General features: G+C 40.6%; 1 protein-coding gene across 2 annotated transcripts; it reads right to left on the minus strand.

Moving 5' to 3' along the window:
• Nucleotides 1–27,527: 27,527 nt before the first annotated feature.
• On the minus strand, nucleotides 27,528–81,802 carry HAO1 (hydroxyacid oxidase 1). 2 transcript variants are annotated; one of them, XM_026503036.4, is made up of 8 exons: nucleotides 81,589–81,802; nucleotides 75,212–75,363; nucleotides 58,550–58,805; nucleotides 50,237–50,412; nucleotides 36,499–36,590; nucleotides 30,213–30,371; nucleotides 30,032–30,101; nucleotides 27,528–28,278 (listed from the first exon to the last, which is right to left on the minus strand). In XM_026503036.4, the coding sequence occupies exons 1-8, from the start codon at nucleotides 81,723–81,725 to the stop codon at nucleotides 28,208–28,210; spliced, it is 1,113 nt and encodes a 370-aa protein (XP_026358821.1). In that variant the 5' UTR covers nucleotides 81,726–81,802; the 3' UTR covers nucleotides 27,528–28,207. The 2 variants fall into 2 exon arrangements, with proteins under 2 accessions (XP_026358821.1, XP_057168642.1); XM_057312659.1 differs by having other exon boundaries at nucleotides 27,528–30,101; nucleotides 81,589–81,771.
• Between the last annotated feature and the right edge of the window lie 22,569 nt (nucleotides 81,803–104,371).

A 104,371-nucleotide genomic window follows, 5' to 3' on the forward strand; every position in this document is an offset into this window, starting at 1 on the left:
ATGAGTGAGAGAGAGGATGAGGGCACAAAACAGGGTCCCTAAGTTACAAGGGGCCGCATCACACAGGGCCTTTGAAAGGCTTTGCGCCCCTTCAGCGTGCAGTGGGGAGCCCTGGGAGGGTCCTGGGCAAGAGAGTGACAAGATCTGACTTACCCTTCATAGCCTCACTACTGTACTGAGATGAGATTGAAGGGGGGGACTCAGGTTGAAACAGGGAAATCTGTTAGAAAATTCTTCTTTTTTTTTCTTATTTAGTTGACAGAGAGACAGTCAGCGAGAGAGGGAACACAAGCAGGAGGGTTTGGGAGAGGGAGAAGCAGGCTTCCCTTTGAGCAGGGAGCCTGAGGAGGGCTGGATCCCAGAACGCTGTGATCGTGACCTGAGCTGAAGGCAGACGCTTAATGACTGAGCCACCCAGGTGCTCCTGTTAGAAAATTCTTGTCCTAATTCGTGCAAAAGGCGATGATGGGTCAGACCATGGTGTACCGAGGTGGTGAGAAGTGGTCAGATTCTGAATGTGTTTTAAAGGTAGAGCCAACAAGTTTTGCTTGTAGATCAGGTATAGAGTAAAAAGGAGGGGAATCAAAGATAACTACAGAGTTTGGGAGCTAAGAACTGAAAGGAAGACATTGCCGTTTACTGAGACAGAGAAGACAGGAAATGGAGAAGCTCAGGTTTGGATTTTCAGAACTGCAGCACCCAAGCAGAGATCTAAGTAAGGAGAGAGGTCCTCAGCAATCCATCTATACACATCTTCCTCACTGACTGGCTTGGACCTCCAATGCCCTAATTTGAACCTCCATTTTCTAAGGAAAGGGATAATTACACATGTTTGTAAAATTGCTTTGTGAAACCATAAAGCACTATAAAGTGAACGTTATGACTGTTTATACACGGAAAACCTAGGATGATGCCATCAACTCCAAGAAGGGCCTTTTATTTCACCTTTGGAAAACCAGGCTATAGGAAACATACAAGAGTCCGTAGCCCCTCAGGGTTTTAGGGCCAAAGGAGTAAAAGCTGAATTATTTGCAAGCAAATATAGTGCCCTTTCTGGAAACTTTCACAGTTTGCTAAACTTTTGGAAAATTAAACACCCACCATTAAATCATAACCTAAGGGGATATGAAGGAACAACTGACCACGCCCGCCCACCTCCTCTTGTCCCGGAAGTAAAAGCATTCTGCGCAATAAAGGGAATATGAGTTCAGTGGAGAATATCTGAAACCCATCGGTTTCCTTTTTAAAGAAACCATAGTCCATTCTTTCAATCCATCTCCCACTTCTATCCCATCTTGCAACCACCAGCTCTGCCCTCCCTCCCACCCATCAAATCTTGGTAGAAACAGCTGTCACCACAGAAGTCATAGCGGGGCCAGGACAGCCAGCTGGCTCAATGATTCACAAACAAATTAACCTTGGGATTTTTATTTTGAGCAAAGGGGCTTCCTAGCCTATGTTCTTAGCAGCCATCCATATTTTTGCTCTTGGATAAACAAGAGTAAATACCAACTCAATGTCACACAAGCCCGAGCCCTGCTGTGGGTTGTCAGGGCCACTACCCAACAGTGCCTTTAAAAAAAAAAAAAAAAGCCCTTCTGAATGAGAAGATTTTCTCTTTTGACAACTTTTCCAATGAAGAAGTAAACCGGTTCAGGGGACCTGATCTGCCCCTGAGGTTTTGCTTGTTTAAGGGGCAGAGGTGTGAACATCATTGTTCCATTAACAATTTAACAATCATTTCTCAAAGCATAGGCACAAGGCGTAGAATTAACAGATGACATAATATGATCTTTAAAAATTTTTAAATGCCAGCAAACATATGTGTTACAGCACAGCACCATCTACTGTCCACACGGAGAAAGGATGTGGGGGGAAGGCGAAGACACAGGAAGACAGTGGGAGAGAAAGAGGGTGAGAAGGAATGAGGTTGGAGGGGAAGGAAAAAAAGAAAGGAAAGGAGAAAAAAAGAGAAAGGCTTTAGCTTTCCACTAATCTAATTCCTCATTCCATCAATGAAGAATCTGAACTCAGGAAGTTTAGGTGAATTCACCAAGAGTGCACAAGAGACTCAGGGCATCTATTTCCTAAAAAAAAAAAAAAAAAAAGTCACTTTCACATTTTCAAGGTTTTTTTTTTTTTTTTAAGATTTTATTTATTTATTTGACAGAGAGAGAGAGAACAAGCACAAGCAGGGGAAGGGGCGGGCAGAGGGAGAAATAGGCTCCCTGCTCAGCAGGGATGTGGGACTCGATCCCAGGACTTGGGATCATGACCTGAGCCGAAGGCAGATGCTTAACTGACTGAGCCACCCAGGTGCCCCCACATTTTCAAGTTTTAAAAAATAATCAGCCTGCTGTAGTATTGGAGAATGAAGACAAATATTGATCAAAGGAACGGAATAAAGAATCCAGAAATAGACTTACTCATTGAGTCTATTATTTTCTATAGGGTGCAAAAGCAATTCAATAGAGAAATGATAGTCTTTTCAATAAGTTGTGCTGTAACAATTTTACAAAACATATGCAATCTCAACCCACACCTCATACTTTATATAAAAATTAACTCAATAAATGGACCATAAATCTAAATAAGAACCTTACAACTGTAAAATTTCCAGAAGAAAACATAACAGAAAATCTTTGTGACCGTGGATCGGGCAAAGAAATCTTAGCTATAACACCACCAACACAATCATTAAGAAAAAATGTAAAAAGGGCACTATCATAAATTAAGAATGTCTGCTCTTCAACAGACACTGTTTAGAGGATGAAAAGACAAATCATAGACTGAGAAAAAAATATTTGCAAATCACACGTGTGATAAAGAACCAGACTACAATTTGAACTTTCAAAACACAGTAGTAAGAAAGCAAACAACTGAATTTAAAACTGGTCAAAACACTTGTGCAGACAAAATGCTTAACATCAGTATTCAAAAGAAAAATTGAAACAACAATCAGATGTCACTACACACCTATGAGAATGTCTAAAATTTAAAAATAAGTGAAAATACCAAAAGGATGTAAAGTAATAAGAGATCTTTTATGCTGGTGGGAATAAAATATTGCACAGCCATTTGGACCACAGTGTGACAATTTCTTTATAAAGCTAAATATGCACTTGCCATATGGCACGGCGATTCTCTGCCTAGGTATTTATCCAAGTATAATAAAAATTTCTGTTTAAAATAAAAACTTGTACAAATGTTTATAGTGCTTTATTTATAATCAGCAAAACTTGGAACATACGTAAATATTACTCAGTAGGTAAATGAATAAACAGAATGCTACTTAGCAATAACAGTGAGGGAAATCAGAAATGAATCAGGGGACATATATATGGATCTTATAGATATTAAAAGGATAATAAAGGAATATTATTAGCAACTCGATGCCCACAAATTTGATAACCAAATGAAATGGACCAATTTCTTGAAAGACACAATTTTATCAAAACCTACACAAGGAGAAATAGACAATTCCAATAGACCCATACCTAGTAAAGAAATTAAATCAATAATAAAACTTTCTAAAACAGAAAGTATCAGGCCCATATGGTTTCACTGGTGAATTCTACAATTAAGGAAGAAATGATACCAACTCTTTACAATCTCTCTCAGTGGGTAAAAGCATAAGGAATACTTCCTAACTCATTTTATGAGGCCCAAATACCAAAACTAGACAAGAACATTACAAGAAGACTACAGACCCATATCTTTCATAAATATAGATGGAAAAATCCTTAACAAAATATTACCAAATAAAATACAACAATGTACAAAAATAATTATACAACAAGTTGACCAAGACCAAGTGGAATTTATCCCAGGTTTGCAAGACTGGTCCAACATTTGAAAATCAACAAATGTAATCCAGCCATCACATCAAAGGACTATACATACATACGTTTGTATATACATAAATAAAATCATGCCATCATATCAATAGATACAGAAAAAACAGTTGACAGAACCCAACATTCTTTCATAATAAAAACTCTTAGTAAACTAAGCATGGAGGAAAACTTCCTCAACATTACAAAAGCCTGCAGCTAACATCATACTTAATGGTGAGAAACTAGAAGATTTCTCACAAAGATCAGTAACAAGTCAAGGATGTCCCATCTCACTACATGTTTTCAACATTATGCTGGAAGTCTTAGCTAACGCAACAAGACAAGAAAAGGAAATAAGAGGTATACTGATTTGAAAGGAATAAGCAATGCCATCATTGTTCACAGATGACATCATTGCCTATGTAGAAAATCTAAAAGAATAAAAACAAATTTTCTAATTAGCAATTAACTAATAAGCAATTACAGCAAGATTGTAGGATATAAGGTTAATATACAAAAGTCAATTGCTTTCCTATACATCAACAATGAAGAAGTGGAATTTGAAAGTAAAAATGCAATATCAGAACTGAAATGCTTAGGTATAAATTTAATAAAATATTATGTTTATATGAGGAAAATTATAAAATTCTGGTGAACAAAATCAAAGAACTGAATAAATAGGGAGATAGTCCATGCTCACAGATGGGAAAACTCAACGTTGTCAAGATGTCAGTTCTTTCACACTTAATCTTACAGATTCAATGAAATCCCAATCAAAATCCAAGCAAGTTGGTGTGCCTGGGTGGCTCAGTCAGTTAAGTGTCTTCCTTTGGCTCAGGTCATGATCCTGAGGTCCTGCGATTGAGCCTGGAGTTAGGCCCCCTGCTCAGTGGGGAGTCTGCTTCTCCTTCTCTCTCTGTCCTTTCCCCTTCTCATGCTCTCTCTCTCTCTCTTGCTCTCTCTCTCAATAAATCAATAAAATCTTTTTTAAAAATCCAAGCAAGTAGGGGCGCCTGGGTAGCACAGTCATTAAGCGTCTGCCTTCAGCTCAGGGCATGATCCCAGCATTCTGGGATTGAGCCCCACATCAGGCTCCTCCACTAGGAGCCTGCTTCTTCCTCTCCCACTCCCCCTGTTTGTGTTTCCTCTCTCGCTGGCTGTCTCTGTCAAATAAATAAAAAATAAAAATCTTAAAAAAAAAAAATCCAAGCAAGTTAATTTTGTGGATATTGACAAACTAATTCTAAAGTTTATACGGGGAGGCAAAAGACCCAACATATCCAACACAATATTGAAGGAGAACAAAGTTGGAGGACTAACACTGCCAGACTTCAAGGGTTACTGTTAAGCAACAATAATCAAGATGGCTTGGTGTTGGTGAAAGAACAGACAAATAGATCAGTGCAACAGAACGGAGAGCCCAGAAACAGACTCACATAAATTTAGGCAGCTGTTTTTTCTTGACAAGCAGTGAAGGAACAAAGATAGTCTCTTCAACAAATTGTGCTGGAACATCTGGACTTTCACATATTTAAAAAAAAATGAATCTAGGTACAGATCTTACACTTTTCACAATAAGTAACTCATAATGAATCACAGACTTAGGTATAAAAAGCAAAACTATAAAACTCCTAAAGGGTAATATAGCAGAAAATCTATATGACTTTGGGAATGGTGATGATTTCTTAGAAAAATACCAAAGACACAATCCATGTAAGAAGTAATCAATAAGCTGAACTTCATTAAAATTAAAAACATCTGCTCTGCAAAAGACAATATCCAGAGAATGAGAAGACAAGTCACAGAATGGGAAAAATAATTTCAGAAGATACATATGATTAAGGACTATTATACAATATATCTGAAGAACTCTTAGAATTCAACAGTAAAAAAATGAACAATCAGAGGAAGAAAAAAAGGAGGAGGAGGAAAAGGAGGAGGAGGAAGAAGGGGTGGAGCAGGAGGAGGGGGAGGGGAAGGAGGAGGAGGAGAAGAAGAAGAAGCAGAAGCAGAAGCAGAAGCAGAAGCAGAAGAAGAAGAAGAAGAAAAAGAAGAAGAAGAAGAAGTAAGAGGAGGAGAAAGAGGAGGAAGAAAATGAATATGAACAACCAGATTAAAAAGTGTGCCAAAGACCTTAACAGACACCTTACCAAAGGAGACATATACATATATGGCAAAAGGCATATAAAAAGATGATCCAAGAAAAAAAAAAGGAAAAGAAAAGATGGTTTACATGGTATGTTATCAGGGAAATGCAAATTAAAACAACGAGATGCCACCGTGCACCCATTAGGAGGCCAAATTCTGGAACACTGACAACACCAATGGTAGCCTGGAAGTAGAGCCACAGGAACTCTCATTCACCGATGGTAGGAAAGAAAAATGGTACAGCCATTCCAGACGGTAATTTGATGGTTTCTTACAAAACCAAACATATCTTCTTGCCACGTGACCCAGCCATCATGTTCCTTAGTATTTATCCAAAGGAGTTGAAACTTATGTCCACTCAAAAACTTCCACATGGATGTTTATGGCAGCTGTATTCATAATTTCCAAAACTTTAAAGCCACTAAAATGTCCTTCAGTAGGTGAATGGATAAACTGTGCTATCTTCAGACAATGGAATATTATTCAGTGCTAAAAAGAAGCAAACAAGCCATGAAAAGACAGGGAAGAACTTTTATTGCACATTGGTAAGTATGAAAAGCCAATCTAGAAAGTCTATATATTGTATAATTCCAACTATCTGACATTCTGGAAAAGGAAAAACTTTTGGGACAGAAAATATATCAGGGGCTGCCAGGGTGGGAGGAGGGGGTTACTGTAAGGGGGTATAGGGAAGTTTTGGGGGAGAGTAAACTGTTCTATATCTTAATTAAGATTGTGATGACAAGATTGTATGCATTTGTCAAAACTCTTGGAATGTACTATTGAAAAAATAGATTTTATGTAAATTACACCTTGATAAAAAATGTAAAGAATAATGAAGCTATAGTTCAATATATAATGTATGTTGAAAAAAAGATGGGACTAAAAGTATTTTCTACCCTCACACATTATTTGTTTAAACAAACCAATGTATTTCTTAAAAGAAAGCACTTGTTAAATAAAAACTCATCCTGCCTCCTAAGGTACCCTACGTTTAAAAATAATAAAATCTGAATTAGTCAGTTTTGGATCCAATATGAACAATTACATCATCCACATTTTAATGATCAAAACTTTTTACAAGTAGTGGATTGTACTGTCATTTAATGAAATCCTTGAGTACAATTTGAGCCTGAATGCTTATCTGTGTGAAATGCCCTCAGAAATTCTTTCTGGCAATAAAAAGAAAGAAAAGAAAGAAGAAAGAAGAAAGAAAGAAAGAAAGAAAGAAAGAAAGAAAGAAAGAAAGAAAGAAAGACAAGGAAGGATGGAAGAAGGGAAGGAAGGAAGGGAGAAAGGGAGGAAGGGAGGAAGAGAGAAAGAAAAAGAGAGAGGAAGGAAGGAAGGGAGGGAGGGAGGGAGGGAGGGAGGGAGGGAGGGAGGGAGAGGGAGGGAAGGAGGGAAGAAGGAAGGAAATCATTTTTTCTGGTAGCTTACATTATACAAATAAACAAACGCACAGTTCTGTATGCTCTGCCTTTCTTTTCAAGCCCCAAATTACACTCTTATCTGTCTTCCTGGAGTCATACATTTGTTCATACAACCCAGGTGACTTCTTAGTCACAGACAGAAGAATTCAAAGGTTGCCACCTATGGAAGAACACTTACTGTATTGGATTTGTGATGCCAGGTGTAAGGGTCAACCAAAGGGGGAGGGGAGGGAAAAAACTCTTAAAACTCACAGTTTCAAAGGCCATTTTGCCACAGTAACATTGTCTTCATCAGTGGTTTGATCACTGCTTCTCATTAGATCTTTCCTCTACTATTATGATTCTTGGGCTATACCCAATTTATTTAGCAATTATTTCTTGCATGCCTGTTACGTACGTGATGGTGATGAAAACAGATTTAGGCAATAGTGGCAAAGAGAAAGACCAAGGACAGCACACTATTTTAGGGAGGACACAGATAATAACTTTGGAAATGATGGCTCAGTAGGATCTGAGTTGTGATGGGTGTCTCCAAGAGTGTGAAGGAGGAAAGACAGATTTCTCAATGGAGGCTTCAAACCAGGGGGACTTGGTTTGTAAGGAAAAAAAAATTTCTTGAGGGCATGGGCCATGACCCATTTGTTGCCTACTGACCAGGTTAACTGGGGGATGTGGGCAGTAAGAGAGGAAAATATAAATAAACACGCTTAAAAAACTTAGAAGTCTGTAATTAAAAATCATGTAAGTAAAGCTTTTCCATGTGAAGAAAAAAAGTTTATAAGATACAAAGTCTCAGTAAAACTTGAAAAAATTCAAATCTTGGGGCCCTGGGTGGCACAGTGGGTTAAGCGCCTGACTCTTGGTTTCAGCTCAGGTCGTGATCTCAGGAGCGGGAGACTGAGCCCCACATCGGGCTCTGTGCTGATTGTGGATTCTGCTTAAGACTCTCTCTCCCTCTCCCCCTCCCCCTCCCCCTCCACTCCCCACCACGCACGTGCTTGCTCTCTCTCTCTCTCTCAAATAAAGAAATAAACCTTTAAAAAAGTAAAAAATTCAAATCTATGTTTAACCGATTTGTAGGTATCTAACTGAAATAATCCAATCGACACTAAGTGAGAACAAAGAGAGCTAATATAATCTGGAGAAAATTTTACCCCCAAATAATAGAATTAATTTGTCTTTAGTTGGGTAACATATTTTGGCATGAGACTGACTTAATGCTAGATAACTAGTCTCCCATAGAAAGCTGTCTAGTTCTGAAATGATATGCACTTGGAATTATAGTCTGACCAGACTGATTCCTGATAGGTGTCATTTTCAAAATTAACAGTAACTTCTTACTTTTTATGAATTTCCTGCCAACAGAAATGTTGTGGGCTTTAATCTTGCTATTTCTTTGTATAAAAAGTTCATCATTCATAGAAAAACCATTCATTCATTCAACAAACCTTCACCTAGTTCCCGCGTTGTGCTATGACACAGAATCCTCATTTGCGTTATGCAGTTGGGTAACTGCTCTCATCAGTCATACAAAGGTCCGAAGCCACACATAGAATTACTTAACCAGTGGCTTAAATGCTTAGGTAAGCTCCCCCTCAAACCTCAAAACCTATAATGAAATGAAGGCTGAAATGTCACAAACCCAGCCATATTTTTGATCTGTACCATGTTTAAAGATAGAGTTTCAATAAATATTATTCCTTTAACATGCCATAAATTCACTTCTCTATTGCTTCAAAAGCTTGCTCATACTTTTACGGTTCTCAATTTTAGTGAATTTGTCCATCCTCAGCCATCAGTCTTTGCCCTTTCAAGATATTCATAATAAATAATTCGGAAATAGCACCCCCTTATTTTTTTTTCACGTGTAGCATTTTGTTGTTGTTGTAATGTCCCCTCGTCCTTGTCTCAGGTCTCATTCTCCCCTCATTATGAAGGGCATTCTGATGGTTAGCTGCGGTGGGAAGCAGGCAGTAGGCTAAGGTGAGATTTTTGCAGGGGACCCCCTGATAGTTTTAAACTCATGACCAAACAGCAACCTGGCTGACATTTAGAAAGACTTCGAGAATTAACAAGAAGCCAGCACCTCCATTGTCTTCTCAATGAACGAAGCAGTGGAGGATGCCCCCCCCCTTTTTTTTTTGCATGCCTTATAATATTCTGCCAGATAGTTTCATAGCTATTTAGCTGGGAACCATTTCTTGGAGTCCCTGTTTCTCTTAAACAGTGATACAAAGTGGGTTGTCTGCGACGTCCTTTCATGTGGATAATGGATTGCTTCAGGCAGAAGGAAGCACTTCTATAATAAATCCTCTGGGTGGGCCTGCTCCGCAAGGGCTTCAAAAAGCTGAGAAAAATAACACGAGAACCAAGTGTGAAACGTGAGGCAGTTGTCACTGCCAACACACAGAGTTAAAAACACTCACACCATTTACCCACTCTACCTGCCCCAGTTAGTAAATTGACCAATTTCTCACTTACTCTTTTATTTTTTATTAGCCAGGAGGAATGCAAGAAAAACAAATCTCCCTTTTATGTTTATAACCTAAGAAAAGAATGCAAGAGGAACGGTCAGTTTTGCAGATTTTTCACTACTTACTTTGAGCAGTTGTTGTTAACTCCCAGAAGTTAAGTCAAAGAGGTCTTGGGCAGGGCTAGAGCGGTCTTGGGCTTCCAGCGGTCTTGGGCAGGGCTAGAGCGGTCTTGGGCTTCCAGCGGTCTTGGGCAGGGCTAGAGCAGACGCGCCTTCTGTCTGCGGGCTCTTCTGACATCTGTGCGGTACCTTCGGAGCTCGACACCACAGCATCCTGGGAAGAAGCGCATTGAAAGGGAGTCATGGATGGAGGGCAGTTGCATATTATGCCTTCCCCATATGATAGCCATATATATTTTGTTCAAGTCCACTCTGCAAATTTCTAACTCGCGGATTGGTACCTAATTTCGTGCACGCAGTATGACTTTTTTCATAAATCTGCGTGTAAGTCTTCACTAGTGCTGGACCTACGTGCCATAGCTCATAGTCTCCCGCAACAAAGAACTTTATGCAGACGATGAAATAAATACCTTCCTTGAAGTTTCTGCCTTCAATCCCACATCTGAGATAATCTCTACCATTCCATAGTTGTTGCTTTGAGAACTGGTTAAGGGAAGGGACTGCCGTGGGAGACACAGCCGAGCTCCACCCCAAGGCCCTTGGGTTCCCTTTGCCCTGTCTGTGGGCTCGGCCACAAGCGGCAGAGGGCCTGGCTTCCCAGGGCATGAACTGTGACTTCCTTCAGAAGGTTGACCTTGGACTTCCAGAGCTACTTTGCTGCCCAGAGAGCCAGAAGTGCCTGCGAATTTACATCCTTCAAGGGCGACCAACCAGCCCAGTTTGCTTGAGACTGAAGTGTTTCCCAAGATGCGGGCATTTTATTGCCCAAAGCAAGAAAGTCCCAGGCAAACTGAGCTCGTTGGTCACCCAGTGCAGCCCCAACACCACTAGTGGGCAGTCCTTAGCCAATATCCGACTAGTGCAGGAGCATGAAAGCCCAGTTCCCTTGCCTCAAGTTGGGACAAACATTCAGACATACTCAGGCTCTAGAGTTCTTTGCAAGATCCAGGAATCTCCCTTATCTGGCATCTTTCCTCTTATGTCTTATTTTCCCCCTCACTTCCCCGTGTCTCCTGGAGACACTTTCTTTATAAACCACTTGCATCCCATTCTCATCTCTGTGAAACACTTCTGGATACGCCCCCTGAAGAAACCTGCCTTTCTGTGAGTGTCAGAAAATCACAGGATGTGTCTGTCTTTGAAATCCACAAGGCAGCCACAAATTTCCCTTTAGCCAAATTTTTGATCTTCCTCATCTGAACAGAAACTGATAATAGAGATAGCAGCAGGTGAAGCAATTCTCTCTTCTTGGTGACTTTCCTCTTTTTATTTCATTTTCTTGTGTCCTTGGGTCAGTGTTTAGGTGGTAAAGATGGTAGAAATGGCAGCAAAGGACAAAGGTGGTTTTGATGGGCAAAGAGTTGAAAGGAGAGATACAGAATTTAAATAATAAACCCCCAGCGATTAAGATTGGATTACTTCTTATACAGTGGAATTCAAGTAGTACTATTTCCTGAAATAAAAATAAAATCTCTGGTACATTTAAGAAAACAATTTTCTTGACGATGATACTAGTAGAGTTAGATAATTATATTATATATACATACACATATTTTTCTGAAACTGTAACAAATAAAATTTTAAGCTGGCCTGCAACTGTCCTTTTTTAAATACACATACTTAAAGACTCTCCTTCACGGATTTGCTCTCTTTTTGAACCACTGAAGTTACCAGACGATGAAGAGCAATTTGCAACAATTTACGAAAAAATTAAAAAACATCTAATAATAAGGTAGCTGTATATCCTGTGTGTTTGATTTAAGGAAAAGGGTTTCCCTTTCAGGACCCTATGAATGTACAAGGTTCAAACAAAGTGCGGGGCACTAATGAACAGCCTCTGTTTTCCTGTGCAGGGCCCCTGGACAGAATGACTTCATTCAGGGCTACTGCTCGCGCATGGAAAGTGTTGGTAAAAAATCCCACAGAGTTCAGACGACCTTTTCCTAACTTTCGTTTTTTTTTCCCCTGTTTGTCTTTCGGGTCTCAGCCAGGGATAACATAAATATTCATCAGCTGATATTTGCAGTAGCTGTGAAGTTATGAATGAGGCCATGAGGCCTCCCTCCTATCCCATCTACAGAATGGCAGCTTCTCCACTCAGCTCCCAGCCAAACGACACTTTCCAAAATCCCCAAAGTGTACTAGTAGGCTTTTCAAATTCAGTCTTTTTTTTTCTTTAATGCTCAAAGCAGAAATGCTGTCTGCTTAATGTTTACCCTGGGATTATAGAAGAAGAAAAAGAAAAACATTCCTTTGCCAAGCTTTAAACTTTCAGATGCCTTGACATAACAGGCAAATGTGTTAGTAGCTCAACATATTGGTAGCATATATCAATGGTTATGATGGTTGCAGGTTTCCTTTTTATATTAAATGCCAGACAGATACCTGAGGCATTTATTGTGTGAAGAACAGGGAAAATAACCACAGCTTTGATCTGTTTCTGGTGCTTTATTAGTCACCTGGGCAGGTGTTGGAGAGAAATGTTGGAAAACGCTTGTGAATTAAACAATTTAAATAGGTCCTTGACGTTGAGACATAAAAACGTGAAAATTGTGTCTGTCACACAGCCTGGAAGGGAGCTGGTCTTCCTATAATCCAGATTTCCCACAAATCAGCTTCAGAATCTGGATTTTTTTTTTTTAATTTCCAGTTCTTTCACTCAAATAAAACCTACGTAGAAGGTCAGTTGTAAACAGATACAAGAGACTATGGTAGCAAATAGTCAATCAATGAACCAGCCCCCAATAGCTAATAAATATAAATAAAACATATTTTTGTAGATACAAGTTCAAATGTTGTCCATGTACAACATTCTTTTTTTTTTTTTTTTTTTGACTGCTCCGTGTGTTGTACTCAGCACCCAACATTTGGTGTGTCCTTGTCTCTACAGAAATGTTACCTACATGTATGCATTATCTGGGTAATTCTAGAACAGGAGGATCATTTTTTTTTCATGAGGATCATTTTTAACAAGTTTACTCCAGCTGCCGTATGTGGAAGAATCTTCTTGGGAATGTTCCGTATTTCTGAATTTCAAATAACAATTGTAGACCAAAATCTTCTAGAATCACTATTCTGTATTTTTCTGGGTTCAGCCATCTTACCCACGCCTGACAGTGGAAATAATTGTCTAAACCACTACACCACAGAGCGGAAGAGCAGGAGCTCAGTGTTCAAATAGGGACCAAATCCGAGCCTGGCGAGAATGTGACTGGAGCAGATACTCATGGCTGGAGTCCTGTTTCTGCCTTTATCCTGGAGTCTAGCCTTGCCAGGGCCAGAATGGGAGCCAGAGGCAAGTGCTCAACTGTATTCTCCCTGGCTCCAGCCCTTACCAGAGTAAGACCTGATGAAGAGTTGTTGGAGGGAATCAAAGGCAATGACCTTCTGCAGGAAAAACTAGACGGTAGACAGGAATGATAGATGGTCACATGTGCCCAGAGACATGTGGGAGGCCAGATGAGTTAGAGCAGGCAGGAAAGCCTCTCCCTCTCATCCATTCCCTGTACTGAGCATTCTGACCTTTAAGTAGCAGAGAAGAGAATTAGATGTCTATCTTTCTCTATGAAAATCTTTTTTTTTCAAAGCACATCAGATCACAATGTCAAAAAGAATTCCAACTAGATACGCATTACTGTTACGTTATCAGACAAGAAAGTAACCTGATTTAACGGTGGCCCATGAAAACTGTGTACAAGTGATTCTAGGTTTTGATCTTGGCCACAAGCAAGCAAAGGTTTTTGTTTGTTTATTTTTCTTTGTTTTTAAAGGACCGTTTACTTATTAAAGACCACTTCCTAGGTTTTAGCCTTTCTTTTGTTCCTCTGGCTTCTCCAAAAACACTGCATTTTTACCACCAATACTTCATCTGTTCAGGCACACAGTCAAAATTTTCACCAGTACAAGAGAACTTCAGATCAATTGAGGTATATCATAGTACAGTTTCTATTGTTCCATCAAAGTGGCCCATGTAATTTATAGTCCAAACTAGGAGGCTCTGGGAGTGAATGGGGTATTTACACTGGGCGAGTGAGTATAAAATGGGACTGTTGTAGACAAACTGGAGCATGTGATCACCCTACCTCTGCATGGAGTCTTCTAGCTGATTCTCTCTACTTATCTTAAGTCTCCACTTTTGTTCTCTGGATAGTGAATTGCTTTCCTATTGGGAGATTTAATGCTATACCTTACTCATCCTGCATCCTCCTGAGGTTGCTTTGGGAGATGTCATCTTCCCTCTGTCTTTCCCTCGATGACTTAAACGATTTCTAAGGCATTGTCACATAAAAACTATGTGCTCTGCCTGCGCGTAGGGCCAGTACTATCTCAAGAAAAGCAGAAAAATTAGATTATTTCTCTTTCTTCTGGGAGACTACTTGGTGTTACTAGCTATCCAACTGTTGGTTCTCTATCCTGCAGTATGCTTAGCTCCTGAGAGCAGGATCAAGATTATTAACAACATACAAAGGGGCCTTGGACTACTTTCATGGGGTCAGTATCCACAGATGTTAGAAAAGGACAACTTAATAGAGTGACAACTTCAACACATTGGTTTTGGCTCCATGATGTCAGCTGACTTTTATGTCCTCTGTGGTAAATTCCTTTTACTCTTTGGTGATCTTGAAGAACCACTGTATCTCTCTTGCTTCATGTAGTTTCTTCAGCATTGTGATGTGGAAAATAAAACTGTACCACTTCAAAGTTTATTTATATTTTGAAGTAACAATTACCTTAAGTCTACAGATGCTATTTAAACTGAAGAGGAGTATTCTGACAGAGATTTGCATTAGACAAGTTTTTTAAATTTCTTATCATTACACTTTGATTTATTTTGTTATTAAAACTTTATCAATTATCTCTAGCTCTGGACTACTATTAATTGACTGACCTTGGATGAGTCATAATCTTGAGTCATAATCCTTCTGGGTCAGTTTTCTACACTAAAGATGAAAGGGCTGGATTTTTAGCTTTTCTTATACTGCGTTCCACAGAATTATAGTTTTTTATTATATTAATTGTAGACATACACAAAGTATTTATGGAAAAATACCTGGTTTAGCAAAAGTAACTACATTTCTTTAACATAAGACTTGAGATACATTAATAAGCTGACGTGTCTTATTAAACGACAGACTCAACTTTAAATTTATATGATGAATTTATGCACTTCAATGGTAAAGCAATCAAGAAGTTAAATGAGCAAGAATGAACAAAGTAGCTTTGGAATAACATGTTACACTTCCATCAAACGTTCTGTGGTCTTAAACTGGCAGTATGGTTCTGGATCACTGACGCATGGTCAAGCAAAGTAACACACTGCTCACAGTGGGATTCGAGGCAATCCCTGACCAGCATTGAATTTCCCAGTTGCCAAGTGATGGTGTACCCTTCAGATGTCATAAGACTAAGGTCAAAGAACTCGGATGTTTCCAGTTTATTTTTTTTTTTATGAAAGTATGACCAGAAAATCTTTCTAATTTGTAAAGAGGCCCATGAATTGAGGACACACACACAGACAAGAAAAAACCAAAATGCCAAGTTGAAATTGAGTATGAGGTTAAAAAAAAAAATCTTTGAGATAAGTATGTCTCAAATGTTGCATGGGATATACTTATACTAAAAAAGCATTTGTCATTTCTACAAGGAACACTTGTTTTGTTCCCAATTAAACTTCCTTACTCTGGAAATATCAGCACCCCTCTTCTCCCCTCTTCTCTATACTATAAGAGTTGGGATTCACTGTGGCACTCTGCTCCTACTGTACCTTTTCTCTGACCATGTTTGGGCAAGGAATGCACAAGTGATCCAACTAGCATTCTGCTCTCAGATAATCTTGAATTGGAACTGGAACAAGTGCATGAATTCTTCTTCATAGCAGAGCCAGGAGATGTGAATCTAGTGAGCTACCAGTAGCCATGTGACCCATTAAGTACAAGTTGACCATCTGCAGTGAGAAAGCAATAATGCCAACATTCTGAGAGAACCAAAATGAGAAAAAGCAAAACAAGTTCTTGTTGCTTTTAAATTTTTGAACCCAAAGTCTCCCAAGGCCCAACTGCACTCATGTTTTTCCTGTGGCTTGGTGCTTTAACACTTCCTATGATTTAGTGAGATTTAAAAAAAACCCTCCTTTTGCTTGACCTCATTCAAGTTGTGTTTTGTTTTTTCCAATAAAGTGTCATGAGTTATAAAATCTCAATGGGATATTTTTTAGGATGCTTAAACAAAAATTAACTTTCTCAGAAGGGCTAAGTAAATATTAATTACTCACCACTTTTTAGGGTCTAACTATTGCATGATTGAGATGTGGTACACCCACATCACCTAACTTATGTGGCTAGAGAGACATTATTCAGAGAGTGGGTCATCGGACTTGCCCACTGAATACATGTAATGCTTGGCCACATGATCTCACGTATTCCAAGCAGCTCTAGAATTCCATGACTTTGTGACATTTCAACAATTTATCAAACTCAGTTTGGTAGTTATTTATTATAAAATATAATAAAATTTTGAAATTATGAAATCTATCCTTGAGAAAATTATGCTTCTTATTAGTATAATATCCCCTTTTCAGTTTCTGTCTTGAAAATCAAAACAATTTCACAATAGCTATTCGTGATCATAAAACACATATAAAATCAGTGTTCTTAGAATTTTCCATTACATATTATAATTTTAAATTTCTAAATGGAATGCACTAAGTACTTACTATCTCTGATGCCAAACACAAAATGTCAGAGTTGGTTCTAAAAATAATCTCTGTAATACCCCAACAAATGTTCATTGATTAATTTAACACACATGTATTGAATAACTACAGTTTTTCAGATAATGTGCTGGTAATACTACAAAAAACAAGACAGAGAGATTCTCTGCCTTCATGGGCATGAAAACCTAGCTTCTAGCACTATTTCCTCATTATTTTTCCTTATTGGTGTTTGCTTTGTTCTTAGGACAACATGGTATACATTACCCATATATTTACATAACAGCATGTGAGAAAGTAAAGATTATCACATGTCAGCCCCAAGACTGTGGTACCTTCTGCAAGCAGGACTTGATATCCAGACATCTTTACCATGTTGCTTGCTCTCTCCGGAATGCACTCAGTGTGGCAGGAACTGGAAGCAACGCTACATGAATAGAGAGAACGCATTTGAGGGAGACTCTTTCTATTGCTCTTGACACTACATTTCTGCTATACTAAAGGGTTATTAAGTATGACAGTTGGCGATAATAGAACTCCACCCTATCAGGGATAAATTTCAAAGCACCAAAGAGCAGTGCAGAGAGCAGTGTGCCTAATGGAAAGAGATCTCTGTCAGAAACCCAGAAATCTGAATGGCATCCCTTATGCCAGTATGAATTGTGGCATGACCTCAATACTCAGAGAAAAATCTGATGGCATCTAGGGGCCTCTAGGAAATTAAAGGTTATATCCGCAAAATTCCACTCTCCTACTCCTTTGTACCTTGCACATAATGCTGGTTAAAATTTTTTTTTAAATAACATACTGTTTTAGTAACTGATACGTTATCACATGATAGCCAGTGACAAACATAATTATTCATTTTATTGAACTGCTTCAATAGTGCAAAGTTCTGATGGTGAGCATTTTCTAACAAGGTCCCATATTTCTCAGTTGCATTCTCTCTCTTTTTTTTAAAGATTTATGTATTTATGTATTTATGTATTTATTTATGTATTTATGTATTTATTTATTTATTTATTTATTTATTTATTTATTTATTTATTTTAGAGAGGGCAGGGCAGAGAGAGTGGGAAAGAATCTCAAGCAGACTCCTTGCTGACTGTGGAGCCCATCCTGGGGCTCAATCTCACCACCCTGAGATCATGACCTAAGCCAAAACCAAGAGTTGGATGCTTAACCAGCTGAGCCACCCAGGTACCCCTCAGTTTCATTCTTAATACTTAGTTTGCTGGAAGCAAAAATAGAAATGAATCTAGACTGGAAATCATGTTGGCTCTTACATTGGATTGGACCACTGAGAAAACCTGATGTATGCTTTATTTTAGAATGAGAAAACTCAGAAGGGTCAGCAGTACATAAAATAAGCTGAAATTGATATGGAGAGTTGGATTCTTGTATGATGTGAGTCTTATCTTGTTATTGTTGCGGCTCTATCATTTCTCATTCCCCGTGACTGGGCAAGATAAAAAATATTGGAGGACCATGTGAACCTTCGTCATCGGGGAGGTTTGGATAAGCAACAAGAATGTGAACATTTATGAAAATTACTAGAGAATAAATAATCTTAATTAATTCATCATATATAATTTTTAATTAATTTTTAAAAATATATGTTGCTACTTTTTTACTTACCCGAAGCCTTTGAAGCCTTTTGAAAGTAGGAGTGCTAATGGAGAGGATATTTGGAGGAGGAGAGATTCTCATTCCTGAGCTCCTGGGATAGGCATCTCAAATGTGGAGGCAGTTTGGGCATGAACCTTCCGTGCCCTTTTAATCACGCCCTTCCTGTGAAAGAGCCAACAATTGTGAGGAGTGTCCTGCTTTCCAAAGACCTTTCTTTCTACGTTTTATGTGCTTCCACTTGCATCATTTTCTCCATCATTTGCCTGCCCAATAAAGGATGGACAAGAGGTGGCAAAAGAATTGAAAGCCAATCAAATCATTCTAGGTAAATTGTTCACAGACCTGGACTAAGATTAGCCAAGAAACATTTAGCTAAAATAAGGTTTGGGGGGAAATCTGTGGATTTCATTTAGATCGTGTTTACATGACAACAAAGCATCTGGTCAATTTAGTGGAAAGTAGGCAAATTGTTTATGCAGTTGTGCAGACAAAACCACTGGTTGATCCAATGATTGCATTTTCAAATTTACGGATTCCGGCTTTCTTATACACTGCCCTGCCATAATCATGGATATTTAATAGTTGCATAAATTAAACCTCTTCTTCTTCTTCTTTTTCTTCTTCTTCTTCTTCTTCTTTTTGGTAGATTATTACTTTCCTAATGCCTGAATCTTCAGATATTTTTGTTGGTTTGTCAGGTTGTTGTATTTTGTGTGTGTGTGTGTGTGTGTGTGTGTGTGGTTGAGAGTATTGGAAATACTGAATGTTAACCTTATTCAGTCAGATTATTGAAGAATATCTTAAAAGAGTTTCTTCCTGGCTGCTTTAGTGCATTTAAAAATATCACTACTTAAAACAACGATGTTCACATTATAATACATATTTAATTATTATTATTCACAAATTCTCAAAAATTTAAGTAATATTGCTCACTAATATTAAAAATAGACAGCAGGGTTAAATATTAGCTGATATTGAAACCAAAAAATGTGTTCTTGAATAGGGCAAACCCATTATCTACTATTACTCAGAAATTTTCAAAAAAAATCTGAGAGGTTTGTTCAATATTAAAACCAGATAACATGGTATCAACAACAGTAAAGGAAATTCAGAGCCAAAAGTGTGTTCTTGACTTGGGCAACGTTTCTTGTTCATATGGCAAAGAAATTTGTGCTCCTGGATCAAGAAGTTGCCAAATTTGCTTGGAGAAAGACTCCTTACTGGTGCCAGCCGGCTCTTTAGGATACAGGATGTTGTCTACTCTACAGGACGTATTTCACTATGTCTAACAAACTTTGCTCATTCTTTTCAGATTTCCAAGATGTCAGTTATTTACACTACAAGGCACATATTCTTGTTACTATTATTTTTATAGTAGCTTGCATATATATCGTTTCTTACAGTTTAAAAGGGCATCACTATTCATTATTTCATCTTATTGATTAGTGATACTACTTTTCCACCTGAAGGATGAAAATTAACATTCGGGGTTATTTTCTCAAGAAGTGTTCACTCAGGGGCTGGGTCGGGCCATACACTCCAGACTTTAAGTAAAAGTCTTGGGATCATCCCATAAACCACAACTGAAAAGATTAATAAGAAAAACAAAACACAACACCGTTTTAGATCAAAATAGTATTTTCCTTCAAAATTATTTTAAACAATATTACATTTACTATCACAATTGATGCACTTACCATACAGGTAAGAGCTACTTTAACAGTTTATGTTTTAAATTGGAAAGCTACATTGAAAAGTCCTATGTCACAGGGTTTAACTATATAGCAAGTTTGGTTCTGAGTCTATTAGATGTTTCTTTGATGCATAAGGTTTTTCTGAACATCTGGATTTATTCAATCTTGGAAGGTACCAATAGGCCACCTGCGACCACTTACATTTAAATTAATTAAAATTAAATAAAGTGAAGCATTTAATATTAGTCATATTTCAAGTGCCCAATAGCCAGCCACATGTAAGTTAATAGCTATTGTATTGGACAGCAAAGATATAAAACTTTTTCATCATCATCGAGCATTCATGGGATGGAGGTGGACTGGATAATAAGAATCTTTTTTTTTTTATTAAAAGTTTTTTTATTATATTATGTTAGTCACCATACAGTACATCCCTGGTTTTTGATGTAAAGTTCGATGATTCATTAGTTGTGTATAACACCCAGTGCACCATGCAATACGTGCCCTCCTTACTACCCATCACCAGCCTGTCCCATTTCCCCATCCCCCTCCCCTCTGAAGCCCTCAGTTTGTTTCTCAGAGTCCATAGTCTCTCATGCTTCATTCCCCCTTCTGATTACTCCCCCTTTCTTTATCCCTTTCTTCCCCTACCGATCTTCCTAGTTCTTATGTTCCATAGATGAGAGAAATCATATGATAGTTGTCTTTCTCTGCTTGACTTATTTCACTTAGCATTATCTCCTCCAGTCCCATCCATGTTGCAGCAAATGTTGAGAACTCGTTCTTTCTGATAGCTGAGTAATATTCCATTGTATATATGGACCACAACTTCTTAATCCAGTCATCTGTTGAAGGGCATCTCAGTTCCTTCCACGATTTGGCTATTGTGGACAATGCTGCTATGAACATTGGGGTGCATATGGCCCTTCTCTTCACTACGTCTGTCTCTTTGGGGTAAGTACCCAGTAGTGCAATGGCTGGGTCATAGGGTAGCTCAATTTTTAACTTTTTAAGGGACCTCCACACTGTCTTCCAGAGTGGCTGTACCAACTTGCATTCCCACGAACAATGTAGGAGAGATCCCCTTTCTCCACATCCTCTCCAGCAATTGTTGTTTCTTGCCTTGTCAATTTTTGCCATTCTAACTGGCGTAAGGTGGTATCTTAGTGTGGTTTTGATTTGAATTAAGAATCTTTAAATAACTTTGTTTTAAAGGAACAAATGTCCAAACATTTATAAGAACCACTGATAATTGTCATTGTTAGAATATTATTGGTCAAGCTAACAGAAGAGTAGAGGACAATGTTGTAAAAATGTATATTAATAATTGATATTGTTGGGGGGCGCCTGGGTGGCACAGCGGTTAAGCGTCTGCCTTCGGCTCAGGGCGTGATCCCGGCGTTCTGGGATCGAGCCCCACATCAGGCTCTTCCGCTATGAGCCTGCTTCTTCCTCTCCCACTCCCCCTGCTTGTGTTCCCTCTCTCGCTGGCTGTCTCTATCTCTGTCGAATAAATAAATAAAATCTTTAAAAAAAATAATAATAATTGATATTGTTGGAGTTGGTGTTTTCATATTTAAGTTAAAAATAAAAACACAGCATGGTAGGCATAGTTCAGTTTCTAAATTGTGAATCATGTGATATCTAGCATCACCTCACCTGAAGTTATTAAAATTCAGAGATAAAGAAATAGTGTTTCAGACATCAGGTTCTGTTTTGTTTTATTTGGGGGGGGAGGGGCCAGTTAACAACAAGGGGAGGAAAGCAGGCCAGTGTCTTCTCCATATCGAATTCAGTGCTAGATGGCAATCCAGAATGTTTGCAAAAAGGAAGTGTGGCCTCAAAATATTATACTCCTCCATCATTCAAATGTGAAAGCATCCAGCAGAACTTTGAACATGCATAAACTCAAGCTAGTCTTGAAAATACAATTTACAAAAAAAATCCAGGAAACCAAGAAGTCAAGTCAAGAACGAGGGAATGAAGAAGCTATGAAGATTGTAGTAAGTAAGCATTGAACTCATTTCAGTGAAAACTAATATTAAACAATCTTGGAAATTATTGTTACATAAGAGGATGTTTTCTATTTTGATGGTATAAAAGTAATAATATATTAAGAAAATTGGGAGAGAAGGGGAGAAAGAAAAGAAGGAGAGTAGGTATAAGAGGCTAATTTCTTCGTTTTTTTATAGCAGTGAGTCAACTGATACGGTCTACAATTGAAACAGGTTTATGATAGAAACAAAAAAATCACTCCAACCTGTTAAACTTTTCATAATTTTAAAAATATATGAGTGGGAAATTTTATGCTATATTTTTTAAAGCATTTACCTTAATTTTAAGAATCGCTTCAGTTTCGCTTTCTCTTCTACTGAATTCAAGCACAACTAGGTCGAATATTTTACTTAAAAGTAACATTTATTGTGTAGTCCTATTCTAGTAAAGCCATTTCTATCCATCCAATTGCTATTTATTATATGTGTACAGCAATATCTGAAATAATATTCATCTATGTGGTAAAATATATTATTTTGTTTTTACTCTGTTGAGTTGCTTGAAATCCTTAAAGATTTTTACAAAAATGCTGATTTTTCAGAATAATAATATGAAAACAAAATACATGTCAGAACTTGTTATTATATTATCTCTCCTAATAATAATTATTATTAATAAGACTTTGAATGTCGGTTTCTAATCCATGATCTGTTCTCACGTAGTTCACCATGCTATGTCCTCATTTCACAGCTGAGAATCTGAGGGTTAAATAATGTTAAGGTTAAATAATGTTAAGGTTGAATAATGTTTGTTTCACCTCGCTTGTCACTCTGATCTTCAGGACCCTAATCCAGTGCTTTTGGTCAGGTTGGCCTTGACCCTCTCTTAGTGAGGTTAGTAATGAAGCTTTAACACAATGGGAAGCGTATTACCATAAATGACCCTATCAACAAGAAGATCCCTGTTAGAAACAGACTGAGGAGTTTGACTATAATAGGAAACAAATCAGCTTTCAAGACGGATGATCTAAGCAGGGATACAGCTCGGAAACCAAGCCCGGTCTCTTCCCCAGTGATACTGCATCCAATGAACAAACAAAATCAATTTACTGTTTGCTTGAATTCAACCCTTGTTTGGGCATTATTCAGGGTAGCACAATTCTTGGTTTTCAGAACATTCCGGAAAATTTTCAGTTGAACCCATGCTCATTATCTAAAAATGGTATTCAGAAAAATATCAGTGGAGAAACAAACAGATAACTGGATAAAAATAAGCAGTTCTTACTTCCCCCAACCAACTAGGGGCAACCACATGAGGGAGAAAAGAAGATAGCTATTGCTCAAGGTAGATTTGTATAAAGACAGGAAATTGCATCTTTTAAAGTGGATAAGATTTCCCATCACATAAACATGTAATAATAGCCTTCCATCATTTGGGTTAACATTTATATTACCTAAAATAAACTCTCATCGTGATGTCGTTCTATTATTGGCATGTGACAGAGTGCGTGTTGAAGCAAATATAAGTTCAGAAAGCATCCTCTATCTTCATGTGATAAGAAACCTTCAGACTTTCCTAAACAGACAAACTTTGTTTTGTTGCTATGCAACCAACATGCGATGTAGTCCATCAGACAGTAAATAGATTATGAATTTTACAATGAAAAGTCTTTTCTCCCTGTTTGAGAACAAGCCACAACTTCCTTTCATGCTGTCCTAATCCACCACAACCCTCTAAAGCTGTTGCACAAATGTGAATGTTTTGGCAAGATAAATAAATGAATGAATAACACAGCAATGACACAGAGGCCGTTTGCAAACTGCACGCTAAGAAGTTTCGATACCATTTGATTCATTCCTATAAGACTGTGATCCTGAGGTCCCCGAGCCTGATGGAGAGAAGGAAGTTTACTTCACACCCCCGGTCTTCCAGGTAGCAGAATGTATGCAAGCTTAAACAACAGAGGTTCTGAGGAATTCTGCGGGCAGGCTCCCATCGGTGCTACATGTCTCAGACACGACTCTGGGTAGGGGCGTTAGAGGGATTTTAGCCATGAGGGAAACATCTGTGAGGACAAGACGTGACAGGCATCGAGAACCCGTGACTCACGGGCCAGACGTGGGCCACAACCATGTTTAACATGAACTGCACAAGGTTCGAGATGTTAAATAGTCACCAAAGTTTAAAATCTCTGTAAAAATGTAGATGTCTCGCTCTTTTCTTGAAAAATCGAAAAATAAAACTGAGCTTTTATTTTCACAAAAATCAGTGGGGATCGGCTTTCAGTAGAAGCACTGCAAACATCCCAAGCATAGTAGGAGGATGGACCGATAAATTGTGGTATTTTTGACACTGGATTTACTACAGAGCAATAAAGAGAACTAACTGCAGATACACTCAACAACGTGAATAGATTTCACATACATTGTGCAAAAGAAACCAAAAACAAAAGCACATACTGTATGGTTTCATGTGTACAAAGTTTACGAACAGCCAAAAGTAATACAGTGGTTAACAGAAGTTAGTGTACGTTTTCTTCTGGTAGAACGGGCAGTTTTGGAGATGATGGAAATGTTCTGAACCTTGATCTGGGCCATGGTGGTGGCAGTCATGTGGGTGTGTATGTAAAATGTACCCACCTATGCACTTAGGTTTCAACACTTGACACACCTCACTGTAAGTCCTTTATACCTCACTAAGAAAGGAAAATTCAGCAAAAAGAAATTGATTGGCTAAGGAGAAGCTGCCCTTTCTGGTGGGACATGGTCCACGCCCAACAGCTTGGCTCATGACATGATGGGCCTGGCAAATCTGATTCGATGCTTCTTGCCCTAGTCTAGATGGGTGGGTCTCACAGTACGATGCGAGATGAGCAGTGTCAGCCTCACCTGGAAGCGGGGGAGAAATGCAGATTGCCAGCCCCCTCCCCAGACCTGCTGCATCAGAATCTGTGGGCATGAGGCTTAGCACTCTGTTTGAACCGGTCCTCCAGGTTTGAGGAACACCACTCTAGAGCACTATACTCATTCAATAACATCCCAGAAAAGCAGAGTTGGCCTATATTAAACTATCCATTCTCTTCTATAACTTCCCCAACATATTTCAGAAAACTCAGCATAGTCCATACATGCAATGGAATATTCCTCAGCCATCAGAAAGGATGAATCCCACCATTTGCATCGACATGGATGGAACTGGAGGGGATTATGCTAAGTGAAGTAAGTCAAGCAGAGAAAGACAATTATCGTGTGGTTTCACTCATATGTGGAATATAAGCAATAGCATGGAGGACCATAGGGGAAGGGGGGGAAATCTGAAGGGGGAGATATTAGAGAGGGAGACGAACCATGAGAGACTGTGGACCCTGGGAAATAAACTGAAGGTTTCAGAGGGGAAGAGGGTGGGGGGAGGGGAGAACAGGGTGATGGGTAATAAGGAGGGCACGTGTTGGGATGAGCACTGGGTGTTATATGTAACTAATGAATCATTGAACACTACATCAATACTAATGATGTACTACTATACAGTGGCTAACTGAGCATAATTTTAAAAAAAGAAAAAGAAAATTCAGCAACAGAAAAGCTAGTTGGTTCCCTTAGAAAACTACTATCAAGTTCAAGCAACAAATCTTCAGAAAAAGATGTGCAACCAGTGGGCCCCATTCCTGCCTTAGCCATCAGATAGCTTTAGTTTTAAGATGATTACAACTGGGCTGGAGACACTCTCAAAGAAGAATGACAACAACTTTATATCTTTCTGTTGATAGAGGCTTCGGTGGTATTAGAATTCTGAAGAAAAAATGAAAATCTACATCCAAGGAGTACCATGGCTCTGGGGGTTCATAAAAGTGTTCAGAAATTCACAAATTAAGAGCACTAATCCCCATCTCATATAACTTGCTTAAAACTTAACTTAAAACACCATGTGTAGGGACGCCTGGGTGGCACAGCGGTTAAGCGTCTGCCTTTGGCTCAGGGCGTGATCCCGGCATTCTGGGATCGAGCCCCACATCAGGCTCCTCCGCTGGGAACCTGCTTCTTCCTCTCCCACTCCCCCTGCTTGTGTTCCCTCTCTTGCTGGCTGTCTCTATCTCTGTCAAATAAATAAATAAAATCTTAAAAACAAAAAACAAAACATGTGTGGATGTCCACTTGCTGGGAAAGTTATTGACTTTTTGTTTTCACCACCCAACCACATTCTATGATGTAGTCAGATAGACATCCTGTGCCAACAGCAAGGCATTTCTGAATCAGTTGGGGGAATCAAAGGGGTGCTTATTATATACCTAGTAATTGATTAATATTAATTGCAAGTGCATTAAACAGTTACATGATATGACAGTAATATTCCTTCTTCACACTTGGAAAAAACTTTGAAGGATAACTGCTCCTTTTTATCAGACTAAATGATTCTTTTTTATCAGGGTAAATTAATATTTTTAGAAAGAAAGCACTATGTTTGTGTCCATCATAACATTTAGGAAAGGCCCAGCATTTAAGGGAAGGGAAAGAGGGAGGGAGGGAGGGAGAGAGAGAGAGGTCTGAGAATAATAAAACATCGTAAAAAAACAATAAAACATAACAATCGTATTTTTAGGTTAGCGATTCTCTCAATTGTTTCATTTAATATTTCACAGTGGTTGAACAACCAGGGAGATGGTGATACATACATTTCAAAATTACGTTGGCTACCAAGTTCACCTCTAATCTGCCAAATGCCCAGTTTGGGGAATAAATTTAAAAGTCATGTGACAAGGACTTCACACTCACACTACCAATAGGGCTGCACAGGATTCCACGCTCAGAAAAGGGGCCTCACACTTGCGTTTCATGTTCTATGGTGGTTGGATTGAAATTCTTAATAATTTCATCTTTGAGTTTGCATTTTATAAGTCAAAGTCAAGGGACAATGAAACATGTGCTAGGGGCTTGGAGCCTAGAATCACACAATGTCCCATCTCCTGCCGTCTGCGTCCACCTCCCCTGAATGAGTCCTTGGCGGACTCACCCACCTGCAGGTGGCGCTGTCCACTCCTGGCAGGGTCCTGGGCGCAGGCGCAGAAGAGTCAGGGCTTATCACAGGGCCGTGGTCAAACCCTTCTGAGGGTCTACGCTTGCTGCGTGAGTATCCTCATGCTCCAGGAAACGTGACATTAAATAGCAAACAAAAGATACCCTGACAGGTTAAGAGAAAAACTGTGGAGGGAAGGAAAGGCCTTTTTCCTACTTTTTGAACAAGGGGCCCACATTTTCATTTGGCACGATCCTCACAAATCACAGATCATAGCTGGCCATATGACCGTAAGTGGAAAAAAACGCAAAAGAATAAAGAAGAGCTAGAAAGCATAGGAAAATTAATGAGCGACGGGGCAGTGACTAGGGTTCAGAGATTAAAATGGTTGAATTTCATATTGTTACAAATGGACCAGATATATTCTTTTCAAAGATGCTTTATTTGTTTCTGATTAAGAAGTAATACAAGTATCGTAAAATATTCAGATAGACGCAGACACTGAAGATGGGAACAAAAAGCTACATTCAAAGAAGTAGCATAAATCAGGGTGTTAAAAAGTATCTAGAAAGTCACCAGTTACCACCAACTCATCCTAATTCTATCAAGAGCTGACTCCTCAGCGTTGGGAATTTAGATCTAGGCAAGAATCTAGGCAAGTCCAACCTTTTGAACCTGAGCTTACGATTTAGGAACGCTGCTTTAAGGATACCTAAACACAATGCAGGTTAATAAACAGTGAGATCATTATCTTTTTACCTCACGGGTAGTTACCTCCCATTTTACCAAAGGCTATCTTTTGTTTTTCAGCACCTTAGCCTGCCAGGGGATGACGTTGTCTAAACACATTTTCAATGTTTTCTTTTTAACAGTTAATATATTTCCAGGATGCAAGTCCATTTCTTTCTAAAAGGTTCCTAGGACACCCATTGAAAAGTCAAAAGCAATGAGCTCAAAGGAATTGCTATTTTGTTGGAGAAGAACGACACCCTTTGTGTTGAAGTGGGGGATTGCAGACTGTGGTCACTCTCAGCACAGTGTCTCTTTGTCAAGTAATACATGCCGAAAAAAAAATAATACAGATGGGAAAATATTGTGCACTGTCAGATCTTGGAAACGGCCGAAGGATTTTTCCTCACCAATGTCTTGTCGATGACTTTCACATTCTGGCATCCTGAAAAAATAATGCATACATTTAATATGAAATGAATGCAATAATAATCAGGCAGGTAATCGTTTTCCCAAGGAATGTAAAACTTGACAAATGTAAGGTTTATGATTCCAGGCAGGCTTGCCAAATCTTATGTGGCATGAGACCACTTTTATTACCTAAACAGTCCTTAACACAAAATGACTGGCACATATTTTTATTAACACAAAGAGTATATTCTTTCTGCCACATTTAATAGAGAGTCAGCGGCTGAAAGCTCTCTTTTAGGATATGTCTGTAGCAAATTAAAATGCATAGTGAGGATTCACAGAATGGCATTCTTCTCTCCCTGAGGCTGTGTCTGCACAGACTCAGTGCGGTAGCAGATATGGATCACAGAAAAGGAAACCCTCATTACCTTCAGAAGTAGATAATTGACTCAAAGGCATTCTTTGCATCGAGAGGTCCATTCTAAGTCAAAGTCAAAGCAGTCGCTAGTAATAATGGCGCTTATATTTTACTCATTTCTCCAGCAAATACTGTTTGTGTGCTGGGTGCTACTCTAAACACTGAAAATACTGCATTGAGGACAACAGACAAAGATCCCGGCCTCATGCTTTTTATATTCTCCAGAGGAAAAGAGAATATTTAGGAAGAAGATCATCTGATAGATGACGTATCGGTGATGGGTGCTATGGGAGAATAATGAAATAGTCTCAGGGAGAGAAAACTGGCAGCTGAATGGGTGGGCGGGGGATGGATTGCCATTTTAAATAGGGTGGTCAGGATGGCACCCTTTGAGAAAATACATTTTCAGTGAAGACTTGGAGGACAGTGGCCATGCAGACATGTGGGGGGAGAGCATCCAGGCAGATAAGATAGCCAGTGCAAAAGCCTTCGGGCTGAAACATGTCTGATGTAGACAGGGAGCAGCAGGGGGTAAATGTGGCCTGGGCAGAATAAGCAGTGGTGACAGTAGTGGGAGTTGAGGTCAGAGAAGTGACAAAGGTCAAGCCACATAAAGGGCTTATAGACCATTGTAAGGACTTGGGCATTTACACTGAGTAAACAAACCAAGAGCCATTGGAGGGTTCTTATCAGAACAGTGGCGTGATGTGAATTCATGTTTGAACAGCTCATTCTGACTGCTGTGATCAGAACAGGCTGGGAGGAGAGGGAGGCAAGGTGGACAGACAAATTGGCCATGCCCAAGGGGAGAGAGCCTCTGATTAGGAGGAAGCACAGAGAAACCATTGCAGTAGGAAGTGAGGTCAGGTTCTGATCGCGTTTTGCAGATAGAGCTCCTGTCAAGGTGAGGGTGTGAGGGAAATGAGGAGTCAAAAGTGACTCAGGATTTTTGAAACAACAGTACTAACATGAACTGAGGCTAGAGGATCTGCTGGTGCAGCAGTTTCAATAGGAAAATTTAGCAGTTTCACCTGGACCCCCCAGTGGAGGTGTTGACTAGCCAGTTAGATTTTCTTGTTCGTGTGTTATGAGATGAGAAGCAGTAGAGGATAGCGTTCGCTCTTCAGGTACTCACACTCACCCAAACAGCCCTGATGAGATTGTCAAGGATAGAGGCAAAGTGCCTGTTCCTGGCTGTGGCCTCCCTCGGGTCAGAGAGTGCTCTGTCTTAGAGGTGTAAACACGAAGCCAACTTCAAATGTCATTACAACCCAAATGACTCCATCTTCTTCCCCCTCAAATCTACTGCTCTCCACCAAAGAGCCCACAAGAAGAGAAGAAAGGTGGGAAGGAGAATGGCAAGTCTTACCACTCAGAGCCATGGCCAGTCGGAATTCTTCCTTTAATATCTCGAGGACATCTTGAACACCTTTCTCTCCCTAAGCAAGTAAAAGATAACAAATCTTTGGGGTAAGTCGGTCTGACTCGATTCATGCATTTATCTCACTGTTGTTCTGTTTTATATGTTTATTTCATTGTCCTCCAATTACCTGGGAAGCCAAGCCCCAGATGATCGGTCTCCCCACAAACACAGCCTTGGCTCCCAGGGCTAGAGCTTTCAGAACATCAGTGCCTTTCCGAACACCGCCGTCCAGGAAGACTTCCACCTTCCCTTCCACGGCCTCCACGATTTCCGGCAGAGCATCAATCTGCAGGGAGGAGAGGTCAATCATGTGATGTCACGCATGTTGAAGTGTACCCAGCTCAACCCCCATGGCCATTGACCATCTGACGAGGGTTTAGCCTGAAAGAAGTTAAGCAGGTTTGGAATCAACTGTACAATTATTCCCTCCTGGAAGAAAAAGGGTGCAAATGTCAGTACGTAAAACACCAACTAAATTTGGAGCTGAGTGGCTTATTTTTATTTCGAAGTTCAAGACTTTTTTTTTCCGTTCCTGATGTTCAAATTCAAAGATCATGATTTTTAAAAACATAAACAAAATTTTAGTACACGTAATAACCTTTTAGAGCTATGCTTTATAAAATGCATAGAAGTATCTTGCTCATATAAATAATTTTGTGCATTATTTACCCTTGAAAAATCAATTGATTAATTACAATTAGTTAAAATTAGTTAAAATTAATACTTAATGGATAGTGGAAGTGGTGTATAAAAATGCAAGCAGGGCTAGCAATGAAAAAAACCTACTCTCTGATTTCCCCAACCAAGATCTTTTGTATCCAGCCATATATTAGAGAACTCTCTATGAAAATATTTTTCTTGCTTTAAAAGTACTATGACCACAGGCACCTTAAAGGTCCTCGTCTTGATTGACAATTGATGATGGGCTTGTATCAGCAGCAGAGAATACAAAAGACTCATAGAGATTGATCTGGTGGATTGCAATATGGTTCCTGATCCTTCACACCACTCTGAAACCCCTCCTTTTTCCAAGGTAACTTTGCAGTATTTCCTGCTAAAGGGCACTGGCCTGCTCCTTGACATTGGCCTTGGCCTTGCAACTTACTTTGGTCAATAGCATGTGAGCAGAGATGGCAGAGTGCCATTTCTGGGCATAGACCTTAAAGGACCTCATGCATGTCAACTTTCTCTGGCACCTGTGCCACTTACCATGAGAGGACCACCCCCTGGGCACTACTTTCCCTTTAGCTGGGCCCCCAGAGTAAATACTCAGGAATTCAGGAAGCAGAGTTAGCCCAGCTAAGCCCAGCTGGACACGAAACTTGGAGCACAGCCACCTAACCAGTACCAAGTCCAGATCAGCAGACTGCCCCCCCCCTCGCCCCGGCCAGTTGACACAAAGTTTCACGGGAATAAACGACTGTTGATTTAAATCACTGACTTTGGAATCTGTTGTTTCGTAACATCATGTGGCAATCGCTAGTAGAGTTGGCTAATAGCCAACAGAGTTAATAGCTAATAGCTGACACAGTTGTCTATTTTACGTAAATCTTTGCACTTGTGAATGGAAGCAATTCTCAAGGTGGCCTGTAAGTCAAAATCTGTAGAAATTACCCACATTCATTCCCAAATATTTGAGTATAAAATTAAGTCTGATTCCCATGTAAAATGCCTGCTGAAGAAGCGACCATGCATCCGAGTGTGGTTTTTCTAGACATTAATTCTGTTGAAATCACTCAAAGGCTTTCCCACTTCTCCCCCCAAATTGTAGAGGCTCAACTTAAAGAGAGTTTTATGTAAAAGGCTGAAGACCAAACCCGGCTACAGATTTGGAGGAAGTGAAGGCAAGTTTTGGCACGCAGCCTGTAAGTGTTTGGCAGGTAATGTGATTTTCCCCTTTTCCTTTTGGCTTTTCTGCCTTTTGCCAAACATGCTTTGGATCCATTTACATATGTCCCTTTACCTAAACATAGTCCTCCTTTTACAGTCAGGCAAGTTACATCAACATATAAATGCTACAATTTCCAAGAGATGATGCAAGCTATAATTAAGCGTATTTCCCCATTTGAAACCAAAACCAAAAAAAAATATTAGCTAGCCTGGGTTCAATACACATTTTCAAAGTCACGCAAATCAAGTCTGTTTACGTTATTTCCAACGCCCAACCTGGCCTAAAAGGAAACTAACAGGGATACTTAAAACGTGAATTCTGGGCTATATAACGGAACCCAGATTGGTGTTTTGTGTGTTTGTGGACAAGGATGTTCTATCCATTGCCGAGCGTTTCTATCTTCCCCCTTTTTCTTTCGGTAGCTGCAGTTTTAATGGGTGTATATTTCAGAGAATAATTCTGATCAGAGGAGATTAAATAAATAAATACACTAGACAAATCCACTATTTTACGACTGTTATGTTTCCTCTTTCCAGCTTGCTACACGTCGGAGAGACCATTCATTTTGGCTTTTCTTTCCTTCGTGATTCTTCAGACAACGAATGGTGGGCTCACCTCCGGTGGGGTTAATCTGCAGGAAAATACACTAAGATTCCGATGTACTGGCTAACTCATCCATCTATTCACTGACTTAGCAAACACTTTATTGAGGACCCTGTATATTCAAGCCACAATGCCAGACGGTCTAAGGGAGCCAGCAAGAATCCCACAGGGTTGTGACTCACAAAGAGATTATTCCCATTCCTGCTCAAGTCACACTCTTCCAGGATGTTCCCTGTCCCACAAAACTACTCACAGGGAGGGCCCACCTTTCTATCTTCCCATAACATCCATTGGTATACTCTCGATTGCTCATGTTTTGGGCATGGAACACTTTAAAGTCTCAAACCAAAGCGAGGTGCCTGGATGGCTCAGTCAGTTAAGTGTCTGACTTTTGGTTTCGACTCAGGCCCTGATGTCAGGGTTGTGAGATTGTGGATTGTGCCCTGTGTCTGCCTAAGATTCTCTCTCTCCGTCTTCCTCTGCCCCCTCCCAACCAACTCTCTCTCTCTCTCTTTCTCAAAAAAAAAAAAAAAAAAAAAAAAAAAGTTTTCAAACCAAAGCAACTGAACTAGACAAAAGCAGATAAAGCCAGAGCTGCTTTAGTTAAAAGCAAGAAGAGTCAGAGTTCAGGTTACTGTCCAGAAATCTGCCCCTGACTCTCTACCCCACCCCACCAATCATACTTTACCAGGCAGCCCTGGATGGGGTTCCTACTAAGCACCCTTAGAAAATCACTGGTTTCTGTAGGCTTGACTGATTGTTTGCAATTGCAAGAATGGCTACAATTATTTCCCTCCTTATCTTCATTTCCCTGCAACATGATATTTCTGCTCCTCCCAGAGAGGAGAGAAATGAGGCTAGAAGAGTCTATTTCCCCATCCTTTGCATCTAAACTACCCTTGGGACCTGCTTTCACCACTAGAATGTAGAGAAAACAGAGGAGAGAGAAGCTACAATCTCAAAAGGCCTTGTACATTTGCACGTACCTTCTAGGAAACCTACCATCTCATGAGAACCAGCCTACCTAACATGCTAGATGTGAGACAACACAGAACTGTCCCTGCTGAAGTCACCCCACACTAGCCTATCCTATTCACCCCAGCAGCTGACCACATGCATATGAGTGAGCCCAGCCAAGACCAGAAAAACTTTCTAGTGGATCTCAGCCCAAATTGCAACTCACAAAATTATGACATGACTAATAGCTATTGAATTTTGGCCAGTAACTTTCAGAGTGGTTTGTTACCCAGCAAAAGCTAACTGATACATCAAGTTTTTGTCAAAGATAGAATTGCATGGATCCCTTTTAAAGGAAAAATAGGGGCACCTGGGTAACTCAGTGGGTTGGGTGTGTGATTCTAGATTTTGGCTCAGGTCATGATCTTGGGGTCATGAGATCGAGCCCCACACTGGGTTCCACACTGGGCATGGAGCCTGCTTAAGATTGTCTCTCTCCCTTGCCCTCTGCTTCCCACACCACCCCCAGTCACTCTCTCTCTCTCTAAAAAAAAAAAAAAAAATAACAATAATAATAATAATAAATAAAAATAATAAAAATAAAAGGAAACATAAAATCTCTTAAGATCTCATAGAACATGCCCAGGGACTCAATTTTGGAAACCACTGACTGAACAACCCAAATATTACTTTATGAAAATTTTTATAGTTGAACGTTTTCACTAGAAAAAATGCCATATTTTTAAGTTCAAAGTATATGGGTCCAGTTAGCATCAAAACAAAATGAAAACCATTAAAACAAAAATACTTCTAGGGTTCAAAGACTCCAGAGAGTCTGTTTTTAGACCCCAGTTTGAGACATTTCAGAACTGTGGATTTTGAAAATGAATTTGACACCGTCATTTTGTTCCCTAATTACTTCAAGAGCAATCTTTTTTCCCCCCCAAGTAAGCTCTACACCCAACGTGGGCTTGAATTCACAATCCCAACTCAAGAATCGCACGGTCTACCCACTGAGCCAGCCAGGCAACCCTCTTTAAGAGCAATCTTGGCCACATTATGACCTTGAGTGTAAGGACATTGACATGAGCTTAATTTGTAACTGTTTGCTCATCTCAAAACCTACACACTGAGGGAAAAATATCTTCACCGTAAACCGAATCTAATCTCCCATTTCTCTCACCATCGGGGGCCTCAAACGTGCTCTAGAGTATGAGGCAAAACCCAAGCAAGCGTCTCCTCTCTTCCCACAGCATGCAAAGGGGAGTGTCATTGTTTTTTTTAAAACAGTCTCCGAGACCACAGCTCAAAAAGCCCTTTTAGATAAGTTTCCATATCCCCTCAGCCAGAGGGAAATAAATCACACCATTTAGATATTTTCCCCTTAAAATCTAGTTAGATTTGATTTCAGTAGATTTAGATTTTATTTTTAGAAAACAAACTTAATTTGGCCGACACACTAAGTCTATGTCTTCAGACACAAGAGATGCATAAATCTGCAAAAGAGCCTCGAGCTGTGACCAACTTCTCCTCTCTGCCCAGAGGAGGTCTTCATTCTCCACCTCTCTTTTTTTTTTTTTTAAGATTTTATTTATTTATTCGACAGAGAGAGAGACAGCCAGCGAGAGAGGGAACACAAGCAGGGGGAGTGGGAGAGGAAGAAGCAGGCTCATAGCGGAGGAGCCTGATGTGGGGCTCGATCCCATAACGCTGGGATCACGCCCTGAGCTGAAGGCAGACACTTAACTGCTGTGCCACCCAGGCGCCCCCATTCTCCACCTCTCTTTACCTGCCGGCGACATTTAACATCACCGAAGAAGACGGGTCTCTAATAAGTAAACCTGAATTGGAAAGGACTGAAAACGCCCAGTTTTGTGATTTGATTCTGGACTGTGATCCTACATGAGGTTCATTCCTACCTTTAGTGCTTTAGGAAAAACTGTGAGTACAGATACAGACCATCTGATATTCCCCGGCAGTCATTTAGTCTGTCCTAAGGCCCACACAACTGGTCTTTGGATTTATCTAAATCAACCTGCTAGTTCAATGAAAGAGTAATCCACTACTACTTGACAAAACTATTTGTCCTACCATACACTGTACAAATAGTTGTTTGAGTAAATTCATTGGTCATCCCAATTAAAGCCATCCATATAATAACTATGACTGAATGACTCTGATAACATCTGATAACCCTCTTGGGGCTAATTGCTCTCCTTCACAGTTTTAATCCAGTCCCACAGCTTTCAAGCCAGTTTGGCTTACCTTTGTATCTAGACTCTGGATTCTGATTTGCCTGGTACAGTGTGTACAGTGTCTGAAAAACCATAGATGCACATTGGAATCTCATGGGTAGCTTTAAAAAATACTGGTGCCTCTGCCCCCCCTCCGCCCCCAGATATTCTGATGAATTGATCTATTGTGCAGCTTGTGAATCAGGATTCTTTAAAGTTCCCCAGACGATACTATTCCTTTCTCCCACCCACCGACCCTCTCTCTGCTGCTTCTCAATCCCCACATCCACAAGAAATTTCAGTCTTCCCATCCTCCTGACTTCTTGTACCAATGATCTCAAACTTCACCCAAGCCCTTTGTAATTACAGCTGTCTGTTAGCTCCTCTTCTTGGACTCTCATGACGTAATCATTTCTTTCATACTCTAATTTACATTATACCTTTCCGTGTACCTATGAAAACAAGAATAACCCCTGCCCACAAAGGACTTATTATTTCACAGTGAATTTTATAAAGTTTACAAATAAAGGTATTGGATGAATGAATGATCTAATGCAAGCAGATAAATGCCACGAAATTTAAAAGCTAAGATCTCATCTATTTGCACACATTTTACCATGAATGTTCTCATCCGCAAAAGACACAGAAAAGAGCCAGACACAGAGATAGTCAAACTGTGATGGAAATGAGAACTCCAAAGGGAAATCGCAGCATTTGCTGAAACTCACAGTGGCTGGCACCCCATCAAGTTGTCGTGCCCCGTGATTCGACACCAAGATCCCATTCAAGCCATGTTTAACTGCTTCCCGGGCATCATCACCTGGAAAGAGCAAAACAGCCATTGTATGAAAAAGGCAACTTAACAGAAGGCTTGGGTTTAGAAGGTGAAAGGTCCCAGTAAAAGGGAGCCTGACCTCGCACATCTACACCTTGCTCAGAACCTTTAGCATAGAAATACACCAACGGTTAAGGTCTAGAATAGTAGCGACAGTTTCCTTGGCCAAAATGTTAGCACTTTTAACAATTGAATCATGACATAAAATTTTCAGTAGACAGCAAATTGATATGCAGTTAAAATGTATTTGTTCTCACAAGGGAGTACTCCTGTTAAGTGTTTTTATAATTATTAATAAGATCATACCATTTAGCCTTTAGCAGAATTATTCCTCTGCAATTTGGATAGCATAAAAGAATACATAAGTGGCAAACACCTGGAGCGTAACATGGAGGGAACAAGTCTATTCCAAAACCATTCTTTAATACAAAGTTATGTCTTCAATAATTATCTTAAGTTATATTGTTCTATAATTAAATGTACTTTGCCCATTGAAGTATATACAAATATACAAAAATTAAACTTATAGGCTATGTCTCTAATCATGCTTCAAAATATATCGACTTCTGAAAATATGGTTTTAAAATAGATTAGGGACGCCTGGGTGGCTCACTTGGTTGTGTCTGCCTTCGGCTTGGGTCAGGATCTCAGGGTCCTGAGATCGAGCCCCATGTCAGGGCTCCCTGCTCAGTGGGGACTCTTCTTCCCCCACTTCCTCTGTGTTCTCTCTCTTTCTTTCTCTCAAATAAGTAAAATCTTTAAAAAATAAATAAAAAATGAAATAGATTAACATTCTCTCAAATAAATTTCCAACTCATTTTTTATATTTTATATTTTAAACTCTTATTTTCTGCATGCTCCCAATAACAAACCATTAGCTAACAGAATCAGGAAAGTAACACTGGTTCTCAAATTTAACACTCAAAAATACTTGGTCTAAGGTTGTGGTGAAAATCAGATTTAGGAGATGTAACCAGAAGGATACAGAACATTGTATACATTCATAAATTCAGCAATGGAAATCAAGGGCAGATCTAACAAAGAATAATTTTAAAAGGACTCATAAAGGAATCTGTAATTCTAACTATTTTAAAGTTTTATGTTAAAACATCATTTTTCCAAGCTATGTTTTATTGAATGCTGGTTTTAAATATTCACATTTTTAAAAAGGATGCTAGTTATTCTTTTTCTTCTAACATTATAGGTAGATGAAAATGTTAAACTCATGTTTTATGGACTGAATGTTTGTGAACCCCCCTCCCAAAGTTCATATGTTGAAACCCTAACCTCCAATGTGATAGTATCCTGAGATGGTGCCTTTGGAAAGTCAGTAGGATTTGATGAGGTCATGATAGTGGGGCTTTTTTGAGGGTATTGGTGCCCTTATAAGAAAACACCAGGGAGCTTGCTGGCCCCCTCCACCAAGCCTTGCTCACACAAAGAACAGGTCATGTAAGGACAAAGGGAAAAGGTGGCCTCCACAACCTAAGGGAAGAGCTCACACCAGAAACTGACCAGGCTGGAACCCTAATCTCAGACTTCCAGCCTCCAGTGCTATGAGAAAACAAATGTTTGCTGTGAAAGGCCCACAGTCTATGGCATTTTGTGAGGCAGCCAGTGCTGACCTAGACATCATGTCCATTGTGATATTGGTCTTGTTAGGATTCACCTTTAAGGAATGCTTGAGGAATCATAAAATCCAATGAAAGAGTATGAAAGGTGTTTTGCTACATGAATTGCCAGTGTTTCCCACCTAATTGCCTTGCATGTTATCTGTCTACCTCTAAGCCTGTACCATGTTATTCATTTTGCTATATACTCAATATCTGATCGATATTCTGCATTTATTTCATATTAAATATAAAATCTAGCTCCATACTCCTCACACAGAAAGCCTAAGGAGGCTCTGGGCCCAGGAGTGAGGGTGCAGAGGTCCTTTGGGTGTTGTTGTGGGTGCCACCTCAAGGATCTTCTCTTTCCTGCCCCCTGAGCTGCTTCCCCTCCCCTCAAGGGACTTGCCTGCTGGAAAAAAAAAAAAAATCTTAGTCTGTTCTCAGAGTCCTATTCCCTTTCAAAAAGCCCATGTTCGGATCTCGGGAGGAGTTAAGATGGCGGAGGAGTAGGAGACACCATTTTCAGCCGGTCCTCCGAGTCGAGCTGGATAGGTACCAGACCAGCCTGAACATCCACGGAACCAGCCTGAGACGCAGGAAGATGCATCTGGATCTCTACAAATGAACATCTCCAGCGCTGAGTATTGAGGTACGAAGCGGGGAGCCGTGAAACCGCGCACAGATATCGGAAGATAAACGGAAGGGGGAGGGAGCCGCCGCGTTCGGGCGCCGGGAAGCGGCAGCCACTTGCACGGGAGAGCGGGCGGACTCGCGGACGGCACCCGCAAAACAGCAGACTGAGACCGTGAGCTGGGAGCGCGCCACCAGACTTCTCACGGAGCCCCGTGCGCTCACTGGATCCAGACTGAGACCGTGAGCCCAGTGCGCGCGCCACCAGGCATCTCGCGGAACACCGGAATCCTGGATCCAGACTGAGAGCGGGAGCTCCCGGAGCGTGTGCGGGGCGGCTGGCGGCTGGAGGAGTTAGAAACACAAAGGACAGAGACGCGCCGGCCCTGGAAGTGAGGGCTGGGACACCGGGTATGGGGCGCACATCCCGGGACGCTGCAGGGTTGAGCAGCACCAACAGTAATGGAGTTAAAGTGGCCAGAACATTAGTAGAGAACGGGCCGCGATCCCTCTGTTCTGTGACAGAGGCTGAAATTCGGCCGCTGCTGGTCTGACTCTCAGAAGAGGCACAGCAAACCGCCAGGGAAAGCAGCCAGAGAACAAAAGCCTGGAAATACCCGCTCAGAGAGTGCCCATCCCCATCCCCCCTCACAGGGGATGCGGAGATTCTACCCAAACAGGGTTGCCTGAGCATCGGCGCGGCAGGCCCCTCCCCCAGAACACAGAGGCAGGCTGAAAAATCAAGAAGCCCACATCCCTAAGATCCCTATAAAACAAGGGCGCACGGACCTCAAAAGAAAGCTGGGGTAGCAATTCTCATATCAGACAGATTGGATTTTAAACTAAAGACTATAGTTAGGGACACAGAAAGGCACTATATTATTCTTAAAGGATGTATCCAACAAGTGGATATGACAATTATAAATATATATGCCCCCACCAAGGGAGCAGCAAGATACACAAGCCAACTCTTAACCAGAATAAAGAGACATATAGATAAAAATACATTAATAGTAGGGGACCTCAACACTCCACTATCAGCAATAGACAGAGCACCGGAGCAGAAAACCAACATAGAAACAAGAGCTTTGAATGCCATACTCGAGGAGTTGGACCTCATAGATATATATAGAACACTACACCCCAGAACCAAAGAATGCTCATTCTATTCTAATGCCCATGGAACATTCTCAAGAATAGACCATGTTCTGGGACACAAAATAGGTCTCAACTGATACCAAAAGACTGAAATTATTCCCTGCATATTCTCAGACCACAACGCTCTGAAATTGGAACTCAACCACAAGGAAAAATTTGGAAGAAACTCAAACACTTGGAGACTAAGAACCATCCTGCTCAGGAATGACTCGATAAAACAGGAAATCAAAAATCAATTTAAACCATTTATGGAGACCAACGAGAATGAAAACACAACGGTCCAAAACCTATGGGATATTGCAAAGGCAGTCCTAAGGGGAAAATACATAGCCATCCAAGCCTCACTCAAAAGAATAGAAAAATCTAAAATGCAGTTTTTATATTCTCACCTCAAGAAGCTGGAACAGCAACAGAGGGACAGGCCTAATCCACTCACGAGGAAGCAGCTGACCAAGATGAGAGCAGAAATCAATGAATTAGAAACCAGAAGTACAGTAGAGCAGATCAACAGGACTAGAAGCTGGTTCTTTGAGAGAATCAATAAAATTGACAAACCGCTGGCAAGACTTATCCAAAAGAATAAAGAAAGGACCCAAATTAATAAAATTATGAATGAAAAAAAATAAATAAATAAAAAATAAAAATAAAATTATGAATGAAAAAGGAGAGGTCACGACCAACACCAATGAAATTGGAAGGATTATTAGAAACTTTTATCAACAGCTTTATGCCAATAAATTAAGCAATTTGGAAGAGATGGAATCCTTCCTGGAAACCTATAAACTACCAAGACTGAAACAGGAAGAAATTGATTTTTTAAACAGGCCAATTAATTACGAAGAGATTGAGTCAGTGATAAACAACCTTCCAAATAACAAAACTCCAGGCCCAGACAGTTTTCCTGGGGAATTCTACCAAACATTCAAAGAAGAAATAATACCTATTCTCCTAAAGCTATTTCAAAAAATAGAAACAGAAGGAAAGCTACCAAACTCATTCTATGAGGCCAATATTACCTTGATCCCCAAACCAGGCAAAGACCCCATCAAAAAAGGAGAATTACAGACCGATTTCCCTAATGAATATGGATGCCAAAATCCTCAACAAGATCCTGGCTAATAGAATCCAACAGTACATTAAAAGGATTATCCATCATGACCAAGTGGGATTCATACCTGGGATGCAAACGTGGTTCAACATTCGCAAATCGATCAGCGTGATACATCATATCAATAAGAAAAGACTCAGGAACCATATGATCCTCTTAATTGATGCAGAAATAGCATTTGACAAAATACAGTATCCTTTCCTGATTAAAACCCTTCAGGGGCGCCTGGGTGGCACAGCGGTTGAGCGTCTGCCTTCGGCTCAGGGCGTGATCCCGGCGTTATGGGATCGAGCCCCACGTCAGGCTCTTCTGCTGTGAGCCTGCTTCTTCCTCTCCCATTCCCCCTGCTTGTGTTCCCTCTCTCGCTGGCTGTCTCTATCTCTGTCGAATAAATAAATAAAATCTTAAAAAAAAAAAAAAGAAAAAAAGAAAAACCCTTCAGAGTGTAGGAATAGAGGGTATATTTCTCAATCTCATAAAAGCCATCTATGAAAAGCCTACAGCAAATATTATTCTCAATGGGGAAAAGCTGGAAGCCTTTCCCTTAAGATCAGGAACATGACAAGGATGCCCACTCTCGCCATTATTATTCAACATAGTACTAGAAGTCCTTGCAACAGCAATCAGACAACAAAAAGGGATAAAAGGTATCCAAATTGGCAAAGAAGAAGTCAAAATGTCTCTCTTCACAGATGACATGATACTCTATATGGAAAACCCAAAAGAAGCCACTCCCAAACTATTAGAAGTTATAGAGCAATTCAGTAACGTGGCGGGATACAAAATCAATGCTCAGAAATCAGTTGCATTTCTATACAAGAATAATGAGACTGAAGAAAGAGAAATTAGGGAATCCATCCCATTTATAATAGCACCAAAAACCATACGTTACCTTGGAATTAACTCAACCAGAGACGTAAAGGATCTATATTCTAGAAACTATAAATCACTCTTGAAAGACATTGAGAAAGACACAAAAAGATGGAAAAATATTCCATGCTCATGGATCGGAAGAATTAACATAGTTAAAATGTCCATGCTACCCAGAGCAATCTACACTTTCAATGCTATCCCGATCAAAATACCGATGACATTTTTCAAAGAACTGGAACAAATAGTCCTTAAATTTGTATGGAAACAGAAAAGGCCCCGAATTGCCAAGGAACTGTTGAAAAGGAAAAACAAAGCTGGGGGCATCACGCTGCCTGATATCAAGCTGTACTACAGAGCTGTGATCACCAAGACAGCATGGTACTGGCACAAAAACAGACACATAGACCAATGGAACAGAATAGAGAACCCAGAAATGGTCCCTCGTCTCTTTGGGCAACTAATCTTTGATAAAGCAGGAAAAAATATCCAGTGGAAAAAAGACAGTCTCTTCAATAAATGGTGCTGGGAAAATTGGACAGCTACATGCAAAAGAATGAAACTTGACCACTCTCTCACACCATACACAAAAATAAACTCCAAATGGATGAAAGACCTCGATGTGAGACAGGAATCCATCAAAATCCTAGAGGAGAACATAGGCAGCAACCTCTATGACATCGGCCAAAGCAACCTTTTTCATGACACATCTCCAAAGGCAAGAGAAACAAAAGATAAATTGAACTTGTGGGACTTCATCAAGATAAAAAGCTTCTGCACAGCCAAGGAAACAGTCAAAAAAACTAAGAGGCAGCCCACAGAATGGGAGAATATATTTGCAAATGATGCTACAGACAAAAGACTGGTATCCAAGATCTACAAAGAGCTTCTCAAACTCAATACGTGAGAAACAAATAAACAAATAAAAAAATGGGCAGAAGATATGAACAGATACTTTTCCAATGATGACATACAAATGGCTAACAGACACATGAAAACATGTTCAAAATCACTAGCCATCAGGGAAATTCAAATCAAAACCACATTAAAATACCACCTTACGCCAGTTAGAATGGCAAAAATTGACAAGGCAAGAAACAACAATTGCTGGAGAGGATGTGGAGAAAGAGGATCCCTCCTACATTGTTCGTGGGAATGCAAGTTGGTACAGCCACTCTGGAAGACAGTGTGGAGGTCCCCTAAAATGTTAAAAATTGAGCTACCCTATGACCCAGCCATTGCACTACTGGGTACTTACCCCAAAGAGACAGACGTAGTGAAGAGAAGGGCCATATACACCCCAATGTTCATAGCAGCATTGTCCACAATAGCCAAATCGTGGAAGGAACTGAGATGCCCTTCAACAGATGAATGGATTAAGAAATTGTGGTCCATATATACAATGGAATATTACTCAGCTATCAGAAAGAACGAGTTCTCAACATTTGCTGCAACATGGATGGCACTGGAGGAGATAATGCTAAGTGAAATAAGTCAAGCAGAGAAAGACAATTATCATATGATTTCTCTCATCTATGGAATATAAGAACTAGGAAGATCGGTAGTGGAAGAAAGGGATAAAGAAAGGGGGGGTGATCAGAAGGGGGAATGAAGCATGAGAGAATATGGACTATGAGAAACAAACTGGGGGCCTCAGAGGGGAGAAGGGTGGGGGAATGGGATAGACTGGAGATGGGTAGTAAGGAGGGCATGTATTGCATGGTGCACTGGGTGTTATACGCAACTAATGAATCATCGAACTCTACATCGGAAACTGGGGATGTACTGTATGGTGACTAACATAATATAATAAAAAAACATTTAAAAATAAATAAATAAATAAATAAATAAATAAATAAAAAGTCTAATGTTGCTATTACACTGTTTTGCCTACCTGTTTTAATCCAAGCATGCATTGCAGATCGTGAGGTGTCATGGAAACTTCTGAGTCACCCACAGGGAAAAGGCCCTAGCACCAAGGTTGAGAGATGATTTTTCCCCCCTGACCCCATTGATTGATTCATATTTTAAATTTTAACGTTGCTTCATACTTGGACCATACATGTCTCATTTCACAGCTTTATTTTCCTGGATTTCTAATTGCCTTCCCCCCAGCTTTTTTTCCAGTTACCATGAGCCTTAAGACTATCCTCAAATTCTAGAGGGTCTGGGTGTTGCAGTCGTTTGAGCAACCAACTCTTGGTTTTGGTGTGGGTTGTGATCTTGGGGTATGAGATCGAGCCCTGCGTCAGGCTCCACAGTCAGCTAGGAATCTACTTGAGACTTTCTCCCTCACTCTGCCCCTCCCCTCTGCATTCATGAGCGCACTCTCTCTCTCTCTCAAATAAATAAACAAATAATATATTTTTTTAAAAAGAGTATCCTCAAGTTCTTCAAACTTTCCAATTATCCTATCTAATCTATTTAAATCATTGTCTTTTCCCTCTGGAGACATCCTCCCTGAGCCCTTTATCTTCTTTCTCTATCCTGCTCTGATTACTCTCAAGGTTGACAGCTGACCTTCATCCTAAGCATTGCTCCTACTCTCTGTGAGTTGAATCTCTTGAAGTCTAATTGATGACTTCATTGGTGTAAGTTTTCATTTGTGTGTTGTACGTAAATTCCTTTGAAAGCTTCTAAAACGGGACTCATGGGAGGTAACTTAGAGAGCATCTAAATAACTCTGTCGTTGGTGATTGGATTAGGTATAATATTCTAGGTTGAAAATCCTTTTCCTTAGAACCTTTAAGACATTGCTCCACCATCCTCTAGTGCCCATTGTTGCCGACAAGAAGACTGGTGACGTTTGACTCCTGTTCTTTGTAAGTAACCTGTTTTATGTTTGTTTTCCTTCTTTATACCCATCCCTCCCCCCTGAAATTTCATTAGGGATGTAGTAGATTATGATTTGTTTTCTCAGTCTAATGACTTATGTCTCCAGCATTCAAACACTGACAATTTCTTCCTTGCTTCTTTCCTTTATTTTTCTATCTGAAGGCCCTATCAGTTGCATATTGGACATTTTAAAGGGTCTTCAAGACTCTGTTTCATTTAATCATGTTTTCCATTTGTCTTGTTCTTTTATATTTTGGGAAATGTCATTGACTCTCTCATTAAATCAGTAACTTCATTTTGAATTCTAGAAATCATGTTTTTAATCTTTTGAGAATGGTTTTTTCATATTCTGATTTTCTTTTCATTGGCAGAGTCTTCTTATTTAAGTATACTTCCAACTTCTCTGAGTCTATCATTTGGAATTTTTTAAGTTCTTTTTTTGTCTTATTTTATCTCTTTCCTCTGGGATTGGCTTTTCTGTAGATTTATCTTGGTCTTTTATGTTTTGGTGTTTCGGACATGCCTTATGATGCTACATTTTCCATTTATATTTAAGGAAGAGAGATTTGGGGAACTGCTTTGGCTCTCTGGACTGTTTTGTAAATCACTTTCATTCCTTCCAAGTCTTTGCCTGGAGTAGAAACTCTTGGAGCTCCATGTGAGACAAGACAAGGAATGTTAACTAAGGGGCTACTGGACCAGGAACTCCTCATGTGTCAGAATTGAGAACAGCATCATGTCATATTTTAAATTTTATCTACCCCCAGGTTGTCCCAGCCATCCATTCATTTCTTTAGAAAGGATCGAGCTACTATGCCACGTTGCCCGTTGTTGCGCAGGTGATGAGGGAGGACAGGATGGCTGGCTGTTGTAAGAGCTTCACAGAGCTCCTGTGAATCCCCTGGCTTTCTTCTCTACTTCTCATCTGCCATCTCTGTCACACCTGCAGACTAGACATCTAGCGCCTCTCCAGCACCCATTACAGAATACCCCCAGCTTCTCCAGGGCGCTCTCTGAGTGTATCTGGAGGGGCAGTTTTTCTTCGCATTTTCCTCCTATCAACACATTCCCTTACATTTTTTTCTCTCATAAATTTCTCGAAGTTTCTCTGTTGTGTGTGCCCTTCATTTTCCTTTGCTTTGCTGTCATAAGACTTATGTATTTTTGTATTTCCATACTTTAATTTCAGTGGCATCATGGCTTTGATGAGAGGGGACATACGTACTCAGTCCATCGTTTGGAACAAGAAGCCCAATATATTATCATCTAAACATGTTTGGGAAAATGGTTCTCTAAAATATGGTCTTAATACAATGTAAAATGTATTTAGAATTGGGGAGGTTTGCTCTGATTATCTAATTGTGTGCATAATACCATATATCAAATCAAAAATAAAAAAATAAAAATGTATTAGTTACAACCTATGTTTTCAGAAATTGAAAATTATCAAAAAACTGATCTTATACAGTATGAAAAAATTATTAGCTGTTTAGGCTTAGTAATCCGACCACCTGGATTTGAATCTTGTATCTGTTACTTGCTCACTATGTAAGTGGCAAGTTTCTTAATTTCTTTGTGCGTCGGTGTCCTAAACCATAAAATAGGGATAATAATTCACATAAGAGTGGCCTGTGGATTAAACTAGTTGAGTGAGCGTTTAGAAAGAGCCTGACACGTGTTGAAAGCTCAGGTAAATATTAACCGTTACTAAAAATTTCATCTGATGGTGCAGGAAGTGTAAGCTCAGATGAGTAAGTGAAGGATATTCGTTTGCTGGATGCTTTTGGCAAGTTTGTTTGAGTTTTGTCTATAACAATATATTGTCATCCTAGTCAGGATTATGATTATAAAGAGCCTCTCATTTGAAGTAAGCGCTACTTAAGCAACAGTTTGTTATCTCCTATCATTTCAAGTGGTTTTCCAGGTTCTTCTAGGCTGTGCTGGGAATGTAGGAGGAAGTGATGGAATGGTTTGCTCAGAAAATAAGATCATGAGTATCCAGAGAAGCAAAATAAGAATAATTTATGACCAGATATGAACCCCTCTCATTAACTGCCTATGAAACCCCGTCCAAAGTTTTACATTTTATTTTAACCCAGGGAGAAAAGCAATGTAGCCTTAACAGGAGGGTGAAAATGTTCTGACTTAGCAAAAAGTTCATGAATCTTTGATAATTTCATTAATCCTTAAAGTTTACTGCTATGGCATTCCACATATGTTAATTTGCCAGTTAACACATTAATTGATTGACAATTACAACAGTCAGTGGGGGTTAGCAGTGTTTGCTATCTTATTGATATAATATTTCTATATTTAATCGAAAATACCAAAGTGAAATGTAAGTACTCAAGATTTACTCTTAAGCCCTTGGAGCGTTTGACTCAGGGCTCTGCTATCTCACAGGAATCTAGTAACTAAATCCTACATGCATGGCAGCAGTTTTGAACACAATCTGGAAACACTGAGTGAATATCTTTGAGAGTGTCTTGAAAAAAACGTATATAGGAAAAGAGCTAGTTACAGTTTTTGAGAAACAAAAAGCTACTATGGAAATACCACAGAATAGTTTTTAAATATTTTTTTAAAATTTTTAAACAACTCTGAAAAGCATTATGCCTTTGCTCATAAAGCCATTTGTTTATTAGCATAAGTTTAAGCAAAGACCAAATCCTAACTCAAATATTCCTTTGGAGTCTGTGTTGAAGTTTTCCAAGGGCAGAGCTTAACCACAGCAAGAGGTTATTACATCTTGCACTTCAATTTGCATTCGCTAAGATACAATTCTTCAAATGGTGGTAAGGGGGGATGTTTCGTTGAGATCTTTCCAGCTCCCCATGATTTCATGTTCCTGCAAACATAATCTATACCTTTCTGGTCAAAGGACAATGAAAGAGGATGGGTGACTCTCAGTCTACCCATGTGACTTCTAGATGAAGGTCTGCAAAATAGTGAGAACTAGATTTCCCAGAATTGGCCCTGCCCCCCCCCCCCACCCCCCCATCAAGACTGAGTTTATGCACTACTTGATGCAGTTGTTGTCATGGAGATGATTCTTGTTTGTTAAATAAATGAAATAAATAGTTACAGAAAAACTAGACAATGTAAACTGTACATGTATAAATAACTTATTTCCTTTCAAATGCCAAATGCTCTCTCTCTCTTTCTCTTGCTTTTGAGCTCTCTCTAATTATATAGACGCATAGTTTGCACTGAGGATTTTACTCAATAAACATTTGGGCCATCTATTGTGTGTAAAACATTATCCAACACGGAAAGAAGTCATATGACCCAGATGGGTGAGAACAGAAAGAGGTGATGGTGGGGGTCGTGGTCCTAGGTGAGATGACCCCAGAAGGAAGTTCTAGAAGCCAGAGTATTTTACAACATAACACATGATAGTGAAGTCTAATGGAATAGATTTGTGTCATATCCTACAGGACAGAGTTCTAGAAAATGGTATATATTGGAAATCCTAAATGGAAAAATTGGTTAAAAAATTAAATTACCTCATTCTTTTATGTGTTCTCTATTTAACTTAGGCAGATATGAGACTAGACTAAAACATCATTCTTCTTTGGTGCTTTAAGTCATTTGCCCTGGGCCACCTCTGTGATGAGACTGAATTAAATACTTGAAATGGCATTAATTTTCTAATTTGATCACACCTTCTCAGTTTCCTGAGCCACAGACATCTCTTGCCTGGTCAACAACCATTTCTTAAACATCCTCTGACCACAACTTTGCCACCTCCACCCATTAGGTCCATTACACAATGCTTGATTTTTCTAAAATGCTCATCTGATGAGGTTGATTCCCTGATCAAGAACCTCGGTGGTTCTCAAACATCTTAAAGTCTGCATGTTTCATAAATTGTTACTCAGAACTGCTTTATTTTACCATTATTTCAGTCTGAGTCTTTCAATATCAAGGCAAAACTCCAGCATTAACTTTCATTCTGAAATAAACCTTCCCTAATCCACTCTTCCAAGTCTCCATGCCCTATTTTAAACCCCACCCTAATGTGCATATCTGTATGCAGCACCTGTAACATCTTACTGCCCCCAAATTCTTGTTTATATGTCTGTCTTCTACAAGAATGGGCTCTCCTTTTGGCTAAGGACCTCAAATTACTATTTTATTTTTAACTTTAGCACACACTAAGCATGATAAATGTTTACAAAATGAACGCCTGAGTGAGTGAATAACTGAATGGATGATTGAATGAATGAATGGGGCAGAACCGTTGCATTAGTGTTCTTTCGTATCTACAGTTGAAGGTAGCCGAGGGAAGGAGCACGAACAATATGGATGACAATATGGATACCAGTCAAGTAAGTGACACTGTTGTTTAAAGGTGTCTCTAACACCAAGGTCTACTCTTTGAAGTATAATCCACAGAAATTTTGAACTAGAACAATGACCAACAGGAAAGAATGTAACAATAATTTTTAACGGCACAGATTAAGACAGATCTGGATTTAAACATACCTCCACTACTTAAAAGCTTTGCTGGGCCCATTCTTTCACTTCTTTTAACTTCATTTCTGCATACTTAAGATTAAATAGATAAAGCCAAGGGCATGCCTACAGCTTTATAAATAGGGGCCATGTGACTCATGAATTCAAATAAAACTGATGACATATTTTGATTGGAAGTGGTTGTTGACTCTGAGATAAGTTAATAGAATCTCTCATCTCAGAGCCACTTACTTAAGCATTCACATTTAAAATAATAAGTTTTTGGCAGTTTTCTGTATAATCAACTAAAAAATGTTTTCAAAGGCAAGAAAACATTTTTGTGGGTAAATACATTTATACTCCAAATTATTGAAGTCATTTATACCTCCCTGTGGGATTTGAATACATGTGGATACCGGGGAAGCCTTAGTCAAGTTTCTTAATCCCCATGACTTGATACTTGAGTATTTTAATGTCATAGTCAACCATTCTTTATAGGGAGGTGATATGGGATTCGCCACACTCAAAAATCAGTCCTAGTCACTGGTACTTGCAGAACAGGAAAAAAATAGAAAAGGCTCTTAAAACAGGTCTGGCTGTCATAATATCATCCCTGGATTTCTTCTTGGTCTGAGAGCAGCTTGTTGTTGCTTTCAGACAAAGCAATGAACTCAAGACCTTTTGCCTGGATCTTATCAAGTTCCATGATTTAGTGGTGGCTCCAAGATAAGGCAGCAGCATCCCATGTTACCATGAAGGTAACTACTTATTTCAAGCCCAGCTCTTAAGTGTATCACATACGAATGAAGAACTGTTTACTCACTAACATCAATAGGGAGAATTGAGAGATGGAATGCCTCCTTAGATTTCCATGTTAATTTTTCCTGATTATTTTCTCTTAAACAAATTATGATCATATCTACAAAGAATCATAAGATCAGTATGAGAAATACACAAACCTCTCAAAATGCCTTTTGCAACGATTGGCAGTGATGTCAGCCCCCTCAGCCATTGAATATCCTCCCAGCTGATAGATGGGTCTATTGATTTAGTTACATACGAGGCAAGTCCACTTTTGTCTCCAAAATTTTCCTTAGGAGAAAATGCTAAATCATTGGTTTCAAAATTTTTCATTCTGAAATAAAGAGATACATAAAATGAGAAACTTCTCAAAGTCAGAGATAATTTTACAATGACTCATTCAATGAAAAATGAAACGTCACCCTTTTCAAATCAATGAGATGTTCCTCAACCGTCTCTAGATTGGTTGCATGCCTATTTCCCATGTTCTGGTGTAAGATTCCAGGCTAAATGTGACAATCAAGTAGACTTAATTGGTCACTTGAAGTTTATTGTGCATCTGAGGCTATGTTTATATAAAATAAACCAATTTCAAGGAAAAATATATGGGCAAGTTCCAATATTTCTACCTTTTCAAGCCAGTTTATGAATATAGACAATAGATTTGATGCTATTTCCAGCCAGCAACACATATTAATTATAACAAAGGACATTTGCATGGTACATTACAATTTACGAAGGACTTTCATAAACCAATATTATCACAATTTTTAAGAAAGCTTTTTTTTAATTTTTTTATGTTTTATTTTTTTTTAAGATTTTATTTATTTAATTGACAGAGAGAGACAGCCAGACAGAGAGGGAACACAAGCAGGGGGAGTGGGAGAGGAAGAAGCAGGCTCCCAGTGGAGGAGCCTGATGTGGGGCTCGATCCCATAACGCCGGGATCACGCCCTGAGCCGAAGGCAGACGCTTAACTACTGAGCCACCCAGGCGCCCCAAGAAAACTTTTAGAAAATAAAATTGATACTTTATGATTTCCATTTTATATAGAAAATAAAAACAAAAGTGCAAAGCAAGATTTCCCCACATATGAAACCAGCGTTTGGGCTGGTCTCTGGGTCTCTGGACTCTTAAATACATTCTCTCTGCTTAGATCTCAGTTGCACCTTGGTGATTGCTTTTGACTTCAGAAAACTTTCGAATGTCCTTATACAAAATTCTAGAGGGGATTGGAACTGCAGTAACATTAGTTAATACCTTCTGTCTGCTGTGACTATAGACTCTTTCTCCTGCCCTACTATTATGGTGGTGGTGGTGGTGGTGGTGGGCACAGGGAGAAGTGGGAAGTGTTTCCCAGCAGATGAGTCGCTAGCTCTTGCTTTTCCCTCCTCCATTTAGGTTGTTTTCTCTGAGGCTGTCTGTCTGCTGACTCAAACTTTCCAATCTTTCAGACAATCCTGGCCAGGGCATGAGCTTTCCAATTACCAAGATCTTCATTCCTTTTCTGTGATATGACCCTTAATTTATGTGCCAACTTGATTGGGCTAAAGGATGCCTAGATAGTCAGTAAAACATTATTTCTGAGTGTGTCTGTGAGGAAGTTTCTGGATGAGATTAAATTGGTAGACTGAGTAAAGATGATATAGCACTCATAGATGTGGGCGGTCACCAGCCAATCTGTTCAGGTCCTGAATACAAGAAGAAAGTGGAGGAAGGACAAGTTTGTTCTCTGTGCTTGAGCTGGGACATCCATCATCTCCTAACCTTGGACATTGGGTTGTCAAGCCTTCAGATTTAGACCAGGACTTACACTATCATTCCCTGGTTCTTGGGCCTTCAGACTCAGACTGGGACTTACACCATTGATTCCCCTGGTTCTCAGGCCTTAGGGTTTAGATTGGAACTCACCACTGACTTTCCTGGGACTTCAGCTTATAGACAACAGATTGCGGGACTTCTCAGACTCCATAATTGCATAAGGCAATCCCTCAAAATCTGTGTGTATGTGTACCCTACTGGTTCTGTTTTCTCTGGAGAATCGAATACATGTGACTTTCACCTGCTCCTGGAGCCTGAGTAACCACCCACACAACACACTTGAAGTGTCAAGGATGTTGGCATATAAATACCCCAGCTCCCTCACCCCTAAGAGGGCTAACTCTGAAACAGGTTATACATCATCTCCAGAATTTCCCATCAGGATTAAGGTTCAGTTGTCTGCAGTTGGAGCTGTCTTGGTAACATGCCCATTGTTTGCTGTTTTCCTTCCTTGCACCACTTCCCCACTCCTCTACCAGTATTCCCTTCCTCTTCCAAAGGAACTACTTGCATTTAAATCATTGGCTCATAATTTCCTCCTAGGGGAACCCAGACTGAGACACAACCCCACTGAGTTGCTGTCTTTCCCTGTGTCTAATTTTGTTGACCCAACTTACACCAGGATTTCTCTCACTTACTTGTAAGAATCTGCTATTGGCTCACTCTACATCTGAAATCTTTTCTCTTGGCTTACTATCCTGATATCCTGACTAGATTTTGGCAGTTCCCTGAACTAGGGACAAAGTTTTTTCTGCTTGCACCTCTGATCACTAACTGGATAGATGACCATCTGGATACACAATGGCATCACCCCTGTGACTTAGCTGCCTACAGACCCAAATCCAATTGCAAACTTCATTTCTCTGAAAGGCTGCCTTTGAATGATGACAGTGACCTGGATTCACCTTGCTTTTCTGCACATTATAAATTACCCTGCTAGCCAATCTCCAATTTGGGTAAAAGTACAGCTGTATATTAACCTCTGGCTTAATCATAGCTCTGTCTTATCTTCTACTAGCTCTGCCATTAAACATATAAAGGATTTTGGAGCAATGACTATAACAATTTTTATATAAACCTAGAAGTACATAGGCACACTATTTTTAATTTTTTGCAAGACTTACATTAGTACAAACTAGGTTTAATGTACTTAGTATACTTTCAGCTGAAATAGCTGGTTGTGTACCTCAAGTGGCATATATATCATCATAAGGGCATGAACATTCACATCCCACCAAACTCTATTCAAGCCATTGGCAAAGTTTTCTCAATAGGGATTGAACAGCTTGTCCTATAGTTTCATTGACTCGGGTGGCCGTTAAGGATCATAGAAAATTCTAACTTCATGAAAGTCATACTGGTGCCCATTTATTTGTTGAGCTTCAGTTCGGATTTTAGCTGAAATACTTGGGCATTTCTTTTTATCAAACCATTTAGGGTTTTACATTTTATCATAGCCTTTGGTATTCTGTGATCGTCTTAATTTGATTTAAGGTACACATTTAGTCAATAAACATATCCTTATTATGAAGACCTATTCCATTACCTAGAAATGGTATTAAGTAATATTAAATTCCCAACTTTTAAATAATATTGTTAATAAGAAAAAGGTTCCCAGAGCAAGACCAGGGGGGAAAAGAAGAAAAACATCTGTATGTGTATATACTCCGCATGGCACCCCACCCCCATCCCAAACAAGCTACAGTGTTTCAGCAGGGGCGGGGTGGAAGGGCGAAATGGATAGGAAAAAACAGAAACATGGATAAAATTATATAAATAACTGTTGTTATTCTTGGATGGTGAAATGCAGATCAACACTTGAATGAATGTTGCCTTGCAGAAATTTCAGTGCACAATGAAGCCTTGTTGTTACTCTAAAACGTCGTTCAAAGCCAGAAGCCAAGAGAAAGTTTTCAGATATCTTGACAGAGACCCACGATGGAGTGTTTTACCAGGGCTTCTGAAGGAAACCTCCATGAATACTATTTTTATTCGCATTATGACACATACACAAGAAACACTTAAAGTGGCTGCTGATAACCGAAGTATTCCATTTCTTGAGGAAGGAAAAGAGCAACATCAAAATAATAACACAATGACTTGGGACTTAATGCTCCAAATCCTGAGCTGTTTAATGACCCAAAGGCAGGGAAAAGAGCTGGCCTTGTAAGGGACTCATTGTGCCCTGAATGGCCCCCAAATATACTTTTTAATCTAAGACAGAAATTATTTCAGCGTTTAGTAAGTTAGCATTATAAGAATAGTAACAACTGTTAAAGAAAGGGAAACATCATTGAATAAACAATAGTAACCATAATGATAATGAATATTATTGAGGAATATATATTATTTACTAGAAGTATTGATGGTGTGACATTAAAGACAAAGCTATGTGTCTCCATAATGGGAAAAATACATAAAACAATAACCAGTAGAGCCCATGATAGCAACCCAATATGAGAGGAAGAGATTCATAATACATACAGAAATTGGAACGTGGGCCATCAGCCTTTAATGCTGATTAGAAAACACTTATATTGAGAACATAGCCTGCTAATTTCTTCCTCAATGTGCTGGGCTGTTAGAAGAAACGGGCAGGCCATGGATTTTTAAGTTTGAGCTCAAGTCTTGTTTAACGTTTCAGTAGTCATGTTTTATTGGGGAAATCTCACATGATCCGGTACATTTTTTCCGAGTGATTCAACATCACTTCTTGAGTGCCTACTATGTGCCAGTGTTTTAGATGTTTAGGGTATAGCAGTAGGTAAGGTTGCCATTCTAGCAAGGGGAGACAGAAAATAAACAATAAACATAATAACTTACGGAGCATGTTAGAACATAAGTTCTACATAAAATAAAGCAAAAAAGTAGAGCAGAATAAGAGGATGTGAGTTGGTAGAGGCTGAACTTGAAACTTGAAGAATCATAATCAGACCAGCCCTCATTGAGAAGCTACCTTGTAGAGGAAATTAGCAGAGGGTTGTGATTGTATTTGTTTCCTGTTCCCACTATAGCAAAAGACCACAACCTTTAAAATGACACAGATTTATTAAACTACATTTCTGGAGGTCAAAAGTCCAAAATGTATCTCCCGGGACTGAACTCAAGGTGTTGATAGGACTGTTTTCTTTCCAGAGGCTCTGGGGAAAAGTCCATTTCCTTGCCTTTTCCAGCTTGTAGAGACCTACATGTCCTGGCTCCTGATGATATCCCTCCAACTTCTGCTTCTGTCATCGTATCTCCTCTGACTCTTGACACTTCTGCTTCCCTTGTCTAAGGACCCTTTTCATTATGTTAAATCTACTGGGACAATCCAGGATTATCTTCCCATCTCAAGGCCCTTAACTTAATCACATGCAAAGTCCATTTTGCCACGTAAAATAACATATTCATAGGTTCCAGGGATTAGGGCATGAATGTCATTGGGAGGTCACTATCTTGTTTAACACCGTTACATTGTGAATGTTTTCCTAAACCAAACAATTTAGAGGCTGTTGACCCATGTACCCGGTTCTCCTTCACAGATCTTTCTCTCTCCTGCCCAGGGTCCCCACACATATTGTATCTCTATTCTGATCTCTACTGCTTATTTTTATTTTGGGCTCCCACTAGAAAGACATGTAGAACCATCCTTGGTGTGAAAGTGTAAAGGAAGGGAGGAAGTTAGCTGTGCATGGATTGGAGGAAAGACGTAAAAGGCGGAGGGAGGAGTCAGTTCTGAGGCTCTCAGGCACCAAGCCTGGCATGTTGAAAGTACCACAGGGCAGCTCATGAGGCTGGGAAGAGTGAATGGAGGTGAGGGTGCCACGTGGTAAGGACAGAGAGGTAATGGGGTCCTGCTCACAGAAAGCCCCATAGGCCACTTTTATTACCAGAGCCCTGGGAAGACAACGGCTGTGGGATCTTTTTCTGTGTGATCTGTTCCGGCTCTCATGATTAATGAATCATTTCAGGGCTACGGGGCTATAGGCAAATCACCGAAAGGGTAGGTGTCATGATTTTCTTGATCTTAGTCAATGATTGGAAATGCCTTTTCTTCCCTTTCAACTGCCCTGGTGCTACACGAAAAACCCAAGTCTTTACCCAGGGTAAATGCACCATGTCCACGGGGTAGAGAAGGAGGTAAAAGGCCCCTGCCTCAAAGCCTGAGGAGATCAGTCTAGCGACCTGGCCTCACTCCTTGCTCCTTCCAAGAGCAGATGAGAACTCCCCTTACTCGCCCTCAGTCTCAGGAACCTCTGTGCCGTTCGTAATACACACGTACATGTGTTTTGCATATAGACCAAGCAGAGACTACCAAACTCCTGAACTCTGGCTGGTCCCCGGTGCCGAGAGTTGGGGCCCTCCCCCACCCCGCTCACCCTCCCCCGCGCCCCTCCTTCCAGGCAGAGGAAGTAGCTAGGGCTGGAAGGAGCCACTGCTTTACAGACTCATTCTTCTCTGGATTTCCTGCCTCTCCCGCCTGCCAAACCTCACTTCTGAAAAGCCCGGCTTCACCTTCTATGAGTCAGGTCAGTTGCGGAAAAAAACCTGATTTCATATCAGGCTGTAACAGATGAGCTTTCTGGTCGTCTGTGGCCTCGAGCGGAAGCCTGCGCCTCCCATTAGTGCGCTCTGCCTTCGGCTGCCCAACGCGGGCTGCTGAGGAGGGGACCGGAGGGCACCCGCCTGCCCTGAAGCCCGCGAGGACAAACAAGGCCAGTGCGCACTCCAGGGGCCCAGAGCACCGGGCTGTGGGGTGTTTCCTGTGCTCCCCGTAACCTGGATGTGCGGCTCATGATTCGGTCATCTTCAGATGGGAGATGTGACAAGCTGAGCCACTCCTGAGTGAGCACACCGACAGCTGAAAAGGGCCTTTGTCTCGCGGTCCTTCTCGTCATCTGGGCTGGAGCCCAGGAGCAAAGGAAAAGGGGGGGGGGGAAAGCAAATCAACCTTCCAGCTCCTGACTGAGTGAGCTGGCACCGGAGAAGCAAGCGGTATCAGCCAGAATTAAGTAACAACTGTGTCATCTCCCCTGTCTGAGTAGACACCACCGTGAAACACGTTTTGTCATCCAGAACAAGAAAGTGCTTCTTACGCAGCAACCCCCACTGTATTCCCTGTTATTGTTGTTGTCAGTAGTTGTAATAGTGAGAGGAGGAGGAGGAAAAGGACTAGCAGATTCTCTTTCAAATGTCCAAAGGGAAATCATGAGGAATGTTTCCTGGCAGAAGCCTGAATAGTGGGAAACGAATTATTTTAGAAAGTCTAATAAATAAGGTAACCAAAATAGAGAAATAAGGTGAATACAGATTTCATATTAGGGAAATTTGAAGCCGTCTACTTCTGATGAATTTGGCAAGAAGTAGGAATATGTCAGGACTTTTGTTTTTGTTTCTGTTCTCTTAGAAAGACAGGGTGTTTGGGTAACCCAGTGTCTGGGATACATGGAATGGGTTAATTGACAGCTTTGTCAGGGAGAGCCTTTCTCTTTTGTCATTGGGTTATTGAAGGTATCACAGACACAAATAATATCCTAAACCTGCCTGGAAGCGTCACAGAGATAGCATCACACGGCTAATTTACGTATGGCTCAATGGCAAGATTTTATGCACGATAGTTTATACTCGAATAGGTAAGTACACAGCAGAGCTATATAATAGCTTTGTGACACTCATGTAAGACTATATGTGGACGTATGTGGTGGTCGAGATACATGTCACTCTATAATATATATGGAACTCCTACCTTCTAACAATCTTCGTGTCCTTATATGGAATGCTGATTTGATTCTGAAAGATTTTGGATTTGGTTCTTTTCATATATAGACAGAGTAAGCAACGGCCCATTGTAAAATGAGGTCTAGGGTCCAAGGAAAGCATCCTTTATCGTTTCACATACTCTGACGGATGCTTTGAAATCCCATCATCAAAATTTCCTCCATTAAAATGAAGATTTAGATTCTTGCTCAGATAGCTTTATCCCTGAAAGCTGTTAGTCACATAGTGGTGTGAAAAACTTAAGAGCAGATTTTGGGGGGAACTGGGAGAAGGCAAAAACAAAGGGGAAAAAATAGGGAGGTGAGGGTCTTTCTCAGTAAACTCCGTGAGTTCCTAGCTTTGACATAAGATGATTCTAGTCCTAAAATATTACAGGAAAAAGGACAATTCTTCACTAATGGACAAGCTGAATGACCTGATAAAACCATCACAGTTCCATTTTGGATTACTAGGTATGCTTAGATAAGTGAGTGAATGAGTGAATGAATGAATCTTGACCCATGGATGAACCACAATGAAAGAGGAATATTGCTGAAAGAAGTAGGATAAAGGGAATCAAACATGTGGCTTCTTTTGTCTCCATTCTTTTAGCTTTTTTGTAATTTTCCTAGACACAGTTGTTCCGAATACAATTAAAAATAAAACTAACAGGTGGCTCTTCGATTTCAACAGACAAAGAAATACACTAACCTCTAGAACCCAGAGTCTATCATTCCTAAACAAGATCCCTGGCAACCATACTTCTGGACCAATGTTTTGTGAAGATCTAATTCCCCACAGCACCCATGTGGAAATTAGGGGGAAAAACCCTTCAGAGCTGGCACATGGCAAGAGTGAAGAGAATTAGAAGACCAGTGCAGGGACCCAGGTGATCAGAGACCCACGGTTACCTGAGATGAGGTGGCAGCTTGAAACTATTACGCACATCGTCAAAGCGGTTCCCCAGGTAAGGAGTGTCCACCGTCAAAAATATGGCCTTGTAGCCTTTTCGCTCAGCCCGCTGCACGAGCTGCTTGGTGACGTCGCGGTCCTTGTAGATGTACAGTTGCAGCCAGCGAAGTGCCTCAGGACTGGCCTCTGCCACTTCCTCAATTGAGGAGGTGGACCAGGAGCTCAGCATCATTCCAGTTCCCAGTGACCTGCAGGCTGAGGAAGAAAGGAGAAGATAAAGGCAAGCCTGGTGTTTTCCCCACTCCAGAGCCTTCAAGTTGTGGTTCAAGGGATAGAGGAATCTCCAAGGGTCATTAGGCAATAAGAAGTCAATTCTTTAGAAAGTTAGAAATACTCATTCCTACTATGGACTCTGGGAAACAAACTGCGGGCTTCAGAGGGGAGGGGGGTGGGGGAATGGGATAGGCTGGTGATGGGTAGTAAGGAGGGCACGTATTGCATGGTGCACGGGGTGTTATACGCAAGTAATGAATCATGGAACTTTACATCCAAAACTAGGGATGTACTGTATGGTGACTAACATAATAAAATAAAAAAAAAAAGAAAGAAATACTCATTCCTTTCTACACTCTGCACTGATTTTGGAGACAGAAGTGAGTAAAATAGCCAAAGATGTGCTGTGGGTAAGAATGAAAAAATTGGCAACAACCTGAATCTCTAAACTTGGGGGATTGGATATGCTGTAGTTTTTATCTAAAATGAAAGATACATACCCATTGAAGGTAATAATTTTGTGATAGTTAATTTTGAGTATCAGCTTGGCTAGGTGATGGTTCCCAGAGTTTACTCGAATACACTGGTTGCTACTCTGAAGACATTCTTTAAGGGAGATGATCATTTAAATAAGTGGATTTTGAGTAAGGCAGATTGTTCTCTGTAATGTGAATAAGACTCATCCAATCAATTGAAGGCCTTCCCTGAGGATTCTGTTAGCAGATTGCCTTCAGACTCAAACCACATCAACTCTTCCCTCAGTTTCCAACCTGCCAGCTTACCCTTTAGATTTTTTTTTTTAAAGATTTTATTTATTCATTTGTCAGAGAGAGAGCGAGAGCACAAGCAGGGGGAACAGCAGGCAGAGGGAGAAGAAGGCTTCCTGCTGAGCAGGGACCCTGATGCGGGATTTGATCCCAGGAACATGACCTGAGGCAAAGACAGACACTTAACCGAATGAGCCACCCAGGCATCCCTATCCTTTAGATTTTGGACTTGCCAGTTTCCACGACTGCATGAGCCAGTTCCCCAAATCAATCCCCCCACCTTCACCTCCCTTTCTCTCTCTCTCCATATATGTACATATTCTGTTTCTATTACAGTTATGAAAGAATAACATTATTTGTGGACGCAGAAAGATTTTCAAGATATATTAAAAAAAAAACAAAAAAGTCTACAAAAGGACACATACAACATAATTCCACATTTGTACAAATGTGATTATTGGTATATAAACCTAAACAAACTGATTGCTAATGATAGGTCAGAGAATTATGGGTAAGTTTAATTTTTTTCTTCCTTTTTAACTTTTAAAAATTTTATCCTTAAAAATTTTGTTCAAGGTGCATTCTAGCATTTCTGTTGTATTTTTATGTATTTTATGTTAGACATCCCAAGTAGACGGTTGTTCCTCACAATCTTTTGAACAAGATATCAAGAAAAGAGCACAGTGATGGGGCGCCTGGGTGGCTCAGTCGTTAAGCGTCTGCCTTCGGCTCGGGGCGTGATCCTGGGGTCCTGGGATCGAGCCCCACATCAGGCTCCTCTGCTGAGAGCCTGCTTCTTCCTCTCCCACTCCCCCTGCTTGTGTTCCTCTCTTGATGGCTGGCTGTCTCTATCAAATAAATAAATAAAAATCTTAAAAAAAAAAAGAGCACAGTGAAAGTGAAAAATAAGTAATAAATTAGATTCACCTACCCAATTGTCTTAGAAAACTTGAAAGAACATGGGTGATAGGCTTTTCACCAAAAATAGGTAAAAGACAGTAAAATTGGGATCAGCTTTAGTGGAGGAGAAACTGATATAATGTTTATATGCCAAATACCAAACATGGCAAGACACAATAATAAATATATACAACTGACTACATGACCCTGAGTCATTCAACTTAGCTGTGTGTCTGATGTATGTCAAACGGCGGTAAAAGCAGTTGTCCAAGCGACACTCGTCGGGCGATGTTGAGAATCAAGTGATGTGCTATTCAAAATGCTACTTTGAGAGGTTAAAATACTTGCGTGCTTCTCAGACTTTAGGGGACAGCCAGATCCCCCAGGAGAGCTTGTGAAAACACAGTGAGCAAACATCCCCCCAGAATTTCTGATTCAGCGGGTCTGAGATGAGGCCTGAGAATTTGCTTTTCCGCCCAGTTCCCAGGGGTGCTGATGCTGCCAGTCCCCTGTACCACACTTTGAAATTTAAATAGTAGCATTATCATTTGATAGTAAAACTCAAAGTTCACATGGCAATAAAACGGATTTTGTTTTTGATAAATGTTACCCTTCCTATGCCTTTGAAGGTGTTTTTCATCCCTGTTGTTCAGGTGACAGTTTAGATAAAGAAGACCTAAACTGGAGATGATCTTGTCCATGGGTCGCTCATCTGTCCCCTCCAAGTGGGCTTTTGAGAAATTCTCTCAAGAGACTCATCACTTGCAAAATAGTGTCTAAAAAACCGCATTTTATTAAGTAATAACACATATGAACATCTAGACCATTGTCTGATTTTCATTAAGATTTATAAACATGAAAAATAATTCCAGGTCATCTACTGCTATTCGGAAGAAACACGAGGGGACATTGATTGGGTCAGGATCCCTTAACAGTTAATTTATCATAACGAAAATATGTCTTGAAGAGGATATGACTTAACTAAGCTCCCACAGAGATGGAGAGCTGCGTGGGATGAGAACCCAGTATGTCTGACCACTTCTCCAAGTCAATGATCTTTCTAGAACGCTCAGATGCCCCGAAGACTCCCTGCTATCAAGCATAGATAAATGCACTCCCTCAATCCTTTGGGGCCATGACACCCAAAAAGAGTAGGTTTGCCACATCCCTGAAGGACGCCACCATGCCAATAGCTCTGGGAAGGCAAGGACACTGGAACCCAATGGGTAGGACCTGCCACAATGAAGAGGACCATCAAATGATAAGACACCTTTTTGTAGTTCACACAAAGGTGTCATGTACATGAGCAGCCATTCTGTCAATAAGGATCAAAAATCCTCAGAAAGATCTTGTATTCATAAGAAACGTCTACAGACACGCCACAAAGACCATTAAAATCCATAAGCTATCATACTTGCAGGAAGTGTCAACCTTCACAAACATACTGCCCACGTCCTCTGGATAGGCATGTCCAGAGAAAAACAAGGCCAGCTCATGGCATCTATTTCCTGAGTCTCCTGGCTCTGGTACTAATGGCTCCTGATGTTATTGGTGCCCAGGGTTTATTTTTCAATGATTAAATCACATGGGGCTGAAATTTTGAGTCAGGAATCTTCAAAATCCTAAGTTACCAATGCTTCCAGTTGTAGGCATTTAATGAATATTTGGTGATTTAATGAACTTACTCTGAGAGAGTCTCCTGGAGGCAAGGAGAATATCAGAGTCTGTGCTGACATATTATGAGTTGAGGCGAAGATATTACTCTCAGGAGAGAACAGGAGCAAAACTTAGAAGGCTTCATGCTCCTTGGAACATATATTACTGACCGCTGTGATCCCCATTCGCTTGTGATTATGAGCTGTGATAAAGGCAAATTACCGATGAATTACATCCATGGTTTTCAACACAGCTTTATGTGAGAATGAGATGAGGGACCCTGGGATTTTGCAAGGACCATTCGGAGAGACAATCACAAATTTGCCCGTTAAAATATTGAAACACTTCTATTCCAGTAGGTAAATAACCATGGCTCTGCAGTAAAAGACCGTCTTTCCTGAGTTCCTTTAATGTGGCGTCACTCCCTTCTCTGCTTGAGGAATCCCTGGACACCCCCACCGCTACATTCCAGAAATTTAAGAGTTAATGCCTGGCAGAGCTGGGGGCTTTCAGGATGCTGTTAGGGCACTAGAAATGAGCATCTAAGCATCTCTTCTAATTGGTGAAGTCCTTTGTTGTACTGGTTGCTAAATATGTCAAATGTCATTTTTGACTGAGAAATAAACATAATACCCTTCTAGCTCACATTACTCTTCTGGGGACAAAATTTGCAAGCTTTTTAAATTTATAAATGACTTGGCATAGTTAGACTTTGTTAAGAAATTCTAATTAGAGTTATCCTTGTCCAGGGCTTGAATGCCAAATGTTTTTGAAGTCCATTTTCTCTCCCTATTCATTTTCCACAATGAAACTGACCTCCAGCTCTCAAAAGCAGCAACCGTCAGATTTCATTTCAAAGGGACAGTGGTCCACTTGCAGGATGCAACACAAGATTCCGGCGCATGCTGCTTTTTCACAACTCCTAGCAAAATGGAGACCTCATCCGAGGTGGTAAAGACAAGACCCGGCTCTTGCCCCTAATGTTGATCCAATTCTAAAAATCTTGGCTTTCGTTAGTCAGCTTATCCTAGACAGAAAGTATCCAGGAGGACACGCCCTCTAGTAAACACTGACCCTATATGACGTCCCACAGCTCTATTTCCTTATTTCCACTTCCTCCCTCTTTTATCATCCCTAAGATACATTTTCAAGAATAAACACCTAAGAGGTGCGGGGGCGGGGGGGTGCCTTCAGGTCAGGTGTCTGCCTTCACCCCAGGTCATGATCTCAGGGTCCTGGGATCAAGCCCCTGCATCAGGCTCCCTGTTCAGCGGAGTGTCTGCTTCTCTCTCTCCCTGCTCTTCCCTTCTGCTCCTGTTCTCTCTTAAATAAATAAATAAATAAATAAATAAATAAATAAATAAATAATCTAAAAAAAAATAAAAGAATAAACACCTAAACACCTAAACTTTTAATGCTCTAGATGTATTCTTCTTTATTTAGGGACACCAATAATACATTATGCATTGCTATAAAAAATGCATACGAGATACGTACACACACATATCATGAAAAGAGACATGAGTAACGTTGTGGACATTAAAGCATTGAAGGTAAAGCCCGAGAAATGACCTAGGTGATAATATATATCTTTTGAAGAGACAACACGATATAATGGATTGAGAGTCAGGCGGCCTGAGCTACTGTCCCAGCCTTGCCATCCATGAGGCAGATGAAATCATCTGCAAAATATCTATAACCACAGCTGCTATCTTGTCCACTTCGTAGCATTGCTGGACAGTCCACGGAGGCAAGGTTTGTGAACATTTCCTGTGTAACTCTGAAGCCATGTAATTGTAAAGGGTTCCGTGAGAGAATGCCTAACACTATTTGGAAAAAGAAGTCCTGGGTAGCCTTATAAATTCAGAGTTGGGCCAAGGACCTGCGTTTCTTATCATTGCTCGGAATCTTCTCCACGCGCCGCTTCTCCCTGCATTGGTTTTGATCAAGACACCCACTCCTCTCTGCAGAGATAGCGTCACATGCTCATTACCTTAAGCAAGAAAGCTCTCAAAAGAGAGAAGAATCTTCTCCAGGCCAAGGAACTCTGTGACAGGGCTGATAGATGAAGAGAATATCAAAGCAGAGGATTCCTACATTCCCGGGATATACATTCCTTTGGAAAGCCAGGGACAAGACAACAGCAAATACTCTAAGAGGCACAACGAAAACATGCCTTTCCCCACCCCCCACCTCCACCCCTTATCTGTCTGCAGATTTCCAAGGAGGGTCTGCAGAGTAGATCTGAGGGGCTGTCAGCATTTGCTTAGTCAGCCATCAACAATAGTACCTGGAAGAAAAATTTTAAAATTCTCCCTACATTTTTTTTTTGTTTCTCTACTTTATTTGCAACAAAACTGTAAACATAATAACATGGAAATAAATGGGTTTAATAGCATTGTTTACTATCACCCACAATCCTGCCCCTCCCATACGCCCCAGCTATGGGCTAGTGGAAGATATTGGTGCATTCTGCTTAACAGAATCAATTTATCCTGGGATGCACCCACAACAAAGTTTTTTCATTAGAGTTGAATCACATGCCCTAGGGTGGGGAAATGCTACAAGGGTCTGTAACAATCTGGCATCAGATCAAATGTAGTTCTGCCTCCCCAAACTGCCATTCAGTATAGTTGACTCAATTTCTACACCATGGAACCTGTAATCAACCACTGAGGGTTACATCAGCTCATCCAGATATAAATGCAACCACCTCTGGAGTCGATACGAACCCTAAACTCCAATGTGCAACGATTCAACTGGGCTAGAACAGGGAAATTGCTTTCAAAACAGCACAAACTGGCAGAATCCCCCGTACGGCTAAGAAAGGCAATCGCACCTCTAGATGTTGGCAGCATCTCGTTTGCCATCAAGCCTTAATGAAAACATTTTTTGCTGATCTAGGTAATCCGCTTGTAGGGGAGAGAAGACAGGAAAACCACTGTGGACTTAAACTTTAGGGGATGCTAAGCCTGCCTGTTCAAGTTCTTTACTCAAAAACCAGGACCTTACAGCAAACTGACCAGGGGTGATAGGATGGGAAGTGACTGGCTCCCAGCTTGCCAATTGCCAGCCACCTCCTGCCTGTGCCTCTGTCTGTCCTCTGCACTGGTGTCCCTTCGAGGAGGGCACAGGTAAATGTGCCACATTTTCTTATGCACATCCCTTGCTAGTTTTAAAGTCAAGGAATTAAATCGCATTATAGTAACAGCCCCTCGGCTCATTTCACCATTATCAGATGTATTTTATAACCTTGCTTATCTAGAATTTGCCCAGCTTCCTAGAGTTCAGTTTAGAAGAAAAATAAACAACAAAATAAAAATAAAATGGTAGAAGATGAGGGAGAGAGAAGAATCTCAAAGCTGAAGCAGCTCAATTTACCGATTATAAAATAGTTTCCGAATGTTTAATGTCCAGTCCAACAGTCTCACACATGCAAATAAGATGTCGAATCACCAAATAAAACTGAAGTTTATCACGCCAGGCTTGACAAGGAGGGAATGATAATACATCTGAGAATGATATTCATCCACAGCCACCACCACCACCACAACAGAGGAAAATACAAACTTGTAGTTATCAGTGGGAGTAAATGTCTATGATTTGAAGCATTAATTCGTGTGGGTCAAATCATATTCCCAGATTAGAGCAGAATGCTTAAGCAATGTGCTACTGTGGGTCCAAATTATTTCTTCGAAAATAGTTCTCCTTTATGGGAAAGGTGAGTTAAGTTTCCAAAATTGTGTGTTTAAAGGGAAAAGGGGTAACATGATGAAAGTGTCTAGAGTTATTTTTAGGTGCATTTGATTAAAAAGCTCCTGCAAAACTTAGTCACCAAGACAGCCGTGCTGAAAATTTTGTTGAGAAAATGCATTCTGTCCTCTGCACAGGAAGTCATTGTGCAATGGGGAAAATATGCAATGACAAAGTACCAAGCAGTTGCGTGGCTCGAAACTCAGCGTCTGACCCTCTAGAGTGTTTGCATAAATGTGCCTATCCACTGGCTGTGTCATCCTTCTTCTCACAGGAACTGCCATTTACAGGCTTATTAAAGAGGCGGTGAATATTATTGTCTGCGTGTCTAAAATTACTCTTGCGATTACTGAGAAAAGTAATGTTGTGAAATTTCTACTACAATTCTGTGTGAAATCCTTAGAAGTGGTCAAACAAATCCTAATTTATGATTTAGAGAACTGAAGCAATTTCAGCAGTGCCAAGAAAGGCCAGGAAACCAGAGTTCATCTTTCCAGTGCTTTCAAGATGGCCCATTGTCTGAATCAGGAGCAGTTTAACCTTGAGTGATCACACGGTCACTCACTTGGCGAGCTGTTTTTGAGTGTATGGAAAGGTTTGCAAGAAACAGTTCGTCCCAATGACATCTCTGTCTTCCTTTTCTTGCGTCCACTTTGTTTCTGGGGCAGAACTCTGCATTACGCTTAAACTTTCGCTTTACTGTAATGATCCCCCGGTAATTATTCTGTCATTTTATTAAGTTGTCAGGTCCTGGCATAACTGACAGATGGCATGGAGACCACACCACAGCGAGATGTGTTTTACGACAGGTTCAAGGAAGAGCAAGCCTGCCCTTGACCTCAATCCACCTTCCTCAGTCTAACAACCTCGGTGTCAGGACCCACCAGGGAGCCACTGACTTCTCGCTGCCACGCTTTAATGTCATCAGGCACACTAATCATTTGAGAAGAAGCAATCTCGAGCTCTCAAGAAAGCTGCCCAAGAGCTTAAATTCCAGTGCGAGATACTAGGAATCATACCATTTGATGTTGGTCTTCAGTTAGTAAGAGTCTAATTTTTTACTAGCTGTTTTTGATTGATGGAGTTTGTCTTAGTGCAAAGTGATTTCAACACTGAATCTATCATTTTTTGGGGGAAAATCTTTAGATATAAATGACCCATTTTTATATATATATATCTAAGCATATGTACAAAGAAGGTCCATAATCCTTTAATACGTGTGTGTGTGTGTGTGTGTGTCTATGCGCACACACTGTGAGTTGTGTATGCAGAAAGAGCATGTCCACTGAATTTTGATTGCTGGAAAAGAACATCCAAAACATAAAGTTGAGCTGAAATAGGTTGAAAATAAAGGTGAGAATTGATTCTTTTTTACTACAATGAAACCAAGAGGCGTTCCCTTCCAAGTGTCTAATGATGTACTTTGGACCAAGTTTTAGTGAACTGTCTTTTCTTCTTATTCCTCCTTGGTGTTGTTTCTTCTCCATGAAAATGGATAAAATACTGGATGAAGATAAATAACTGGATCAGACTCTAGAGTGAAACCAATATTGGTTCACACCCCATCTTGATCATGGACCAGCCCTAGACTTTGGTCAAGGGCGTCCTTGTCCTCCATTGTCAAATGAGGAGAATGATAAATGATAATTACCTCACAGGTCTATTGTGAGGATTAATGATAGGAATGTTAAGTCCAGCATCTGGTGCATAAAAGGCACTCATTTCAGAAAAAAATAAAAGTTTTATTGAAAGCAAATCTAATGCTTTTCCTGGATTTAGGTAAAAGTGAGAATAATGGGGACATTTTCCTCATAGGTATGCTGAAAATGTATATCTACTCGGTCACCTAGTACAACACATAAATATATAAATCAATAAAGCTTTCAAAATACATCATTTGGGTCTGGAGCAAAGGAAATGACAATTTTTCTTGCTGAATGGTCTTTCACTCAATGTTAAGGTCGATCACTTAATCTCGGAAAATCCAGAAAATTCAGCAGCTAAAACTCTCACCGACACCCTAATTCAGTTGTTTGGGGTATGTATGGCTCTTTGTGTTACTCTGCAATCTGTTCCACCTGCATCTTAATAGGTGGTCAAGTCATAGCTGAGTCCCCAAACTTCACTTTGGAATGTTCTGGCCTTTTAGGCTCAAAAAGAAAGTGTTTTAGATTTAATGGTTTTATGGCCCATCAAATCCTGTGTGGTAGCCTCTAATTGCATCCAGGGGCAGGAATTTCTTTAAAAAAAAAATTTTTTTTTTGACAGTTTACTAAGAATTTGCTAATATGCTGAGCATTCCTGGAACGCGTGGGGTGGGTTTTAATCTTTCTCTATTTGAGGTCCAGGCGCTCCCTCATGTGGTGCTTGCGTACATAACAGTCAGAAGCCAAGGGATGAAGGAACGCTCAATCTCTTCTCTTTCCTCTTGATTTCTCATGTTTAAATGAAGCAAAAGAGCTCCTGGAGTTCCATGGAGGCTGAAATAAGATTTCATTACAGCCACAGTGCCTAAAACCAGAGAGACTTCCAAGATAATGTCCCGCAAGCCTCCGTGGTATAATAAGCATTTTATTTGTTCTTTGAGAAGTCAGAGATGCTTTACTTCTCTTGCGAGATGGAAATTTCACCTAAGGAGCCTCCCTGCTTTATACGGCACTAATGTTTGTGTTTTTCACTGATATTTCCTTCCCTACGCTGAGTATCTGTAGACATGATTCTGCAGTCATCTCTGAGGCTCATAAGAAGAATAAAACTTAAATAAAAAGCAATCTAATAGGGTTTCAAACGGATGTGCCATTCTAAGTAGAGGCATTTATAGGGCTCCGTAAATATTATAAGTTGTCAATTATTAAAGTGTTAACTAAATCGTCTAGTGCAATAAATGTCTTATTCATAATACAATGCGTGGCAAACTGCTCTCCGCTCAGTGTTTCTCAGTTAGTTTCCTTCCCTCTTTTTTTTTAAAGATTTTATTTATTCATTTTTGTGACAGAGAGAGAGAGAACAAGAATGAGCAGGAAGGAGAGGCAGAGGGAGAAGCAGATTCCCCACTGAGCAGGGAGCCCGATGCAGGGCTCCATCCCAGGACCCTGGGATCCTGACCTGAGCTGAAGGCAGATGCTTAACCAACTGAGCCGCCCAGTCCCCCAGTTTCCTTCCACCCTAAAAGATGTTTAGGAGTTGCTTTTATTTTTATTTTTTAAGATTTATATATTTATTTTAGAGAGAAAGAGAGAATGCAAGCGGGGGGAGGGGCAAAAGGGGAGAGAGAGAGAATCTCAAGCAGACTCCCTGCTGAGCACAGAGCCCAACATGGGGCTTGGTGCAGGGCTCGAGCCCATGACCCAGAGATCATGAACTGAGCCGAAACCAAGAGTCAGGTGCATAACCGACTGAGCCACCCAGGCGCCCCAGCTTTTAGGAGTTTTAATCTTTGTTTAAAATTCAAGCCCCTTTATTTATGCTTCTGAATTTTGCTCAAGGCTCATATTTCCTAATGAGCTTCATATTCTGTGGCTTATTCCATCCTCTCAAAACTAAAGGGATAAAACTATAAAAACACAGAATGTTTGCAGTTAATATTCCAAGACTATAACATAGAATTTGCCTTAGGGTTCTTGCTGCAGTTAATGATACTTGGACATATCAGTCCCTGACCAGGATCTTATAAACAGCATTGCACAAGTGATTAATAACCTGGAACAAGGTATTTATCCTCAGCAAGCCTCAGTTTCCACAAGCACAGGAGCTGGAAAAAGATCCTTAGGGCTTTGGACTCACATTTTACGATGGGTAAGACATAGATGAGTTAATAAAAGCAAATTGCCTGGCACACATTAATTGCCAAATAAATGTTGGCTATCATCATTTTTCACAACAGTTAATTTGTGCAGCATTTATTAAACATCTATTTGTGTTTTCAGCAAGATCCAGAAATAAATACGTCTGCTTGTTTTCCTCTATCCCAAGCATGCAGCTATGAGAAATGAAAATCAAAAGCATACAAATGCTCATTCCGCCATCTACGCTCTCTGGGACTGGCATGGACGGCAGGGGGTGGAAGAAAGGGGTGGGATCTCAGAAGGGCTGTTGTTTACCTTGAATGGTCTCTCTATTTAATGGAATCTTAAATGGGGACAGAATCATTTATTTATACCCTGGGAGGAAAAATGGTAAAGATCATCTTCCTGTTGGGAATTTTCTGTTTTCGGTTTCCGAAGTTTTCTCATTGTGGTGATTTGGTCTTTGTTCTTGCCTTCATTAGGAGAACTCTTTCTTTAAGGACCTGTCCTGTCAGTCCTGTCGAACCCCAGCAAGCAAACAGGAGTAGCTCTGTGCTCAGTGACACACCTAACTCCCCCACCCCCCCAGAGCCCTGGGAACAATCCTGCCCTCCTTGGGACACGGTAAGCAAACCACTGATCTGAAGCAGCTGACTTTATCAGTGAGGAAACGTAATCCTCCTAGAGAGTGAAAATGACCTGCCACAGAAGTGAAACTAGTTAGTGGTGAATTTCCACATAAATCAGATGTCCCAGCCTGACAGCCCAGGGGACACTTGTAGCCCACAAAAGTATTTGCTTTGGCCCACACATTATTGCCCCAACCAGTGTTTTAGAGAATTTTTGATTTATTTGCCAACATTTAAAAACCAGGAGATTACACATAAAAATCAAGGTTTCTGGCTTCTCTTGAAATGTTTGAAGATTTGGCAAGCCCACATCCTCATTCCCTCGGGGCCATAGTTAGTAGCACTGAAATGCGGCTGCCCCCTTCCGTGGAACCTGCAATCTCCACTACTACCGTCTCCACCGCTGAGCCTACATTATTGTTTTCTTAGCTTCATTCCTCTTTGGATATTTATGTTACCAGTCTGACCCTCAAAGCCATTTTTGAGGTTCCTGCATAAAGCTTAAAACAAAAATATCTTTAGCAAAGTAAAAAGGGCGACTTTCACTCCCATTAAAGTGTAAATGGAGGGTACTTTTCTGGAAGTCCATTTTTTAATATGTGGAAGAGATTTTTGGAACCCTGAGGGGCAAATAAAAAGTGCACCCCATTTTGGGAAGCTTTTCCTAGCATTATTCTCCTGTGATTCTCAAAGGACCCCCTAGAAGTAAGAGCTCTTATTCAACTAAGTTTGCCAGATACAGCAAATAAACATATAGGATGACCCAGCTACAAAAGATTTGTTGTTTATCTGAAATTCACATGTAACTGGCTCCCTGTATTTTATTTGGCAAGCTTATATTCACCGCCATTTTGAAAATGAAGAAAGAGTAGCTCCATCGGTTGCTCTTCAACCTACAAAGCTGTGTAAGAAAACAAGAGTTCTCTTCTCAGGCCCAGTTCACACTGGGGATGGGCTCCACAGTGGTGAAAAGAAAGTCCGAAAGACACTTGAAGCAGGGTTCCGTGAAGTCTGGAGAGCCAATTGAGAAGGTAAGATTGTGGTGCTGTGGCAACTTCCAGAACTTTCTGGATGCCCATTCTAATTATTCAAGCCTGACCGTTCCCTGGGGATTTGAGTGGCCCTCACCTTGGTTGGCATTCCCCCAGAAGCCAACAATGAGGCAAAGATATGGGTACAAGTCTTTTATTTGGAAATAATCACAAGATGAGTTGGAAAGTGAGAGAGGGACGGGAAGGCTGTTAACGAAGTGTGTGTTAATGGTCAGGAAACGCCGAACGTTCCTATCCATCCGCTCCTGTTGCCAGAGAAAATGTCAGGCAATAAGTCGCAGGTTCTGATAGAAATGAAAAGTAACAGGGGGATATATCCCGAGCACCAGCAGCATCTGCCCCAGGCACACATGCTTTCTTTCCATCCAAGTAACCTACCCATCCCACGACCAAAACATACCAACCAAGGAGTGAACCCAGTCATGGGCTGATCCCCATCGACTTTCAGGGTTAATTTAAATACTAAATAGACCACCCATCCATCCATGGTAATTGGACTGTAGAAGAAAACCTTAAGAATGTTGAAATCCTTAAAGGGGGTTTCTACCACAAATCTGATATAAACTGTGATATCACTGCCCTGATATCTGCCCAGGAACCTGATCCAGGGTCTTAGATTCTCGAGGGCATTGTGTGTGCCCTTCCATTGCCAGTTCCTCCGTGTCCTCAGTGGCACCACACCCTCTGCATTCTTACTGTTCAACCCTGTCCCAATATCGATTATGTATCCCACTCTCCTGGGGGGCGCCTGCTTTGCACGCACCTAAAGCAATTAATCAATTACTTTTAGGGGATTGTCATCGACAGATAAATGGGCTTCCCCTCACGGTATTGTATGCAATCTTCTGGAAATGAAAAGCAGCACAAGGTGGTTAGGAGCCAAGATTCTGGAGCCAGACTGCCTAGGTCTGAATCCCATTTCTATCACGTATGAGTTGTGTGAGCCTGGACAAGTTATCCATCTGCTGGGTGCCTCAGTTTCCCATGTGTCAAATGGGCTTACTCTAGTACTACTTCTTTGGGCTGCTCTGAGGATTTGATGCTTTAATACTTGTAATGTACTTAGAATAGCAGCCTGGAACATGGTATTTGCTTTGTAAGTGTTTGATAAATTAATCTAAAGGAATACTCCAACAGGTACGTAAGAATGCCTCCTGGTTTGTGATGGGAGGAAATAATGTTGCACAAAATAGTCCTATCTAGGCCATCAAATTATAGCTTCTAAGGGAACTTTCTTCTCATCTTTTTTTTCATCCCATCCCCACCAAAAATAGGGAGCCCTGATCTTGGAACCATCGGAAGGGAGGTGGAGAGTAAGTCCTGTCATTTACTCCTCGAGAAAACTGCTTTCTCTGGAGCCCTAGCTCTGCCCACAGGCTGAATACAGCGACACATGTCAAGTGTCACATAAAGGAATATATACATATATTTGCAATCTCCAGGGTTTGTGGTTGTTGTTTTAACCAGGTGAGCTCTGTTTATTGCCTTCTTTTATTTCCTCTCCCTCACCGCCATTCTCCTCATGGTCCCTTCTCCATCTTTTGCTTAGTTTTTATTGTTCCTGACTTACAAAATAGTTCAAAGGGAATTTTCCAAGTATGGACCCAGAATAAGAAGAATATAAAGTCAAGAGGAATCTCATCACTCGTAAATAAGCACACATAAAATGTAGTCTATGTTCTTTGCCTTAAAAAAAAAAAATAAATGTATTTTAGGGCTTTACCATGGTTTGTAACTGCTTTTTAAAAACTATACCACACCATCTTTCCATACCAACCCACTCTTTCTCTGATATCATTACAAAAATGTATCCCATCCCATTTCTTTTTTTTTTTTTTAAGATTTTATTTATTTATTCGACAGAGATAGAGACAGCCAGCGAGAGAGGGAACACAAGCAGGGGGAGTGGGAGAGGAAGAAGCAGGCTCATAGCGGAGGAGCCTGATGTGGGGCTCGATCCCATAACGCCTGGATCACGCCCTGAGCCGAAGGCAGACGCTTAACCGCTGTGCCACCCAGGCGCCCCTCCCATCCCGTTTCTAATGTACCCTGCTTTTGACAACCAACCTCCAATTATGGGACATTTGGGTGGGTTTATTTTTTCTAATTTTTCTCCTATTAAGAATAACAAAGGCATGAGAATCCCTGCAGAGATGCCGTTCTTCAAAGTCATAATTCTTCCCTTGGAATTTCTAGAAGAGGAATTGGAACATCACATGGAATTCACACTTTCAAAGCTTTGATAAACAACTGTCAATGATTTTCTAGAGATATGATTCCACTTCATGCTCTTCCTATCGGTATTTGAAAATGCACGTTTTCCTTCCACCCTTCTCACAATGTATAATCAGAAAATAATAACTCGATATTCAGAAAATAAAACATATAGTTATAACTTACATTTATTTGATAGCCAGGGAAAACGAGTAGTTTTCATATGTTTATTGGCCATTTTCATGTGTCCACTTATGAATTTCCTATTTGGCTTTTTCCACTTACTTCTTTTCATCTATTTGGCGTTAGATGTTATTTTGTTATTCAAGTATAAGGGTTCTTCACACGGAAAGGTCATTAACGCTTTGCAGCCTCATAATTTTTTAATTTGTTTTGTTTGCCGCTTGTTTTTTCAATTTGTGTAGAACTTTGACAGCATGGAAGTTTCTGAGGCTTGTATTGATTTGTTGGCTTTTGTTTTAATGGTTGTTGTCTCAGGAATGCCTGGGAAGGCCTCTCTTACCCCAACTGTAAATGGAAAGATACCGGTTTCCTTCTTTTTTTCCCCTTCTCCCTGCCCATATTTCAGGATTACCATAGACAAATGGCTGGGGCCCCAGGACCACTTCTCTGTGTGTGGTCCTTGAATTAAAAAAGTTCTAGACTCTAACCTAAGTCCGTCCAGCACAACCAACTGTGTCATGCTGATATCCCTGGCAGAATTCCGTGGCAGACATTTCAAGAAGGGAAGTAAACCCATAAGATCTGTGATACTTATAACTAAATGCTTTAAAATAGTATTTAGTTCCTGCTCCTTGGGCCTGAATTTCCTGCCCTGCTTAGCATCAAAAGAAGTCAGATAGAATTCATTACCAACTTTTATATGAGTTTCTGAAGCAGGGTGGGGAGATTTATCACTGTGCATACCTTTTCAAATGTTCATAGTTGCTAGGGGACTGGGAAGTTAATAAATTAGCCCCAATAAGGAATTTCTTTACATCATATTTGAATTTCTCATCCCTCTCTCTGCTAAGGCAGTTAGAAATACTCTATTGGGAATATAACCCATTCGTAAAACAGTATAGTGGTCCCAAACCATGACAGAAAACTCCACCAACCAGGTGTCTGCATGTGCTGTTTCCTGGTGAGAATCATGTGGTTTGGGGAAGCAGGAAGGGCTTTGAAATAAGGTAGCCATTAGGTTGAATCCCATCTCTGCCACTACCTAGCTGTATGACCATGGGGGCGTCAATTTCTCAGACCTCCATTTTCTGAAATGTGGGTATTAATACATATAATATAACTAAAAGCTAGTGAACCACCCCTCCGTGCAAGGCACTATTTTAAGCACTTTATACGTGCAAACTCATTTAATCCTGACAGTAACTCAAGGACGTGGGTACTATTTTTATCCCCACTTTATAGCTGATATAACTGAGGCACCAAGAGTATCTTGCCCAGAGTCATAGAGGAGCAGATGTGCGAGAACAGGTATTTGGATGGCAGTGTCAATGGGCTTAATTTTTGTGAGTGTAAAAATACCCGGGGAAGTGTTTGCTTGATGCATACAGAGAAAGAAGTCAATAACTGTTAGTCCTCTTCTGTCCCTTTGGGTGAGGACTCTTTTCTTACCTCTCACGGTTGCAAGCTCCCCATCCACGTGAGCCATGCACTGCATGGCCGTAGCCCCAGCACAGATTGGCATGCTGACCCTCTGCCCCAAAACAGAAGTCGACAGGTCTACTTCAGCAACATTCCGGAGCACCCGTGGATAGAGCTTCCATCTAGAATTAAAAAAAAAAAAAAATTAGAACTTTAAAATCATAACCAAAGCTTTGACATTTCATTTTAGTTAAAAAGAGAAAATATCCTTTTGTTTTTTCCCATCTGGCAAATTACTTCACAAAGTTAAAGGAAAACGGGCAATTTTAACGTTTGTTAAGAAGGCAAGTTAGCCATAAGAGAAAAATGAATTTCACAAGTTATTGTTCTTAGTGAGGTGTAATTAACATATGGTGGGATTTGCCCGTGCGAGCGTTGACACACGCATGCATTTGCCTAACTGCCAAGAGTCAAGAACAGATCACCATCTTGAAAAATTTCTCCATGTCCTTTTGCAGTGAAACCAATCCCCTAACCACCACTGATACTTTTTTCTGTCCATATAGTTTTACTTCACAAGAATATACAAAAGGATTCATATATAACGTAGCGTTCTGAGTCTGGCTTCTTTCACTAAACAATAGTGCTTTTGAGAGCCACCCATGTTTCCGAGTGTGATCGTAATCTGTTCCTCTTGGTGGATGACTAGTATTCCGCTGTACAAAGGTACCCCAGTCTGTTTGCCCATTCCCCAGCTGAGAGACAATTTGAAGCAATTATTAATAAAGCCACTCCAAACATCCACGCTAATGTTTTTGTGTGAACCTAGTTTCATTTCACTTCCTCCAAGTCATTTTGAAGATGGTTTACAAAACCATGGAAGGCAGAGTATAATTTAAGAAGATATACTATGTCCAGTTTCTCTTTATATATATATATATATATATATATATATATATATATATATATACATATATAACAGTAATTTTAGGTACCTACTTTTAAAATTATAATGTGCTGTCTTCAAACTCCTTGAACTGAAGTCAGTATTCATTGAAGTATGATGATGAGGGAAGATAATGTTTTTTTAGTTTAATTGAGCATTTTCTTCAAAAAGGTTATTTGGCCGAAACTGGAGTTTTGTCTTGAAGAATTTTTGTCTCCTGAACATGATCTTAAATGACTCTTCCTGCAGTTTTTTCGTGTTGCGATGAAAATGATCAATAAACCAAGAACCAAAACTTTAAGAGTAAAATTTACAGGAGAACAAGTTCTCTTCCCTCTTAGCAAAATTTATATGTCCTGTTTGTTGAAGATTATTTCTCTCATTAGTCACTGATTAGAACGGAAGAAAATACAGCCCCATTTCTAATGAGCACTAAGACAATAAACATGTGTGTAAGACCCACATACATACCTAACCAGAACACCTTTCATGACCTAGACTGAACTCTGCTTCCAGAGAGGTTAAGATTTTTAGTTAATATGGTGAAGTGTGATTTAGAACTGGACGAACCAAAATAAATCGAACCTCCGAAGTCGTAACCGAAGCCTACTTCCTGTAGCGGAAGAAGAAATTCTGTCTTCATGTTGCTTTGGGTCTGTAATCTAACCTTTCTTCACATAAAAAAGTAAAAACCTCCAGCCCTTGAAAAGCGTAATAAAGAAGTTTTACTGTGCGATTTCCCTGCAATTCCTTTGAACATCATAATTGTCATTATTTTCTGTCACACCACATGCTTTGCTGCTGGAAGTCTTTTCTTTTGGGCTGACCCTCACAGCATGCTTCTTTGATCTCCATTTTGAGGGGAAAAGGCAGAAGCCTTGAAGAGAGTTTTTATTACCAATCATCTCTAAGTGTATTATTAGAACGAGAGAAAAAGATTTTAATAGCGGTCGTTGGCATGCTGGCCTTGGAAGGCATTAATACTTAGAGCTGAGGAAACAATGAAAGCTTTTACGAAGAGCACACACAGAGCTGCCGGGCATCAGCTGTGTGTGTGTATGAGAGATGAGAGAGAGAGAGAGAGAGAGAGAGAGAGAGAGAGAGAGAGAGAGAGAGAGAGAGAGAAAGAGAAAGGACATTGTTTAAGGTTCAGTTCCTGCATAGAAGGCAAGGCTCAATCCTTCTATCTCCAGGCAGTAGTTTTATGCTTGTCCACGTGGTGGCGCAGTCCCTTTAATAACTGTGTGTTCTTCCTTCCCGCCCCCGCCCCATACACACTACTTTCTGTTCTGAGGGTGACATTACAGAGACTCAACCAACCAGTGCACAAAATGCAATTCTCATACAAAATTAGGTAAGATCAATGGAGTGGAAAGTGTGTGCTCTCTAAAAAGTTCTCCACGTTTTGATATTTTCCGAAGAGCAATTACAACTAACCTTGTCCGGTAGTTCTAATAGCTTTCCAAGTCCCACCCGACCCCACTCCCAATTTAAATGATTTTTCCACAATCTTACAGAAAATCACAGCCGACTATAACCTTGGACTGTGGTCTTATCGGACCTCCACTTTGGAAACAGGAGATGAAGATCGACAAAACAACTGAACCAATTGAATAATAAAACCTCTTTCAAAGGATGGAAAGTAAAATGCCCGAGGAATGGAAGTGGGCTAAGGGGGGGAATCCTTTCTTAGGGCTTTGGACCCACACCTCACATCCAACAAAAGCCTCACATTTAATTTACAGAAAAAAAAAATCTGGAGATGTACGCACACTCCATGATGGGATTATTTGGAGGAAGACACTTAACACGCAGCTTTAAAGCCATGTGCTGTTACCGAATCCCATCAACCGAACACAGTGAATTAATGTTTCATAAGTCCTGTAAGACGATCTTATTGCATGCCAATTTCTCCACATTAATTTTTTACTGTAAGTATTTACATCAAATGAAAGATATGTAACTACGTATATAAAATATATAAGATAGCACAATTTTTGTAATCTCATTTTTTACCTTTCATTTTTAATATCGTGAGATCTTTAAAACATTTAACTGGATCACTCTCAACTTCTGAGGTATTGCGGTAAAGGAATAAGGAGGGCAGGGATCGAAGGCTGAAGAAAACACTGCGTAGCAAGCATATTTAAATAGCCAAACCAGTTTTTGAATGCCTTGGCATATAAATGGGTTTCAGAAGGCCTGTGACCCTCCTGACAAGGTGTGTAGTTGTGCTTGTGTGTGTGTGTTTGTGTGAGCGTGTGCGTGCGTGCCCGTGCGCACACGTGCATAGATTTACCAACACTTGTCTGGATGAAGCAGCCACAGCTTTGTGGTCCAAGATAGAAAGGGGGGGGGGGGAGGGAGGGCAAAGAAGAGGACAGGAGGAGGAGGAGAGAAAAGAGCTGGGATGTGAGACCTCTTTCCATATGAATCTTCAAGAGGAAGAGGCAATTAGCTACTTTGCATAATGCGAGAGCAAAGAGCGGCTTACTCACCTGTCTGGAAACCAGCCGCGTGATCCCGAGGCATTTACACCCATGAGGAGAATACTTAAAATGCCGCAGCTGAGTTTAGACCGCTTCTCAAATATTAAAGTGGGAGAATGCGATCACTTTCCCTGTGTTATTTAAAAGAAAATCATGCCACTTTCAGTGTTAATAAATGACACAGCAGGAAAGAAAAGGAGCTTCATTTCTAATATCATCGGAACTTCTAGCTGCCCCAAATTGCAGAATTCGTTTCCACCAATGATAATCTCACAAAAAGCCACAAAGTGCAGACCGTGATTGAGAAGGATATACTAAGTTCATTCGTGAGAGAAACTACCTACTGTGTGTTTCTTTCTAAGTTAACCTCAATCAGGTCAGGCCATGCAAACTGGAGCAAGCTGATGTCTGCTGTTTGCTTCATGTTTACAATAGGAAATGGTTCCATCTATTTGACTTTATATGTCCTTTTGTATTTATTTTATTTTATTTTATTTTATTATTTTATTTTATTTTATTTTATTTTATTTTATTTTATTTTATTTTATTTTATTATTTTAGGGCCACAATAACATGAGAGTCCCAAGTCTTTTCCCAGAAATGTTTACAAGCAACTTCGAGGTCACATATGTAAGCCAGGTCCCCAGAACACCAAACTGTGGTTGTCAGAGCGGAGCACGAGCATGGGGAGAGAACAGCTGTCACTGTGCTTGTGGGAGGGGGAGGTGGATACATTTCAGAAATGTCTTTAAAATGCCCTGACACTGTGTCACAATGGATTATCTGAGTTTGGTTGTTTTGCAGAGTCTTTATTTGAATCAGAATGAGAGAGTTCAGATTGATTTGCTTCATCCCATCAACCCAAAGTCACCAGGACCCTGGCAGGAAATCTATTCTTAGCGCCATGTGATCAGCTCAATGCTAGAAGGTGAGGAATGAAGGGTCACCCAGCAAGTGACACAACAAAAGAGGAATTGAAGGCAATGGCCCCTAACGTTTGTTGCAACAGAATAACTCCTCAAGCAGTTGATAATACAATAGCATCAGCCAACCTCCAGAGAAAGTTGACTAATCCCCATTTTTTCCCTTTCAAGCTGAACAGAGAAAGTCAAGGTTCATGGAAACTCATTCTCATGAATTGTGATCTGTCCTGAAATTACTTAGTATGTGCATAGGCTGGGAATCTTCACTGCAGTACCATGTGACCCACACAAGCATGAGGCACTCTTCCCCTCCACAACTTGGAAGTCAACACGGTCTTCTACGTCTCATGAAGTTTCTAGAATTTCCAGGGTGGCAGAGGTGTCTGTATCTGCTGCAGCCCTTTGCTCACTCTTGAAGGCCTCTACTGGGCCAGTTGTTTTGGCTACATTTTGCATCAGTTTAACCCACCAGCGTTATGGAGGTCAAAGATGGATGTGTATCCATTGGAATACGAGCTCCCGTGAATAGGAACTTTGGTTCATTGCTCTATCTTCAGCGTGTAGTAGAGTCTAGCCCATAGACACTCCTAGTAAGTGTGAGTTAGTTAATTAAGTAGCATGAGGTGACGGGGGTTGGAGGGTGGATCAGGAAATAGGTGGTCACCTGAGCACGATGACCTAAGAAATTCAAAGAGACACCAGTCCGTCAGAGGCCTGACATTTCCTTGGTTAAAATGACCTATTTGGATTAAAGTGTTGCTTTCAGGAGACCAGTAAGAGGTAAGTTGTATTACCCGATGAATAGAACCACTATGGGCCTAGGAAGAGACATCTTCTAGGAGCAGAAAACTTTGAAGAGTCCCAAAACATTAAATGATTGAAAAAGATCATACAGAATGTTAAGCCCCTCCACTCTGAGCCAACTATTCTCTTTCTGTGACTCTTCCGACATTTGTGAAGCTCATGTAGGTTCCAGGGAAGATCTGAGACAAAGTCAAGGCTTACAGAAGTTTGGTGGTGGTGGGCGGGATCCCATCCTTCATCACATTGTCAGACTTCTGGGGGTGCATTGGTGCTGCTTGCCCAGGACCATCTTGGTTAGAATAATCTCATCTCTCCTAATTTACAGAAGAGTGATTTTTGAGAGATTTTGCTCTAGACTGAAGAAGCCAAGAAGGAAGCAGAGTCTTTCTTCTGGATATTTTCTTCCTTTTTTCTTTAATTTATCACCACCAATGAACACCCACAATATTTGCTGGCTTTACTAGAGGCTATAATGTCGGATGGATGAGCCTGAAATGGTATAGTCTATCGAGGGCTCTCCTCCCCTACTCCAGCAAATAAACCATTTCGTAACTGCTGAGAGAACAACACTTCTCTAAAGTTATTTTGTTTGGTTTTATTACAAACAGAAAACATAAACCATGACGCCCACCATATCGCGCTTTGAAATATGAAAGGCAGGGAAAACTAATTTGGAACTAGACGTAGGTGAAGCACTTTGGATGAGGGATGAAATAGCCAAGTTGAAAGATTAATGCAATAGAGTCAAATTGAAATCTAAAGTGAAAGTTTAGACAACAGTGATCAGAATGAATGATAATGGAAAGGCGGCAGGATGGGAACATTGGAGGCAGCAATCGGATCTGGTTCAACCGGATAAGACGGCTATCTTGCACTTAATGCTAACTGCTTCCTATGCCATGAGCGTTGACCCTCCCTGTTACACTCAGAGAAAAAAAACCCAGAGTCATCAGAATGCATCACTGTTTTTACACACAGTTAAATTAAGTACCCACATAATTCCATGTGAGGCAACTTAGGGTTGGTTTTTTCAGTCAATTGTTTGAGATTCCCAGGTGTGGGATGTTTTTAAGCAGTTCAATGGCCCAAGACTTCTCATGGTCCCATGAGTTTTTGCCTCTGTACTAAGCATCTACGTAGACAAATAATTTCACATCATCAACATTAAAACTTGGAGATCTTATTTTGGCAGGACGTCCTTGTGTAATTTTAAGACATGATTTAAAAATAAATAAATGTTCTTACCTGGAAAATGCTGCAATATTATCAGCCAACGTTTCCTGATCATTTGCCCCAGACCTGTAATAGTCATATATAGACTTCGGAAGTACTGATTTAGCGTGTTGTTCGTAATCACTGATACAAACTAACCGCGTAAACATTTTCACAGGTTAATGCAACCCCAGGTTTGGGGTTTTTTTTCCCTGCCTGGCCTTCTACATCCTAATAATTCCACTCTTCGTCAATTATTAATAGACTTTTTCCAAAGTTCAGATTTCCTTCTCTGTCGCTTATAGTAAGTGAGCAAATATACGCTTCAATTTTGCAATCTCACTTGCATCTGTCTGCCAAAGAACAGGTACACCTAAGCCATGAGAAGGTGGGGTGGGGGGGCAGGAAAAGGGGATTAGTTGTCTGTCACATTAAAATGAAGGACCTAGGGAAGTACTTGCCTGAATCCACTCTTGGCTCGGTGCTGGCTAAGGCTGCTGCTTCTGCATAGTGTGTGCGTTTGCTCTTTGCGTGGAACCCCAAAGGGGCTGCCACTCATTTTTCTTCCACATTTGGACCATGAACATATCATGTGACAAAGAGCTTATGGAATGAACGGGGCATCCAGTAAAAACGGGGTCTCTATATAATACAAAATTCAGCTGATTATAAACATTGGCTTCAACAAGGAACATTAAGCCCACATTTACAGCTTATTCGTAAAGAGCCTTGTCTCACTCTGGGAAGGATAGAGGGAAGTGCCATTCCAAAGACCTTGTGGTCTCAATCTAAAATGTCACTCAATCACGGAACACTTGGGGGAAGACTTGTAGTATTAAGACATGATTCACAAAGCAATGGCTTTGACATCAGTCAGACCTGGGTTTCAGTCTAGGAGCCTCCACTGTAAGCTGCTCACCAGCCACTCGGCAGCTGAATTCTAACTGCCTACCTCTGTATGAGAAAGTTCTCTTCAACTTGGATCCTGCTTTCCCAACCACTTGGCAGACCACAGTGCTAAGGAGTCAATGCTCTAGGGGACAGCCCTCCACCAAGTCCTCAACCAAAGACTCAAGGGAGTTGGCACATAAATATCCCAAATCCCCCACTCCCCTCGTTCTCTGTTGCTGCCTTCAGGTGCCCGCAGTGTCAGCTGTTGGTAACCAGCGGGTTGGCTGCCTTCCCTTCAAATCTCACCGCTTTCCTATGCCTTTATTCAATCAAAAGGCTTTAAGCTGTCAGGATTGACATTGAATTAAACAGGTTTATTCCAAAAGTTCACAAGTGCTTACTTTTTTGCATCAGTGTGATACTAGGCAAAATGACATTAAAATTGCTATTGGAATGTAAATAACCATTACTATGATAAGGGAGTCCTAAAAGAAATAACTCAGTTTTACAGCTACTGAAATAGCGGAGAAAGTTGATCTAAGGAATCTTAATTCTGCTGAGAACTAATTCAAAATTTGCAAAATAAAGCATGATATTTACATTTGCAACTTTCATGATTGTTAAAACTGTCAGCACCTTACACGCAACTAATGTAATTTTGGTGTAGAGGCAACTTAATATTCTGTAATGAACCTTAATCAGACCAAGTTCCGGTGAAATTAAGGAAGATAATAAGACCCAGTGCTTCCCTAAGTGTTCTTCTGGACCAGCAGGACCAGCAGCGGCAGCCTCACCTTCTTAGAAATGCAAGTTCTCAGTCCCCACCCCAGTCCTGCCAAATCAGAAATTCTACAGCTATTGTACCTTAACAAGCCTTCCAACGGACTCTGATACACAAGATTGTCTGAGAACCACTGCTTTGGCAAGATGGAGAATAAAGGAAGTTTTTGTTTTTAAAGGCTTGAATGGTAACAAAAAAAAACAACAACAAAATCCACTCATTCTATGCAGTGGCAGCCCAGAAGCTGATTTGGAGTACCATCTTCATGAATAAACTGTAGTCCCCACTTTACTTAATTAATCTCTTGGTAGAAAGAACCAAAAGAAGTGGCTGGAGCTTGGAAAGCTTTTGTTATGATAATTACATTGTTTCAATAGCTTACTTTCTTTGAGAGACATAGGCTCCTCTCTAAGCCTCTGTGAAGGGAGATGCTGAGGGTAGAAAGTGACAAAACAAGTTCAGTCTTTGTTCAAGATGCAACAGGCTGCACTTGCCCACCTGACCCCCCACCCCCACCCCACTCCCCAGTCTGAGATCAGGACCGTAAATGCCAATGTAATAGCACCTGCTGAATTTGAGCAGTCTCCTTCACAGTGACCAAAGAATAGAGACTTTTTTTTCTTGTACTAGACTCAATAAAATCTTAACTCACTTCCAGCCCTTCAGAATATCCCAATAAAACGTGCAGCAGAACCATGCATGCCTCGCCATCTCTACAACCCTTGGATACTTTCCAAACCATGGGGACCTCTTCTGCCTTCATCTCAAGGACACCCCAAGGCCGAGCTGTAAGAGAGCTCCACATTCTCAACTGGATCTTCACTCTCCTTCATTTTAATGTGTGATTTAGACGATTGCTTGGAGAAGGTCTTAGTTCCTGTTTTTATCCTTCTTAGAGGCTTCTCATCTTCCCTGAGGTGTAGGGTTGGTGGAATCTCGGTTCCCCCACTATCTCTAGGCACCAGGAGGGGCCGTGTTTGTAATGTCACGGGCCCCAATGCCAGCAAGACACCAACCTACCAGGAGAGCTGGGGAGAGTGCCTCCCACAAGGGTAAAAACGATTTCATGGTGGTTGTACTTTGCATTCTCCTGCGTACTGATGAGTTTGATAATCTTTTACAAGCGTATTTATTGGCCTTTCATTTTCCATTTTGTGAAATGCTTGCTTCTGTCTTTGACAATTTTTTATGTTAGATTTGTGACTGCGATCTAGTGGTAGGATTTCTCTATATACTTTGGAGAGAGATCCTTTGTGAGTGTACGTATATAAGGTACAGTTTTACTAAGTTTTTGACTTTCTTTCATACAGGAAAATGCCAATGTCAGTATCAAAGCTGTGTGATGGAGAGCATGTGGTTAGATATTCTCCAATTCCTTTCTTTTTCTTCCTTCTTCACACTTTCTCCAAGCCCTTCCCTTCTCTCTTTATTTGTGTCATCTTACACTCAGTTTCCTTTGTTGTTTTCTTCTTCTTCCTCTTCCTCCTCTTCCTCCTCCTCCTCTTCTTCCCCTTCTTTTTCTCCTTCTCCTCCTTCTCCTCATTCTCCTCCTCCTCCTCTTTCTCCTCCTTCTTCATCTTCCTCTTTCTTCTCTTCTCCTTCCTCTTCTCCTTCCTATTCTTCTCCTTCCACTACCTCTTCTTCTTTCCTTCCCTTTCTTCCTCCTCCTCATTCTCTTATTATTATTATCCCTCTTTTATTTTTCCCTCTTTATTCTAATTAGAGCCAAGTCCTAGGCAGGCAAGTTACCTCAAGCTAGGTGGATTTTTCTTTCTGGTTCATGCACTAAATGTGTTGCCCCTTGAGGTCCTGGCTCTGAGCTGGGATCAAAGGGTCTGCAATTGTTCCACACTTTTGGAAAGGTTTCCTCTATCCTGCTGTGCAGGAGGGCTGACTTTGCAAGCAGTCATCTGGGGGTGGTCTGAAGACAGAGACGAAGGGTGTGAAGAGTTCATTTGTGCTTCTCCATTACTCTGAGTGAACACCGTTTTGAGCGTCCACATTTAAAGTGGTATGGTTTGTCTTCCGTTCCCCAAGGTCCACGGGGTTCTTAAGATAGAGCTCCAGTACTGAGATCACCACATACCCTTCGGGGATACTTTGCTCTGCTTACTTCTCTGGGCTCTTGCTTTCACCCAATATTTGGTTTGTTTATTCCTGATTATTTTATGAACATTTTGACACCTTTAGAAATATGTGTGTTATATTTAAATGACTATAAATTATTTCCAGCAGGATGACTGAATTGACATGTTTTAGATCACTCAGTTAGTAGGAACCTGGGTGACAACTCATTTGACTGTTAATTGGTAATCATGAATTATTAGTTCAGTTTTGTTTTTCCTACTTTACCAGGTCCAGGATGTGGAAACAGGGACTCCCCTCCCCTCCCCTCCTTCCCTGCCCCACCCCCACTCACCACCACTATCTTTTCACTGAGGGTATGGCCCTTCAGGTTCCCATCTTTATATGGGAGTCTCCATGGCTCCGTGGCTCCATGGCTCCGTGGCTAATTGTCTCCTCACCCCACACACCCAGACTTTCCGTGGACGGGACTTCGTAGATGTCCTTTGGACAACCTTCAGCCTCAGTGTTGTTTACCAGTCCGTTGGGCTTTTGTTTGGTTTTGAGTTTTTTTCTTTGTGTTTGTTTTTTGGTATGCTTATTCGTTTACTTCTTTGGCTTCTCGAGGCTATCCATTACTTTTTTGCCATTTCAGCAACACATTGTGAAATATGCTTTTAATATTTTCTCACATCTGTAGGTGTTTTGTGAAAGACTTTTTCCTTAGCAAACCGAATCCACAGTATTTTCAAAAGCCGGAGTCTGTGTTTTTTCTTTAATTATGGGTCTTTTATTGCACAGAAATTTAAATTTTATAATGTAATCAAATTTTTCATTAGTTTTACTGATGGTTTGGGCTCTTTAGCCTTATTTAGAAAACTCCACTAGAGGTCATAAAAGCATTCTGCTGTATTTTCTTCCATCTGGGACTGATCTTTGTGCACTGAGCTTGTCATTACTGCTCTTTGGCAAATAGGTGTCTTTGTCTTCTAAGCCCATCTTGGGATTGCATGTCCTGAATTGTCCTAGTATGGTTGGGCCATAAGACCTGTTCTGGCCAAGGAATCATGGGTGGAAGTTTAGTTTATCAACTGAGAAATTATTTTTTGTATTTTTATAATAATTTTTTATTATGTTATGTTAGTCACCATACAGTACATCCTTAGTTTTTGATGTAATGTTCCATGGTTCATTATTTGTGTATAACACCCAGTGCTCCATGCAATACGTGCCCTCCTTAATACCCACCACTGGTCTATCCCAATCCCCCACCCCCCTCCCCTCTGAAGCCCTCTGTTTGTTTCCCAGAGTCCATTGTCTGTCATGATTCATTCCCCCTTCTGTTTACCGCCCCCCCTCATTCTTCCCTTCCTTCTCCTACTGATCTTCCTGCTATTTCTTATGTTCTATCTATGAGTGAAACTATATGATAATTGTCTTTCTCTGCTTGACTTATTTCACTTAACATAATCTCCTCCAGTGCCATCCATGTTGCTGCAAATGTTGGGTAACTAAGAAATTAATTGTCAACCGAGACCCTCTGGGGCTACCTTTTCCTCTGCCACAGTAAGTACCAATATTCCAAATCGTGACTGGTCCATCAGCCTGAGTTTCCAAATGTAAGTATCAATAGAGCATAACTTCCAGCCAGAACCAAAATGACGATGTAGCATGAGCAAGAATATGCTTTTGTTGTTTTAAAACCCTGAAACTTTGAAGTTTTTATTGCTGCAGTATAATCCAACGCACTCTGACAAACTTAAACCATAGTACTAGAGAAAGAGTAACCAAAAAAGAAAAAATTTAAGTATTTGGTTAGGGGGTGAGTGGTAGGAAAACTGTTGAAGGGAAAAAGGATTAAAACTCATGTCATGCAGCGGCAAGACCATTGTTATTCATGTCATTTGCAGTAACTTGGAGGCAGATTATGTAATTGATGAACAAGGGACTATTAAGAGAAGGAGTTGGAAAGCAAAATATGCAACATGAGCTGGCTATCATGGGCTGCATTGGGTGAATTATTACAAGAAAAATAAATAAACCCTGTGGAATATACACAGGGGGAAAAAGAGATTCTCCAATGGAAAAATGCAAGAGATTTTGGGATTTGAAAAGTTTGGAGAGGCTAGTGGTTCCCAAACCCTGTCAACAAAATAAAAAATTTAAAAGATATTTGTGTATAAAGTCCAGTTCCAATTCAGTTTCATGCAAGGATCAAATCTGGGACACAGTTCTCACATTCCTTGTTAACACAACTGAATAAGTTAATCCATTTCAGAGCAAGACCCAAATAAGAATATGATACTCAAGAAATCTTTTCATATGAATAAGACAGCTGGGGGAAAAGAGTAAAATCATGTGGCTAATAAACCCAAGGTCTATCTTCTCCCTCAGCAGCCACCCTACCCTGCCCCACTTGGGCTCTCTCTCTTCTCTCTCTCTCAAATAAATAAACAAAACCTTAAAAAAAAGAAAAAAAGAAAAAAAAAAACTAACTCGATGCCAAAGTTTTTTTCTGTAGCTGGAAAGATATTCCCAAGGTTAATGATGAAACAAGATGGGTAGTAAGTGCTAGAAATTATGCTCTCTATAAGCAGTGTAGAGAAAGGCAAGCCGGAGCTCTCCGGAGGGCACGGTTCTTAGAACACAGCTGCATGAGGAAGCAGTGAACGAGAGCAGGCTGGCTAATAATGAGATGTCACGCTCTCTGGTTTTAGAGATGAAGAATCAGAATCTAAATGACCTTAGCCAGGGAGGTTTTGTTCAAACTATAGTCTTGTTCTGGGAGAAAAAGCTCAGGGTATTGAAAATACGACATTAATTTCTGCAAGGAGATAATTTGAAGCCAGACAGGAATGAAAGCCCTACCTATGAGCCGATGCTGAAAGGACATCGCTGCACTTGGACGTGCATCCTGGAATAGTCTCAGTCTGCAGGCACCTTGTCTGAGAGGGTGAGACCGGGGCGCGTGCCGTCCTCCCGCACGTGTTCAGCTCTATGACTCCTGGGAGTGTTACAGATGAATAGTAATTAAGCATGCTTCGTGTGAATCATTCCCAGTCACTAAAGGCTGAAAGTCACAAATGCGTGTACATGTCAAATGGAAAACTGTTAGCATATTTGAAAACTGGAAAATTGTTGGGGCCAACATCTTTTGGAAATTGCTAAAATGAGAATATTTTTACGAGAAATGTGTGTGGGAACCATGCAAATTTATTAAAAGCAAATGGATTTGGGGAAAGGAGCAGATTGAATGAATTTCCATCCTTCCTTCCTCGTTTTGTTGATAGTGGTAAGGGTGATAAATTTAAAAAAATAATAATAATGACCCAATTTTTAAAAATAATTGTAAAGTGCTTTTTTCTATTTCGATGCTTTACCTCCATATGATCTTCAACTCAGTATTGCTGGCAACAACCCTTAGGGCGGGGTAGTCACCCGTCCACAAAGGATAGCGTAGGAAAAAAGAACATTGAACATCTAACTTATTACCAGTGAGGAAATAGTTTGGCAGGAATGGCATGTCTCTTATCTGCTTTGGGATCAGTGGGAAAGAACGGTTCAGTGTGAGGTTTCAGGCCAACATAGGTTAGTTACCCGAAGATTGATTCTCAGCTTTTTTAAACTCTACTGGAAGTCACGCATTTACCCATTAGGCTTTATAAGCTACAATAATATAGTCTCTTTGCTTTTCACTGTAAATACACTTGCTCAATATAATATTATATTGACGTGTATTATGTATTATCTACTATATTAGCATGCATTATGGGATATTATTTTAATATATGTTATGATAAACTTGTTGATCACAAGTTACACAGATCTCAGGCTAAGGCAAAACTGGAAAACATTAACTATTACTTATGAAAGGCAATTTCTTTGTGGTGGTCACTTCTCTAGAAACACTGGGTCCCAGGATGGAAAGAATCAATGAGACCCCCTTTCCTCTGTCTCACAAAACCAGAAGGACCGCACTGGTTCGTGTAGCCAGTAGTCCAGCAGAATCTTCCGCTGTAATTCTGCAGTTGATATAGCACCAAGTAGTAGTTGTTAATTAATATTAAATAGACATGGCTTTCAAGTATTTGTCTCTCTTTTTTAAAAAGATTTTATTTATTTATGTGAGAGAAAAAAAGCATAGAGAGTCAGAGGGAGAAACAGACTCCCCTTGAGTGAGGAGCCAGACATGGGACTCGATCCCAAGACCCCAAGATCATGACGTGAGCTGAAGGCAGGTGCTTAATCGGCTGAGCCACCCAGGTGCCCCTATTTGTCTCTTTCTTATCAAAATTTACATGGTCAGGTCCTAGGAAACAGAAACGATGGGTAAATTTCGTATCAGTACACTGCGCTGCCTAACTGCTATGTGCTTTATGTGTTGCAAGAGAAACCTACCACCGCCTTTCACCTTCCCCATGGCCTTCCCTTTCAGATACTCCTCTTGGGAGGATAACTCTGCTGCTGGGTCCACTCTTTGCCGTTCCCACCTGTTCTCCCCTATTCTGCTAGAAGGCTCCAGCAGCTCGGGCGTCTTGGTGACCCAGTCAGTTGAGCGTCTACCATGGGAGTCCTGGGATCGAGCCCCGTGTGGGGCTCCCTGCTCAGCAGGGGAGCCGGCTTCTCCCTCTGCCCCTCACTTGTGCTCTCTCTCTCTTTTGCTCACTCTCTCTTTCTCAAATAAATAAATAAATAAAATGTTTTTTAAAAAAGGCTCCAGCAGTCATTTGGGGACAATGAGGTAACCCAAGGGTGAAGACCAGAGCTAAGGTTGGCAGGGCAGAAAGAGGCAAGGAGCCTGGGTCCTGAGGCCCACAGAGCCACCCTACCAACGCCAAACCATCAGCCTCCCAATTTCCATCATATAATAGAACATAACTCTTTATCTTATTTAAGTTCTTTATATGCAGGGTATCTTCTGCTAGAATCAAAACGCATTTCCTTACTGACCAGAACTCAGTTCATCAGCATGCCCAGGAAAGGATGCAAAAAGGTAATAATAAGATATAGAACATATTATATATACACACTTATACTATATACACACACACATGCAATATTTTGTATGTTTATAAATATATGAAGTTGCAGTTTACTTTATATATATGCAAGATTAACTATAACTTATAGTTATAAGAGAATTAAATGTAATTTAATACATAATCTACAGAACTCGAGATACTAGAAGTCATTGCAACTAGTTTTACTGAGAATAATCCCCAAAACACTCATTAAAATGTTGGTTCTTGTTATTTTCTTTTCTACAGATTTATCGGGATGGACAAAGGTGTGTGCATGTGTGTGTGTGTTGTGATTTTGACCCTTAACATTAACAGAAAAACCTCAGTTTGAAGATTCTGTTTCGTACCTTGTCAACTGAAATTTTCCGATATAATCAAACACTATCGATGAGAATATTCATGTAGCTTCTAACGCCCCAAGAGTAGACTGATGGATTCCTCTCCAGTGCCCTTTTAAACTACGTTGTGCCCAACCTCTTCTTAGGTTGGAAACGAATAAAATATCTCAACAACCACTAAGACGGGGCACTCGACTTTTAGAAAATCCAACAAAAGAAAAGATTTGCTCTGTATAAGCAGATAGGCAAAAGACATCTATTTTAAGCCTGTACCCGATCACCGCAGGTGGACATTAACCCTCACAGCTGAGGCGGGGTAGCGCTAATGGGATTTTGTCCCGAGTAATGGCCTTATGTCTTAATGAACCCTTCCAGCAGCTGTCAAGCTCACAGACTCTTCCAATCTGTTGAAGGAGACCTTTACTATCCCAGCTCTCTTTTCAATAATAAACAACAGAATGTTCCCAAGGTTCTGTGGGTAATTAGAAACTTACCTCGTGCCAACAGCCTCATCATCGGGAAAACAGTTTGCTTTCAACCTCCGTACAGCACCTGAGCGAAGTCTCCCAGTCAGCCTATTATATAGAAAATAAAAGCGGGGGCGCCTGGGTGGCACAGCGGTTAAGCGTCTGCCTTCGGCTCAGGGCGTGATCCCAGAGTGCTGGGATCGAGCCCCACATCAGGCTCCTCCGCTATAAGCCTGCTTCTTCCTCTCCCACTCCCCCTGCTTGTGTTCCCTCTCTCGCTGGCTGTCTCTTTCTCTGTCAAGTAAATAAATAAAATCTTAAAAAAAAAAAAAAGAAAGTAAAAGCGGACAATTTTTCAGGTGACCAAGGTGGCCAGCCCCTTGAGTGGAAAGACAAATCACAGTTCTTTCTATGGCTGGCTTTCCCCCCAAGCTAAAATGAGATAATACCATAATGAAACCTTACAACTCTTTTTTTTTTTTTTTCTGAGCCATGCTTTATCCACTGAGGAATATCTCCTGAAGGTTAAATATATGTGTGTTTAAGAATCCTATTTTTACCCTTTGTTTGAGAGAAAAATCACACACACACACACACACACACACACACACAAAAGGTAGGAATTGTTGAAAAGAATATGGTGAATTTGTAGCAGAATGGCAATTGGAAAAAAATCCGTCTAACATTTTCTCTGTCAAGTGGCTTTCACAGTTGTCCCCTGGGAGCACTTACGTCACTTCTGAAGACAACAAGGATAAACTAGTCTGTGTTTTCTCACAAGTGCTCAGCACACTCATGTCTACCTTTCTCTCCTCTGAGTATCCACAGTCATCCCTGCAGTTCGGTTAGACAACAGTGGGAACCGGGCCAGCTCCATAATTCTCAGCCCTTTATCTTAATAGGATTTCCGAGAAGTCATGCGGATACGGATCGTACAAATTATTCTGCCTTTTTCAGCTCTCAGTTGCAGGAAAGTGTCTGCTAACGAGATTTCAGTATTGACAATCAACATTTTCCAGAAAGGAGATGGCATCATTTTCAATGTGCAGGAAACAATTTCTCAGGTTCAAAAAGCACAGGAAATATAAAATGATGGATTTAAAATTATGGTCCTATGGGCAGGGTATTTATTTTTGGCCAATATTTTCTCAATAGAAATAAAGTGTCTTGTTATTCTTTTTCCAATCTGGGGTCGCTACCTACGGCTCCAAAAATCAGTATCTGATAATGTTAAATAATTCCTGCCCGTAGAGTAGACCTAAGTTCTCAAAATGTTTGGATACATGTAAAATGAGCAGTACCTGGAATTGAAGTTCATCTCATGAGACACAATCTATCTTGTACCTGCCTCTTTTCATTTCCTGTGATCAACACGCAAAAAGGCAGCAGCTTCTAAAGTCATTTCCCAAAGTGGGTTACGTTCATCCCTGGTAGAGATTCCTGGACAGAAATACTCATAGGAACAAGTAAGTACCTCAGTGAAAACTCTGTTTAGATCGTGAACTTCCAGGTTACTTGATTTTAGTCTCTCGTTGTCTTTGAGCTGTTTCACAGCTCTGTAGTCATAGACATCTGATGGAGATGCCATAGACAAGAAGACTCAGCTCCGCGCTATAGAAGAGTAAGAGGCTTCCCTTCCTGTCTTGTAGAAACATCGGTGTTGCTTCCATACGCACGTTCGTCTGAATGCTCCTGATCTAGAAATGCGTCAACCTTTTCTGTCTGGTTCTTCCATTGATTATGAGTTCAATAAAATCTTTAATATATATTCATTGTTATATCTGTCTGTGAGCCATTTTATCCGCTGGTGAAAATTATCTTTTGACACGTGTATATATTTTTTTAGAAAAGGCACTACAAGTTTGGGAAAGGCTGGTAATGAGGACAGGCCACTGAGCGGAGACTCTGAGACCTGAGTCCCTTCCCAGACTGCCCTTAACAACAGGATGGCTATCTTTTAACTTTCTACTGTGAGCAATTTTAAACATTTTCAAAAGTAGAGAGAACAGGGTAATGACGTTGCCTCCGTCTAACCACTATCCGGCTTTCGCAATTGCCAACTCATGGTCAATCTTATCTCTCCCATTCTCTCCCCACAACCTCCCGTGGGATTATTTTGAAACAAATTCTAGACATCATACCACGTTGTGTATCTCTAAAAGATAAAGGCTCTTTTTAAAAAGTCATAGCCACAATACCATTATCATACATAAAAATCTAACAAAAAATTGCTCTAAGTCATCAAATATTCGGTTATCACTAGAATTGCAACTTTCTAACAAGTCATCTTCTGGCTCTGGACAGCACTTCCTCAGTTGATCTCTGCTATATTCCTTGAAGGTGCATTTTTAGAGGTTTGGGTTTTCTCCACTATCCAAAACGAGAGTGTTCCCATGAAACCATTGAAAGCCAAAAGGGCATAAAGCTAAGACGCAATTATCATTTTATATGGAAAATATTTTGTTTTCTGCACCAAAACATAAAGTCTTTTAGGTTTTTCTGTTACCTTAGGACCTTGCTGAGGGACACACAAAATCAGTCAAGCACAGATGTTCACACGCACAGTTCAAAGCTATGGCTGCTTGGTGCTGAGATGCTGAGAGTGGGTCCTGGGGAGGAGCCATATAGGAGGCTACAGTAGGCTGAACGACTCCTCCCACCCCCTTCGACATGTTCACACCCTTACTCCTGCAACCTGTGAATATGTTACCTTGAATGGCAAACGGACTTTACAGATGTGGTCAAATTAAGGATCTTAAAATGAGAAGGTTATTCTGGATTATCTGTGTGGGCCCAAATGGAATCGTGAGTTTTTATAAGAGAGAGGTAACAAGGCCAATAGAGGAGAAGGTTGATGTGATGGCAAAAGCAGAGATTGGAATGACATGGCCAGGAACCAACGAATGCCAGTAGCTTCTAGAAGCTGTAAGAGTCAGGGAAATGGATCGTCTCCTGGAGCCTGCAGAAGGAAGCATCAGCTGACACCTTGATTTTAGTCCCTTGAGACCCATTTGCACTTTCAACTTCCAGAACTGTAAGAGAATAAAGGTGTGCTGTTTTAAGCTACCACATGTGTAGTAATTTGTTACAGCAGCGGTAGGAAATGGACATAAATGTGTTTAATAGATACGTGCTTAATGAATCAATTCCTTGTAGACATAATTATGAGAGCACAAGCTGTCAACAAATACTCTTTCTGTTCAAATCTAATCTCTTAGATTAATGAGTGCATGTAAAGCACTTCATACAATCACTCAATAAATGCCAACTATAGTATTATTATTGTTTTTGGTCCAAAGAGAAACCCTAGCCTTGTGCTCTTTAACCAACGTTATGTTAAAATCACCCGAAGGGGTTTAAAATGCTTGTGCTTTATCTCCCAAAGGCAGGCCAGCTACATGATTTGCAGGGCCACTTATTCATACATTATTAAGAATTTCAAAATAGCAGCAGCATGACATTTAAAGATTTTTATTTATTTGAGAGAGAGAGAGAGAGAACATGCGCGAACAGGGGGAAGAGCAGAAGGAGAGGGGGAGGGACAAGCAGACTCAGTGCTGAGCACAGAGCTGCATGTGGGGCTCGATCTCAGGACCCTGAGCTCATGACCTGAGCTGAAACCAAAAGTCAGGGGCTCCACCCAGGCACCCCAACTATGTGACATTTAAACTGAGCTTTGGGCTCTTCTAAGCATGGGGACTGTACAAGCCCCTTGGAGCCCACCTTGCACAGACTCTGAAAGAATTTATCTAGGCCAGTGTTCTGGTATCTGTAGTATTGAAAAGCCAAGTTATTCTAGTATAAAGCCACAGTTGAGAGCCTCTGATACAGTCCAACGATATCATTTGGTAAATCAAGCGTGCTGGGGCCCACACCCAATGCTGGCTCCCCGGAACTTCACTAAAACAGCCTCTTGATAAGACAAAGTTGAGTTCATTTCTTACTCTGGTAAGACAGAGCACTACCTCGGCAGACTCTTAGCAACATCTCAGAGGGGGGAAGGATAAACTTGGGATATTAACTGAAATTTGGAAGTCCATTTAACGTCATTTTTTCTCATGAGTGAGGGAAGGCTTGGTTGGAACAGGGTAAGAATCAAAATACAGTAGTTCAGGGTTGGCGAACACAGTAAACCAAAAAGACTTGTAATGTGCCATCTAATGCCTTCTACTGAAAAGTCTGATGGCCCTTCTAGGAAGTTTCTGGAAATAGCATAAAGTTATTTGTAACTTTCAACTTCCTGTGCAAGTGTTTCCAGGAGTAGTAAAGTTAAATTGATGAAGACAATAGAATAATAAAGTCATATTAATGTAGATAATAAGCAATGTAGATAGTCTGAATCCTCGCCCAGAAGGTTTAAATGATTTGCGTAATATCACATAAGGAGTGAGTCGAAGCTAGAACCTAAAGGTTCTGATTCCACAGAAGGTGCTCATACCACTTTTTTACAGGCTGCTTCTACAGAACACATGGGAGATACAGCTATTTAATTAAAACCTCTTGAGTTACACTCCGAATTCTCACAAAACGTATTTCAAAGACAGTATCTGCTGTAATAGGTATTAAATTTCCAGGAAAATTTAAAATAATAACTTCCAATTAGGTTTGTTGTTGTTGTCGTCTTTTAAGATTGATGATTGATTGATTGATTGATTTAGAGAGAACAAGCAGGCAGGACAGAGGAAGAGGGAAAAGGAGAGAATCTCAAGCCGACTCCACGCTGAGTGCAGAGCCTGAGGCGGGCTTGATCTCATGACCCTGAGATCACGATGCTGAGATCAATCAGGACCTGAGCTGAAGCCAGGGGAGTTGGACGCTTAACCAACTGCGCCATCCAGGCGCCCCCTCCAATGAAGTTTTATAACAGAAAAGCTTAAAGTATTAACTTTTCATCATTAAAAAGACAATATTTTCAAATTTAAAGGTAAATTATGAGAATGATTTTTGAGGATTTTGAAATTGTTATGCACATATGAAATGTGTCTGTCAATCTCCTAGTTAAGTGTGTATCAGGGAATACTGAGTTGGTTCAGGATTCAGATTTGAGAAGACTTCATTCCTATTTCATGGCTGTTATTGTAAAAGGAAATATATCCCAGTCTTTCAGTCTAATTGCCTTCCTTTTCTTCATATGACGAAGTGATGTATGTTTTAGAAACTTTTATGAGAAATCCCCATCTTTCTGTGCTCATTGAGTTGAATTTTACCTAAATTAGAGAACTTTTTGCAAACTTTCACAATAAATTCTAATTTCCTATTGGCATTATTTTCCTAAAAGAAAACTAATTAATGATGCTTCCTTTGATGGAGAGCCTGTTTCCTTGAGTTGACAATGGTGTCGTGCTGAGAAGAATGTAGCCGTCTGGAGAGGTTTTTACATATAAAATTAAATTACATACAGAAAAACAAACAAACAAACATTAGCCATTGTACACTCTTTGTTGGAAACTTATGATGGTGACAGAAGGAAGAAGAGAGGCAGAGGCAAAATGTTTCCCATGCTAGAAGCAGTAAATGTGAGATTTTCTTTTTCTACAGCCTAATTTACTTCTGACCAAATGAACATAACTGAATCGAATTAATACCACTAACTTGGAACTCATTAGAACATCTTTCACTCAAATGTGAAAATTGCTGTAAGTAAATATTGGGGAAGAAAGAAAGAACAATTGTTTTATTTCTAGTTTTAGACTGAAGACTCAAAGTGTCAAACTCAGAAAAAAGGGGGAGTTGGAGGGAGGTGGGGGGTGAAAATATGGTCCATAGAGGAAACAAATTATATCAGCTGTAATTTATTATTATTTAATTGTAATGTGACAGGGACAACATATTTATGAGTATTTGATGATTTCCCCCCAGCAAGGTCAGCTTAGCTATATCCCATTTCTTCCTTTGTCTTCCTCTTTCCCCCTAGACTTCATTATACAAATTCAAAGCAGTCAGGTGAAGGGGGGGGCAAAGGAAAATATAAAATAAAAAGAGAAAAAAATGAGATTTGTGAAAAGAGAAAAAAAATGAGACACGGAAGGAAAAAGGAAAGAGGAGTTAAAAAACAAGAGCTTTGGGGGCGCCTGGGTGGCTCAGTCGTTAAGCGTCTGCCTTCGGCTCAGGGTGTGATCCCAGAGTCCTGGCATCGAGCCCCACATCAGGCTCCTCCACTGGGAGCCTGCTTCTTCCTCTCCCACTCCCCCTGCTTGTGTTCCCTCTCTCGCTGGCTGTCTCTCTCTGTGTCAAAAAATAAATAAAATCTTTACAAAAACAAAAACAAAAAACAAACAAACAAAAAAACCCAAGAGCTTATATAAATGGAGTCCAGGGTAAAGTTTGTGGGGAAGAGAATGAAGAACAAACAAAGGGGTAGAAGGTGAAGGGTAGTCAAAACAAAGAGATGGGGTGGGGCTTTTAAAAAATATTATGGATAATGAATTGGACTCTCCTTAGTATTTTTCCAGAGATAGAATTATTTATGTTTCTGGTCCCTGGGCTGAGTTGCATTGGCTGGAAAGACTGAACCATGTAGAGTCACTAAATTTAGCTGGGTTACATTTTGGGAGTAAATCTCCAAGTCTTTGGATTTTGTGATGTGATATCCAACTGCACCTTGATTTAAATTATCACCTGAGTCAATGGTGCATTTTGGTATGAAGGCCAGACTCTTGGAACAATGAAATAAAGGAGAGGAAATGGAAGAGTGGGTTTTTGAAGTAACTCCGAGAGCCCAGCAATGTGGTTGAGGCTTTGCTGAAATGAAAACTGCAATTGGGAGGGGAAGAAGGAAAAATAGCTTCAGCTTGGAAATCAGATTTGTGAAGCAAATATAATGACTTAAATTGACATTGTCTTAAAACAAAACAAAACAAAACTTCCCTTGTGAAATTGCAAACTGGACGTTAGTTTTAAGACAGTTTCAGTGGCCATCTAACTTCTTAAGAAATTATATTCCTTTCTCAACAGAGAAAGGAGGCCTTCTTCAGTCCTGCTTGGAGCAGTCAAAAGCTGCCCTGCTCCACTGGTGGTGAACAGATTCATTCCAGGGGGGATCTGGCTGCTGCCATGGAAGTCAACTTCAAGCAGGGTTTGGAACCAATGGAACAGAGTAATAGCTCCCAGAAACTTGAGAAATTGATGGGAAACGCCATGCCAAGAAAGGGCCAAATAAAAAAACCATGAGTTGATTTGATCATCTACCAAAATGATACAAAGATGCACAGACACAAAAATAGAGATGTTAACATCTACCATCCTCCATCAGGAATGATCTATGAAGTCAAAGCTAAAAAAGCCACCATTAATGTTATGGATGGTTTTGAGAGGACGTGCCCATAAGAAGTAAGTGGCTGGAAGAATTCCTGAAGTGGTCTGCGCCAGGAGTGATGGAATGAGGCTTGGCAAATCTACTGGTCGGAGCAAGTAGGTGAGTGAGCCATGGTTTGCTGGGTTTTAATCCCAAAGCAAGAGCCTCATGAATTCTCACTACTGGTGTAGCCGACCTAGGTTGAGGAGGATAATGAATGAACTGCAGTGGTCTTCAGGATCACCTAATGGGGCTGACACCAGAGGCGTTGAGCAGATTTAGGAAACTAGAAGTTATAGCAAGGATGCTCCATCTTATTCAATTCTTCCTAAATCTGAGCATAAATGGGACCCAAATCCTAATCAGGGACCCTGAGAGACAGCTCTTCTTACAGATTGGGCACCAAATTGCTTCCAGTGCAGGTAGGTTTCTTTCTTTTTTTTTTTTTTTTTAAGATTTTATTTATCTATTCGACAGAGACAGAGACAGCCAGCGAGAGAGGGAACACAAGCAGGAGGAGTGGGAGAGGAAGAAGCAGGCTCACCGTGGAGGAGCCTGATGTGGGGCTCGATCCCAGAACGCCGGGATCACGCCCTGAGCCGAAGGCAGACGCTTAACAACTGTGCCACCTAGGCGCCCCGCGGGTAGGTTTCTTATGATGACGGGAGATTTGAAAGAACCCGGTATGGGTGAGTCCACGGAGGGTCACTCTCAGCCTGCCTGCCGTGTAAAAGAGGAACGTCTCATGACAGTCTCTACCTCAAGGTGTCTGTTAGATGGATAATGTCTCATTATCTGAGAAAGGGGAACTGGGGGAGAGGAGGGGAGAGTCTCAGGGCCCGGGGTTGGGGTGGGGGAGGAATAAATACTACATCTGACGTGTTGGCCGTCAGGAAGTTTTCCCATTCTCTGCCTCCAGTGTTTGTGGAAAGGATAGTGATTAGTCTTGGCAGAGGCAGCTGAACCTGACAGTTCCTCCTGTCAGAGACATCCAACAGGGATTTTGATCTGCCCAGAATAAACTAGAGAAGTTGGGGGCAACAGATGGAAAGTGTAATAGGCACATAGGCACAATTTCTTTTGACACATGGGCATTCATGGCCTCCCTCCCACCTCTCCTCCCAATCAAGGAGAGTTCTGGCAATGTCATTTTGGTATTTACTACTTTCCTAGAGCTCTGTGGCCTAATTGTGCTGTGAAAGAAACTTGTAAGCCAAGATGGGTTAACTATATTGGAAAGGATCGCGGAGGAAGGGTCCTTCTCCAGAAAGGGTAAAAATGGAGAGGTAGTAGATAAGAGGGAAATGGATGGGGAAAGGCAGCAATTAATGCCCACATTTTGGGGATACCATGGATAATTTTTCAGGGATATATAAAGAATAAAAGAGGCGGGTAGTGCTGGCTTAGGGAAGGGATTGCTTTGGGGCCTAAAAGAGGCAGATAGTGAAAGGAATATAAGGAAATTAATGTTTATTTTTGAACGCAGTGATCCAAAGACAAGGCTATATAAGCCCCAGGATTGATTTAGACCATAGAATCCCACCTTGCAGCAAAGTAAAAGAGGCAAGAGAGCCCACCAGTTAACTTAAGAAGAACTCAATCATTACCAAATTCCTTCCTCCCAGCATCAGCACTTGCTTCCAGGCTCACCTCCTCCTGTTGTCAGGAGCTGGGCAGAGCATCGCTGAGCTGTGGGGCCTGCCTAGTCCTGGCTCATCCTTATTTCTAGTGTGAGTTCTTTCAGAGACCCAACCCAAATAAGGGGTTTCATAGGCCCTCCCATCTTCAGCCAATCCGTTTCCTCAGCCAGCCGAAGTTGTTAAAAGCAACACTCAGCCTCTCAGCACACCCTCTATCCCTGCTCCTAGAAATAGCAAATGCCCCCCAGAAAAGCAGCCCTGAACACCAGTGTGGCATTTTTGACCTTTCCATCTCCCCTAGATTCTGGCCTGGTAATTGTTCACTGTCTTGTAAATTCTGATGTCTTCAAGCACTGTGTGTGTGTGTGTGTCCAAAATTTATAATATATTAATATCTTAACACACACATATATAAATACATAATTAAATATATATGATAAAATAAATAAATATATATATATGAGAGTAGATATTCTAGTTGTCCTATTTAGGAGAGTTGGTTAAGACTGTCCAGAAGTTCATTAATGGATGTGGAAGTCCCTTACCACCCCACTGTAGAGACGAGGCACAGAGAAGTTAGGTAACTTGCTCAAGTTCACACCACTGGCAAATGGTGGACCCGGGATTCAACCCAGGAAAACCTGCACCAAGCATCTGTCTTCTCAAGCATCTGCTCCCTAGTATGGTGATATACATTGCTTTCTGGTGATCTGAGAACAAATCTTGGAAAATCCTGAGGGATATATTTCTAACATTCATTCCAGTAGTTCTACCAAAGGTTATTAGAAAGTAGTTCTGGGAATGCTCATAATCAGAAGATTCAAAGGGCCAGCCAAAAATGAGAAACACTCTGCATGGATAAACGATGTGTTACATATTAATATGAGATACACCAGGAAAAGGATTGAACTACTGATACATGCAACACAGATGAACCTAAAATACATTATTCTTTTTTTTTAAAGATTTTATTTATTTTAGAGAGAGAGAGAGAGTGAGCAGGGGGAGGGGCAGAGAGAGAGCGAGAGAGAGAATCTTAAGCAAACTCAGTGCTGAGCACAGAGTTGGACACGGGGCTGGATCTCACAACCCTGAGACCATGGCCTGAGCCAAAACCAGAAGTCAGAGGCTTAACTGACTGAGCCACCCAGGTGCCCCTAAAATACGTTATTCTGAGGAAAAAAGGTGCCTTATTCTTTTGTGTTTTATGTTCCTTCTTTTATTTTTTAAAGTTTAAAGTTTTTATCTGATATGATTTCAAGGATTAGGGCAAATCTGATTCTGCTGATTAATAGTTTCCTTGTGTAATTTGTGATTTCAGATCGTGAGTTCATCTTAAGTGGGCTTTATCTATGAGAATCTTAAGGCGAGGTTGAGGGTGTTTCCAAGAGCACTTGGTTTCGTGCTTGTTTCTGCTAGTATGTCTCCTTCCCCCATTAGCCTTTTTATTAGAATCTCTTGGTTTGGGGACTTTTGAGACTATGAAGCTAGCGTAAATTCAAACTTCAATGGGTGAAAGTTAGGCCTGTGGTTCTGCTTTCTCGGGGAAGTCTACTTTTAAACACATAGGCCAGGCTGTGACAGAGGAGTTTCATTGTAGTTGCCCTTTGCCAGAGGGCAGATTGTGTTGTTCCACTGAGGATGTAGCTGGGAAGTTCATGCAGTTTCAGGTCCAACTTCCGACCCTGCTATAGTGAAGACCTTGTGTCCTAGACCTATGTGGCCAGTAAAATGCATGCATACCTAGGGCAGCAGCTGTCCCCCGCCACCACCATCACCCCCATCGAGGCTGTCCCAGGACCACATCACTTTATTTACCTCATGGCTTTGGGTTCCCGTGAATTCTTTTTTTGCAGTCAGCTCTGCCTTTAAAAAGAGGTCAGTTATATTTTAGCCAACATTTTGAATTTGTATAGTGAGAGGGTTTTCAAATTTTCTGTTCTACAACGGTGCTTGTTAAATAAGTCTTGAAAATGTTAAACTCCTTGGAGAGTCACATCATCAGGCTGCTAAAGGACAATTTAACCCTTTTTGGAACAATGAACACTAAGATCTCTCATGCTGTAGGTTTGCCCCTAACATCATTTCGTTTGCAGATTATGAATGAGGCAGTTCTCCCTTCAAGAGTGGTGATGGGCTTCCCTGTTTCTTGAGGCCACTATTTAAATTGTTACTAGGATTGTGTTGTACTCATAGGACAGGGGGGTTGTCTTTCTGCTGTAGCATGAGAACATAACGGCCATGTTAAAACAAATGCCAATAACATCCTTATATATTAAAAAGATAGAAGAAAAAGAAATCACTGTATTTGGGGGGGGGGGGGACTCGAGTGGCTCATTCAGTTGAGTGTTCACCTCTTGGTTTTGGCTCAGGTCATGATCTCAGGATCCTGGAATTAAGCCCCACGTCAGGCTTCCTGCTCAGTGGGGAGTCTATTTGAGGATTCTCTCCCTCTGTCCCTCCCCCAACTCCCTCTGTCTCTCAAAATAAATAAATAAATAAATCTAGAAAAAAAGGTCACCCTATTCTATGGCATTTAATAGAACAATTTTCTGTTAAGAGGTAATTCTTACTTTTCCAGTATCAGTAGAATAAAGGCTCTGAAGGAGGGCCACATGACTTTGCCCACAGCAAGTTCCCATCTATGGAGTGTCAAGGATATGAAAAGTTTTAGAATACTCTGTACAAAATTGCTATTGGTAAAATAATTAAAAGTTAATAGCCAACCCATAACCTGCTGGCTTCTAATGCTATTTATTGGACTGAGGCTCATGCTTTGAATTGATTGCACAGAGAGCTGGCATGTGAAGACAATCCCACAGAGTGACAACTGTGCAATTCTGTGTCTTGAAGGTTGTCCCTTTGGAACACAACTGTGCTCTGTGTCTATCCTATGTGCTCTACCAGAGTAACTAATTACAATAAGCAATTCTAGGAATTACATGCCCCCCCAGTAACAACAGAACACAAAGAATTTTGATCGTATCAATCGTTCTAAAGTATAATTTTTCGGTTAACATGATTAACCAGGTGTCTATGAACTAGAATCCCACTCAGGGAGATTTATGGAGTTTATAAATTATTGATTGGATATCAAAGATATCGAAATGGGAGAAACAGCTCATGCAAAGATGAATAGGAAACTGTTTCTCTATCACTCCCTCATACAAAAGGAAAACCGAGACCCAGAATCTATCCCGATGGCTCAGCAAAGAACCTCCCATTGCGATAAATGCTGGTCTTATTTTTCCACGCGTGCAGCTTAAACGTTGTGTGCATGTCTTGGAGGGGTCCCAAATCCATCTCTGCCTCAGCAAGCCCTCATCATGCTTCCTGGTCCCATGTACCCCTTAAACTCTCACCTAGATCAGGTTCCTTGTTCATAAACCTAGATAGCATCTCTTCACTTCTCCTTTTGTAATTCTTGTCCCACTTATTCATGTCCATCTTCCCAAATAAAATATAAACTCTCTGAGAACACCCCACTCATCATTTGACAAGTCTGGTGTCTTGAAGATCAAATATAGCAAAGTCCAGAAGGAAGCCGAGCACGGGGGGCCATGTGCATGTCTCCCTCTCCTGCCACCTGCACGTCCACGTGGCTGACATTTCTTGGTGCTTACTCTTTGTGAGACACACAGGTGGCACAGGTGGGTAGAATAAAGTCCCTGTGGCACAGAGGCCAGCTCTCTAATCTCCCTTTGCTCTTAAGCACATGGCAAGATGACATATCCGAGCCTCCCTTTTGGTTAGGCGTGACCCCGTGACTAAGTCCTCTTGTAGGAATGAAAAAGTAGTAATGCATGTGTGCCTCTTGGCAGCCTGGCTTTAAAATCTCCCAGAAACATTTTTTCATATTCTTTTCCCTTCATACTGGTGGGATGAAAATGACCATAGCCGTTTTCGAAGCCACATGTTAAACAGCAAAGCCTCTCTTGACTTGGGTCCCAGGAAAACCTGCACGAAGCAGAGCTACTATTACCTGGGATGGCTAACCTGACCTCAGTGAAGCAGAAATAAAATTCTCGTTCTTAAAGCCTCTGAGATTTGGGAGTCTGTTAACACAGCCTAGACTACAGTTATCAATCTCAAGAAATTCACATGTTCTAAGAAAGAATTCCTATTATTTGGATTATGTTCCAGAGTCTTCAAGATTGGGGCAAAGCAGGGGATTGCATTTTGCAATTCAGTGTTTTTGACTTCAAAGCTGCAGGTTTTGCTCCCACCAAGGATGTATGACCAAGTTCACATAGGCTGAGACACTGCATAATGGATATTCTTCTCTATACACAAATGAGCCTTCTGAGCCAGTTTCTCTGA

This window comes from Ursus arctos, unplaced genomic scaffold (genome assembly GCF_023065955.2).
Source record: "Ursus arctos isolate Adak ecotype North America unplaced genomic scaffold, UrsArc2.0 scaffold_16, whole genome shotgun sequence".
NCBI lineage: Eukaryota > Metazoa > Chordata > Mammalia > Carnivora > Ursidae > Ursus > Ursus arctos.

Coding starts and splice junctions, on each gene's coding strand:
- HAO1 (XM_057312659.1), bottom strand. CDS start 81,725: ATGTTTACGCGGTTAGTTTGTATCAGTGATTACGAACAACACGCTAAA. Junction 75,364..81,588: donor AATATTGCAGCATTTTCCAG/GTAAGAACATTT, acceptor TTTTAATTCTAG/ATGGAAGCTCTATCCACGGG. Junction 36,591..50,236: donor TGCAAAAGGCATTTTGAGAG/GTTTGTGTATTT, acceptor TGCTCTTTCCAG/GTGATGATGCCCGGGAAGCA.